Genomic DNA, 136,224 nt, shown 5'->3' on the forward strand with positions numbered 1-136,224 from the left:
AATATCTGCTATAATTGTGGTAAAAACGAGCAAGAAATTCCCCCCAAAGAGGTCATTAGAACCCGACTGTAAACAGGACAGAAAATGCATATTAGCTGCAGTTACCCCGCCAAGCCACAAGAGGGCGCTATGACTTCAACCTCGTGTTGTGAGATTCCTCGGGTTTAAAGGTGGCAATATGGCGGCGCTAGCGTGACGCAATTTGCCCAAAACTTACCTCAAAATGTGTTCAGAAAGGCTAGACATCAACACAAGGGATCATTTTATTGATTTAGAAAGCCTAAGAATGACTCATGGAGTGATTCCGACTTGATTGACCTCGATCTGTGACATCTCTACAGTTTAAAAGATGTAGAACCACTCGATGTATCTCGGATGAAGCGGTCAAGGGCTAAACCGGAAGTTATTAGCGGAAGCTTCGCGTATTCCGTCCAGGGAATCTAAATGTATAAATGTGAAGCAAAAATATCTAGAGCGCCCCCTGGCGGTGGGAGTCTATTATTCATCTTACTTTCATTTTCCGTGTTTAATGACACTTTAAAAAGAAACCTAAAGGCGTTCATAACTTACAAGACAGGAATGGATAGCGGACACACTTGTGTGTCTCTGTGTGTGGATGCAACAGATCCAAACACTGGTAACCTTCATTATTTCTTTGTTTTTGAGTTGACAGAATGTGTTCGGAAGGGACAACTGGACGGCCGGCATGTGACTGAGAAGTGGAAATCATCATCATCAATCATCATTCTTCCATCTTTGCAGCAGCACGTCTTCTCCTGCAAACTGGACGATTCAAAGTTTTCTTTCTGGTTAAAAACAGCTGGTCTACTCTTATATTCATATTTCTTATAAAATATTTCTTCCAAACGTCGCTGGGGTGCGTGCATTCTTCAGAATGGCCACAAGGTGGCGCTGTTGCTATTTCTTCCTTGTGAGATTTTATTGTGAATTTCAGATATTAATAATACTTATGATTATCAGATAGTCTGTGCGGGTTTGGTCCAATTCCAAGACAGGGCATTCTTCTCCTGCAAATGAGTGCTGGACGATTCAAGGTTTTCTTTCTGGTTAAAAACAGCTGGTCAACTCTTGGGATCCTGGCAAGAGCTTTGCATCATCCATCCATCCATCCATTTACTGAAAAACGAGCCAGGAATATATCTTAAAATTAGGATTAATTCACCAAACAATTTGTTTGGACCAGGAAGGGTTTTAAAATTGAACATATGGAGAGACATTACAAACAGCGGTGTTTTACAGATTTATAAAGACCATCGATATAAAACATGACCAAAAAGAGCTCCAATGAAGTCTGCACAGAACCTCAGTTCAGCCCATGAAAAGTCCTCCTGACAGAGAAACGACAAAAATGAAGCTCTGATTGAACCTCGAGCTGCAATGAAAATACACAGTATGTGCGTCGACTGCTGGTTTCCTTTTCCTCACCGGTCACTTCAATGCAGGCTCCGGTGATGTATCGAGAATCATCCGAGGCCAGAAAGGCACACACCTCAGCAACCTCTGGTGGACGACGACAGAAAAACAACGGCGAAACAACAGATTGAAGGATACTTTGAATAAATTTCACGATTTACAGTAACAGTTGGCTGCAGCCGACTCAACCGGGAAACTGAAGTCCGCATTCAAAAAGTCAATTCTTGTGTAGAAATAACTGCCACTGTCATTCTATATATCTAATTCCATTAAATAACATTCAATTTCTGTTTACTGACCTGCAGGCTCACCCATTCTCCCCAGAGGAATTAACAACTTCATCTGAGACAAACAAACGGCAGATGATGGAGTTAGATCTGGTCAATAAAAGGGAAAATATTTAAAACGAAATATGTACAGCTTGCAAAGTTCACCACCGGAAATACGGGTTGAGGGGTTTCATTATTTTTCCCATCCGTATGTGTAAATATGTGTCGAACGTCTCGAACTTGACTTTCTGAACATTTTCGTGTTTGTCTATCTGGATGACGGTCTCTCTCGGACCACCGGCGGCAGGTACGAACGGTCCTGCGACGCCCGCTGGAGAACCGCCTCGACGTCAAGGCCGAGAAATGTGCGTTTCATGTTCCCTAAATTGCCTTTCTCAGGTACATCCTAGAGGGCGGACAGCTTCGTACAGACCCGGCGAAAATGAAAGCGTCCCTGGACCTGCCAGTTCCACAAACACACAACTCCAGAGGTCCCTCGGGTTTTTTTATTTCTACAGTCGCTTCATATGGAATAACAGCCAAACCGCTCCTGGTCCATGGCTACATAAGGAAATTGGTTTCAGCTTTAACAAAACGCTCAGTGTTTTTTGTTGCAGGATTAAATGCATCATGGGACTCCAATTAAATAGAAATTTAAAGACGCTGCAATTATTACTGACTGTCCAGGTGTTTGACATTTGGTTTAGGGTGTGAACCTGAAATAGCCTTTTCTAATGATAATACAAGAGTCATGTAATTTAAATGGCAGAGGCTGGAGCTGAAAAATGTACAGAAAAAAGTGATGCTGCTCCAGTGGTCGGTGTCGAAAACAAAAGCTCCATCGGCCAAAGCCGAGGAAACCCAAACTAAATACAATAGCCTGGGGAGGAATTGAATTTATAAAAACATCCCTTGAGGCATAACCGACTAGTTTCCTTCATAAATCAAGTATTTCCACTTCCTCTCATGCAGATATGGACATTGAAAGTTTTTAAAAGCTGGCGCAGATCAAGTCTTGCATCTTTAACCTGGATGATCACACATTTTTCAGAAGAACTGAATGTTGGTGAACAGACTTGTCCGTTGTTTTCTGATCCGCCATGAGGAACATAAATGTCAGACTATTGATTATAAAACATAAGGGAACCCTCACCTCACTATCTTTAAAGTGCAGACTTGAACTAAAAGAAAATGATTAACTTGTTCAGGTTGAGTCGGTTTCTGTAAAGAAACTCAAAGGGCAAAACCTTCAAATCCACAGGCTGTGAAAAACGTCAGGATTAAAAAGATATCAGCCAAAAGTAAATGTCTCACGAGCCGTTTTCACAAGTCACGTTTGTGTTATGTTGCTGACTAGCAACTGCCACCATGTTGATGAGTTGTCGCCATGACAATAAGCCAAACATTTAGCAAAAAAAAAAAAGGGGGGATGGAAATATCACTCGTACATGTTGCAATAACACCAAGAGGGTGAGGGTGAGGCTCGATACACTTAAATAATTTTATGTCGGCATGGAAACCTATTACTGTTCTCTTTGTTTTGGCTTCATGTGACACCGAGCAGCTTTTCATAGAAATGAATGGCGCCCCTCCCCGACGTGTGTGTACCTTGTCTATGACCTTCTCCGGCACTTTATCCGTCATCGGAGTCGTTATAAAACCCGGCAGCACGCAGTTGCACCGAATCCCAAACCTGGAGGCGGGAAAACAGACAAAAGTTACCATTCATCTAAAAGCAAAAACCGACTGGTCCTCTGGGGGAAAGGAGGGTTATTGGGGTCACAGCCTTTAACCTGCTGAGCTCTTTGGCCGCCGTCCTGGTTAAACCCTCCACTCCTGCTTTCGAGGCAGCATAATTTGCTTGACCGATGTTTCCGACCTACTGACATTGAAGAAAAAGGAAATCGCAGTCGACGGCTGGGATCTATCAGCTGTCAGATGAGAACTTTCAGAACATGTGTGGAATAATTCCGAGCAGTAAAATAGAAATTGTATTTGGAAATGCTTAAAAAAAGATACCAAAGGACTCCCAAAACACAAGAGAGCTGTGTTTGAAGGACCTATTCACTTTTTTTTGTCTTTTTTAAACTGTTTTTCTAAATAACAAGATGGCAGGTGAGTCTTGCGTCTTGCCTTGCCCACGATGCTGCCCACGTTAATGATGGATCCTTTGGCGGCTCCGCAGGCCTGCAGAGCCTGAGCCACGGCCTGAGTGACCAGGAAGGAACCCTGCAGCAGCACGGGAGACAAATGAAACACTTCCCTTGAAGCAGGGGTTATATTTTAGGCGTTCAAAGATACGGATCATTACAGACTTTAACAATGTACCAATGTGTTTTCTGTATTTTTCTGACCATTAAGCGCACCTGCTAAAAATAACTGAAATACATGTGTACATATTTAGGCCACAGGTGTTGTAATGTGATATAGTTACACACAAACATTATTTTTTTTACTTTTAATAAAATACGCACCGATAACATCTACAAATACGTACTGGAAATGCTTTTTTCAAACAGTGCCTGTCACACGGCTGATGGAAAAGATTAATGATAAAGGAAAACTCCATCCATTTTCTATTTCATCCATTTTCTGTCCTCCTCCAGCTGATCGCTCTCTTGGTCTTCGTCTCCGGTGTCAGAATCGAACGATCTCAGAATGTCGCGGTAATTTCAATGGTCTGATGTGATGAGGCAAAATGTTTTGGCGACATGAAGCTTGTTAGCCCCCCAAAAAAATCCACAAATTAGCCACATCGCTTTTTTAAGCCGGAGTGTTCACAGCGTGCAAAAAAAGTAGCAGCTTGCAGTCCGGACATTACGATATGGTATTTTTAATCTTTACTATTAAATTGCCCAACAAGAGCCATTATAAATATTCAACCTGGTGGCGCCTGATTGGGTGTTAACTCTTGCAAAGGAGTTGATTCATGTTTCTGTTCCACACAAAGCAGCCACATAATAACGCTCTCCGAGTCCTTTTTGATAGGCTACCTCCCCTGCAGAATTTCATCAACCACAACAGTTTCTGGATAAAAACCTGTCTCAATGTGAGCGACGGATTTGAAGTTTTCATTGCAGCAATGCAGGCGTGACATGATTAAACAATGAACTGAGATCTGGCCCGAGATCAGCTGTCACCTTCAGGTTGACCCCGAGGACTCTGTCAAAGTGATCCTCCTCCATGTTGAGCAGGAAGTCGTCCTGTGTGATTCCTGCCGCATTCACGCACACGGACGGCGGCTGGAAGTAACGTGTCTGGGGACGATAAGCATCTCGGAATATGAGCGCGCGATCGTTTGTTCCCATTTTTCTTCTTCGCACCCGTAACACACCTGTATGTCAGCAATCAACTTTTTGACGCTCTCTTTGGAGGAAACGTCCACAGCGGCCACCATGTGTCCCCGACCTCTCGGGTCCCTGTCGAGGTTCCTCAGGGTCTCATTGGCTGACTCCTCGTTGATGTCGGCAACCACCACAGCGGCGCCCTCGGAGGCCAAACGCTGGCATACGGCCCGTCCGATGCCGCTGCCGCCACCTGAGTGAAACCACAGGAGCATGAGTTGAAAAAGCCATTGCTGGTAAAGATGCCGAAGCCCAACCTGCACCAAACCATGGCCTTTTTTTTTGTTTTTTTCCAGTTGTGACTCTTTAATTCACATTTTCTACTTATCACTCTTTTTACAGGGAGTGTCTCTGAGGTATATTCTTGTTATGTGACTCCTTTTTATCCTTGATTTGTGTTTTTTGCTTTAGTTTTTACACATGGACCTGTTTCCATTATTCAGAGGATTTAACTCTTGGATCGATGTATTTCAAATTGACTTCCAGGTGAGGCAAACATTAAATCTTCAAGATCATCTCATGCAGAGAGACATTGGGTCGGAAAAAAAGAAAAGGGTTGAAATGCATGATCCACCGGCCACATGTTCAGTGGACATGATATGCTGAGTCACAGTGTTTATTTAAGCCTGCAGTGTCATCTGTCAGCTCTTAGTCTGACTTGTAATCCCAGGGAAAATAGGGAAAGAAAACAGGAATTATAATTGCACCAAAATTTATCAAACAGAATCAACTTTATTGTGGGTAAGTTTACACGTTTTTTGTTTTTTTTGGTTGTCAGCTCCATCTCGCACAGATGTGGAGGCAACGCTGACTGGACAAAAACAGTACAAACGAGAACAATTCAGAACGCAATATCGACTGATCCTGCTCATAAAGATCGGAAAACTCACCGACTGTCACAGAAGCAAAGGAAACGAAAGCATGTGTCTATTTCCTGCACAAAGAACAGACTTACCCGTGACCACCGTCAACCTTGATAGGAGCCTCATGGCGGCGGCCATGATAGTTTTATGTTGTTGTACTTTTTAATTTGGCCACAAGGGGGCGCTAAAGAGCACCATCTGCTCAATGACGTCGAAAGAAAGGACTGCCAAGACTGATCAGTCAACCTGTTTGTCCTTATGGTTTGATTTATCTTTCTAAAAATCTTTCTCATGCATAAAATTGGAATTATTTCATCAATATCATCTACCTCAATATTTCTTTATATGTGTATACATTAGGGGAAATGTCACCACATGTATCCTGCAAATATAGTTCATATTTTCCCTCATTTTTAACTGTCTTCTGCTTGAATGTATTTGTTTGAAGATGTTGTTTAATGATGCTTGACAACACTTTTTGTATTCATATTTTAAAAGTAATGTTTTGGGAAATTCTATTGATGCTTACCAGCAGGTGGCACTGAGGCTCAAATTGTTTTCTTGTATCCTGAAAAATTGATTTGGATATTCTTTTAACTAAATACACCAGTAAAAAAGCAATATCCTCAAAATATTAACATTTTCTGTTTATTTATGTACACTTGTTCAGATTAAATGTTGGAGTCAAGTACAGAGGATTTAGATTTCTGACAAACCAGGAAAGTATTTAACTTTTAACAGCAGGACAAAAAGAAAACGACAGACGGGTGACATGGCAAAAAATAAAATAAAAATAAAAAACAACAGGGGATGGGTGGGAAAAACCATGCTGAGATATGTCAGACTGTAAAGTACAAACACTTCTACAATCCTGATAGTTAACTTCTGCTAAACATATATTTTGAAATATTGATGCTGATCACTTCCATGATTGAAAATTATCTCCATTCACAATCCTAATAAATTATTTTTAAAATATATTACCCAAAGCTCAAGCCAAACCAAAAAACGGAAAAAAGGAAAATCCAGCCAACACATATCTTGCCTAAAACTCCCCTAAACTACTTCGTAGTACCACCAGAACAAACAGTGCATATTACCGTAGACCATCTTTTGGCAAACTGGTTGAAAATTTAAAACACGTTAATATAATTTTAAAGGTTTACAAACAAAAAGCTCACCGCCGTTTTAGGACGGCTGATGAGATCAACAGTCGACTCAGACTCACACAAATAAGTTAACCTGCTCATTTTGAAGAAACAAGAAAAAAAAAAAAGTCAAAATGAAGCAGTCAGCTGCCGTTAAAACCAAACGCCAAATTGTTTTACGCCATAAGGTTTGAAAAGGCTTTGGGCAGAAGATAGAATCAATTTGCCCTCCGGGGCTGAATTAGGAAAAAAAAAACACAAGAAAGCCTTGAATATTTGTATTTGAGTAAAATACACAAATAAAACCAAAGAATGTTTTGGGTGGAGGCGAGCGGACGGGAAACGTCCTCACAATTTATTCGCAGATTGGTCACGAAAAAAAAAAAAAAACAGGCTTACAGAGAAATCAAAAGGGGGGCAGACAGCGAAAATGGGAACGGAAAAAAACATGAGAAACGCCAACAAAACAAACCGGGTCACATTTCTGTACAGTGGCTTTTGAAGAAATACACAAGTACACAAGGATGCAGGAAGAGTAGTAAGAGTATGTTTGTCAGCTCCTCTGTATTGCATGCATTCTGTATCTACTGAACCAAGGTGCTTCTGAGTGCAGACTGGTTTTCAACGCCTGCGTCAAAACTGGGAGGAACTTCACAAGGCTGCGCTTGTGGTGGCCAACCTTGCACTCGCACACGTGCATGCAAACAGTACTTGATACATTCATTCAGACGGACGTACACACGCACACACACACACACACACACACACACACACACGCCCACACACACACTATCCTTTTTGCCACCCAAGAAAGAAAAAACTGAAAAAAAACTAAAACAACTTCACCTACGCATCTTTCCCAGAATAAGGGAATAAATTACCTCCATAAAATGCTTCTTTATAAAAGAAAATTAGATAATTATATAACTGTACATGGGATCTATACACCTTAAGGACAGGGAGCACGGTGAGAAGGGAAGTCATCTCCAGAAAGCATTCTGGCTCTAGCACCCATATCCCTCCAACACAACCTTCGCTCCACTCCCATCTCTGCAGGAGATGGAGCGTCCCTCGCGCGGCACGACAGCCCGGCCCTCGGGCCTGGACGCAGGTCGCCTCCTCTCCGGCTTCCCCCCAGTTTGTTGCGAGAATGGCGGGGCGGGCAGAGCATGAGGGGAACTCCATCTCAGGCGTGGGGTCGGTCTGTTCCACCGCGCGGCGCCCGTTGTCAGTAGCTTCACTGCAGTTCAGTCCACTTGGTGGGAAGCGCCACGCCCCGGGGGGGGTCTGTTAAACGACGCGCCCCTTTTTTTTTTTCTTTTACTTTACGCAAGGAAACATTCTGCCCCTCAGCCAGAATCTGAGTCGCTTGTGTCCGAGGACGAGGACGAGGAGGACGAGGAAGAGGAGTCGGAGGAGGAGCTGCTGGCGCTGAGGCGTGACGGCTGAGTGTGAGCCTCCTGCGCTGGCTTCTCTGCTGCAAAGGACAAACACAAAAAGAAACACGGCTTATTTTAAAATAAACTCTTGAAGCAGCGGGTGAAAATCAATCAATCAGTCATAACAACATCACGGCCGGAACAGGCACAGACTTACGTTTGGCTTTAACGGGCTTCTTCCCGGAGTTGAGCTGTCCGCTGACGTCCATCAGTCTCCTCTCCAGCTCCATCTGTTTCTCCAGAGCCAGTTCTTCTCGGGATTTGCCGGCAGTATTCTTGTTGGCTGCTGGTAAACGGAGGAGGTACATGAGTCGGACGTGTCCCACCCCGCCGTTACATCAACGCTACTATCACGCCGCCTCCCCCCCTCACCATATGGTTTCCGGGGCTTCTTCCTCAGGCATGTCATAACATATCTCTCCAACTCCCGTAGAGTCGACGGCTTCAGCGTCTCAAAGTCAATCTCGATCTCCTCGGGGTTGGTGTCCCGGAGCGACGGTTCACGGGACTGGATGATGTAGACGACGCGGCCCAGCTTCTCACCCGGGAGCTTGTTGATATCCAGGCTGAGTTGCCGTTTCTCGTCATATGACATTGGCGCGGTCTCCTCTTCCTCGTCAGAGTCGAAATGAGGCACTACGGGCTCGGGGACGCTCTGGGGCACGTTGAACATCATGCCTCCCTTTTTGGATCTGAAGTCGGACGAGGAAAAAAAAGTAGTGGATGGTGAAGGAGATGTTGTGTTGGGCACCATTTTGGCAAGTAATATTCTAAAATGTCTTTGAGGATTTTTACATATTAAAAATCAGAATTTTGGTCAAACGCAATTTTTTTCTTATGCATTTCATTAACTTTTTGTCAATCGTATATCACGACTCACTTGCTCTTGTTGTTTTTCTTGCTTTGGGCCTTTTTCATTGGCATCACAGGAACAGCCATCCCGCGGTTGCTCTTGGCTTTAGACGTTTTGGTTACTTTGGGGGGTTTCGTCGGCCTGATTGGAGTCAACTCTTCCTCAACTTTCCGGTGCTTTTCCTTTTCCACCTTTTTCTTCTTCTTCTTATCTTTCTTCTCTTTCTTTTTTTTGGGTTTCACGATGGGCCCCTGGGAGAGAGCAGTAAGCTGCTCATGTACTGCTTTGAGCTGAACGGGAGCAGGAAGGAAAATGTGTCAGAAAAGATTTTTTAAAACGACCAGATCAGCTCCAAACACCAGTATGTTGACTTTGTTCAATTGTGGCCGAATTAAAAACGGGTTTTCCAAAAGTCAACACCTGTTCCTGCAGCTCAGCCAAGCGGTTTGCCCTCTCCTCCTCTGAGTCGGAGCTGGGGCTACTCTCACTCTCCTCGCTCTCGCTGCTGAGTTCACTCTCAGAGGACGAGGAGGAAGAAGAGGAGGAAGATGAGGAGCTCGGGGGCGCCGGAGGCTCGTCTGGCATTTTAGCGAAGCAGAACTCGAAGACATCCTGTTGAAAAGAAAAAGGGTGAGCGACACATCTGAAAATAAGGGGGTAACAGTCCGGGGTATTTCAGGGACGATTTCAAGGGGAGAGTTGATGAAAAGTTCTACCTGGAGTTTTCTTGCCATGGCGACCACATCATGATCTGGGGGGTTGTATTTGTAGCAGTTGGAGAACATCAGTCTGACATCCGCGGAAACCTGTTGGGAGTCCTGATACTCCCGGCTATCCATCTTCAGCTGAGGAGACACCAGGGACGTTAGTGAAACAACGCTGAACAAAAAGAGATCACCTCAACATATCTTGATCTCCACGCTTGTAGGATTGCGCTAATTACTTCTACATTTTTACATTGCTGCCACCAAAATGCTAATACGTTTGTGTACCTTGATGGTACTGAGGTCCATAGGTTGCTTGATAATATCGTGGTAGTCGTGGAGACCGAGCGAGGAGGCATCGACGGGTTTGTAGAACGGCCAGGCGTACGCCGCGTGCTTCTTGGACAGCAGCTCCTTCAGGACGCCGTTGCAGTAGCGCAGCTGAGGTGACAGCTTGCTGCGCCGTACTGGTGGTGGTATGATGGAGTCTGGTAAATCCTTCTTTGGGGGCTTAATGGGCCGCCCGCTCACTCCTCTTCTGCAATTCCCCGCCGATTTTCCGCTCATCATCATTGCCCCTCGGCCCATGCCCAGGCCCATCCCTTGGCTGATGCTGAGACCGGGGTTCATCCCCAGTCCGGAGCTGTGGTCCACCCCCAGAGAAGTGAGGGTGAGAGGCGAGTTGTGTCCTCCGCCGCCCATCCCCAGACCCAGGCCACTGACAGCCATCGTGCTCATGATGGGCATGGCGACGGTGGTCGGAGTGGTTGTGTCCGCCTTTCTCTTGACACCTTTTTTCTGTATAAGGAAAGAGGAATTGGATTTCAGAATTCTCCCTCTTTGTTTCACGTTTGTTTTAGGAGTCACCTGTTACCTTAGCGGTGGGCTGCGTGGGAGGAAGACTCGTCAAGGTAGCGATGCTATTTTCATTTGTCAGGGTCACGGGGAGACTCTTGGTCATCAGTGTCTGTGGGGGCGTACAAAGGAAGGATTCTGGGGTCTCCGGAGTGGGTGGTGAGTACGCAGACTGTGAGACTGCTGGGACCTGATGAGCTGTTGTCACTCCACCAGAGACTGATGAATCAAGAGGACAGACAATTACAAATGGATGAAATTGGAAATTGATATTTATCGTGTGTATGCTGGTTCTCAGCCGCACCTCTGCCTTTTTTGCTTAGCTTGATTGTTTTACTCCGGGGAGGTGGCGGGGGTAGCTCCTCTTCCTCCTGAGGCATCTGAGCTACTTTCTGCAGAAATGCTTTTTCCAAAGACTGTGCCATCAGAACAATGTCATCTGTTGGCTGCGATGGAAAAAAAATGGTTAACACAAAAAAATATATATTTGCTGGCTGAGGTAAAAATTTCAACATAATTTCCCACCCTGAAATTTTTGAGTCAATTTTTCCAAGTAAATGTTGTTTGCTAGTTTTATGTGCTATGTGATCAGTGAAATATTGTCTAACAAGAGCTAATTTCTTTTTTTTCTGTGGAAAACAATTATCAATTCCTGTTATCCGTCACCCTGACTACTCAACATGATGTCCAATGTGACCCCATCTCAAAGGTGTCTGAATTTACCTTGTTGTAAATGTAGCAATTTGTAAACATGGTGTTGAAGTCCTGCATGCATTCGCTTGCACTACGATAGTAGTTATTCTCAAGTCTTCTCTTGATACTCCCCATGTCCATGGGATTCTTAATGATCTTGTGATAATCCTGGAAGAAGACAAACACGTTTGATTGACACATCAGGAAACAGTTCATCATACTGGCGAATTTCAAATTTCAAACACCTCCACTCATTCCCATTGAGGGAAGGTAAACATTTACTTGCACTATCCTCGAGGCAGCGTTCACTTACAGGCAAATTAAGCTTGACTGCATCGACAGGCTCGTGAAAGGGCCAGGCGAAGTGGTGCCTCCACAAGGACTTGAGTAGGACTTTCTGCAGAAACTGCAGTTGGTTCGTCATCTTGCCTTGGCGATTGGGGTCTTTCACGGGGGGCTGTGGGGGTCCTGAAGGGGTTATATGACTGATGGGAGGCAGACCGGGACTCTCGAAGCCCTCAAACAGCAGGGATGGTTTCCGGATTCGTTTTCCTGCCGGGCCAGAACCATGGTCCATCGTTGTGACTCCCATTAAGCCAACATCAAGCCCTAGATGGGAGCTGCGGAGCACATAGTTCAAGCCCAACAGATGTCATGGTTGAGGTCAAGGCTGGCACATGATGAAAAATCAGAACCTGTCTCTTGTGATAAAATGCTAATTCATTTGCAAGCTTGCCGTTTTAAGGACAACCACTTGCTCAAAACACCCTCACATCGGAAACCTATGGGTGGCAGAATTATCTGAAACTACTCAAACCTTTGTCATTTTAAACACTTGTCAGGGCAACATGATTTCTGCTGTGAATAACTTCTGTTCTCTTTGACATCAAAACAAAACTAAATGTGGTATTATTATTTCACTCCATAATGCAGTCAAACTTTTTTGAATCATACCATTTCTGTGATCATTACATTGCCCAGTTATTCTGGCAAGATTAATTAACCCAGTCCTGCTCTCGCAATGCAATAATCACTGATATAGTGGTTTTATCACACACCCTTGTAAGCAAGCTAACATTGGTCCTGGGACTTTAGCTCTACTACTGCGGCTGCCCCGCGGCCCTTGAGACTGGACGCGACTGCCACTTCCCCCTTTTCTCACTGCAGAAGGGAACCTGCCCAATGGAAATATTCCATTGGGAGAGGACTGTGGGTGGAGTTTCAGCTGCCATGTTACAGTCATGACTGGACTATTCTACAATTTTCATCCAGGCTGTTACATGTTCCCGATCCTTGTTTATAACCGGGTATGCTGCAGTGCTACCGTTTCGTTAACATTTATATCCTGAGAACTTTTACATATTGGAATGACAGCGAATTATTCACTTTACAGCTCTGTAGCCGGTGCTTTTCGACGAGGCACAGAACTAACCCACAAAGGGAGGAGTCCAAAGCTGCCGCCCACTTTCAAAACTCGAGAGTGCAAATACACTGGTGTAACCTCAAAGCGTGTTCTTCATACACCCCTTCTGATGCAGCATTTCTGGGAGCCTAAGCAACAAATGGAATGCGCTGTGACTGTGTGGCGAACCAGCTGATACGGTCACCCTGACTCACTATTCTAACCGTAGCTTCTTCACTTTTGCTTTTTGATCGACCAGGTTGATACATGTTAACGTCAACTGGGAATGTAGTTCCAAACGACATGTTTGAGCTGCCGTGGCATCATTATCCAGTAGCTCAGCACAGATCACATGTAAAATATGGAACAAATTTATTCTTAGCCTGTTAAGATAAATTTCTGACTCCAGTTTCTTGGTTACAGTTTCAGTTTCACGCAAAGTAATACCACTAAAGAAGCTACATATGGAGTTTCCTGGATGAAATACTATTGTCTGAGTTCTATGTGCAATCTTGTGCACAACTGACATCTTTCAAGAGTTAGGCAATTCTTAGCTTGTTTTAATTTTCAGATGTGCACGCATTTAAGGACACACTCCCTTTAGATTTTCCAATTGCACACTCAAGATGTTCAAACGAGTTTATGCATTTCTTTCCAATGAGGTTAATAATTGTTGTCTTATCACAATGAAAATTTGTGGTCCTGTAGGAGAGCTGACTTTTAAGAACCACCCAGAGGCATTAAGCATTAATGTATTCTACATAGGCATACAGTGGTTGTCACAGGAGTAAGATTCTAAATTTTGGGGTGGACCAAGAGAGTAATAGGCTAGTTTACATTTCTGGTAGCATTTGAATGATACAACCTTCAGAAACATATTTGACAGTTAGTGTTCTTTATTTTGTAAGTAATCAGATACAACAACAACACTAAACAAAAACAAGGTATTTGCGTGTAAATTGGGTTAACAAAAAGGTGTTACTTGAACCTAGGAGAACCTAAAAAAGAAACCTTAAACAGCAAATATTAAATTAAATAAACAATTATTTAGAGAATATTTAATGTTCTTTAGCTGAGTAATTAGTTACCAGGAAGGCAAATGAGAGCGAAATTTCAACCGGGAACCCTTGAGACGACTCCCCGCTACTTTACGTTTCCCTGTCCTATTTCTGACTGATGAATAATTGCAGTAAAATAAATGGTAACGAATATAAGCCAGCATCAGACAGGCGCTGTAATGCATTGTCATCACAACGGTGATCATACCCTAACGTGCCCGTCACATGGCTACAAAAACAAACCGGCGAAATGGGGAGACACAGCGGCGCGGCCGACTTCTTTTACGAGACAGGCGGCTTGTTTACGTTTAACGCCCTTGGACACTGGCAAACTCCGGCAAACGATACTAGGAAAAGAATAACGTGCATTTTCCAAAGTACTAACATCGCCATCTAGGCGCGCCAGGCTACACAGTTGGGTTACGGGGAAGCTAACGCTAGCTAGGCTAGCACCAACTGCCAGGCAGCGACTAAGAGCGGCCAAAGGCATAGGCGGTCCGAAGATGGCGCCGGCGTAGCGCGAACAACAGTCGCAGCTTGTTACCGCCAACATTTATTTTATTTAGGCTAAAAAGAATTCCGTTTCAAACCAAGATGAGAAATCCTCCCTTTGTGCAGAATCAAATCCCACGATCCAGCTATATATCCAATGACATTTTTTAAAATAAACATCGAGAAACGGTTGCAATATTCCCTGGGATGGAAAGCTGAGAGTCAGTTTTACCATTAGATACCTGTCAATGAGCGGGTTAACGGCCATATCCATCAGGATGGATCCGGATTACGTTTAAAGCTAAAGCGAAGCCAGGATCCCGATATGTTCGCCTCTCCGCTCTCTTCGCGCGCCGCCACCGAGGAATCCCTTTTGCTGCTTCGTTGAAATGGCGACGTTGCGACTACACCCGTCCTTATATACACACATCACTCGCCCTATTGGGTAGAAATCCGAGCCATGTCCACGCCCTCTTCGTCTCGATTCGTTACTTGCGCCGTCCGTCAATATCACCACACCCCTACACACTGAGACTTCCCCAGCGATTATCTTGGAACCACAGAAAACTGGCATCTGCTATTAGTCGTGGAAATACCCGAACAGGGCTAAACAGATGTATTTTGCTAAACTAAACGTATCTTGTCAGTCCGATCTGACGGCTCCTCCCAGGCAAAATAATAGGGACACAGTAGATACCAACACCTACTCTATCACATTACATTACGTCAACGTAGGCATAGCAACGTCGGGGATTGGTCAATAACTTTGTGCCGCGCGCTTTGGTGGCATATACGAAAAAGCCTATTGGTTCCTCAGTCGTATCACGCGCGTCCACCAAGAGCCTCTCGGCACGAGCTCTCTGTTCAACCGAGATCCACATTTCTGTCTCAGGCGCCAGCCGCCATCTTTAAGTACGACGACACCACACTTAAACACAAATAACTTGCTATTATATCGCTATATCAAGAACGAAAACCCACCGAACGTTGCTTTAGTCGCTTACAATTCGAAAAAATGAGCGATATCTAAGATGTGCACCATAACACACCGACTAACGATCATCACCCCGAAAGGGCCTACACGACGAGCCTAGATAAAATACCACCTAGGAATCCAAACCTTTCAGTTAAGCAGCGTTGGAGATGGCGAGGATACATTCCATTTCCACGCTAACAAAGAAGAAGAATAAGAACTTCACAAGAAGTTTAGTCCAACAATGACACAGCAAATTTCCGCGTTGGCCTATAACCACATACGGAGAATTTTCCTCTTAATACAACGTTTTACGGAGACAAAAGATGAAGAGAAACCACGACAAAAGACAAAACCCTCAACTGATTAGACTTTAGAAATGACACAACAAATGGCCTTACACTGATAGCGACAACAAATTATTATTTTCGACATAAAAACGACCACATAAAACTAACTTTCCAGGGAACCTTTTGTCTTAAAACTTACCGACACAAAAACAACCACGCAATATGGTTACCTAACCACATGCGCCCATCCCCCACACCAAGGTTACAAATTGCCTACAATGTCATTCAAAAACGGCTAAAAGTAAAATTAGATCCTCGAACGCATTAACACCGTGTCAAAAACCTCACAAATTCTGACTTTTTAAGTTAAAAATTAACAATATACTATGTAAAAAAATAAAGTTCCTTTTTTACAGGTGAATTGTCCAAAGTGTGACAAAACCTCGAATAAATAATACAAATGGCGCCTCGTAAATCCACAGATATAGCAAAACTCGTCTTCAATTATTCTTCTTGTCTTCCACCTAGATACTTTTTAACCAACACATTTCCCTCAACATGTCCGCCTTCGTCTCCCATTCTGAGCCGCGGGTGGGGGAGGGGAGTCATGTGACGAACACCGCCAGCGCCACACTTTAGCAGCAAATCGTGAACACGTGGCATTCTGGGAAAACATCGGCAAAAACATCTCAAAAACGAACACTTTTCGGGCTAAAAACACCTCCACGGGCCTCCATCGCGGCCAAAGCACTGTTATACTCGATTTTTGTGGTAAAGTTTGCGAAATTTCCGAACAAAGGGAATACTTTCCGCTGTATTTTTTAGCTCGATCCGATTGGTCGAGGTTGGTCACGTGGCGAAAAATGAATTTAGTAAAAATCGATATCGACGTAATCCAATATTCCTGCTGCGTCGTTCGTTCGATGTTGTTGAAATCCTTTCCTGCAAGTATGTTAACTGAGTTTGAAGATTTCAAGGCAAATATCCCATTTTCTCCAAAGGACGGTTGGGCACGCTGTTGGGAGAAGGGTTGCGACGCGAAGGTAGTGCGCATGCGCAACAATCGTGAGTGGGCACTACTAAGGATGCTGGAGGTTGAACATCTATCTATCTATAAAGTAATAATATTTATTTACTACATACAACATGAGAATATACATTTTTCATTTCTAATTCATTCTCCTAGGATATTGACCGTCTTACCTGTCCCCCTACCTGTTTTATTTGTTTTCTTGCCATTAATTTCCATGTGTTGTCTAGACAATAATGTATAGAACCATACTTTTCTATCCTAGAAGTAAATGTTTTTTATTTATGTATGACTTATCAAATTCATGATACTCACAATCAATGGGTCCCGATTAAGGGGCTAATCAATTGTCAAAATCTAATTAAAATATAATTGTCAAAAATGCAATAAGTGTGTGAATTCTTTAGCTGGATGTAGTGTGCCTTATTTTAATTTTTGCTCTGTCTGTATTTTGCATCATTTTGCTGTTTGAGTTTGGCCTACCAAGTGAGCATGTAAGAAAAGATACTGTGAAATGGCAAAGGTATTGTGAGACAGATATCGCACATCGTTACCGGGCACGTGTGAGTGTGAAATGCACAACATTGTGTTATGTGTTGCTTTATTATCTCATGGAGGAGTCCTGACAACAATGGTCAGCTCTGGCCTGGATATCCAGGAAACGCCATGTAGGCAGTGAAGTTGGGGGTGGGAGTGGTTGGCGAGTTACGTCAGAATCACCCTCCTCTGACTCATCATTATAGTGCTTTAACCTTCCCCCCTCTCTCTCTCTTTCCTTCTCCCTCTCTCAGTCTTTTGCCCTGACTATCTCTCTAACACACTCTCCTCCCCTTTCTCCCTCTTTGTGTCATTCTCTGCTTGACTACATCTGTGTCACATGATGATCGTCTGTTGGGAGACAGTTGCCAAGGGAACTCCGTCTCCCACGACACCTTGTTCCGATTCTTCAATTCCCAGAGATCGACCCCATCCATGATGAGATGCTGCATCGAAAGTCTTTAAGGATCTCCTTTGCACATTTAATGGAAGATGTTACTCGGAAAAACGCTTCGTAAGACACGCTTGTTGCAAATAAAAATCCTTAAAATGCTGGTTTGTTGGTTTGTTGAATAGAAATTCAGTTTTGAATTGGGGAAAACTAAATGCACAAATGGTTGCCGTTGGAATCGTTTGAAGATCCCAATTCTGATTTTCTGGTGTTTAAAATATTGCGCATGTCACATCTGGTCTTTGCAGAATAAGTGAGAATAATCAAAATGTCCCATATGAGCTCTCCCCATTTAGAGGTTTACATTACAAGGATATGCAGACATCTTTCTTTTCAAGTGATTGATTGTCAGTAAGAATCTCTTTCCTAAGAAGCCAATATCAGTGAGTGTCAAATTGGGGCATTTTTATCAAATGTGTGTCTGTTTGATATCAGATCACAATCATCTGTCAAATTCTTGTATTGTCTCAAATCCTACTACCATTCCGTGTGCATGGGGAAACTCAGCACTCAGTAAAGCTCAGAATTTACATTATGTTTCTTCTTTTTCCCCTGGAGGTACACCTTCAGATCTCCTAGCTTCTCACTACTCGCCAAAAGCCTTATATAATAAATAACAAACTGTCCGTCTGCCTCAGTCCATTCTGTCTCCTTCCTTTATATTCTCTATGTCTCACTTTGCAACTGTGGGCCTTTTCACAACTAGTACAAGCAAATGTGGAGAGAGCCTGCAAAAGTCACGTTTGTGAGATGATTTGTCTCGATAAAACCTTTTGCACCCGAAAAACAGCATACTTTTATTTGCATGATGAGTCACTAAAATCAAAAATAAATATTTGTCCACATTTCAAAAAGGGTCAGTCAAAACTTAATCTTCACCAATGTGTATGAATTTATAGATGTTGCTCCAAATACTAACGGTGCAATAAAAAACTTGCATAAAAATTTTTTTAAAAAAATCATCAGCTATAAGAAACTGACAAATATTTTCTTGTTCTGCAGATTTACAAGCATGCACAAACTTTGATCATAATTCTTTTCCGTGCGTTCGGGAACAAAATGACAAGTAGCAGCTTGTGACATGTCATTAAAAAATACAAAAGCTTAACATTATGACTTGTGTAACTCATTCTTGGGCTCAGAAAAAAGGAAAACGTCTATAAAATTGTTGCGTGCAATGGTCAAATTCATTCAACTGTTGTCATTCTCCAATTCTCATTTGATTTGTAAAGTCAGCTATAAACCACAGACAGCTCTCTCTCTCTGAGTATGTTCATAAGTACATGCACATACACACATGCATGTATTTGTTGCAAACCATTTCCAGTGAATCATCATGTGTTTCTATGCACACTGGAAAACATAACAGTTGCATACAGTACATAGGATTTACTGCTTCTCAATCGTCCGACACGAGAATGTGGTGTCTGGACGAAAATAACAGCTGCCTAATTATGTAGTCATGCAAAATAAGTTGTAAATGTGCAAACCTGAGTGGGGAAATTTCATTGTGTTCTCGCAAAGGGAACAGCAACTACAAGGTGAGTGATTTCCATCTGAATGGAGGTGGACTTTCTCCTCGAGCTGAGAAGAGAGAATGCAGAATACAAATGTGGTCAAAGATGACTGGTGTGCCTATTTATTATTTTTTATTGACTTCTCAAGTGTTGAGGTTTAAACACTAACCTGATCCAGCGAAGCGGCATCTTCAGGAGAAGTTGTGAATGAAGGTACAGATGATCACTGACATGAAATAAGATTAGCCACGCTTCCTAATCCAGTGTGTAATCTCTTTTGTGGCATATGTCTCTGAGCTAGTGGCAGTCCATTGTGAAGAAAAATTTATTTAACTTATTTTTGTTAAGTTTTAGAAAATGGATGTGTTTTTGTAATATATGTTCACATGCAGTTCACAAGTCAAATGATCTGATCTTGACTAAATGTACTAAAGTACAAAAATGTTAATGGTTTTTCTATTATTGAAACATCAGATCTAATTTCTTTGACTTTTTTTGATATTTCAATTTTCTGCTCAACTTTCAGGATGTGCTGATTTTGATCCAATCAATGTTTAATGATGATTTGAGACTTTCTTGGTACTTTCTTGTTTCAAAATCAATCCAATGATACAAATGTGATGATTCAATAATAATTACTTTTTTGTCATCCACACATTTCAATCATGTAGGAGATAAAAATAGTCATGTTTGTTCCAATGCTGAAAACAAATTTCTTCTCTCTAACCTTGTAACTTGAAAAGGGTAACGCAATCAAACATCTCATCGTCTCAGGCAGGAAATAAAGGAAAAATACAGGAAAGAAAAACAAAATGACCAAGACGAGAGTAACAGATGCACAGTGGTTTGTGTGTGTGTGTGCGTGTGTGTGTGTGTGTGTTTTCATCAACAGTAATACCAGTCTCAGGTGTGTAAGACGACCCCCCACCCACTTGTCCACACAATCAACAAAGAACCACTGAAAGGCCCAAACAACCGAAACTGGTTGCAAGATAATGTCATTAAAGTCTAAAAGAGAAGCCATGAAACTGAAGAGGAAAAACTTGATTTAATTTTCTGCAAGATGTTTATGTGGTATCTCATACTTTTGCACAATAAAAAAGCAGGATGTTTAACTTGTTCCATGTCATGAAGCGTGTGAAGATGTGAATCCAAATTAAAAAAATAATGGAAAGAGAACGGAGGGCGGTAACTCGAATGGAGGTCGAGCCCTTGATAAGATAACTATGTTTAAGTGAACATGCTGTTTTCCCCTTAAAGAAAGTCCGTTCTTTCATCATCAGATATAATAATGCAAATTACCTTTCATTTATTTGTGAAGTTGTTCAGTTGTGCCACTGTGTGGACTTTGAAGGTGAGGTGGAATCATTTATGAAAATAAAATGAATAATTAAAAAAGAAATAAAGAAAGAAAGGAAAAAATGTCCTTATCCTTCAGTGAATATCATATTATTATTATTTATATTTTGATTATAACTACAACATGTATTGAATGCACAATTGATTACATGCATCTATTATGTAAAGGAAAAGCTGAGTTTTATGTGAAGTATCGATGTCGAGAGGAGGAAATCAACATTTTGGGTTTCAGTCTCTTCTATGCGTAGTTGAACTACATCAATAAATAAGTATGATCAGAAACATTTTTTTTGTTATTTTGATACTGTATATTTTATGAGTTGCTATTTTATTCTTTTTTTTAATATTAAGTTCTATATTGATTCTTCTCCACTTTACTATGTGAGCAGGAGCTGCTTTCAACTAAAAGCAATTTCTCTCTTCGGGATCCATTAAGTATTCTGATTCTGATGAAAAAAAACACTAAATCCAAATCATATGTTTTGTTTTAACTGATGATCAGAACTAAGGCGTTCACATTCAAAGAAAGTTGGCTTTACAAATTTCAACAAATTTCAATGAGGCATAAACTGTGCAGAGAAGTCCATGACGAATGCATTATAGTTTTTTTTTGTTTTGTTTTTTTAATATAAAGGAATTATTGATCCTCTCCCACCAGGCTAGAAGGTGATGTTTTATTTGTGCGCGGTGTTCGATCGCTCAGTCAAAGGCCTTCCGGGTTATTCTTAAAAATGAGTATATGTCGCCATCTAGTGGACATTTAGTGTAATTGCAAGTCATCGAATAAGTTTGCTGAAAAAGACAGATGGAGTCACAAGTTAGTCAATCAGAAAAAAAGACTGTCATTCAGTTGTGTTTGATGTTGACCACAGGGATAAAAAGACACATATAATTCAGTCTTTTTTTTTTTAACCTCAACAACTTACTCACCTCAAGTGCAAACTTACCAGAAGCATTTTGAAATTTCACCTGGTTACTATTGAATGTGCAGGACTGATGGTTGATTATTTATAGTACATTACAAAGAACAATTACAACACTTCTAAAAACTGAACAGGTTGCAGTGCATTTAGGTAAACTTCACATGCAGTTCTGCACCATAAACCCCTGCGTGCAGCTGAAAGTTCAAAATTAAATATTTGGCATGAGTTCGCCCCCACTTTTACCCTTCTTTTTTTAAACCAGACCAGATAAATAATGCATTAGAGCATGATGACCTGGAATAATGTTGTCCGGTCTATTGTTTGTGCTTTATTTTCTCATAAATTAACTTATTAACACATGATGAAATAATGGTGTCCGTGAGCAAGAAGCCCACTTGTGTGACAGCGCTGCTAAACGGCTAACACATTGCTGATATATCAAGCCTCTCAATGTAGAGTTTTTTTGTCTTTAGTCAAATTAACCCTCTGAAAAAACTTGAATCATCTAATTTGCCAAAGAGATACAGCATGCATCCAAAATGTCAACAAAAAAAGTCTATTTGTCTGACATGATCAAATATTTACTTTTGCACAATTGTGTACAGTCAGTTATTTACACACACACACACACACACACACACACACACACACACACACACACACACACACACACACACACACACACACACACTGTCTGTTGATTTAATGCCATCTTCTAAAGAGCAAATTATCCTTGACGCTGATTGTTGTTTTGCTAAAATCCAGCTCACATTATTATACACACACACACACCATATATAATGATATTATTTATATATATTTTTAATATATATGTAATTTCTCTTTTTAAAGTTTAGTTTTATTTTTTAATTTTATTCCTTGATGGTAACAATTGGATGCCCCAGCTCTCCACAATATTACACACACACACCCACAGACTATATATACATATATAATATGATATACACACACTATGCATCGGAAAAAATATATTAATTATATATGAAAAAACTTTATTCTTTGACGGTCACAATTTGTTGCTGCTACTTCACATTTCCCGCCACACCAAGGCGCCAGAGATCAGCAGATGAGCCGGGCTGCGCTCTCAGCTTTGAGACAGTGACAGTCCATTATATTATAAAGTTATATTAATATAGGTATACATTTTGCAGACCAGAAAATGGATGTGTTTTTGTGATATATATTCACATACGGTACAAGAAGTCAAATCATCTGATATTGATTAAACGGTAAAAGTACATGAATATTAAAGGGTTTTTTTTCTTATCGAAGGATCAGATCTAATTGTTTTCAACATTTTTTTTGCTGATATTTTAATATTCTAGTAAACTTTCAGGATGGGCTTGAATTTGACCCAATTAATAGGTGATACTTTCTGCTTCAAAACCAACCAATTCAAAACCGAAAAAAAGTCCGCCCAGTCGTTTGTGCAGCGCCTGGCAAACTGACAGCAGCCTCTGCAGTCACAATCTTTCTGTGCGGCCGGTTTTTCCCCCCAAAGCCCGAAAGCAGTTTTTCCTTCAGCTCAGTATTTACTGGAAATCACGTGGTTTGTGATGTAATTGCCAAATCTAAGCAGACACGGCGCTGCGACGCGGCGGGAACAGAAAGAAGGCGTCATATTCCTGTGCACATTTACGTCATATACTTGTACATATTTTCACATACCTTTAACTTGATTTTTTTCTTTACTTGGATTTTTTTTATTTTATTTTATTTTTTGCTATTTCATTTATTTTAAAACAGAGTTCTCCTTTGATTCTCCTCCACTTTGTGACCAAAAGGAATTTACCCATAAAGTATTCTGATTTTTTTTTTAATTTATCTATTTTTTATTTTCACACCACGGTCAAGCTGGATAACAATATTAATAAGAATACATATATTTATAGGGCACCTTCCTTAAGAGTGCTATAATCTCAGGTCAAATATGGCTGCGAACACAAAAATGAGAGCCGTTGCACTCGATCGGTCCGAACGTGGCAAACGTAAAACCAAGACAAAGATTCAAAGGCGTGCCGGCTGCCATTTTAGGTGCATCAACCTAAAATGGCAGCGTTTGGTGCTTTACTTTCATTGTGACCTCGATGTGTTTGGTTTCTGGTAACAAGCCAGGGATTTGCATGACTCATCGCATTGCAGCGCAAATAAAACCGCATCCAAGACCATCAGGGGGGAAAGAGGGACCAGATCTTTATTTATTCCTTTTTTTTTTCCAAATGACATCTTATCGTAACAGTATGACACAGAAGTAGAACAAAATAAGTTTTTTTTTGTATTTTGTTTTTTGCAGGAATGGTGATTGTACTCACGCAGGTTTGTTTATACAAAACAAGCAATCGAAAATCAACTTAGTGTCACCTGGGACTAAAAATTGAGTTACATTTAGGAATTATTATTTGAATCCTACTTGTTCTCCTCTTATTGAAGTCACATCGCCCAACCAGCCATTTAATAAATGTCCGATCAATATCACCTAATCATTTCAAAGCTTTTTCTTAGTCCAGGTTGATGGAATACTTCCCGAAAGTTAATCTTGAGTTAATGATTACACTCGTCGTATTGTTACGAAACCCGTGTTTTCCATTAAAATGCATAAATGTGCGACGAGGAAACAACCTTCCAGAAAGCGTGGCCGGTTCAGTCAAGTTTTCTGCTCGGGGGGGTTTTCCGAAAGTTTTCTCCTCACCAATTGGTGATCGTGCAATTTTGGCCACCATTTTGAAAGTCTGTCTAACTCCGGACAAAATGGTGTCAAAATAAAGGCGTGTCTTTTGCCCACAGAGGTAGCGGGCGCTCGCGCTCTGCCAACTTTCACGGTGCTTTCACGGCAGAAATGCTGCCGGACGGCAAACCACACCGTCACAAACAAGGGAAGCGAAACCAAATCAGTCGGCAGGGACTTTCCAGGTTTATTCTACCAATAAAACCAGCCGCACCTTCACAACAGACGTGCCGACGGTGCCGGCTCGGCCTCGGGATGACAGCGCTAAATCTTTTCTTCGTTGCTTTTATATTCTTTAAGCCAGAGTGACATTAAAAAAGGTAGTTTTCCTTATTTGGATTGTTCAGTACATAACAAAAATACAGAGCAGACTGTTAGCAGGAGCAGTCATTTGTTTTTGTGTGAGACTTTGGGTCTTTTTATGAGTCAATAAAGGCAGTTACCATTGCTATCTTTGATATGGAGGAGTTTTGGTCTCAGCTGAGACTGGATTACCGTTAGCAGCTAGCAGGTTTAAAGCACGTGAACGCGGTGAGCCGACAAAAGACTGCAAAGAAGGCGCATTCAAATTTGCAACCTAACGTTTTTTTTATATCACTTTTGAGCTATTCGAGTTATTATGATTCTACGATCGAACGCGACAGGTTTACGGTCAGCAAGAAAGAATGCCGTTTCGCCTCCGCTTCATAAACACAAACGAGAAATGTAGTTTATCAACAATATCTACAGCGTCCACAGCGCTGTTGACTTTGGCTGGTGTTTGCCGCAGGTTGGAAAAGACTTTTTTAAAACGTTTCACCCAGGCAAAGTGCTTCTAAGCGCAGCGACGGCAGCCTTTCACGCCGGTGAGTTCTTGTCCGTGAAGAGCTCCTCGCGCAGCTTGTAGTATTTCCCCTTCAGGTCCATCAGCTCGCCGTGGGTGCCCTGCTCTTGGACTCTCCCGTCACCGATCACGATGATCTGACCCGCCTTCTCGATGGTCTTCAGTCTGTGAGCGATCACCAGCAGCGCCTGGTCGTGACAGCGAGCCAAGGCCTGCAGAACCTGCGCACCACGGCCGCCAAGAATGAGCTTGTTTTTTAAGGTGTGAGGTGAACTTCGAATAAGAGAGCCAGCGTGCAGTGATGGGTGTTTTAATGTGTGTGTAATGTTTTATCAAAGCAAAATCCCAACTTTTCGTTTTGAAGAAAAAAAGATTTGCAAAGTCAGACTGCACGATACGTACCTTATTTTCACTGTTCGGGTCCAAAGAGCTGGTTATTTCATCCAGGATCAGGACCTTTGGGTCTCGAACCAGGGCTCGGGCGATGGCAATCTGCTGCCTCTCGCTCTTGGATAACTTTCCGCCACATTCTCCCACCTCTGAGACGTGAACCGACACCATTCGGTCAAAGCAGAATCCACCCGCTGCGAAGATACGCCGGGGAAATTCAAACACCTCACCTGTGTCGTAGCCTTTCTCCATATTCTGGATGAAGCAGTGGGCGTCCGCTTTACGCGCCGCCTCCTCGACTTTATCCAGGGAGCATTCAGCGAGGCCGTAGGCGATGTTGTCTCTGACGGAGCCGGAGAAGAGCACGGGCTCCTGGCTCACGTAGGCAATCTGTCAAACACATCCTCATCAGCTTGGCTGGAGGAGTAAAAACACTTTCTACAAGAAATTCGGGTTTAAGGTTGTGCATCTGTGACACGGGCGAGTATAGAACGACTTCGACGGCATTAGGAGACCTTTTTAACAACTCCTAATGCAGTTTATATCTTTGATCGGGTTTAGATCTGGAAGCAGAAAGTCCGAAAAGCGTTCAGCCAATCAGGTGTCACGCTAGCATTGCTCTGCTAGCATTGCTCTGCTAGCATCGAAAAAACGCGCAATTGCCCAGAGGTTGAGTTGTGGCTTGCAGCTGGACGTCACCTTCTCCTGGAGAAAACGGTGCTCGTAGGATTTCAGCGGCACGTCATCCAGCAGAATTTCTCCGTCCAGCGGCTCGTAAAAGCGCTTCAGCAGACTCATGCAGGTGCTCTTCCCCTCGCCAGACGGTCCCACGAGGGCCGTCATCTGGCCGGGCTTCAGTTCCATGGAAAAGTCCTGAGACACGGAGGAACAGCGGATTCATGGAGTGACGGGACACCTGGGTGGATTCCCTCCTCCTCGGTCGGAATAGTCTCACCTTCAGCACCGTTTTGTGGGGATTCGAAGGGTAAGCGAACCGAAGACGGCGCAGGCTGACGTTTCCCGCGAGCCGATCCGGCCTGAGGGTTCCGTCCGTGCTGACCTGAGGTTCTCGGTCCATGTACTCGAAGACTTTACCGGCAGCAACCACCGAGTTCACCATCTGGCCCCAGATACTGGTCAGTGTCTGGAAAAGACAGTCAGAATACCCGTTGTTGTAAATGGGGGCTTGATTTTTTTTTATTTTTGTAAGAAATCAGCTTGTTGTGTTTGACGTAAACACACAGGGTCAATAATTATAAATTTACTGTGATTTCTAGGCTACTGAGCGCACACTGGATAAAAATAACAAAATAAATATGTGTACATATATAGGTCACACATGTCTAGAAGCCGCAGGTGTCCACGTTGGAACATCCGATCTTAACACACAGACATTTTTTAAATTAAATACATACTGGTAACATTCACAAATACGTACTAGAAATGCTTTTTTGTCAAACAGTGCGTTGAAAACGGCTGATGAAAAATAATAAATAACACAAAGAAAAGTCTATCCATCCCTGGTTTGTTCTACTCCAGCTGATCGCTATCTTGGTCTTCCTAAATCGTCTTCTTCAGTGTCGGACTTGAACATCAGAATTTCACGGTCATCTTTTTATTAGTCCGGTGACGAGGCTAAATATTTTGGCGGCATTAGGCTTGTTAGCGCCCCCTAAATATCCTTAAATTAGCCGCATCGTTGTTTAAACCGCAGCGTTCAAAGCGTGTGAAAAAAGTAGCGACATATAATCTGGAAAAACACAAAATCCTCTGCATCCTACAGTTATTTACCATTTCCACCGCCAGCGTTGACACGTTCTTTTTAACTACATTTATTTGCGCGTTCGTCGCTAACTGTGGACGGACTATGACTTTTCCACATTGAGTTTATACACAAAAGAACGAGGAACGTCACATAATCGTCTCGTCAACTAAGCTGTTCGAGTAGTATCAGTACAAATGATAAAAAAAAAAACAATATAGCTTTACATTAATATTGCAAAATACAAGAAGAAGACGTCGGAGCTGTTTTGCACATCAGTGGAGAAAGTGCCATCCGTGCCGATGTGCTTCACAAACAACGTCGGCGTTAGCATAACATCAGTATCACATAAACAATTCCACTTTTTTTCCAATACCATGATGTTGTGTCCAAGATCTGACTGGTAGAGGATGAAGGACACCAGGTTGCCGGTGGTCATCTGCCCTCTCTGGATGAACAGGTGTCCGTAAAACAGCATGAGGACCTGCATGCCCACACCTGTGAGCTACAAACACACAGAAAAACTGTTGAATAAAAGCAAACGCGGTGCCAAACACCACCTGCGTGGAGCCTCACCTTCAGCGCGAGCAGATAGAAAGCCCTGACCGTGTCCCGGCGGGTCTTGATGTTGTGCGTGTTCATCAGAAGATCCTCGTATCGGCGAGACTCGTGTTTCTCTGCGTTGGAGCTCCGAACCAAATGAATAGCAGACACTGACGCACTCGCTGCCTCATTCGCCGCGGCCACGGCGGTCTGCGTCGCTCGGTGCAACCTCTGGGGGAAATTTCAAGGAAAGACGGTGATGACCGGCGCGCTCCATCGCAGGAATGATTTTTTATATCGTCATCGCTGCGTCACAAAGAAGCATGGAGTCCCCAAGCAGAGAATCAGCAGAGAATATAATGTTTCTGGGTATAAATCAGGGGTGGGCAAACTTTCTGGCTTTAAAATTTGACAGACGGGCCGGGTCACCACAACATACGATACATAAAAAAAGAAAAAAAAAAGCATTTGTTAACAGCACATATCAGACTCGTCTGACATTTTCTTTGAAAATAAAACCAGCTTGGTTTTGAAGACCGGTTTTTCCCCTTGTAGCTTCACGTCCAGCTCATTCATGTGTCAGTGCGTCCACGGTAAAAGCTAAATCACAAAGGAAATCTGAGTCATTCAGCTCAGTAAAATTGTTCTCAAGGAGCTCCAAAAATGAAATAATCTCCTGTTTGAGCTCCCACATTCATTTAGCCAATCTTTCATATCAAGTATAGATTCTGTATCAATCTTTGGCCGGATTAAAAAGATCAACGGGCCAGACGTGGCCCGCGGGCCGTAGTTTTCCCGCCCCTGGTATAAATAACAGCTTCTTCCTTTGACCTTCCAGATCTTATTTTGAAAATCAACTGTTTCTACTTTCGGTTACTGCCACACGTTAATTTCCGGACTATAAGCCGCAACTCTTTTCCAACGCTTTGAACGCTGCGGTTCAAACAACGATGTAGCTAATTTATGGATTTTTGGGGCTAACAAGCTTCACGCCGGCAAAACATGTAGCCTCGTCACATCGGACTGATGAAATTACGGTGGTAAATCAGCTGTGTTCCAGGCAATGTTTGGGAAAAGCCTTTCCAGTACGTATTTGTGGATGTTACCGGTATGTATTAATCAAAAGTTGAAAAAAAAAATGTTTCTGTGTAAGTATCTCATGTTACAGCGTGGACACCTGCGGCCTATATATGTACACATATATATATTTGTTTTTAGCTGTTTTAGCATGTGTGCTAGATAGTCCGGAAATTCCAGTAATGTTGTGATTGGATAATATAAAGTGTAATCTTTGTATTCAGATTAAATACTCTGAACTGAAAAAAGTTTTAATTATTTGAACCCCCGCGCCTCGAAGAAGTCCATGTAAACATTTGTCTGGTACAAAAAGCACTTCGGAACCACTGCTTTATGTAATGTCATGCAAATGACATGCAACAAATCATGCAACAAATCATGCAAGTGTTTGACGTAAGCTTGAATATTAATTTCCCCAGACACACATTGGACACTCCCAACGGGGGACGGCGTCAAACCTGATGGTGCTTGTTGTAGACGCTCTGTATGAGGCCAGTGACCGGCGTCTCCATCAGCACCAGGAAAGTGAGCTTCCACGACAGATTCATCATCAGGTAGATCATACCCACGGTCCTGATGAACGTCCTCAGCAGGACGTTCACCTTCAGGCACACCGTTTCTCCCATCAGTCTGGTGTCTTCAGTCAGCCTTAACGTGAGATCACCTCGACAGAAAATATATAAAGTATATATATATATATATATATATATATATATATACACTGCTCAAAGAAATAAAGGGAACACATCCTAGATCTGATTGAATGAAATATTCTTATTGAATACTTTAATGTGCTGACAAAAGAAAACACACAAAAATGATGAATGGAAATCAGGTCTGGATTTGGAGTCACACTCAAAATGAAAGTGGAAAAACAAACTAACGTTGATTTAATGTCCTTAAAACAAGTCCAAATGAATCCGTGTTGCTTCCGAAGTGGACTCTTTGATTTCACACTAGTGTGATTGACTTGGAGTTACATTGTGTTGTTTAAATGTTATATATATTTCCAGTCATGCTCTATACTTGTATGACATTATTGATTTATTTAGATACTAAACTGTCTTTATTTAACAGCGGAAGAATCAATGTAATCATTTAAAAATGACCCTACGGCCACCAAAATAAGCAGGAACTTAGAACAATTATGACCTAAAATTACTTCGCGACAGATTAGTCGGAATTATAAAAAAATTACATTTCAATTCAGTAAAAATTTTGGAAAATGAGAGGCACAGGGTCATTGGTAAAAAGTGATGAGAACAAAAATGTTTGTTTTTAAAGTTCACATTTCCTGGAGCGATAAGCGATCGGAGTGACTCAAGGTTTTTCACAGGCGTCAAAAAGAAAGTGAAATATCAGTTACCTTTCTTTGTTGACTCAAAAAAGCTGATTTCTTGTTTGGTAAAGGCTTTGAACAGGTTGACTTTGGCTCTGCAGGTGAAGGAGCTGATGGCGCAAAGGAAGAGCCCCCCTCTGCAGCCGCTACCCACCGAACTGCACAGAGAAAGAGCTTGTTTCATGAAAAATACATTTTCTTTCTGCCGTTCTATTTATCCGGATCATCAAAAACTGTTGTCAAACTGGTCTTTTTAAAAAAAAATCAATGTAAAGCAATGTAGCAGGTAGGTTTTTAATATATAATATAATAATTCCTCCATATTGTGATTATGTACACCAATGGTCCCCAACCTTTTTAGCACCAGGCACCACTTTATGCATGAAAATGTTTCCGCGGGTCGGTTTGAGGCGCAGGAGCTCAAAAACTCTTGTCCGTTCACAGAATTTAATCTGAACACCACTGTTACACTTTAAATTAGGCAATTACAATATTAAGTGTGGCAGTAAGGCGGAAACAGTTATAAGATCCAAAAGGTCAAATGAAAAAACTACAATTTGCACCAAGAAAGATTTTCTTGGTGGTACCAAATTCTGCCTAAAATCTATCATCTTCCAGGCAGCAATTTTGATTGACTTGTGGAAAAAAGTGAAACAAAGAACGCAGAGACTGTTTGTCATTGTGATTTCTGCCAGAGTTCCGGGAGCATGACGTTCGTACCTGCCCAGAGAGTAAAGCGCCATGAACATGAGCGCCGAGAAGAATTCCTTTCCCTGGTCCTGGTCACGCAGGGCGTCGATGATCCTCCCGGTGTATAAAGGAATGAAGGTTTCACCTAAAAACAGAAAAATGCAACAACCCATTAAGGGGCAATACTTTTGAAACATACTTTTATCAGTGCGGATTTTACTTTACAAGTGTCGTTTTGGGCCTATTTTTCAATGTTGTGTTTATTTATTTGTTTATTTAGTGGCTGATTTTGGGATATCATTTTAATATATTAAAATGTACTTCTTCAGAAAACCATGCGATGATGGGAATTGCTGAAAAAGAAATATACACGATATGTCGGAACCGGTAACATTTTGAACCAATGCTTTTGTAGGATTTAGATGAGATATCCATTGATCACTGGCTCTGCTGCTGAGAAGATCTCCAGTGATGTTAGAAGAACTAATTTCACCATCATGGAAGGATCGCCATCTCCCAACACATCCTCAAGGTCTTCCACCTCCAGTCTGATCTGAACCGTTTCAACAAATAACGGCTTCCACAGGGCCTTGAAAGCCCCTGTGTTTTGCTCCCTGGACCCCAAAAGACCTCCATACTCAACGCTTCCTGCTGAGCTGAACACCCAGCAGGATTTACTTTTTTCTTTTTTTTTTAATTTATTGACTCTGTCCTTTTAAATGTCTTTTTTTTGCCTGTGCTGCGTTTGAATTTTCCCAGTTACTATCAATAAAGTTTTAAATATCTTGATTGGTTGGTTGGTTGATTGATTACACAAACCATGATGGCAGAAAGAATACGCATGAAAGCAACATATAGATTATTATCACGGTAAATCACACAGGTGAGGTCTCAGAGGCAGAATACTTACAAATAACAGCCAGAGACAGGAAGAAGAAGCCGCCGGCCATCGTCAGGGATTCGGGTTTGTACAGCCTGACGACTCTGAGAACCAGCACCCCCGCTTTCTGCTTGCTCTCTCTCCCCGCGGCAGAGTCGTCGGTGGTCGGACAGATGGTTTCCCAGAAGAGAGCCGCGGCCAGCGCCGCTCCGGCGGCCGTCAGCCAGCAGCGTCCGTCCGGCTGGAGCGCACAGCGGCTCTCCTCGCCGTACAGCACCCGGTTCCCGGTCTCGATCGCGGCGGGGAGGACGCATTGCACGACCAAGAAACGGACGTACACCGCTCGGATTTCCCCGAAGGAGAGCAGAGACAGGGCGGCCGCGGAGCCGCGGAGAGCCGCGCCGCTCCAGAGGCGCGCCAGCCGTCCGGAGGCGCTGCGAGCCGGCACGAAACCCGACGAGTAAAAAATAGCAAAGTCGATGCAGAAGGTGAGAGTCAAAGCGACAACTCGTCTGATTTTTGGGAACATTTTGCCCAGCTTTGTCTTGCTTCTCTCCTCAGTATCGAATGATGGCGCTTCCAGGTACTTTCACTTTCGTTTTCCTCTCAACGGTGGCGTTTGGAAGGCGGGCGGCTGGAAAAGGTCATGGGGTGTCTGGCTTGACTTAAGAAGAGGAAGCAAAGTTATGCCAGTGACTTTAGACCTCCATCGACAGAGGCAAAAAAGAGTAAACTTGGCCGTTTTCAGCATCTCCTCCCTTCCCACCAGCCTTCTGCAGCCCAGGGCTGGATGAGGACTACAGATGGAAATTAGCTATGAGCTATAATCTGGTACAAACATCTCTGCCTCTGTGTGTAATGTATTTGTACACTGTCCTAATAAACTTCTAAACAAACAAACAAACACGGGAAGCCCACTTGGAGGATCTGACACCAAGACGAGATTCAAGAGGAGACTTTGCTTCTCTTTATCGAGACATAAATACTTGGAACGCTGCTTCCCTGAACTTTGATCGAGCGGCAGTGGTTTTCTCGTCATTTATGTTTGGGGGGAGTTTTGAATTGGTCTAATATGTCTCATTTTATAACCGACATTGTCCTGAAAACACACACTGGATAGACTCTTAGAAGGACAAAGAAATTATTTTCCGAAAAATAGCAGATATTTAAACAGTGGTAAAGGGTGTTGTGAAGACCTGCCATTACCTGAAATGAATGGTAATAATAATGAATGCAGAAGAAAGAGCAGCAAATACCCTGTAAACTGACCAAAATGAGCTGTCCCAGATTTCTGTCGCTTTCTATAAGAACTCCTCCCCTCATTCAATAAATGAATATGCGGCTGCATGTAAGCACAAATAAACCTTCTACTGGAAGTAAATAAGTATTACATTTATATCACTGATATGCGGCTAATGTGACATTTTCATGACATAAAAACGCCATGTTCAGAACTCACACCTAAACAGTCAGTATGTCAAATTGTGAATTATGTCAAGCCAAATGATTGTCACAAAACGCGCTTCTTTTAAATAGAGCAATGCAAGCATGTTTGGACTGGATTAATAAATGTATGACGGAGACTAATGTACGCATGGCCGTCTTTATTCATTTGGGTATTTCATTTGGGATGACACAACTTTACCGCGATAACAGCCAACGGTCGATCACTGATCAAAGAATTTGGGGAGGTCGTTTCCCAGAATGACTTTCTCTTCTGTGTCGTGTTCATCGATGGTGACGAGATACGCCACGCCGCCGCTGGAGCCGTCCCGACTCATCGCCAAGGAGAGAGCTGCAAGACGGATCAGAACAAGATACCACCCTCAGATGTCCGGTCGAATCCCTCCGAATGAAAAAAAACACATCTTCCAGTGAGGTCAAACTTACTGTTGATGACAAACTGCTGACACGCCTCCTTGCTCATGCCTTTTCGATACTCCGCATCCACGAAACCGTAAACGTACGCGCTGCCGGATCCTCCGATTGCGAAAGGTTGTCTGGTCAGGAGGCCGTTGAGGGTTGCAAACACCTGGGACACAGGAGATGGAACGCTGTAGAGCTCTGGATACGTCTGCATAAGTATTTGGATACTCTAACTGATAATTAAGAATAAGAATAAGAACAACTTCATTTATCCCGAAGAAATTGTAGTGCTAGAGTTTCAAGTAAAACACAACATTAACCCTTGTGTTGTCTTGCGGGTCAAAAGTGACCCACTACCATGTTTAGCTGTAGAAAAAACACCTTAACTTATTTTTTTCCAACTTGAAATTTTATGACTTTTCCTAAAGAGACCCCATAATTGTAAAAAGTGATACTTCTTTTTTGTTTATGTTTCCATGTGGGCTGTACACCACTAGGGTACAAAGATTGTCTTATGGGTCATTTTTGATCCGTAGGACAAGGGGAGTAAACACAATGTTAAGATCGCACGAGGGTTAATAAATAATAGTAGGAAATTGTATAAACAGTAAAAAAAAAAGGGGGGGAGAATAAGAAATACAAATAAAACTATAAAGTGTCAAAGTCAAGGCTATAAAGTGTTTTAAGGTGTTAAGTAAAATTAAGATATCCATGTAGGCTGGATTGGGATTTGATGAGAACGACAATTGCGTTTACAACAATATCCGAGTTACACAATTGCTATAATTGTACAAACACCAATTGTCTCAAAAAATAAATATCCTTAACAACTGATCCAATATGGCACACACTTTTTCAACATGCGAGCTACTTATAAAACGTCCAAGTCAAAATGATCTAACTACTATAAAAACGCAAAAAATATATTTCTTAAATGTACAATACATGTTGGTGTACCTTGCATAAATGCATGAGCCCAGATTGTGCAATACAACTCCATTTTTTGTCATTACTTTATTCTGGTGACGTTCACTGACTGGAATCGGCCAGGGATGGAGCTACTGCTAGCCAGCACACTTCCAAAATAATCATCAGTCAGGCTAGAACGGTATTTGGACTTAATGATCTTCATGTGGAAAAAGGCTGACCCACATAACTAAGTGAACAGTCCGAAAATGCCGAAAACTCACTTTCGAAAATGACATCGTGAAATAAAGTCCTCCTCCCATTTGGTGGAAGTTGTGCGTTTTTGGCTTCTTACTTGGTCCAGCTCCCCCAATGATTTTAATACCCTCTCTAAAGTTTAAAAGAAACAAACTGGAGGATAAGAAGACTAGCATCATCTCTCTCAACCTTCAAGAAACAGGTAAAAACTTTTCTCTTTCAGGAGTATTTCCTGCGCTGATGCTTGAGCTGCCCCAGATCAGGTCAGGCACCAAGTTAGGCTATGCAGTGTGTGTGTGTGTGTGTACATTTTTGTCTTAAAAAAAAAAAAAAACTAACCCCAGCTTACTGTTCTGTATATTTCCTGTGCGTCTTGTATTTGCAAGCGTTATTTGCAGTGCTTATGTCCTCTATTGTAAGTCGCTTTGGATAACAGCGTCTGCCAAATGTAATGTAATGTAATGTAATGTAATGTAAAATCCAGGAGACTCGCTAGCTTGCTAGAGTTTTGCAGCACTTACGCAGCACACCCATGCGTCAGAAAAGGTCAGATGTCAAACCGGCTGCTCTGTACGTCAATGATAAATTTCATGGTGAGGACAGATGATTGGCTGACGTCTATTTTTTTCAATCGCATGCGATCGAACGCACCTGGCCTCCGTTTCTTCTGTCCCAGCCGGCCACGATGAGGTGTGCCGACAGCTCCTCCTTGTACTTGTACGAGATGTTCCTCACCAAGGTGGCCGCCGACCGAACCTGCGGATCTTCACCTATCTCCGTGCTGTCCGAGGGAAACAAGATACACAATGATGTAAAAGAGAAGAATGGTGTGAACCCCATTTGTCCCCCCAAAATCAAAAACTATTCGCCCCAGGCTACCAGTGGACACTGGGCTACTGCGGGTGGAAGAAGGAGAGGAGGAATCGTGTTCGGAAGCAGAACCAGAAGAGGAAAGGCAAGAGTCTGGGACTGAAAGGAGGGATTTTGAATGCCGGGACGATGACAGGAAAAGGGAGCAAGTTGGTTGATGCGATGAAGAAGAAGGTGGATATACTGTGTGTCCAGGAGACCTGGTGGAAAGGAAGTGATGCTAGAAGCTAAGGAGCAGCTTTAAGTTGTACTATCATGGTACTGACAAGAAGAGAAGAAGGACTTTGTGAGGAATGTTCTGGAGGTGAAAAGAATGTCAGATAGTCTTATGAGTCTGAAACTGGAAATTAAAGGTGTGATGCTCAATGTTGTTAGCGGCTTTGACCCGCAGGTGGGATGTGAGTTTGAGGAGAAGGAGAAGTTCTGGAATGAGTTAGATGAAGTCATGCAGAATATCCCCAGAAATGAGAGAGTGGTGATTGGTGCAGAAATATAAGTGATAAAGAAGTGATGGGCAGATAAGCTAAGCTAAGCTAAGATAAGATAAAACTTTATTGATCCCCATAAGGGGAAATTCTTTTGTCACAGCAATGAAACAGTTACAGTGTCAATAAATATGAATATACATACAAATAGACAAGTAGAAAACAGCAAATAGCAAAAGACATCCACAAGTAAATAGAGAGCCGAGAAAACAACAACAACAGGATAAGAATGGGCAACAGAATGGGAAAAAAAGATAGTAAGGGTGACAACAAACAACATAAACAGAGTGACAAAAGCAATGACAAAAATAAAATAGATTAACAAAAATAAGCAGGATGCGAGCGGGCTGAGACCCAGGAGGATAAAATAGACAACAGATTTAAGGCATGACATGAGGTTGTGGTAGCAGATCGGGTATCCAGGATAGGAACACAAAGGGACAGAATGATTTTTTTCCACAAAAGACAGGAATATAAAGTCGCTCGTAAGAGCGGAGGTAGGATCACGCAGGTAGACGACATCTTGTATAGACGAGGTAACCTGAAAGAGATCAGTGGCTGCAAAGCAGTGGTAGGTAGTTTGCAGGAGGAATCTGGTGACAAGGAGGATGAAGGAAGACCAAGCAGAAGATTCGTGGATGTAGTGACAGAGGATCTGAATTCAGCTGGTGTGAGAGAAGAAAAGTGGGTCGGATGGAGGAGGTGGATTCACTGTGGTGACCCCTGAAGGGAGCAGCCCGACGGAGAAGAAGAAGGCAATGTTAGAGGTTTCCAGGCCTGGTGACGGTGTTCTCCAAATGTCCTCCTCCACTCAAAGAGGAGTTTACCTGTGAACGTCCAGCTGGTAGTTCACGATCTCGGCGATGGTCTGGGCATCGGCTGCGGAGCCTGACAGGGCACAGTAGATTCTGTCATGGAGCTGCGACAGCTTGTTCATCACCCGGTTCACCACTGAAGCCCTGGAGGGAGACGGGGAACAACATCACCGCACTTTTCCCGCCTCGGGTCAGCCTGACATCAGCGGAAATAAAACAACCGGTGGAATTCGCAGAGGGAAAAGCACAGGGTGCTCAATCTTTCATGATTTGATTTCAATCAGAAGAAGAGCAGATACATGTTGCAGTCTTGGAAAATGATTGAATGATTTTGGCAGTCTATTTAGAAAGGTAAAAAATGTATTGTAATATTTTAAAAAGACTGCAGAAGCCATTTCTCAATGTAGAAAGACACATTCCTTAAATTGACATTGAAATGGGTGGATTCAGCAGAGCCTTGCGGCTTTTTGTGGGCGGACAATCGTGAAAAGAACCCCTTTTGAGTTGTGTTTTTGCAGGAATGCATCGACTTACCCTGCAGACACTCGGGAATCCGAGCCCAGCACCACTCCTCCATCGAACTCGATGGCGATGATGGTCGTCTAACGGCAGAAAAAACAACAACAGACGTGTAACAGTCAGGAATTAAGAGACTCAAACCAAATGCGTCCATTTGCTGAACTTGATAGACAACAAACCCACTTACTCCGGTTTTCACCTCCTCTGACAGCCAGCTCGGTTCCACCATCGTCACCGTCAACCAAGCAAACCACGTTTCAGGCGAAAAATTGTTTTCCTGCTTTATAATTTTCGATAAACTCTTTTAAACGCAACCCGTGTTTTACTGGTTAAAATCGAAAATGAAAGTTAAAGCGTGCTTTTCTGTGCAAGCAGCCGTGAGGCGTTCAGGGACTGCAGTTCATACGAGCGCCTTCGGGGTTTTTTGGTCGTTTTGAGAAGGGCAACACAGAGCAACACACACACACACACACACACACGCAGACACAAAATCACGTTTTCTTTGCCTCAACAACTTTTTTTTATGAAGACAAAGTGACACACTCTGCAAAAAAACAATGTTTCATTGACATATTATTATATGAAAACACGTTGAATTGTAAAACTCGACCGCTGGCAAAAGCTGAGGAGGACAATGGGAACTTTTGAAGAGAGAGAAAAAAATCAATATCTGTTTCCAGACAGTCAGAACTGTTTATTTACTGTTTGTTTACCGACTGCCGGTACTTTTGCGTAACTGTTGTCAAACCTGTTTTCAAAGGTGCTAAACTTGTATTTCAGGTCAGTGCACATTTAATCCGTTTCATCTTGGTTTCATACAGAACAAATCATTTCATGGTCACAGAATTCTTTCGTTGCAGGAATCCAAAAGTGATTTCAAGGTTTTCCGAAAGGCAGTCACTCATCGTGAAATTTGGGCAACTTGTTGCCGGGGACGACGACATGCTCCACCCCGGCCTCCGTTATCACCACCAGATGAACCACGCCTCCGCTCACGTTGTCTCGGCCCATCGCCAGAGCAAGAGCTGAGAATTCGGCAACGGAGAAATGAGCAAAGGGGGGGGATTGGAGAGAAGAAGATCAAGACACGTTGTGAGATACGATTGACTTGAACCTGAAAATGGCAAAAGCCGACTAATTTACCCTCCGAACGTTGAGGAACAGACTTAGCCTGTTTTATTAGAAAATTTCCGCCTCTTCTCCTTTTAATAATTCAAACAAAACATGAAGTCGTACAGGGTGTCCTCGACCTCGGCTTGTGGCGTTTCGCCTTTACGGCAGTAATCTCGTAAAGAGTCTGAAAAGTCCATTTCAACTTGTAGCAGCATACGACATAAAATTCAAACACCGCAGGTGAACTTGTTAGTAGGTACGGCGAAAGAATACGCCGTTATGACGCTTGGATCCCCAAACGCTCCTTGGGTACCGCATTTTTGGGATTCTTCTCTATTTTTTGATGAACGTTTTCATTTTTGTCATTTTTCTCTACTTGTTCCTGCTCTCCCTTTTGTTTCCCCAAGCCCGAGCTCTATTTCTCGATGCATAAATATCACTTTCGTGTGTTTTAGGTCCGAGAAGCGTCTTCGGCTATGATATTTCCGCCTTTTGTTGGTCCACAGGGACGGATCTCCAACGTAACACGAGGACCCCCTGAATATATCGATATTTTAGTCACTCAACGCGAAATAAATAAAACGCTACCATTCGTGGCGAACTCCTGGCATTCCTCCCGACTCATGTTGGGTTTGTACTTGGCGTCGACGTAGCCGTAGATGTAGGTGCTGCCTGAGCCGCCGATGGTGACCGGCTGGTTGACCAACATCCCACCCAGGGACACCACGTACACCTGAAGGAGGGGGAGAGGATAAGTATAGCGACATTTGCAGCAAAGCAGACACACTGTTGACCTTAAGCGTCACCTGAGATCCTTTCTTCTTGTCCCAGCCTGCGGTGATGAAGCCTGCCTGCAGCTCCTCTTTGTTTTGGTAGCACAGTTCCTTCAACACCGATGCTGCCGCGATCACCAGGGGAGGGTTCTCCATCTGGACGCTGGCGTCAACAAAAGAATGTTAGAATCATGTTGTCCAGTTTGCCTGCGTCGAAGATAGGAACATTTCTATCATCTATATCCGAGCTGAAGGACTTTGCTTGCTGTTACGCTAAACTTTCCGATAAACCTTTTGCCAATAACAAAACAGGATTGTAAATCTTTGCCTGACAGCTGGGAAACCATGACAGTTAGCTAAAAGGCAGATCATTGGCTTAGATGCTAATATCACCACCAAGCAGAATTATATTCATAATAATGCAAAACAATTTTATCGATATTTCATGGCAAGATATTTCTGTCTGTTACAAAAAAATGCCCTTTGGATACAACGCACAAGTGAGTGTCTGAGTCCAAGACCATTAAACGCTATGTGCATTTAAGAGTACGGTTGGGGGAATGTGTTTGCTTTCAAAGAAACAACCAAGAATTGTAAAACGTGATGCAAATAAACAACATCCAACTACGAGTCGTTGCTTAAGCGCTACGTGTAGCATACATAGTGTGTTACCTGTGAAAGGACAGTTGGAACTTTGCAGCCTTGGTGACGGCCTGAGCGTCGGCGAGTGAGCCAGCTATGCAACAGAAGATGCGGTCATGAAGCTGGATGACCTTGTTGATGGTTTTCGACGAGACATATTCCCTGCGGAGGGAGGCAGAAGCGGTTAATAGGTTGCATGGAAAAAACTACATGCAGAGGAGGATGATGTCACTTCCTCATGTTTCGGGCCATCAAGGCGCCATCGGAATCAGGTTATATGTATTGTGACGTTTGTGAAGACGTCTGCAACGAGGCTTTCACTCCAAATCTCGTCGCTTTATTCACGACAACTTCTCTTGATATCACCGTACTAGACTCTGTGCTACTGGGGTCGCTAAAATATTATGCAAAATAACATGGATGCATTCTAATGTCTCAAAATGCAGATGGAAAATAGTAAACTTTGAAGGAGCTGGTTTCATCTCCTTTCATATTTTGGATATCTTTTCTCACCCTCCAATGGACGCCCTGGAATCCGAGCCGATCACCACCCCTCCATTGAACGTGGCAGCCAAGATGGTGGTCTGTTATCAAGACATGATTTCAATCTTTAACACGGCAGCACATTTGGAAAACACATCATTGAGTGGTGTAGCTCAAGGCGCGTACACGTGTTCCTCACTACAGGCTGAGATGATTTGGACGTGCACTGAGGAGAGGGGGGGATGCTGAGGCTGGAACTTTCAGGCAGGGGGTCTGGAGGAAGACTTGAGATTTATGGAGGGAGTGCTGTCTGTTTTTGTGGCTCCTGCCAGGGAGAAACGTCACAACGGCCAGGAACTAATCAAGCAAGAATGGTTTATTCAAAGTCGGGAAAATTCACTTATGAATGTCAGCCCGCGAGGATCGTTCGGCTCCTCCAGACACCCGCTGAGACGCGTCCAGTCGAATGTGTAGATGAAGAAGTTCTATATCTCGTAAGTGAATTTTCCTGACTTTTTGAATAAACCGTTCCTGCTTGATTAGTTCCTGGCCGTTGTGACGTTTTTTCCCTGAATGATAATCTGAACACACCGGGACAACAAAGTCCGGTCCCGTGGCGGGAGCCACAAAAACGTGATGGGGTCTCACAGTTGCATTTTAACAGTCTTTTGCAATTGATAGTGAAATAATGATGTGAGGTTGGAGATTCTATCATTTGACATAGGAGATTTTGCAAGTCCCTTTCTTGACGTGAGCGTCCTCACGTCACACAAGGACTACAATCAAAATAAACAGTAAATACAATGAATGTATGGAAACACAATGCATTATAATCATGACGGAATATTCAAACAGTGCAGGGAGAAAAGGGAGGAAGTTAGTTGTTCTGAGAAGATGGTTAGGAGGAGGGAGGTGATTGGCTGTGGTGATCCCTGAAGGTCGCAGCCCAAAGGGTCAGCAAGAGTATGAATCACGGGAGTTGGATTTCTGTCAATCAACGATAATTTAGACTTTTAACGACAAAAAAAAGAGATTTTTCACTCGGGAATGAAACTCGTCCACGGTGCACCTCGCAACTTATAGTCACTTCCTGGCCGGTTCTCAAACAGAGGCAGCATCGCCTGCTGGAACACGGAGGCGCCAATCGATCGACCAGAAAGGCTTTTCTGCAAAAAAAACAAAAAAAAAAACAAAAACACAAGAAGCATCGCGGCGTGAACTCACCCCGGTGCTCACTCCTTTCACCGCGTCCGACCAGCGAGCCTCCATTTTTCAGGCCAAAAGTGAAAGTAAAAACAAAACTTGGTCACGTCGGCGGCGGCGGCGAGCTGAGACGCATTCGTGATGGCGCTTTCCGACGTCTTCCAGACTCCCGCGGCCGGGTTCGGGTTCGACAACGCGGCCAGGTATGAGCGTCTCTGCGCGGTTCGCTCCGGAGAGGTGGCAGGGTTGGCAGGACTCGAACCGGAATCGAAAGTGAAAGTAAATCTGTCTTTACGCAGGCACGATAAACGCGAATAATGATCCATTTTGGGTTGATTTCTTTGAAAAAAGCACCGAGAAATGGATGATAATGGATTATTTTATGGGGTGGGGGCGGTGGAGGCAGCGCTGATAGAAAATTACTGCTCAGAAAAACGGAGACGATCAGATTCCTGACGTTATTGACTTAAAACCATGTAATATGCAATCCTACCGCATCAAGTTTTAGCTTCCAGAACTCATGGAAAAGGGGAAACTTTTAATCATTATGTGTTTGAGGTCTTTGTGTCTGTTCAAAGAATGGTATCTCGGTTTCAATTTTAAACCTTGGATAACATGCTCTTCATTGGACATGGAATTTAATGCCATTAAAATCTACTTTTTAAAAAAAGTGCAGCATATCCATGTTTAAGACACATTTATTTAGAATGTGTATTGATATTGAGTCCCATTGAATGTGAACTGTAGGTAAATTTAAGCTAAACTTTTATGTTTTCCTATCATTTTCTTACGGACTGTGAGTACATCTCAAAAACACTCTCTCATTGTCGTCATTTTTACCAAAGACTTCCTGAAGAGGACAACTGACACGACAAAACCAACCCATCCATAGCTCCTTATGCATCCAGATCACAGTGACGTGAATTGCGCAGAGAATTCTGCGATGCTATCTTCACAGCTGTTATAAATACCATTACTGTTTTGTTTTCTCCAGAAATGCAGCGTTACTGGATGTTTTTGCAGAAGGAGACAGACCCAAACCCATGAAAACTGGCACCACCATTGCAGGTTTGGTGTTCAAGGTGAGAAACAACCTGTAAGAGTGACCAGACGTCACCCGCTGCTGAAGAGAAGCCCAAGGAGAATCACACAAAACATTCCCAGTTGCCACCCAGTTACTGTTCCTGTCCTGTTGCCAAATTAGAAAAGAAAAAACGCAGCTTGGGCTTGTTTATCTGAAAATTAGGTCTGATTTCAGTAAACTCTACCATCAGGATGCTGTTTGCTAACAGCTCATTTTACACAACGCAAGTTGCAAATGTTGCGTGACTGTGCCCCAACTCAGCATTGCGTTGTGTCGAAGACGCCGGGAACGCGTGCAGCCCAGCAGGCGATCGACCTCAGCCAACCTTTGGAGCGGCTCGTTGATGTTTTACTGAAAACACACCCACGAATCACCAAAGACATTTACGGCAACAGCTTTGAACCACGAGCCTCTACAAGTGGTCGATATTTTATCTTCAAAACAACTGAGTTTATTTCAGTCATGCTAGAATGTATCTGGGATAATGCAATATATCATAACCAATTCACAACTAACGGTTGTCATGTTTAAAAATATACAAGTGAACCTTTAAAAGTACTAAGATGCACAAAACCATTAGACTTAGAATACAAACCTGCCCACAAATATACTAAAACACTTCATGCTGGCTTGTACTCAAAAATCCCCGACGGTAACGGGCTGAACATGCCAGCTCCTCGAAGGACTTTGACGGGACGACTCCCTCTCTACTGTTAAACCTGTTTTTTGCAGCGGACGTGCACGCGTGTGACGTCCAATGTGTGTGTTCGTGCAGGACGGGGTGGTGTTAGGAGCAGACACAAGAGCTACCTCCAGTGAAGTGGTGGCTGACAAGATGTGTGCAAAAATCCACTACATCGCTCCAAATATATAGTAAGTCTCAGGAGTGTTTTACTGCGGTTCTCCCTGCATTTACTGTATTTACAAAAGCGTTGACATTCACTGTTACAATCATCTTTTTGCAAAGCTGTCCAGGAGGGCTGCTCTAAAGGCCAGTCTTTCCTGGAATTAGTCAATCAGTGTGTCCAAAACACAAAGTGTAGCATCACGCCAAACCATAGAAAAAAACGTGCGAGCCTTTAAACAGCCGCTGTGCTTACATTACATGATATTTGAAGTTTTTACTGTCTGTTCCATTTGTTTTTCTTCCCGACTTCACATTTGATCTATCAGATACCTGATCACTGTCTCTCCTTCCGACAGCTGCTGTGGAGCAGGCACAGCAGCCGATACCGAAAAGACCACCGACCTTCTGTCCTCCAATCTCACCATCTTCACCCTGAACAGCGGGAGGAAGCCCCGCGTCGTTATGGCCGTCAATATACTGCAAGATATGCTGTACAGGTCGGTGTCCGGCAGACGCCTGCAGAACGGCAAGAGTCATTTTACACAACAGTACAGTTTGGATGAGACGGGTCGGTTTTGGGGTCAGAGATGCTTAACTTTCCCATGACATGTGGTTTCATTTTTCCTTTTGAGTTTTGATAATTAGCTTGTGCCTTGAGATACAGAGACCTTTTCTTTTTGAATGAGGAAATCTTTTAAACAGAAACTGGAACGACCGGACTAGCAAACGCTGAACAACAGAATCCTATCCGATGCTGATTTGCAGATACAAAGGCCAGATTGCAGCCAATCTAATACTGGGAGGAGTGGATTGCACCGGGAACCACCTGTACACCGTTGGGCCGTACGGCAGCGTAAACAAGATGCCTTACCTTACAATGGGTAGGAGACGTCATGTAATTCATCTGGAAAAAAACAAAACATTCCTTATTAACTTTTACTTTCCATATTCACTCTGTGTCACACATTCACCGTATCTTGTATCGCAGCTTTTACAGGTTAAAAGCTTGAATGGATTACCGTAATTTTCGGACTATAGAGTGCCTGAATATAAGCCGCACCGGCTTGCTGATCGCTATCTCGTTCCTCCACCTGCGCACTAAAACCATGAAAGTCGTTTTTGTTGGTGTTGGAATTGAACGGCCTCAGAATTTCACGGTAATTTCACTGGTCCGATGTGACAAGGCTAAATGTTTTAGCGGCATGAAGCTCGCTAGCCCTCAAAAAAATCCATAAATTAGCCGTATCGTTATTTAAGCAGCAGTGTGGAAAAAGTAGCGGCTTACAGTCCGGAAATTACGGTACAAGTAGAAATGGGGCGATAATGATTCGTAACAGGATTTAAATTTGCGTCGGTTGATATAAGAAAGTTATGGAATTCGAGCGAGCTACATTCACGTGCAGGGATTCAACTATACATCTCACTTTGCTACAGTTTTGAATGAATTTAGCCACAAACTCTGTGAGTCGAAGCTGACGTGACATTGTGATGATGCAGGGTCAGGCGACCTGGCTGCTCTTGGAGTTCTAGAAGACGGCTTCAAACCCAACCTGGAGGTGTGTCATATCGCCGTAGAAGTACTTTCTATTACCTCACCCCCCGAAGGCTAACGAGTGTCCCCGACTTTTCCTTCCCGCTCGACGCGTCCTCGCATTTCCCGTCCCCGCCCGCGTCAGCTGGAAGAGGCGAAGGAACTGGTGCGCTGCGCCATTCACGCCGGGATCATGAGCGACCTTGGCTCCGGGAACAACGTGGACATCTGTGTCATCACAAAAGAGGGAGTGGACTACCTCAGACCCTTCCAGGAGTCAGAGTACAAAAGCAGCAGGTAGGAGCCTGCAGACCAGTGGGTGCAAGACCTGTTGGGGAAGAGAAGGGAACGGGGAAATGGGGAAAAAGTCATAAAAATGATAAAAAGTTGCCAGCAATATTTCAAATTAGACCATTTCTCTGATTTTCCATTTTGGTTAATTTTTTAAGTCCTGTTTTGGTCACATACTTCAATATGCACCTAAAAAGTCAAATGTCAAGCACCAGATCCCGTCAAGTGCATGTGATTTTTTTCTGCTTCTTTCTTATTTACCGATTTGTTTTTTGTCCCCACGTCACTGACAGGGAAACCAAATACAAGTACCGTCCAGGGACAACGGCAGTTCTCAAGCAGGAAGTCGTTCCCCTGGAGCTGACGGTGGTGGAGGAGACGGTGATGCAAATGGATACAGCCTGAGAGACGGAGACGGGCAGCGATAAAGTTCAACTGTAGTCACCCTGTTTTTGGATTAGAAATCAGAAAATATCCGAATGCCTTTTCTAAAACACGGAATGAGATCAATAAAGTCTTTCTCTATACTGTTGTCATTTTTGTCCTCATGTTTTGTCCTTAAATAAACAGCTGAGCACTCACCAACTTCAGTAGATTTGGAGAAAGGGGGATTTCAGTGTGAGGGATCACAAGCTTATGAAAATAAGATATTACAGGATTCATATCCATCACGAGAGAAAATATCTACCGTAATTTCCAGACTATGGAGCGCACCTGAATATAAGCCGCACCTGCTAATAATAACAAAATAAAATCTATGTGTACATATACAGGTCACACGTGTCTATAAGCCACAGGTGTCCACATTGTAACATGACATATTTACATAGAATTTTTTTTTTTTACTTTTCATACCACAAATACATATCGGTAACATCCACAAACACGCACTGGAAATGCTTTTTTCCGAACCGTGCCTGTAATATGGCTGATGAGAAAGATTAATAATAATTAACACAAGTAAAAGTCCATCCATTTTCTATCCCCGCTTGGTTTACTCCAGTTGATCGCTATTTTGGTCTTCCTCCGACGCACTAAAACCATGAAAGTTGTCTTCTTCGGTGTCGAAATTGAACGGCCTCAGAATTTCATGGTCATTTCACTGGTCCGATGTGACGAGGCTCAATGTTTTGGTGGCGTGAAGCCTGTTAGCCCGAAAAAAAAACAAATTAGCTGCATCGTTGTTGGGGCCGCAGAAATTATGGTACCTCTGCATTTAACAATATTTTGATACGTTTTTTTGCTTGTTTTTGTTTCTGTCCTTTCAAATGCTACTGACATCTCATTCTGCTGACCGAATCCTTCAATTTGGGATGTTTTTTTTTCCAATTTATTTGTTTCCAAAGATCAGATGACCCTGTCTTTCTGAGCCGGGGCCCAGGAAGGGCATTGCCAAAACCAAATATACACGAATCTAACCTGCGGCTCACATCAGGGTCCACAACCCCGCCACTGGTGCCAATAACCTGCAGGGTATCAGCAGACACTGGGCGAGAGGACAAGCAAGAGTCTGTGAATGAAGGGAAGGACTCAAAAATAGGACGACGACACGAAAAGCAATACAAGAAGATGGACCTGCTACACGGCCGTTTCTACTTCCGCTGGGTAACAAGTGACGCGGTAAAATCTCGCCATCCCATTGGTGAGTGAAGCTCAACTGGGAGCGATTTTAAAATACGAACATCAGGGAAGTTTTTAATACTTTGTCGAAACTTTTAATAATCGCCTTTTATTAGTCGGATGCCGTTAGAGCAGACGATTTTATGTTAAGAATTTAGCTTTGTTAGTATTGTTTTGAGATATTTTTTTTCTTAAAAAAAATACACTTTCACTTTCGAATTCCACCTCCAACGGAGAATTGCGCATTTGTCCCCATTCGAAGAGGAAACCCGAAAACGTCCTGAGCAGAGGACAAAACTTTTTTTTTTTTTTGTCTGGGAATAAAACGGTTGTTGCCCTTCGACAGGCAGACGATGGCTCTTTTCCAAGCAAGTGGATTGGAGCGGTATTCCGAGCTCCGAGCGCAGATCCTTCCGTCTGGACCGACGCGCCTCGCCGACAGAAGCAGCCACTATGAGTTCGGGACCAAGACTCAGGAGTTTGTTGTGCCTGTTGGTGCAGACGTAAGGATTTAAAGATTTTAAAGTCTCTGTGGTTTGAGGTGGAGGGGTCGTATTTCATCGCTGCTCGGTGCTTTGCAGATTTTACGCGTCCCTTGTTTCCGAGCGAAAGTGAAGCGTCTCATTGCAGTTTTTCAGTCAGACATGGCAGGCAGAATGTGATTATTGTGCTAAATATTCACCCTCCTCTCTCACACACACACAAACTGTCTCCCTCCCTCAGCCCTCCGGGTTCCTGCAGTCCTGCAACCGTGAGGAGGGGGTGTGCATCGACATGAACCACGGCACGACCACCCTGGCCTTCAAGTTCAGACACGGGGTCATCGTGGCCGTGGACTCCAGGGCCTCAGCGGGAAATTACCTGGGTAATTACTCCTGTTTGGGGTTGTTTGCAGCTCCCCAACATGGCCCAGTTTGGCAAGCAATGCCAAAGCAATGACCTGATAGCAATAGTCACAACAGCAATTATTTCAAAAGATGTATTTTTCCATCTTTTCCCCGCTTTATCAGTTTTCCCCAAATGTGTCTCAACAGCGTCAAATAACGTCAACAAGGTGATCGAGATCAACCCGTACCTGCTGGGAACCATGTCGGGCAGCGCGGCGGACTGTCAGTACTGGGAGAGACTCCTGGCCAAGGAATGCAGGTGCGTCGAACCCTCGTGATCGAAAAACGCCAGGCCGGGCGGCTGAGAGGACGACAAAACCCTCAAAAAAAAACTCAAGACGTGAGATTCATCACACGTTTCAAATGTATTTTTCAATTCCCGGCCTTCTTGTGGCGCCGGGTCCACTTTGGTAACCAGTGGAGGTTTAGCCTTAACATGATGACGCTTGTAACGCGGAGACAACCCGGGCGCTGGGTTTGTTCAGACTCTACAGGCTGAGGAACAATCACAGGATCTCGGTGGCGGCTGCATCCAAGCTGCTGTCCAACATGATGCTGGGGTACAGAGGCATGGGCCTCTCCATGGGCAGCATGATCTGCGGCTGGGACAAACAGGTAGCCTGTGTGTGTGTCGCTGGAATGTGTGTGAAGGGTGCATTGAAGGACTGACAGTGCAAAAAAATGTGCTTGCAGGGACCCGGCCTGTACTATGTGGATGATTCTGGAACGCGTCTGTCCGGCCGGATGTTCTCTACCGGCTGCGGGAACAGCTACGCCTACGGCGTGGTGGACAGCGGCTACAGGGAAGACATGAGTGTGGAGGAGGCGTACGACCTGGGCCGACGGGGCATCGCTCACGCTACGCACCGGGACGCTTACTCTGGAGGAGTGGTCAACAGTGAGTGAGCCGGCGTTGTTGTTCTGATTTCATGTGTCGCCGAATCAGTCAGGAAGCATCTTTCAATCGCTAGTTGTAGCGAGGAGCGTGGACCGCTGGGATGCAAGTCCCGCAAAGCACGGCGGCTTTTAGCGACGAATGTGCGGGAATAGACCTGTCAGATTTTGTCAGAGGCGGAGGCCGAGTGGGCTCCGCCGCCGACACGCGTCCACCGCAAATGTGCAACACGTGCGCGGAAAGAAGGCCCTCTGCACCCATTCCAAGCGGCTTCTTCCCCTTGGAAATGCGTGGCGATGAACAAAACCAGGCCGCGTGTGTTCGTGTGTTCACGTCGACCTGTGTGTGTTTGCTGTGCAGTGTATCACATGCAGGAGGACGGCTGGATAAAGGTGTGTCAGGAGGACGTCTCGGAGCTGATCCACCGCTACAGGAAGGGGATGTTCTGAGGTTGAACCACTCGAGCTCAGCCGGCTGTGGAGCATTTTTAAATACTGATGTTGATTTATTTGGCTGGACTTGAATAAAAGAATACAATGCACATTTTCAGACTTTCCTGCAGTTTTGTGGCGAATGCACCCGAGAATACCTGCATTGAGAAGGTGTCACCTGGGTGAAACGTGGGTGGGAGGCGAAAACGGTGTGATCCGTTGTGGAAATGGCGAGCCGCGTGTTTCCTTGAGTCGGAAACAAAACAGGCCGGCAAGTCGCTGGGAACCAAAGAAGGTCTGCGGAGGAACCAGCCGGGTTCACTGCAGATCCAGAGATGAAGATTGCCATTCTACCTGGCTCCGAACACACACGCCTCCTCCCTTCCGGGCATGACGGAGTTTTAGCTCCCTGCAGAAGGAGGTCACATGACATGATGACTAAATTCCACGGCTGATCTGGAGAGACATTCGAGAAACATCGGAGTGATCGATAGGGTTATAAACTCCCGTTCTTCTTTTAGGTGGGAGTTTCTGCCCTGAACAGGGGCAACAACTTCTCCCAAACACTGAACAGGATGAAGAAGGAAAACGTCCTGAGCGTCTTTGGGTTGATGGATCGTCATCGTCCCAGAAACTGAGGCGTCGCTAAATGTCACTGATGCTTGGCCTCGGTTTGTGATGTTCCTGAAAGAAGTACGTGGTCGTGCTCGGAGGTCTCTGGAGGTTTGACATGCCAGCGGAAAAAGACAATGAGCAGCATCAGCTGGAGCAGTGCAGGGAGCTGCAGGACAGGGTTCCACACGCAGGAGCTGCATCTCATTATGGGATGCTGCAACGATGGAGGGATTCTGTTAATGCAGCTGGTCACATACTGGATGGATGGAGGGATGGATGGATGGAGGGAGGGATGGATGGAGGGAGAAATTGAGGGATGGATGGAAAGAGAGATTGAGGGAGGGATGATGAATGGAGGAATGAAGTGAGAGATAGACAGAGGGATGGATGGATGGATGGATGGATGGATGGATCGAGAGATGGATGGAGGGATGAACAGAGGGATAATGGATGGATGAATGGATGGAGGAATAAAGGAATGGATGAAGGGAGGGATAGACGGAGGGATGGGTGGATGGATGATGGAGGGATGGAAGGAGGAATAGATGGATAGAGAGATGAAGGGAGGGATCGATGGATGAGGGATTGAGAAAGGGATGGATGGATGAATGGATGGATGGAGAGATGAAGGGAGGGATGGAGGGATGAATGAATGGATGGATGAATGGATGGATGGATGCCTGTTTGATAGGGAAGAAATGGTGGTATCCAGTAGCAGAAACAAATCAGCGTACTCAATTACATACAAGAGTTGACTAAAAATTAGGACATTAAGTCGGAAAACTAAATAAACCAAATGAAATAAAGAATAAGATTATATATAGACCAATGAATAGAAGAAGTGGGATCTGTTATTTCCAGATGGTTTGGTCGGCAAATACAAACTGATATACAGTATATGGTCGACATCATTCATGAAAAAACATTTATCTCAGAAATGGTGTTTAGTAAAATGGATATTATTGTCAAAACAGAAAATTATGGAAATAAAAAGTGAGTTCTCATGGCTATTCAGCACACGTTATAAGTGTGTGTGTGTGTGTGTGTGTGTTGTATTACAAAATAAAACACATTTGAGATTTTGAGGGAGTTTTAGGAAATTTATTGAACTGCAAAAATCATTACATGAAGCAATGACACATCAGTGCAGCAACATTTTGATTCTGAACATTGATTTTTTTTTTTGTTCACAACAAACCCCAATAAAGAAAACGGTTTCTAAACAGATTTTCTACCAAATAAAACACACTTTAATATCAGCATCAACAATCACGGTGAAATCCAAAAAGTATTTCTGTTCAAGCAGAGGAATATAGAACTGGAAATTCATTAACCAAATTGGATGTGTGGATGAATAAACGGTGTGTGTGTGTATGTGTGTGTGTGTGTGTGTGTGTGTGTGTGTGTGTGAAAGCCGCCACCAGGTATTATCAGAGTAGACACAGAGCAGTGGTGTTGCACTCAGAGCCAGATCTCAGGATGAATTGTGAACGTGTTGCTGAGAAACATCTTCCAGTGAAGCTGAGCAGGTCATGGATGGAAGGTCTGTCAGTTCAAATCCTGTTTTTATGGAGTAAAATCCTTTTTAAATACACTTTTACAGCCGGTCGTCTTCAGCAATCCAATGTTGAAGAAAAATCTAGATGTTCAACTCCCGATTCCAAATTTCCAGCAGGACTGAAGACGACGTCTCCTTTCTTCTGCCACTTTCACAATTCATCTGGAAGCCTGAGGAGACACAAAGAACAAAAAGACATCAACCAGCAGACAAAAGAAAACCCACGTCTCCAAGAAACCCTGGAAGGCGGCTTTCAGGAGGAACTCACTGTGTGCAGCGCTGGGTTTGTCCCTCAGGACGAGGAGGAGGAGTCGCCATTGAGTTTCTCCAAAACTTCTGTGCAGCTGGAAGCTGGAAGGTCAGAAACACACAATTATCACCGGTCCTGATCCAAACTACAACTAAGTGTCAGCAGGAAACACTTCTTTGGTGGTTTCACAGAGGTTCAGGTGAACATGCTCCACCAGGGACGAAGACTGAGGAGCAACTTCATCCTGCTGATTCAGAGGATCGAAAACGGCTTTTACTTACGAGACGGAGGAGCTTTGGCTGAAATACAAAGAGAAGAGAAATAATTCAGCTTTGCCAGAATAGTTTGCAGACAATGTGTCTCAGAGCCTCACACTGGGACAGAGATGTTTGCAGTGAAAAAGCAGCGAGTCAAAGTCAAACATCTGTGTGTGGAGGTCTCTCACCAGACTTCTTCTTGTAGAAGACGTATCCGACGGCAACCAGGACGAGCAGAGCGACAACAATCAGTGTCACAATGACAGCGGTGACGATGTTGCTGTTCTTTGCTGTCGAGCAAAACGCAACACAAATAGTCACCATCTGCACACGCACACACACACACACACACACACACACACACACACACAGAATAGGTCCACTTTTCACAGACTGGAGTTGTTGTTAACCAGTTAAGTCTGACTGATCCCGACTTGAATTCTTCAGCAGGAAGAAAAAGCACGAGGTACGACAGAAACGGGAGCTTCATCTCTGAATGTCTGGACGCCGACAGGAAACCAAAGGTCCGTTTCCCACCTTCATCCCCTGTGAGTCCAGTCTTACCGTTGCTCCTGATGGCGTTTCTGTCCAGGACGGTGACCACGTCCTCCTTGACACCGGAGAGCTGAAACACACACTGGTACTTCCTCAGATCTTCGGTCTCGTCCGGGAGCTTCAGGTCGGCGCTCATCTGGAAGGTTCCGTTGGCGTTGGGGAGGATCTCTCCAGACTCCTGAGGGACCTTCTGTCCGTCCTTCCTCCAGAACAGCACGGCTTCCCTGGGGAAGAAACCCGTGGCGTGGCAGCTGACCGGAGAGGAGGGCGTCTTCTGGAGGAGAGACACTCCGGGAAGGTCTGGAGCGTCAAGAGAAACACAGGAGAGTTTCACAAAGGAAGGAAGAGAGAAAGACTCACGGACGGGACGGAGATGAAGAGAACGTGGAGGAAAAGAGGGAAGATACAAGATGGTGTGAAGGGATGGAGAGAAGCCAGACCTTCTTCTGCTGCGGACAAATAGGACTGGAATCTAAACTTGCAATATAGAAGAATGAAATCAGCTAGAAAGCAGAAAGAACCCAAGAATCTGCATCCACTGAACAAAGAAGGAAAGAACATTGATTGATTGATTGATTGATTGATTCGGGTTCATTGACAAGAGCAACTATTTTCATGGAAGTCACAAATTCATTTCCTCAAATTCAGCAAGAAAACAAGCAAAGGTTTGAAATGAAACAGAAACACTGTTGTGTTAATGAAATGACGTCAGGTCATGTGATTCTACCTGTTCTCAGCAGGGAGCTCCTCCCGTAGTTTAGATACTTCTTCAGCCACTCAGGACAAATCTGGGTGTAGTACTGCTTCTTGTAGTCATTATCGGCCTTGTCATTGTCCCACTTCCGTTTGGTGATGAGAGCCTGTGGTCTCGGAGCGATCCATGTCAGTGTCTTCAGGTCAAATGATATGAAATCTTCTCCATCATAAGAGTACTGATCAAATCCATTCACTTCTCCAGTCTCATCGTTCCACTCACAGCCGTACATATTCTGGTAGGTGTGGACTCCTGAGAGAGAGACAGAAGCTGCAGTGAACCAGAGTGAGATCTCAGCACAGTCTGCTGCGTTTATTATGGGATGGACATCAACTCGGTGTCACTGGTGTGTGTGTGTGTGTGTGTGTGTGTGTGTGTGTGTGTGTGTGTGTGTGTGTGTGTGTGTGTGTGTGTGTGTGTGTGTGTGTGTGTGAACAAACCTCCAGTCTGGTTGAAACGCTTCTTTGCAGTTTCAATGTTGCCTTTGTTGACCTGCTGTTCCCCCAGTAAGCCTTGGGTCTGGCTCTCCCAGTACTTTGGATAATCTGCTGAGACTTTGTCCATCCAGTCCTGTTTGGGTTCTGCTCTCTTGGTGTTGCTGTCTTGGTGAACCATCAGAACTTCATCCACCAAACCCACAGCTACAAACTCTGGGAAGTTCGGGACTTGAGAGGATGCCGTGTAGAAATACTTCAGGGAGTGAATCACTGTAAGGGATATTTCATCCAGCGATTACATTTTGTGATGAACACTTCTATAAACAGCTTTAAGCAGTTCCTCAAAGATGTCAAAAAGTGCATCACAGACACGTCCTGGTCATTTCTGCTGAGCAGTCAGTGAATGATGGAACTTTTCTTAACAAAACTTTGAATTTATCAGAAAAGCAGTCCAACATTCAGACAGAAATACTGCAAGTCAATCTCAAAGTGAAGGATTATTTCCAGGTGGAGGGAATATTAGCTTTTCAATACTGTCTCGGGTTCAGCTTGAAAAAGTCATTATTCAAATTTCAACGAACAAAACTCCACGATTTATTGGATAAAACTGATTTTATTTCGCCATTTTCCCCGAAGTTCATTCTTCATCGTGTATTTCCTGGATCTCTTCTTCTGCTTTCTCTTTAGCTTTGGAATGATCTTGAAGCCCAAACAATGTACATATTTGGTCTCATCTCCTCTGAACTCTCACTCAGAACTAATAACTACAGTTTCCATCAGATTATAAAAGTGCAGTGTTTAGAAGAAACACTGAAGATGATCTTTGGACCGAAATAACATGAGTCGCTGCGTCAGACTCGTCGAGTCAAACCTTAGAAAAAGCTCTTCTGGCAAAATGACTTACCAGCCGTCACGCTGGACGTTCCCATGACAACCGCAACAAGTAGAAAGACGTTCATTGTCGCCGGTCGCATCTTCAGGTCTGCAGAACCTTCAGACGTTCACGGATTGTTGGACCTTCAAGGTGGAAGATCAAGTCCTGAATGAAGGATCGGGTGGGAGGAGGATGGAATAGACCACCGTCTGAGCCAATGAGAATTCAGATTTGGCGGCGACGTCACGAGTCACCAGGCAAACCGAAATTCTGCGGCTCAAAGCGAAAGTAGAAAAACGACGCAGTTGTTTTTATCCACTTTATGAGGCGATTTCAAGACAAATACGATCCTTTTCCAGTTTCTCGACTTCTTTTTGTTGCGCAGTCATATTGTAGCTTACCGATCAAAGTTTAAAAGTATATATGTTCTTTAAGGTTATTAAACTGTTTCCACAAATATTTTCTGCGAGTCTCATTAATATTTGAAAGAAAACGAGTCTTTATTCTTCACTGAATTTGTGTCACAATTTGTGAATTTGCCTGATTACCTGGAAATCTTAAAATGCAGAGGCTGGAACAGAAACCACTGTCGGTTCCAGCCTCTGTAACCGAACTAATCGATCAAAGTTTCACTTATGTTCTGTCAGGAAACGGATTAATTTTTTGGGAGATTACAGTTCTTACAAGATTACAAGAAGTTTGTGGCGCTGCAGTGGAACAATTCGTGTTCTTCTGGTCTTTATGAAAATATCCAAATATCACCGTCAACCATGAAAACCGAGCGAGTTTCCAGAGACGGGGCCAAAGGCTGGAGCAGTGCGCCCCCTAGTGGACGCTAGCGGAACTGCAGTCGTTTCTCACTGGAACTGCGAAGCCCAAACATTGAGGAAGAAAATGAAAAAATAGTTATAGCGTCACTAAATATGAATCTAAATTTAAATAGAGAGAATATTAGAAGACAATTAGAAAACAGCAAAGACATCCACAAATAAACAGACAGCAGAGATAAGAATGGACAACAGGATGGAATAATATGAAATAGACAATAAGGGTGAAAAATAGACAACCAAAAGTAAACGACAACATAAAGAGAGTGACGATAGCAATGACAAGATTAAGATAAATAAAGAAAAACAGGCAGGATGCGAGTGGGCTGAGACCAACAAGGATAAAACAGACAGCAGAGTGAGGGCACGACCTGTGAGTGGGAGAGGTCGTGAGGTCGCGGCAGCACAGACGCTCCTCCGGACGGTCAGAGTTGTGTGTTTTTTGATGGCCGTGGGCACAAAGGAGCGTCTGAAGCGTCCAGTTCTGCACCGGCGTGAGATGAACCGTTGGCTGAAATGTCAGCTGGAATGTGTGAAGGTGCATTGAAGGACTGACGGTGCAAAAACGTGCTTGCAGGAACCCGGTCTTTACTGTAGTGAGTTATAAATGTCGCGGTTTATGTTGATGCTTGTTTTCTGTGTGATTTTGGGGTGCTGGGAATTTTGAGGGTGTGGTTTGGGGTGTAAGGAATTCTGTTTTTTTTGTTTTTTTTTTTACCTGGAAATGAGCGGGAACAGTTCGTTGTATTGCAGACTTGTGTGGTGTGACTGTGGCCAACAACAGCTATTGCTTATGAAACGGACGTTGTCCATGTTTCGGGAGGAATACAGGAGTTTGCCTTGTTTGAATCGTCTTTTTTTTTCTTCTCCACGGCTCCGGGAATCAACGTCTGTTAGCCATGGGACATATACAATACAGAGTGAGGGAAAACTAAATGAAAAAAAAATGACGTAAAAACTGACGTCAAATTAGCTGAACAGCCGCCAAAAACTAAAACAAGTGTCAAACCTTGTTATCAAGTGTCATACATTTCCTGAGAGCAAATATAACGTGTCTTAATATGTAAACTAAAATGTAAACTCAAATAAAACTAATGAGATCACCTATCTCAACAGCCCCTCTTGATCTGAACATCCAAAAATTTTAGGACTTTTTAATTTCCAAAGAACCACTTCTTAAATTTTGCAATCTCAACCTTCGTCATGGGTTTTGTTAAGATGTCTGCCAACATGTCCTCTGATGGACAACAGACAAGATTTACTTTACCCTCACTGAGCGCTTGACGAATGAAATGATATTTTACATCAATGTGTTTTGACCTCTGTCCGTTCACAGGATTCTCACTCAGTGCGACGGCCCCCCGATCGTCTCCGTAGATTGTTGTGCGACTGTACATTTTGTTGTCCATGCAGTTTGACAGTTGAGACAGGTACGTGTTTTCTTGCGCGGCTGCGGCTCGACCGATGTATTCGGCCTGTTTCTTTGACTTCCGTGCAATGGCTGGGCCTTGTTTTGTTAAACTGAAACAGTAACCTGCAGTGCTACGTCTCTCTTCTCCAGATGATGCCCAGTCTGAATCGCTGAAAGCTGTCAGGTTCAAATCCTCCTCATTTGTCTTGAAACTCAGCTCATAATCAGCTGTCCCCTTCAAATACCTCAGAACATGTTTTGCAGCGACTAAGTTTTCTCCTTTTGCCATGACCAGAGTCTGTGATAGTTTGCTTACTATCCAACTGATATCAGGTGCAAGTCATGGCACAAACCAGACTGCTTACAATCTCACGATATCACATTACATTACATTACATTACATTACATTACATTACATTTGGCAGACGCTTTTATCCAAAGCGACTTACAATAGAGGACATAGGGACTGCAAATACACTTGCAAATACACGATGCACAGGAAATATACAGAACAGTAAGCTTGGGTTAGTGAGGGTTTTTTTTTTTTTTTTTTTGGACAGAGACACACAAACGTACACACACACACACACACACACACACACTGCATAGCCTAACTTGCTGCCAACCTGATCTGGCGCATCAGTGCAGTAAAAAGTCCTGAAAGAGAAATGTTTTTACCTGTTTCTTGAAGGTTGAGAGAGATGATGCTAGTCTTGTTGCTTCCAGAAGTTTGTTCCACCACTGAGGTAGTAGAACTGAGAACAGTTTTGCCTGAGATCGCTTAGAGTGAGCAAAAGGTACTGCTAGTAGGTTTGTATTAGAGGAACGCAGCTCTCTGCCGGGAACATAAGGTCTTATCATTTGGGTCAGATATGCTGGACCTGTTCCTGAGGTGGTTTTGAAGGCCAGGGTCAGGACCTTGTGCTTGATCCTGGCAGCTACTGGTAGCCGGTGCAACTGGACGAACAGAGGTGTAACATGAGCCCTTTTGGGTTGAGTGAATACCAACCGCGCTGCAGCATTCTGTACCGTCTGCAGTGGTTTTATTGCACAAGCAGGTCGTCCAGCTAGGAGGGAATTGCAGTAGTCCAGGCGGGAGATAAACATGGCCTGAACCAGTAGCTGCGCCGACTGTTGGGTCAGGTAGGGTCTGATTTTCTGAATGTTGTACAGCCCAAATCTGCAGGTCCGGGCAGAGGATATTCTTTGGGGTGGACAGGTTCACTTTGCTCATTTTCCTCCGTGACAGGGATGCCCTCCAGCTTTTGCTCACCTGGAGTAGATCTGTCTTTACATTCTGACATTCCAAATCTCTCTCGCATTTTTAGGATGTACTTTGTCTGGTTCGTTTTGATTTCATCCCCCTTTTGTTCAAACTGTATGCCCGAAAAATATGATATTATCCCCAGATCTTTCATGTTGAACTTGGATTTCAGGTTCTCTTTAAATGTGCCGAGCACATCATTGCCGCTTGCTGCAATGATTAAATCGTCTGCCCAAATGATTACGATGATTGCGTCACCATTTTCCATCTGTTTTCTGTCCACACAGTGGTCAGAGAGATTTCTCACAAAGTTGTCTTGCTCTAAGTGGTCATTTAGGAGTTCATACCACTTTTGTCCTGATTGTTTCAGGCCATAAAGAGATTTCTTTAATCTATACACCAGTTTCTCTCCTGTCTCTGACGTCTTTTCCAACCCTTCTGGTTGTTCCAAGAAAATTTCCTCATGTATCAGAGTATGTAGATATGCCGTCTTAACATCCGTCCGATGGACAACGAGGTTATTTTGCACGGCTGTCTGCATCAGTGCACGTACCGATGTGATGTTAGCTGTCGGTGCAAAGGTTTCACGTTAGTCTATGTCTTCTGCTGGATTGTAACCCTTAGCTACATATCTCGCCTTAAATATTTGTCCACCTTCAGCATTTTCTTCAAGGGCAAATACCCATTTTCCTTCAACTACTTTTCTCCCTTCAGGTAAAGTTGTCAGTTCAAATGTGTCTTTCTGTCATAGCGAGTCAATCTCTTCCCTCAAGGCACATTTCCACCCGGGTGCCAGCGGTGACTTCTTTGCTTCACTGTAAGTCTGTGGGACTCCACACACAGTCCTGTGACAATAATCAACAGTTGCATGATTTTTATCATTGCCAATATAGCCTGTCTGATCTTCTTCTTCTTTCGGCTTTTCCCGTCAGGTGTCGCCACAGCGAGTCAACTTTCTCCATCTAACCCTATTCTTTGTATCTTCCTCTCTCACACCAACTACCTTCATATCTTCTCTCACTACGTCCATAAACCTTCTCATTGGTCTTCCTCCAGACCTCTTGCCTGGCAGCTCCAATTCCAGCATCCGTCTACCAATATATTCTATTGGCTATGCGGTGTGTGTGTGTGTGTGTGTGTGTGTGTGTGTGTGTGTGTGTGTACGTTTGTGTGTCTCTGTCAAAAAAAAAAAAAAAACCCTCACTAATCCAAGCTTACTGTTCTGTACATTTCCTGTGCATCGTGTATTTGCAAGTGTATTTGCAGTCCCTATGTCCTCTATTGTAAGTCGCTTTGGATAAAAGCGTCTGCCAAATGCAATGTAATGTAATGTAATGTAATATTCTCAATCCCTCCTCTGTACATGACCCAACCATCTCAGTCTGGCTTCTCTGACCTTCTCTCCAAAACATCTAACATGTGCTTTTCCTCTGATTGACTCATTCTAGTCCAAACATCATCGCTGGTCTCACCACTGTCTTGTACACCTTTCTTTTTATTCTGGCTGAAAGTCTTCTATCTCTTGGTACCCCTGACACTTTTCTCCACCCATTCCAACCTGCTTGGACCCGTCTCTTCACCTCTTTTCCACACTCTCCGTTGCTCTGGACTGTTGACCCTAAGTACCTGAAATCCTCCAGCTTCTTGATCTCCACTCCCTGTAGCCTCACCGTTCCACCCGAGTTCCTCTCATTCACACACATATATTCTGTCTTGCTGTGACTAACTTTCATTCCTCTCCTTTCCAGAGCATACCTCCACCTCTCTAGATTTTCCTCTACCTGTTGTCTGCTCTCACTACAGATCACAATGTCATCCGCAAACATCATGGTCCATGGAAATTCCTGTCTCACCTCATCTGTCAGCCTGTCCATCACCACTGCGAACAAGAAGGGGCTCAGAGCTGATCCCTGATGGAGTCCCACCTCCACCTTGAACTTCTCTGTTACCCCTACAGCACACCGTACCAGTGTCTCACAGCGAGCATACATGTCCTGCACCAGTCTAACATACTTCTCTGCCACTCCAGACTTCCTCATACAATACCAGAGCTCCTCTCTCGGCACCCTGTCATATGCTTTTTCTACCAATATGGTCTGTCTGATAATCCTCTCAATACTTCGGAGCGACCTTTTCTCGTCTAGGATAGCGACCGCTTTGACTATGTCTGGGTTTTATGTCTGACCTCGTCTCTTTTTCACTTTGAACATTGTCTGCTGTTTGGTCGTCATGTGACACATCTGCGTTAGCGCTCTCATCCTCATTGTGCTTCTGGTTGTCTGTTTTATTTTCACTTTATGACACATCAGTTCTGGTTTCACCTGTAGATTCTGTGCCTTCATATCCCTGGATTTCTGTCTCATAATCATCAGGGGATGATGTTTCACGTCTTACGGCCTTTTCCCTTAGAAGAGACTGAAAAGCATTTCCTGTGTATTCGGTCCCGTTGTCTAATCTGATACATTTGACACTACCATACACTGCGCTGTCAGCAAGGGACTTCTCTGTTGCTAATGACGCTTCACTCTTGTATTTGAGAAAATATACAAATACTGCCCCCGAATAATCGTCCGCGACTGACATGACGTACTTATGCCCGTCTTGACCGGCCGGTTCAATCGGGCCTGATAAGTCTGTGTGGACCATTTTTAGGGGTGCATCAGCTTGCCTGTTTCTGCTATTTGTGAATTTTCCCTCCGTGCACACGTTCCAGTCCACCTTGGTCTGACCTGTGAGCTTCATACCCTCTGCTAAGTTTGGTCATTTTAATACATCTTTTACATTGCGGTGTCCCATAATCTCATGCCATGTTTTGACATCACAAGTTAAGCTTACTTTATCCCTGGACATCATGTCATTTACTGTATCATCATGCAGTTTTTGATCATCTCTTATGTCGTAGAATCTGTCACGTTCCTCGATGCTGAAAACTGTCCCTTCTTTGGTTATGAGTCTGTTCTCTCCTTCTTTGAATATCACGCTGGCTCCATCGGCTGTGGCTGCAGTCACTGATATGAAGTCCTGAGGATATGATGGGATGAACAAGGCTCCCCTTCAGGTTACCAGGACAGGCTTTCCTTCAATGTCCTGGAGTAACACTTCTGCGTCACCTCTTTTTCACGCCACGTTGTTCCTTCTGGTCCCGTCTTCTGGCTCCATGTAATGTTTGTTTGGGTTTAAAAACTCGTCGAATCTCGTGAATGTGTCTTTTTGTGTTACGATGTGTGATGTAGCGCCACGGTCTACCATCGGTCCATTTTCTCCGAGGGACTTTTTGACCGACCTTGAATACAAAAATGTGCTCGTCTTCCTCACCTTTGTATTGGATGTCTGTGTTTTGTCTGACCGAGTCTTCTTTGGGCTTGGATTTTCTTCTGCAAGTGTCATCAGTGTGGGTTGTGCTTCTGTGATTGCTGCACCATTTTGGCACTGATTTTTGGAGACAAGCTTCGGCCACATGGCCACGGTTTCCACATCCACAGCAGGTCACCGTTGACATGTCCACTTTCATTACATTGTCTGATTTGGGTTTGCTGTGAACCTTTTCAGTCTCTTCGTAACTTCTTAGTTTACTCTTGAACTGGATAAACGTCATTTCTTCACCGCTCTGTGTTACGTGAATGACGAAGGCCTTGTATGGTTCTGGAAGTCCTCTCATAACCACAGCGATCATCGGCTCATCACCTGTTTTGTGTTCCTCAGAGCGGTTACCGCCTTTTCTGCTCTGATCACGGAATCTGTTACTGTTTCGTCGGGCTCCTTCTTGAGTGAGCAAAGTTCGTGGCGCAGGGAAATAATTCGGGGCTTACCCTGGCTGGCGTCGTGATCCCGTCATATTTTCGAAGCTTTTCGACCGTCATCTGCGGCTTCCCTCATTACCGATGATAGACTTTTATCGTCGAGGAGCCGGATAAGCTCAGCGTAGCGTTCTGCATTTTTATCTGGGTCGGGCTCAACAGTTGAAAGTATCGTGTCTCTCAAACAGTCGAGCCGCATGTGTTCCAGAAACTTTACGTCCCAAAGCTCGTAGTTGTTTTCGTCTCCGTCTAAAACCAAACGTTGTCATCTTCCTCCTTTTGTTCGTAGTCTGGGCCCATAACCTGCTGCGTTTACGTTTGCGGCTTCTTCGCTTTCGATATTTCAGGAGGAATACACAAGTTTGCCTTGTTTGAATTGTCTTTTATTTTCTTCTTCACGGCTCCGGAGATCAACGGGGGTCGGCCATGAGACATACAGTATACAATACAGAGTGAGGTAAAACTAAAGGTAAAAAATTGAGGTAAAAACTGACGTCAAATTAGCTGAAGTCGCCAAAAAAACTAAACAAAGTCTCAAACCTTGTCATAAAGTGTCGTACATTTCCTGTGAGCAAATACAACATATATTAATATGTAAACTAAAATGTAAACTCAAATAAAACTAATGAGATCACATATCTCAACAGCCGGTGTTGTTCTGATGTCATGTGTCGCCGTCTCAGTCAGGAAGCATCTTTCAATTGCTAGTTGGAGCGAGAAGCGTGGGTGAAATCTCAGTCAAAAAACGCAAAGTATCTCCCGCCGAGCCGCAAAGCACGGCGGCTTTGAGTCCGTTGAAAATAAAACACACTTCAATATCAGCATCAACAATCACGGTGAAATCCCAAAAGTATTTCTGTTCAAGAGGAGGAATATAGAACTGGAAATTCATTGACCAAAGTGGATGTGTGGATGAATAAACGGTGTGTGTGTGTGTGTGTGTGTGTGTGTGTGTGTGTGTGCGCGTATGTGTGTGTGTGTGTGTGTGTGTGTGTGAAAGCCACCACCAGGTATTATCAGAGTAGACACAGAGCAGTGGTGTTGCACTCAGAGCCAGATCTCAGGATGAATTGTGAACGTGTTGCTGAGAAACATCTTCCAGTGAAGCTGAGCAGGTCATGGATGGAAGGTCTGTCAGTTCAAATCCTGCTTTTATGGAGTAAAATCCTTTTTAAATACACTTTTACAGCCGGTCGTCTTCAGCAATCCAATGTTGAAGAAAAATCTAGATGTTCAACTCCCGATTCCAAATTTCCAGCAGGACTGAAGACGACCTCAACTTTCTTCGGTCTCTTCCGAAATTCATCTGGAAGCCTGAGGAGACACAAAGAACAAAAAGACATCAACCAGCAGACAAAAGAAAACCCACGTCTCCAAGAAACCCTGGAAGGCGGCTTTCAGGAGGAACTCACTGTGTGCAGCGCTGGGTTTGTCCCTCAGGACGAGGAGGAGGAGTCGCCATTGAGTTTCTCCAAAACATCTGCGCTGCTGGAAGCTGGAAGGTCAGAAACACACAATCATCACCGGTCCTGATCCAAACTACTACTAAGTGTCAGCAGGAAACACTTCTTTGGTGGTTTCACAGAGGTTCAGGTGAACATGCTCCACCAGGGACGAAGGCTGAGGAGCAACTCCATCCTGCTGATTCAGAGGATCGAAAACGGCTTTTACTTACGAGACGGAGGAGCTTTGGCTGAAATACAAAGAGAAGAGAAATAATTCAGCTTTGCCAGAATAGTTTGCAGACAATGTGTCTCAGAGCCTCACACTGGGACAGAGATGTTTGCAGTGAAAAAGCAGCGAGTCAAAGTCAAACATCTCTGTGTGGAGGTCTCTCACCAGACTTCTTCTTGTAGAAGACGTATCCGACGGCAACCAGGACGAGCAGAGCGACAACAATCAGTGTCACAATGACAGCGGTGACGATGTTGCCGTTCTTTGCTGTCGAGCAAAACACAACACAAATAGTCTGACAAGGACTGACAGTGCAAAAAATGTGCTTGCAGGGACCCGGCCTGTACTATGTGGATGATTCTGGAACGCGTCTGTCCGGCCGGATGTTCTCTACCGGCTGCGGGAACAGCTACGCCTACGGCGTGGTGGACAGCGGCTACAGGGAAGACATGAGTGTGGAGGAGGCGTACGACCTGGGCCGACGGGGCATCGCTCACGCTACGCACCGGGACGCTTACTCTGGAGGAGTGGTCAACAGTGAGTGAGCCGGCGTTGTTGTTCTGATTTCATGTGTCGCCGAATCAGTCAGGAAGCATCTTTCAATCGCTAGTTGTAGCGAGGAGCGTGAACCGCTGGGATGCAAGTCCCGCAAAGCACGGCGGCTTTTAGCGACGAAGGTGCGGGAATAGACCTGTCAGATTTTGTCAGAGGCGGAGGCCGAGTGGGCTCCGCCGCCGACACGCGTCCACCGCAAATGTGCAACACGTGCGCGGAAAGAAGGCCCTCTGCACCCATTCCAAGCGGCTTCTTCCCCTTGGAAATGCGTGGCGATGAACAAAACCAGGCCGCGTGTGTTCGTGTGTTCACGTCGACCTGTGTGTGTTTGCTGTGCAGTGTATCACATGCAGGAGGACGGCTGGATAAAGGTGTGTCAGGAGGACGTCTCGGAGCTGATCCACCGCTACAGGAAGGGGATGTTCTGAGGTTGAACCACTCGAGCTCAGCCGGCTGTGGAGCATTTTTAAATACTGATGTTGATTTATTTGGCTGGACTTGAATAAAAGAATAAAATGCACATTTTCAGACTTCCCTGCAGTTTTGTGGCGAATGCACCCGAGAATACCTGCATTGAGAAGGTGTCACCTGGGTGAAACGTGGGTGGGAGGCGAAAACGGTGTGATCCGTTGTGGAAATGGCGAGCCGCGTGTTTCCTTGAGTCGGAAACAAAACAGGCCGGCAAGTCGCTGGGAACCAAAGAAGGTCTGCGGAGGAACCAGCCGGGTTCGCTGCAGATCCAGAGATGAAGATTGCCATTCTACCTGGCTCCGAACACACACGCCTCCTCCCTTCCGGGCATGACGGAGTTTTAGCTCCCTGCAGAAGGAGGTCACATGACATGATGACTAAATTCCACGGCTGATCTGGAGAGACATTCGAGAAACATCGGAGTGATCGATAGGGTTATAAACTCCCGTTCTTCTTTTAGGTGGGAGTTTCTGCCCTGAACAGGGGCAACAACTTCTCCCAAACACTGAACAGGATGAAGAAGGAAAACGTCCTGAGCGTCTTTGGGTTGATGGATCGTCATCGTCCCAGAAACTGAGGCGTCGCTAAATGTCACTGATGCTTGGCCTCGGTTTGTGATGTTCCTGAAAGAAGTACGTGGTCGTGTTCGGAGGTCTCTGGAGGTTTGACACGCCAGCGGAAAAAGACAATGAGCAGCATCAGCTGGAGCAGTGCAGGGAGCTGCAGGACAGGGTTCCACACGCAGGAGCTGCATCTCATTATGGGATGCTGCAATGATGGAGGGATTCTGTTAATGCAGCTGGTCACATACTGGATGGATGGAGGGATGGATGGATGGATGGATGGATGGAGGGATGGATGGATGGAGGGAGAAATTGAGGGATGGATGGAAAGAGAGATTGAGGGAGGGATGATGAATGGAGGAATGAAGTGAGAGATAGACAGAGGGATGGATGGATGGATGGATGGATCGAGAGATGGATGGAGGGATGAACAGAGGGATAATGGATGGATGAATGGATGGAGGAATAAAGGAATGGATGAAGGGAGGGATAGACGGAGGGATGGGTGGATGGATGATGGAGGGATGGAAGGAGGAATAGATGGATAGAGAGATGAAGGGAGGGATGGAGGGATGAATGAATGGATGGATGGATGGATGGATGGATGGATGGATGGATGGATGGATGGATGCCTGTTTGATAGGGAAGAAATGGTGGTATCCAGTAGCAGAAACAAATCAGCGTACTCAATTACATACAAGAGTCGACTAAAAATTAGGACATTAAGTCGGAAAACTAAATAAACCAAATGAAATAAAGAATAAGATTATATATAGACCAATGAATAGAAGAAGTGGGATCTGTTATTTCCAGATGGTTTGGTCGGCAAATACAAACTGATATACAGTATATGGTCGACATCATTCATGAAAAAACATTTATCTCAGAAATGGTGTTTAGTAAAATGGATATTATTGTCAAAACAGAAAATTATGGAAATAAAAAGTGAGTTCTCATGGCTATTCAGCACACGTTATAAGTGTGTGTGTGTGTGTGTGTGTGTTGTATTACAAAATAAAACACATTTGAGATTTTGAGGGAGTTTTAGGAAATTTATTGAACTGCAAAAATCATTACATGAAGCAATGACACATCAGTGCAGCAACATTTTGATTCTGAACATTGATTTTTTTTTTTGTTCACAACAAACCCCAATAAAGAAAACGGTTTCTAAACAGATTTTCTACCAAATAAAACACACTTTAATATCAGCATCAACAATCACGGTGAAATCCAAAAAGTATTTCTGTTCAAGCAGAGGAATATAGAACTGGAAATTCATTAACCAAATTGGATGTGTGGATGAATAAACGGTGTGTGTGTGTATGTGTGTGTGTGTGTGTGTGTGTGTGTGTGTGTGTGAAAGCCGCCACCAGGTATTATCAGAGTAGATACAGAGCAGTGGTGTTGCACTCAGAGCCAGATCTCAGGATGAATTGTGAACGTGTTGCTGAGAAACATCTTCCAGTGAAGCTGAGCAGGTCATGGATGGAAGGTCTGTCAGTTCAAATCCTGTTTTTATGGAGTAAAATCCTTTTTAAATACACTTTTACAGCCGGTCGTCTTCAGCAATCCAATGTTGAAGAAAAATCTAGATGTTCAACTCCCGATTCCAAATTTCCAGCAGGACTGAAGACGACGTCTCCTTTCTTCTGCCACTTTCACAATTCATCTGGAAGCCTGAGGAGACACAAAGAACAAAAAGACATCAACCAGCAGACAAAAGAAAACCCACGTCTCCAAGGAACCCTGGAAGGCGGCTTTCAGGAGGAACTCACTGTGTGCAGCGCTGGGTTTGTCCCTCAGGACGAGGAGGAGGAGTCGCCATTGAGTTTCTCCAAAACGTCTGCGCTGCTGGAAGCTGGAAGGTCAGAAACACACAATTATCACCGGTCCTGATCCAAACTACTACCAAGTGTCAGCAGGAAACACTTCTTTGGTGGTTTCACAGAGGTTCAGGTGAACGTGCTCCACCAGGGACGAAGACTGAGGAGCAACTCCATCCTGCTGATTCAGAGAATCGAAAACGGCTTTTACTTACGAGACGGAGGAGCTTTGGCTGAAATACAAAGAGAAGAGAAATAATTCAGCTTTGCCAGAATAGTTTGCAGACAATGTGTCTCAGAGCCTCACACTGGGACAGAGATGTTTGCAGTGAAGAAGCAGCGAGTCAAAGTCAAACATCTCTGTGTGGAGGTCTCTCACCAGACTTCTTCTTGTAGAAGACGTATCCGACGGCAACCAGGACGAGCAGAGCGACAACAATCAGTGTCACAATGACAGCGGTGACGATGTTGCTGTTCTTTGCTGTCGAGCAAAACGCAACACAAATAGTCACCATCTGCACACGCACACACACACACACACACACACACACACACACACACACACACACAGAATAGGTCCACTTTTCACAGACTGGAGTTGTTGTTAACCAGTTAAGTCTGACTGATCCCGACTTGAATTCTTCAGCAGGAAGAAAAAGCACGAGGTACGACAGAAACGGGAGCTTCATCTCTGAACGTCTGGACGCCGACGGGAAACCAAAGGTCCGTTTCCCACCTTCATCCCCTGTGAGTCCAGTCTTACCGTTGCTCCTGATGGCGTTTCTGTCCAGGACGGTGACCACGTCCTCCTCGACACCGGAGAGCTGAAACACACACTGGTACTTCCTCAGATCTTCGGTCTCGTCCGGGAGCTTCAGGTCGGCGCTCATCTGGAAGGTTCCGTTGGCGTTGGGGAGGATCTCTCCAGACTCCTGAGGGACCTTCTGTCCGTCCTTCCTCCAGAACAGCACGGCTTCCCTGGGGAAGAAACCCGTGGCGTGGCAGCTGACCGGAGAGGAGGGCGTCTTCTGGAGGAGAGACACTCCGGGAAGGTCTGGAGCGTCAAGAGAAACACAGGAGAGTTTCACAAAGGAAGGAAGAGAGAAAGACTCACGGACGGGACGGAGATGAAGAGAACGTGGAGGAAAAGAGGGAAGATACAAGATGGTGTGAAGGGATGGAGAGAAGCCAGACCTTCTTCTGCTGCGGACAAATAGGACTGGAATCTAAACTTGCAATATAGAAGAATGAAATCAGCTAGAAAGCAGAAAGAACCCAAGAATCTGCATCCACTGAACAAAGAAGGAAAGAACATTGATTGATTGATTGATTGATTGATTCGGGTTCATTGACAAGAGCAACTATTTTCATGGAAGTCACAAATTCATTTCCTCAAATTCAGCAAGAAAACAAGCAAAGGTTTGAAATGAAACAGAAACACTGTTGTGTTTATGAAACAACATCAGGTCATGTGATTCTACCTGTTCTCAGCAGGGAGCTCCTCCCGTAGTTTAGATACTTCTGCAGCCACTCAGGACAAACCTTGGTGTAGTACTGCTTGCTGTTTTCATTACGGGCCGTGTCATTGTCCCACTTCTGTTTGGTGATGAGAGCCTGTGTTCTCGGAGCGATCCATGTCAGTGTCTTCAGGTCAAATGATATGAAATCTTCTCCATCATAAGAGTACTGATGAAATACATTCACTTCATCAGTCTCATCGTTCCACTCACAGCCGTACATCTTCTGGTAGGTGTGGACTCCTGAGAGAGAGACAGAAGCTGCAGTGAACCAGAGTGAGATCTCAGCACAGTCTGCTGCGTTTATTATGGGATGGACATCAACTCGGTGTCACTGGTGTGTGTGTGTGTGTGTGTGTGTGTGTGTGTGTGTGTGTGTGTGTGTGTGTGTGTGTGTGGTGTGTGTGTGTGTGTGAACAAACCTCCAGTCTGGTTGAAACGTGGCTTCAAGATTTCAAAGCTGCTTTTGTAGACCAGCTGGTTCCCCAGGCCGATCTGGGTGTTCTTCTCCCAGTACTCTGGATCATCTGCTGAGACTTTGTCCATCCAGTCCTGTTTGGGTTCTACTCTCTTGGTGTTGCTGTCGAAGTGAGTAATTGGAACTTCATCCACCAAACCCACAGACACAAACTCTGGGAAGTTCGGGACTTGAGAGGATGCCGTGTGGAAATACTTCAGGGAGTGAATCACTGTAAGAGATATTTCATCCAAAGATTACATTTTGTGATGAACACTTCTATAAACAGCTTTAAGCAGTTCCTCAAAGATGTCAAAAAGTGCATCACAGACACGTCCTGGTCATTTCTGCTGAGCAGTCAGTGAATGATGGAACTTTTCTTCACAAAACTTTGAATTCATCAGAAAAGCAGTCCAACATTCAGACAGAAATACTGCAAGTCAATCTCAAAGTGAGGGATTATTTCCAGGTGGAGGGAATATTAGCTTTTCAATACTGTCTCGGGTTCAACTTTAAAAAAGTCTTTATTCAAATTTGAACGAACGAAACTCCACGATTTATTGGATAAAACTGATTTTATTTCGCCATTTTCCCTAAAGTACCTTCTTCATCGTGTATTTCCTGGATCTCTTCTTCTGCTTTCTCTTTAGCTTTGGAGTGATCTTGAAGCCCAAACAATGTACATATTTGGTCTCATCTCCTCTGAACTCTCACTCAGAACTAATAACTACAGTTTCCATCAGATTATAAAAGTGCAGTGTTTAGAAGAAACACTGAAGATGATCTTTGGACCGAAATAACATGAGTCGCTGCGTCAGACTCGTCGAGTCAAACCTTAGAAAAAGCTCTTCTGGTAAAATGACTTACCAGCCGTCACGCTGGACGTTCCCATGACAACCGCAACAAGGAGAAAGACGTTCATTGTCGCCGGTCGCATCTTCGGGTCTGCAGACCCTTCAGACGTTCGTTGTTGGACCTTCAAGGTGGAAGATCAAGTCCAGAATGAAGGATCGGATGGGAGGAGGATGGAATAAACCACCGTCTGAGCCAATGAGAATTCAGATTTGGCGGCGACGTCATGAGTCACCAGGCAAACTCAAATTCTGCGGCTCAAAGCGAAAGTAGAAAAACGACGCAGTTGTTTTTATCCACTTTATGAGGCGATTTCAAGACAAATACGATCCATTTCCTGTTTCCCGACTTCTTTTTGTTCCGCAGTCATATTGTAGCTTATAGCGTATATTTGTTCTTTAAGGTTATTAAACTGTTTCCACAAATATTTTCTGCGAGTCTCATTAATATTTGAAAGAAAATGAGTCTTTAGTCTTCACTGAATTTGTGTCACAATTTGTGAATTTGCCTGATTACCAGGAAATCTTAAAATGCAGAGGCTGGAACAGAAACCACTGTCGGTTCCAGCCTCTGTAACCGAACTAACCGATCAAAGTTTCACTTATGTTCTGTCAGGACACGGATTGATTTTCTGGGAGATTACAGTTCTTACAAGATTACAAGAAGTTTTTGGCGCTGCAGTGGAACTATTCGTGTGCTTCTGGTCTTTATGAAAATATCCAAATATCACCGTCAAACATGAAAACCGAGCGAGTTTCCAGAGACGGGGCCAAAGGCTGGAGCAGTGCGCCCCCTAGTGGACGCCAGCGGAACTGCAGCCGTTTCTCACTGGAACTGCGAAGCCCAAACATTGAGGAAGAAAATGGATTTGATCACATTTGTCCACAACCACACTGACTGCCTGGAAAACAAAGATGGTATCTCTGCACTTTAAGCGTTTGCACAAACACTTTCATGCGGATCTCATTGCTATTTGAAAGAAAACATGTGGCTTCCTTATGATTGAATTTCCAGGGTGTGTGTTTGTGCATCAGCCTCTGACAGATGAAATCATGATCAGTGTCAAATATCTCAACCAGTTCCAAATGAATTTGTGTCAGGTTGTCGGTCTCAGCAGGTTCATCAGCTGGAGTGAACGTGAAACCAAAGAAGTGAAGATGCGGTCGGTGCATTCATTCAAATCAAGCAAGGATGAAAAAAGGATAAGATCGACTTTATTGATTCCCATCGGGGAAATTCTTTGTCACAGCAGCGAAATAGTTATAGCGTCACTAAATATGAATCTAAATTTAAATAGAGAGAATATTAGAAGACAATTAGAAAACAGCAAAGACATCCACAAATAAACAGATAGCAGAGATAAGAATGGACAACAGGATGGAATAATATAAAATAGACAATAAGGGTGAAAAATAGACAACCAAAAGTAAACGACAACATAAAGAGAGTGACGATAGCAATGACAAGATTAAGATAAATAAAGAAAAACAGGCAGGATGCGAGTGGGCTGAGACCAACAAGGATGAAACAAACAGCAGAGTGAGGGCACGACCTGTGAGTGGGAGAGGTCGTGAGGTCGCGGCAGCACAGACGCTCCTCCGAACGGTCAGAGTTGTGTGTTTTTTGATGGCTGTGGGCACAAAGGAGCGTCTGAAGCGTCCAGTTCTGCACCGGCGTGAGATGAACCGTCGGCTGAAATGTCAGCTGGAATGTGTGAAGGTGCATTGAAGGACTGATGGAGCAAAAACGTGCTTGCAGGAACCCGGTCTTTACTGTAGTGAGTTATAAATGTCGGGGTTTATGTCGATGCTTGTTTTCTGTGTGATTTTGGGGTGCTGGGAATTTTGAGGGTGTGGTTTGGGGTGTAAGGAATTCTGTTTTTTGTTTTTTTTTACCTGGAAATGAGCGGGAACAGTTCGTTGTATTGCAGACTTGTGTGGTGTGACTGTGGCCAACAACAGCTATTGCTTATGAAACGGACGTTGTCCATGTTTCGGGAGGAATACAGGAGTTTGCCTTGTTTGAATCGTCTTTTTTTTTCTTCTCCACGGCTCCGGGAATCAACGTCTGTTAGCCATGGGACATATACAATACAGAGTGAGGGAAAACTAAATGAAAAAAAAATGACGTAAAAACTGACGTCAAATTAGCTGAACAGCCGCCAAAAACTAAAACAAGTGTCAAACCTTGTTATCAAGTGTCATACATTTCCTGAGAGCAAATATAACGTGTCTTAATATGTAAACTAAAATGTAAACTCAAATAAAACTAATGAGATCACCTATCTCAACAGCCCCTCTTGATCTGAACATCCAAAATTTTAGGACTTTTTAATTTCCAAAGAACCACTTCTTAAATTTTGCGATATCAACCTTCGTCATGGGTTTTGTTAAGATGTCTGCCAACATGTCCTCTGATGGACAACAGACAAGATTTACTTTACCCTCACTGAGCGCTTCACGAATGAAATGATATTTTACATCAGTGTGTTTTGACCTCTGTCCGTTCACAGGATTCTCACTCAGTGCGACGGCCCCCCGATCGTCTCCGTAGATTGTTGTGCGACTGTACATTTTGTTGTCCGTGCAGTTTGACAGTTGAGACAGGTACGTGTTTTCTTGCGCGGCTGCGGCTCGACCGATGTATTCGGCCTGTTTCTTTGACTTCCGTGCAATGGCTGGGCCTTGTTTTGTTAAACTGAAACAGTAACCTGCAGTGCTACGTCTCTCTTCTCCAGATGATGCCCAGTCTGAATCGCTGAAAGCTGTCAGGTTCAAATCCTCCTCATTTGTCTTGAAACTCAGCTCATAATCAGCTGTCCCCTTCAAATACCTCAGAACATGTTATGCAGCGACTAAGTTTTCTCCTTTTGCCATGACCAGAGTCTGTGATAGTTTGCTTACTATCCAACTGATATCAGGTGCAAGTCATGGCACAAACCAGACTGCCTACAATCTCACGATATTACATTACATTACATTACATTACATTACATTACATTACATTGCATTTGGCAGACGCTTTTATCCAAAGCGACTTACAATAGAGGACATCGGGACTGCAAATACACTTGCAAATACACGATGCACAGGAAATATACAGAACAGTAAGCTTGGGTTAGTGAGGTTTTTTTTTTTTTTTTTGGACAGAGACACACAAACGTACACACACACACACACACTGCATAGCCTAACTTGCTGCCAACCTGATCTGGGGCATCAGTGCAGTAAAAAGTCCTGAAAGAGAAATGTTTTTACCTGTTTCTTGAAGGTTGAGAGAGATGATGCTAGTCTTGTTGCTTCCAGAAGTTTGTTCCACCACTGAGGTAGTAGAACTGAGAACAGTTTTGCCTGAGATCGCTTAGAGCGAGCAAAAGGTACTGCTAATAGGTTTGTATTAGAGGAACGCAGCTCTCTGCCGGGAACATAAGGTCTTATCATTTGGGTCAGATATGCTGGACCTGTTCCTGAGGTGGTTTTGAAGGCCAGGGTCAGGACCTTGTGCTTGATCCTGGCAGCTACTGGTAGCCGGTGCAACTGGACGAACAGAGGTGTAACATGAGCCCTTTTGGGTTGAGTGAATACCAACCGCGCTGCAGCATTCTGTACCGTCTGCAGTGGTTTTATTGCACAAGCAGGTCGTCCAGCTAGGAGGGAATTGCAGTAGTCCAGGCGGGAGATAAACATGGCCTGAACCAGTAGCTGCGCCGACTGTTGGGTCAGGTAGGGTCTGATTTTCTGAATGTTGTACAGCCCAAATCTGCAGGTCCGGGCAGAGGATATTCTTTGGGGTGGACAGGTTCACTTTGCTCATTTTCGTCCGTGACAGGGATGCCCTCCAGCTTTTGCTCACCTGGAGTAGATCTGTCTTTACATTCTGACATTCCAAATCTCTCTCGCATTTTTAGGATGTACTTTGTCTGGTTCGTTTTGATTTCATCCCCCTTTCGTTCAAACTGTATGCCCGAAAAATATGATATTATCCCCAGATCTTTCATGTTGAACTTGGATTTCAGGTTCTCTTTAAATGTGCCGAGCACATCATTGCCGCTTGCTGCAATGATTAAATCGTCTGCCCAAATGATTACGATGATTGCGTCACCATTTTCCATCTGTTTTCTGTCCACACAGTGGTCAGAGAGATTTCTCACAAAGTTGTCTTGCTCTAAATGGTCATTTAGGAGTTCATACCACTTTCGTCCTGATTGTTTCAGGCCATAAAGAGATTTCTTTAATCTATACACCAGTTTCTCTCCTGTCTCTGACGTCTTTTCCAACCCTTCTGGTTGTTCCAAGAAAATTTCCTCATGTATCAGAGTATGTAAATATGCCGTCTTAACATCCGTCCGATGGACAACGAGGTTATTTTGCACGGCTGTCTGCATCAGTGCACGTACTGATGTGACGTTAGCTGTCGGTGCAAAGGTTTCACGTTAGTCTATGTCTTCTGCTGGATTGTAACCCTTAGCTACATATCTCGCCTTAAATATTTGTCCACCTTCAGCATTTTCTTCAAGGGCAAATACCCATTTTCCTTCAACTACTTTTCTCCCTTCAGGTAAAGTTGTCAGTTCAAATGTGTCTTTCTGTCATAGCGAGTCAATCTCTTCCCTCAAGGCACATTTCCACCCGGGTGCCAGCGGTGACTTCTTTGCTTCACTGTAAGTCTGTGGGACTCCACACACAGTCCTGTGACAATAATCAACAGTTGCATGATTTTTATCATTGCCGATATAGCCTGTCTGATCTTCTTCTTCTTTCGGCTTTTCCCGTCAGGTGTCGCCACAGCGAGTCAACTTTCTCCATCTAACCCTATTCTTTGTATCTTCCTCTCTCACACCAACTACCTTCATATCTTCTCTCACTACGTCCATAAACCTTCTCATTGGTCTTCCTCCAGACCTCTTGCCTGGCAGCTCCAATTCCATCATCCGTCTACCAATATATTCTATTGGCTATGCGGTGTGTGTGTGTGTGTGTGTGTGTGTACGTTTGTGTGTCTCTGTCAAAAAAAAAAAAACCCTCACTAATCCAAGCTTACTGTTCTGTACATTTCCTGTGCATCGTGTATTTGCAAGTGTATTTGCAGTCCCTATGTCCTCTATTGTAAGTCGCTTTGGATAAAAGCGTCTGCCAAATGCAATGTAATGTAATATAATGTAATGTAATATTCTCTATCCCTCCTCTGTACATGACCCAACCATCTCAGTCTGGCTTCTCTGACCTTCTCTCCAAAACATCTAACATGTGCTTTTCCTCTGATTGACTCATTCTAGTCCAAACATCATCGCTGGTCTCACCACTGTCTTGTACACCTTTCCTTTTATTCTGGCTGAAAGTCTTCTATCTCTTGGTACCCCTGACACTTTTCTCCACCCATTCCAACCTGCTTGGACCGTCTCTTCACCTCTTTTCCACACTCTCCGTTGCTCTGGACTGTTGACCCTAAGTACCTGAGATCCTCCAGCTTCTTGATCTCCACTCCCTCTAGCCTCACCGTTCCACCCAAGTTCCCCTCATTCACACACATATATTCTGTCTTGCTGTGACTAACTTTCATTCCTCTCCTTTCCAGAGCATACCTCCACCTCTCTAGATTTTCCTCTACCTGTTGTCTGCTCTCACTACAGATCACAATGTCATCCGCAAACATCATGGTCCATGGAAATTCCTGTCTCACCTCATCTGTCAGCCTGTCCATCACCACTGCGAACAAGAAGGGGCTCAGAGCTGATCCCTGATGGAGTCCCACCTCCACCTTGAACTTCTCTGTTACCCCTACAGCACACCGTACCAGTGTCTCACAGCGAGCATACATGTCCTGCACCAGTCTAACATACTTCTCTGCCACTCCAGACTTCCTCATACAATACCAGAGCTCCTCTCTCGGCACCCTGTCATATGCTTTTTCTACCAATATGGTCTGTCTGATAATCCTCTCAATACTTCGGAGCGACCTTTTCTCGTCTAGGATAGCGACCGCTTTGACTATGTCTGGGTTTTATGTCTGACCTCGTCTCTTTTTCACTTTGAACATTGTCTGCTGTTTGGTCGTCATGTGACACGTCTGCGTTAGCGCTCTCATCCTCATTGTGCTTCTGGTTGTCTGTTTTATTTTCACTTTATGACACATCAGTTCTGGTTTCATCTGTAGATTCTGTGCCTTCATATCCCTGGATTTCTGTCTCATAATCATCAGGCGATGATGTTTCACGTCTTACGGCCTTTTCCCTTAGAAGAGACTGAAAAGCATTTCCTGTGTATTCTGTCCCGTTGTCTGACCTGATACATTTGACACTACCATACACTGCGCTGTCAGCAAGGGACTTCTCTGTTGCTAATGACGCTTCACTCTTGTATTTGAGAAAATATACAAATACTGCCCCCGAATAATCGTCCGCGACTGACATGACGTACTTATGCCCGTCTTGACCGGCCGGTTCAATCGGGCCTGATAAGTCTGTGTGTACCATTTTTAGGGGTGCATCAGCTTGCCTGTTTCTGCCATTTGTGAATTTTCCCTCCGTGCACACGTTCCAGTCCACCTTGGTCTGACCTGTGAGCTTCATACCCTCTGCTAAGTTTGGTCATTTTAATACATCTTTTACATTGCGGTGTCCCATAATCTCATGCCATGTTTTGACATCACAAGTTAAGCTTACTTTATCCCTGGACATCATGTCATTTACTGTATCATCATGCAGTTTTTGATCATCTCTTATGTCGTAGAATCTGTCACGTTCCTCGATGCTGAAAACTGTCCCTTCTTTGGTTATGAGTCTGTTCTCTCCTTCTTTGAATATCACGCTGGCTCCATCGGCTGTGGCTGCAGTCACTGATATGAAGTCCTGAGGATATGATGGGATGAACAAGGCTCCCCTTCAGGTTACCAGGACAGGCTTTCCTTCAATGTCCTGGAGTAACACTTCTGCGTCACCTCTTTTTCACGCCACGTTGTTCCTTCTGGTCCCGTCTTCTGGCTCCATGTAATGTTTGTTTGGGTTGAAAAACTCGTCGAATCTCGTGAATGTGTCTTTTTGTGTTACGATGTGTGATGTAGCGCCACGGTCTACCATCGGTCCATTTTCTCCGAGGGACTTTTTGACCGACCTTGAATACAAAAATGTGCTCGTCTTCCTCACCTTTGTATTGGATGTCTGTGTTTTGTCTGACCGAGTCTTCTTTGGGCTTGGATTTTCTTCTGCAAGTGTCATCGGTGTGGGTTGTGCTTCTGTGATTGCTGCACCATTTTGGCACTGATTTTTGGAGACAAGCTTCAGCCACATGGCCACGGTTTCCACATCCACAGCAGGTCACCGTTGACATGTCCACTTTCATTACATTGTCTGATTTGGGTTTGCTGTGAACCTTTTCAGTCTCTTCGTAACTTCTTAGTTTACTCTTGAACTGGATAAACGTCATTTCTTCACCGCTCTGTGTTACGTGAATGACGAAGGCCTTGTATGGTTCTGGAAGTCCTCTCATAACCACAGCGATCATCGGCTCATCACCTGTTTTGTGTTTCTCAGAGCGGTTACCGCCTTTTCTGCTCTGATCACGGAATCTGTTACTGTTTCGTCGGGCTCCTTCTTGAGTGAGCAAAGTTCGTTGCGCAGGGAAATAATTCGGGGCTTACCCTGGCTGGCGTCGTGATCCCGTCATATTTTCGAAGCTTTTCGACCGTCATCTGCGGCTTCCCTCATTACCGATGATTGACTTTTATCGTCGAGGAGCCGGATAAGCTCAGCGTAGCATTCTGCATTTTTATCTGGGTCGGGCTCAACAGTTGAAAGTATCGTGTCTCTCAAACAGTCGAGCCGCATGTGTTCCAGAAACTTTACGTCCCAAAGCTCGTAGTTGTTTTCGTCTCCGTCTAAAACCAAACGTTGTCATCTTCCTCCTTTTGTTCGTAGTCTGGGCCCATAACCTGCTGCGTTTACGTTTGCGGCTTCTTCGCTTTCGATATTTCAGGAGGAATACACAAGTTTGCCTTGTTGGAATTGTCTTTTATTTTCTTCTTCACGGCTCCGGAGATCAACAGGGGTCGGCCATGAGACATACAGTATACAATACAGAGTGAGGGAAAACTAAATGTAAAAAATTGAGGTAAAAACTGACGTCAAATTAGCTGAAGTCACCAAAAAAACTAAACCAAGTCTCAAACCTTGTCATAAAGTGTCGTACATTTCCTGTGAGCAAATACAACATATATTAATATGTAAACTAAAATGTAAACTCAAATAAAACTAATGAGATCACATATCTCAACAGCCGGTGTTGTTCTGATGTCATGTGTCGCCGTCTCAGTCAGGAAGCATCTTTCAATTGCGAGTTGGAGCGAGAAGCGTGGGTGAAATCTCAGTCAAAAAACGCAAAGTATCTCCCGCCGAGCCGCAAAGCACGGCGGCTTTGAGTCCATAGAAAATAAAACACACTTCAATATCAGCATCAACAATCACGGTGAAATCCAAAAAGTATTTCTGTTCAAGAGGAGGAATATACAACTGGAAATTCATTGACCAAAGTGGATGTGTGGATGAATAAACGGTGTGTGTGTGTGTGTGTGTGTGTGAAAGCCGCCACCAGGTATTATCAGAGTAGACACAGAGCAGTGGTGTTGCACTCAGAGCCAGATCTCAGGATGAATTGTGAACGTGTTGCTGAGAAACATCTTCCAGTGAAGCTGAGCAGGTCATGGATGGAAGGTCTGTCAGTTCAAATCCTGCTTTTATGGAGTAAAATCCTTTTTAAATACACTTTTACAGCCGGTCGTCTTCAGCAATCCAATGTTAAACTAAAAGCTAGATGTTCAACTCCCGATTCCAAATTTCCAGCAGGACTGAAGACGACATCTCCTTTCTTCGGCCACTTCCACAATTCATCTGGAAGCCTGAGGAGACACAAAGAACAAAAAGACATCAACCAGCAGACAAAAGAAAACCCACGTCTCCAAGAAACCCTGGAAGGCGGCTTTCAGGAGGAACTCACTGTGTGCAGCGCTGGGTTTGTCCCTCAGGACGAGGAGGAGGAGTCGCCATTGAGTTTCTCCAAAACGTCTGCGCTAGTGGAAGCTGGAAGGTCAGAAACACACAATTATCACCGGTCCTGATCCAAACTACAACTAAGTGTCAGCAGGAAACACTTCTTTGGTGGTTTCACAGAGGTTCAGGTGAACGTGCTCCACCAGGGACGAAGACTGAGGAGCAACTCCATCCTGCTGATTCAGAGAATCGAACGAAAACGGCTTTTACTTACGAGACGGAGGAGCTTTGCTGAAATACACTGAAATACAAAGACAAGAGAAATAATTCAGCTTTGCCAGAATAGTTTGCAGACAATGTGTCTCAGAGCCTCACACTGGGACAGAGATGTTTGCAGTGAAGAAGCAGCGACTCAAAGTCAAACATCTCTGTGTGGAGGTCTCTCACCAGACTTCTTCTTGTAGAAGACGTATCCGACGGCAACCAGGACGAGCAGAGAGACAACAATCAGTGTCACAATGACAGCGGTGACGATGTTGCCGTTCTTTGCTGTCGAGCAAAACACAACACAAATAGTCACCATCTGCGCGCACACACACACACACACACACACACACACACACACACACACACACACACACACGATAGATCCATCTTTCACAGACTGCAGTTGTTAAAGTCTGACTGATCCCGACTTGAATTCTTCAGCAGGAAGAAAAAGCACGAGGTACAACAGAAACGGGAGCTTCATCTCTGAATGTCTGGACGCCGACGGGAAACCAAAGGTCCGTTTCCCACCTTCATCCCCTGTGAGTCCAGTCTTACCGTTGCTCCTGATGGCGTTTCTGTCCAGGACGGTGACCACGTCCTTCTCGACACCGGAGAGCTGAAACACACACTGGTACTTCCTCAGATCTTCGGTCTCGTCCGGGAGCTTCAGGTCGGCGCTCATCTGGAAGGTTCCGTCGGCGTTGGGGAGGATCTCTCCAGACTCCTGAGGGACCTTCTGTCCGTCCTTCCTCCAGAACAGCACGGCTTCCCTGGGGAAGAAACCCGTGGCGTGGCAGCTGACCGGAGAGGAGGGCGTCTTCTGGAGGAGAGACACTCCGGGAAGGTCTGGAGCGTCAAGAGAAACACAGGAGAGTTTCACAAAGGAAGGAAGAGAGAAAGACTCACGGACGGGACGGAGATGAAGAGAACGTGGAGGAAAAGAGGGAAGATACAAGATGGTGTGAAGGGATGGAGAGAAGCCAGACCTTCTTCTGCTGCGGACAAATAGGACTGGAATCTAAACTGGCAATATAGAAGAATGAAATCAGCTAGAAAGCAGAAAGAACCCAAGAATCTGCATCCACTGAACAAAGAAGGAAAGAACATTGATTGATTGATTGATTGATTCGGGTTCATTGACAAGAGCAACTATTTTCATGGAAGTCACAAATTCATTTCCTCAAATTCAGCAAGAAAACAAGCAAAGGTTTGAAATGAAACAGAAACACTGTTGTGTTTATGAAACGACGTCAGGTCATGTGATTCTACCTGTTCTCAGCAGGGAGCTCCTCCCGTAGTTTAGATACTTCTTCAGCCACTCAGGACAATACTGGGTGTAGTACTGCTTCTGGTTTTCATTTAAGGCCCTGTTATTGTCCAACTTCTGTTTGGTGATGAAAGCCTGTGGTCTCGGAGCGATCCATGTCAGTGTCTTCAGGTCAAATGATATGAAATCTTCTCCATCATAAGAGAACTGATTAAATCCATTCACTTCTCCAGTCTCATCGTTCCACTCACAGCCGTACATCCTCTGGTAGATGTGGACTCCTGAGAGAGAGACAGAAGCTGCAGTGAACCAGAGTGAGATCTCAGCACAGTCTGCTGCGTTTATTATGGGATGGACATCAACTCGGTGTCACTGGTGTGTGTGTGTGTGTGTGTGTGTGTGTGTGTGTGTGTGTGTGTGTGTGTGTGTGTGAACAAACCTCCAGTCTGGTTGAAACGCTTCTTTGCAGTTTCAATGTTGCCTTTGTTGACCTGCTGTTCCCCCAGTAAGCCTTGGGTCTGGCTCTCCCAGTACTTTGGATAATCTGCTGAGACTTTGTCCATCCAGTCCTGTTTGGGTTCTGCTCTCTTGGTGTTGCTGTCTTGGTGAACCATCAGAACTTCATCCACCAAACCCACAGCTACAAACTCTGGGAAGTTCGGGACTTGAGAGGATGCCGTGTAGAAATACTTCAGGGAGTGAATCACTGTAAGAGATATTTCATCCAGCGATTACATTTTGTGATGAACACTTCTATAAACAGCTTTAAGCAGTTCCTCAAAGATGTCAAAAAGTGCATCACAGACACGTCCTGGTCATTTCTGCTGAGCAGTCAGTGAATGATGGAACTTTTCTTAACAAAACTTTGAATTTATCAGAAAAGCAGTCCAACATTCAGACAGAAATACTGCAAGTCAATCTCAAAGTGAAGGATTATTTCCAGGTGGAGGGAATATTAGCTTTTCAATACTGTCTCGGGTTCAGCTTGAAAAAGTCATTATTCAAATTTCAACGAACAAAACTCCACGATTTATTGGATAAAACTGATTTTATTTCGCCATTTTCCCTGAAGTTCATTCTTCATCGTGTATTTCCTGGATCTCTTCTTCTGCTTTCTCTTTAGCTTTGGAATGATCTTGAAGCCCAAACAATGTACATATTTGGTCTCATCTCCTCTGAACTCTCACTCAGAACTAATAACTACAGTTTCCATCAGATTATAAAAGTGCAGAGTTTAGAAGAAACACTGAAGACGATCTTTGGACCAAAATAACATGAGTCGCTGCGTCAGACTCGTAGAGTCAAACCTTAGAAAAAGCTCTTCAGGCGAAATGACTTACCAGCCGTCACGCTGGACGTTCCCATGACAACCGCAACAAGTAGAAAGACGTTCATTGTCGCCGGTCGCATCTTCAGGTCTGCAGATCCTTCAGACGTTCACGGATTGTTGGACCTTCAAGGTGGAAGATCAAGTCCTGAATGAAGGATCGGGTGGGAGGAGGATGGAATAGACCACCGTCTGAGCCAATGAGAATTCAGATTTGGCGGCGACGTCACGAGTCACCAGGCAAACCGAAATTCTGCGGCTCAAAGCGAAAGTAGAAAAACGACGCAGTTGTTTTTATCCACTTTATGAGGCGATTTCAAGACAAATACGATCCTTTTCCAGTTTCTCGACTTCTTTTTGTTGCGCAGTCATATTGTAGCTTACCGATCAAAGTTTAAAAGTATATATGTTCTTTAAGGTTATTAAACTGTTTCCACAAATATTTTCTGCGAGTCTCATTAATATTTGAAAGAAAACGAGTCTTTATTCTTCACTGAATTTGTGTCACAATTTGTGAATTTGCCTGATTACCTGGAAATCTTAAAATGCAGAGGCTGGAACAGAAACCACTGTCGGTTCCAGCCTCTGTAACCGAACTAATCGATCAAAGTTTCACTTATGTTCTGTCAGGAAACGGATTAATTTTTTGGGAGATTACAGTTCTTACAAGATTACAAGAAGTTTGTGGCGCTGCAGTGGAACTATTCGTGTTCTTCTGGTCTTTATGAAAATATCAAAATATCACCGTCAAACATGAAAACCGAGCGAGTTTCCAGAGACGGGGCCAAAGGTTGGAGCAGTGCGCCCCCTAGTGGACGCCAGCGGAACTGCAGCCGTTTCTCACAGGAACTGCGAAGCCCAAACATTGAGGAAGAAAATGGATTTGATCACATTTGTCCACAACCACACTGTCTGCCTGGAAAACAAAGATGGTATCTCTGCACTTTAAGTGTTTGCACAAACACTTTCATGCGGATCTCATTGCTATTTGAAAGAAAACATGTGTCTTCCCTATGATTGAATTTCCAGAGTGTGTGTTTGTGCATCAGCCTCTGACAGATGATATCATGATCAGTGTCAAATATCTCAACCAGTTCCAAATGAATTTGTGTCAGGTTGTCGGTCTCAGCAGGTTCATCAGCTGGAGTGAACGTGAAACCAAAGAAGTGAAGATGCGGTCGGTGCATTCATTCAAATCAAGCAAGGATGAAAAAAGCATAAGATCGAATTTATTGATTCCCATCGGCGAAATTCTTTGTCACAGCAGCGAAATAGTTATAGCGTCACTAAATATGAACCTAAATTAAGTAGAGAGAATATTAGAAGACAATTAGAAAACAGCAAAGACATCCACAAATAAACAGACAGCAGAGATAAGAATGGACAACAGGATGGAATAATATAAAATAGACAATAAGGGTGAAAAATAGACAACCAAAAGTAAACGACAACATAAAGAGAGTGACGATAGCAATGACAAGATTAAGATAAATAAAGAGAAACAGGCAGGATGCGAGTGGGCTGAGACCAACAAGGATAAAACAGACAGCAGAGTGAGGGCACGACCTGTGAGTGGGAGAGGTCGTGAGGTCGCGGCAGCACAGACGCTCCTCCGAACGGTCAGAGTTGTGTGTTTTTTGATGGCCGTGGGCACAAAGGAGCGTCTGAAGCGTCCAGTTCTGCACCGGCGTGAGATGAACCGTTGGCTGAAATGTCAGCTGGAATGTGTGAAGGTGCATTGAAGGACTGACGGTGCAAAAACGTGCTTGCAGGAACCCGGTCTTTACTGTAGTGAGTTATAAATGTCGGGGTTTATGTCGATGCTTGTTTTCTGTGTGATTTTGGGGTGGTGGGAATTTTGAGGGTGTGGTTTGGGGTGTAAGGAATTCTGTTTTTTTTGTTTTTTTTTACCTGGAATTGAGCGGGAACAGTTCGTTGTATTGCAGACTTGTGTGGCGTGACTGTGGCCAACAACAGCTATTGCTTATGAAACGGACGTTGTCCATGTTTCGGGAGGAATACAGGAGTTTGCCTTGTTTGAATCGTCTTTTTTTTTCTTCTCCACGGCTCCGGGAATCAACGTCTGTTAGCCATGGGACATATACAATACAGAGTGAGGGAAAACTAAATGAAAAAAAATGACGTAAAAACTGACGTCAAATTAGCTGAACAGCCGCCAAAAACTAAAACAAGTGTCAAACCTTGTTATCAAGTGTCATACATTTCCTGAGAGCAAATATAACGTGTCTTAATATGTAAACTAAAATGTAAACTCAAATAAAACTAATGAGATCACCTATCTCAACAGCCCCTCTTGATCTGAACATCCAAAATTTTTAGGACTTTTTAATTTCCAAAGAACCACTTCTTAAATTTTGCAATCTCAACCTTCGTCATGGGTTTTGTTAAGATGTCTGCCAACATGTCCTCTGATGGACAACAGACAAGATTTACTTTACCCTCACTGAGCGCTTGACGAATGAAATGATATTTTACATCAATGTGTTTTGACCTCTGTCCGTTCACAGGATTCTCACTCAGTGCGACGGCCCCCCGATCGTCTCCGTAGATTGTTGTGCGACTGTACATTTTGTTGTCCGTGCAGTTTGACAGTTGAGACAGGTACGTGTTTTCTTGCGCGGCTGCGGCTCGACCGATGTATTCGGCCTGTTTCTTTGACTTCCATGCAATGGCTGGGCCTTGTTTTGTTAAACTGAAACAGTAACCTGCAGTGCTACGTCTCTCTTCTCCAGATGATGCCCAGTCTGAATCGCTGAAAGCTGTCAGGTTCAAATCCTCCTCATTTGTCTTGAAACTCAGCTCATAATCAGCTGTCCCCTTCAAATACCTCAGAACATGTTATGCAGCGACTAAGTTTTCTCCTTTTGCCATGACCAGAGTCTGTGATAGTTTGCTTACTATCCAACTGATATCAGGTGCAAGTCATGGCACAAACCAGACTGCTTACAATCTCACGATATCACATTACATTACATTACATTACATTACATTACATTGCATTTGGCAGACGCTTTTATCCAAAGCGACTTACAATAGAGGACATAGGGACTGCAAATACATTTGCAAATACACGATGCACAGGAAATATACAGAACAGTAAGCTTGGGTTCGTGAGGGTTTTTTTTTTTTTTTTGGACAGAGACACACAAACATACACACACACACACACACTGCATAGCCTAACTTGCTGCCAACCTGATCTGGCGCATCAGTGCAGTAAAAAGTCCTGAAAGAGAAATGTTTTTACCTGTTTCTTGAAGGTTGAGAGAGATGATGCTAGTCTTGTTGCTTCCGGAAGTTTGTTCCACCACTGAGGTAGTAGAACTGAGAACAGTTTTGCCTGAGATCGCTTAGAGCGAGCAAAAGGTACTGCTAATAGGTTTGTATTAGAGGAACGCAGCTCTCTGCCGGGAACATAAGGTCTTATCATTTGGGTCAGATATGCTGGACCTGTTCCTGAGGTGGTTTTGAAGGCCAGGGTCAGGACCTTGTGCTTGATCCTGGCAGCTACTGGTAGCCGGTGCAACTGGACGAACAGAGGTGTAACATGAGCCCTTTTGGGTTGAGTGAATACCAACCGCGCTGCAGCATTCTGTACCGTCTGCAGTGGTTTTATTGCACAAGCAGGTCGTCCAGCTAGGAGGGAATTGCAGTAGTCCAGGCGGGAGATAAACATGGCCTGAACCAGTAGCTGCGCCGACTGTTGGGTCAGGTAGGGTTTAATTATCTGAATGTTGTACAGCCCAAATCTGCAGGTCCGGGCAGAGGATATTCTTTGGGGTGGACAGGTTCACTTTGCTCATTTTCGTCCGTGACAGGGATGCCCTCCAGCTTTTGCTCACCTGGAGTAGATCTGTCTTTACATTCTGACATTCCAAATCTCTCTCGCATTTTTAGGATGTACTTTGTCTGGTTCGTTTTGATTTCATCCCCCTTTTGTTCAAACTGTATGCCCGAAAAATATGATATTATCCCCAGATCTTTCATGTTGAACTTGGATTTCAGGTTCTCTTTAAATGTGCCGAGCACATCATTGCCGCTTGCTGCAATGATTAAATCGTCTGCCCAAATGATTACGATGATTGCGTCACCATTTTCCATCTGTTTTCTGTCCACACAGTGGTCAGAGAGATTTCTCACAAAGTTGTCTTGCTCTAAATGGTCATTTAGGAGTTCATACCACTTTCGTCCTGATTGTTTCAGGCCATAAAGAGATTTCTTTAATCTATACACCAGTTTCTCTCCTGTCTCTGACGTCTTTTCCAACCCTTCTGGTTGTTCCAAGAAAATTTCCTCATGTATCAGAGTATGTAAATATGCCGTCTTAACATCCGTCCGATGGACAACGAGGTTATTTTGCACGGCTGTCTGCATCAGTGCACGTACTGATGTGATGTTAGCTGTCGGTGCAAAGGTTCACGTTAGTCTATGTCTTCTGTTGGATTGTAACCCTTAGCTACATATCTCGCCTTAAATATTTGTCCACCTTCAGCATTTTCTTCAAGGGCAAATACCCATTTTCCTTCAACTACTTTTCTCCCTTCAGGTAAAGTTGTCAGTTCAAATGTGTCTTTCTGTCATAGCGAGTCAATCTCTTCCCTCAAGGCACATTTCCACCCGGGTGCCAGCGGTGACTTCTTTGCTTCACTGTAAGTCTGTGGGACTCCACACACAGTCCTGTGACAATAATCAACAGTTGCATGATTTTTATCATTGCCAATATAGCCTGTCTGATCTTCTTCTTCTTTCGGCTTTTCCCGTCAGGTGTCGCCACAGCGAGTCAACTTTCTCCATCTAACCCTATTCTTTGTATCTTCCTCTCTCACACCAACTACCTTCATATCTTCTCTCACTACGTCCATAAACCTTCTCATTGGTCTTCCTCCAGACCTCTTGCCTGGCAGCTCCAATTCCAGCATCCGTCTACCAATATATTCTATTGGCTATGCGGTGTGTGTGTGTGTGTGTGTGTGTGTGTGTGTGTGTGTGTGTGTGTGTGTGTACATTTGTGTGTCTCTGTCAAAAAAAAAAAAAAAACCTCACTAATCCAAGCTTACTGTTCTGTACATTTCCTGTGCATCGTGTATTTGCAAGTGTATTTGCAGTCCCTATGTCCTCTATTGTAAGTCGCTTTGGATAAAAGCGTCTGCCAAATGCAATGTAATGTAATGTAATGTAATGTAATATTCTCTATCCCTCCTCTGTACATGACCCAACCATCTCAGTCTGGCTTCTCTGACCTTCTCTCCAAAACATCTAACATGTGCTTTTCCTCTGATTGACTCATTCTAGTCCAAACATCATCGCTGGTCTCACCACTGTCTTGTACACCTTTCCTTTTATTCTGGCTGAAAGTCTTCTATCTCTTGGTACCCCTGACACTTTTCTCCACCCATTCCAACCTGCTTGGACCCGTCTCTTCACCTCTTTCCCGCACTCTCCGTTGCTCTGGACTGTTGACCCTAAGTACCTGAAATCCTCCAGCTTCTTGATCTCCACTCCCTGTAGCCTCACCGTTCCACCCGAGTTCCTCTCATTCACACACATATATTCTGTCTTGCTGTGACTAACTTTCATTCCTCTCCTTTCCAGAGCATACCTCCACCTCTCTAGATTTTCCTCTACCTGTTGTCTGCTCTCACTACAGATCACAATGTCATCCGCAAACATCATGGTCCATGGAAATTCCTGTCTCACCTCATCTGTCAGCCTGTCCATCACCACTGCGAACAAGAAGGGGCTCAGAGCTGATCCCTGATGGAGTCCCACCTCCACCTTGAACTTCTCTGTTACCCCTACAGCACACCGTACCAGTATCTCACAGCGAGCATACATGTCCTGCACCAGTCTAACATACTTCTCTGTCACTCCAGACGTCCTCATACAATACCAGAGCTCCTCTCTCGGCACCCTGTCATATGCTTTTTCTACCAATATGGTCTGTCTGATAATCCTCTCAATACTTCGGAGCGACCTTTTCTCGTCTAGGATAGCGACCGCTTTGACTATGTCTGGGTTTTATGTCTGACCTCGTCTCTTTTTCACTTTGAACATTGTCTGCTGTTTGGTCGTCATGTGACACATCTGCGTTAGCGCTGTCATCCTCATTGTGCTTCTGGTTGTCTGTTTTATTTTCACTTTGTGACACATCAGTTCTGGTTTCACCTGTAGATTCTGTGCCTTCATATCCCTGGATTTCTGTCTCATAATCATCAGGGGATGATGTTTCACGTCTTACGGCCTTTTCCCTTAGAAGAGACTGAAAAGCATTTCCTGTGTATTCTGTCCCGTTGTCTGACCTGATACATTTGACACCACCATACACTGCGCTGTCAGCAAGGGACTTCTCTGTTGCTAATGACGCTTCACTCTTGTATTTGAGAAAATATACAAATACTGCCCCGAATAATCGTCCGCGACTGACATGACGTACTTATGCCCGTCTTGACCGGCCGGTTCAATCGGGCCTGATAAGTCTGTGTGTACCATTTTTAGGGGTGCATCAGCTTGCCTGTTTCTGCCATTTGTGAATTTTCCCTCCGTGCACACGTTCCAGTCCACCTTGGTCTGACCTGTGAGCTTCATACCCTCTGCTAAGTTTGGTCATTTTAATACATCTTTTACATTGCGGTGTCCCATAATCTCATGCCATGTTTTGACATCACAAGTTAAGCTTACTTTATCCCTGGACATCATGTCATTTACTGTATCATCGTGCAGTTTTTGATCATCTCTTATGTCGTAGAATCTGTCACGTTCCTCGATGCTGAAAACTGTCCCTTCTTTGGTTATGAGTCTGTTCTCTCCTTCTTTGAATATCACGCTGGCTCCATCGGCTGTGGCTGCAGTCACTGATATGAAGTCCTGAGGATATGATGGGATGAACAAGGCTCCCCTTCAGGTTACCAGGACAGGCTTTCCTTCAATGTCCTGGAGTAACACTTCTGCGTCACCTCTTTTTCACGCCACGTTGTTCCTTCTGGTCCCGTCTTCTGGCTCCATGTAATGTTTGTTTGAGTTGAAAAACTCGTCGAATCTCGTGAATGTGTCTTTTTGTGTTACGATGTGTGATGTAGCGCCACGGTCTACCATCGGTCCATTTTCTCCGAGGGACTTTTTGACCGACCTTGAATACAAAAATGTGCTCGTCTTCCTCACCTTTGTATTGGATGTCTGTGTTTTGTTTGACCGAGTCTTCTTTGGGCTTGGATTTTCTTCTGCAAGTGTCATCGGTGTGGGTTGTGCTTCTGTGATTGCTGCACCATTTTGGCACTGATTTTTGGAGACAAGCTTCGGCCACATGGCCACGGTTTCCACATCCACAGCAGGTCACCGTTGACATGTCCACTTTCATTACATTGTCTGATTTGGGTTTGCTGTGAACCTTTTCAGTCTCTTCGTAACTTCTTAGTTTACTCTTGAACTGGATAAACGTCATTTCTTCACCGCTCTGTGTTACGTGAATGACGAAGGCCTTGTATGGTTCTGGAAGTCCTCTCATAACCACAGCGATCATCGGCTCATCACCTGTTTTGTGTTCCTCAGAGCGGTTACCGCCTTTTCTGCTCTGATCACGGAATCTGTTACTGTTTCGTCGGGCTCCTTCTTGAGTGAGCAAAGTTCGTGGCGCAGGGAAATAATTCGGGGCTTACCCTGGCTGGCGTCGTGATCCCGTCATATTTTCGAAGCTTTTCGACCGTCATCTGCGGCTTCCCTCATTACCGATGATAGACTTTTATCGTCGAGGAGCCGGATAAGCTCAGCGTAGCGTTCTGCATTTTTATCTGGGTTGGGCTCAACAGTTGAAAGTATCGTGTCTCTCAAACAGTCGAGCCGCATGTGTTCCAGAAACTTTACGTCCCAAAGCTCGTAGTTGTTTTCGTCTCCGTCTAAAACCAAACGTTGCCATCTTCCTCCTTTTGTTCGTAGTCTGGGCCCATAACCTGCTGCGTTTACGTTTGCGGCTTCTTCGCTTTCGATATTTCAGGAGGAATACACAAGTTTGCCTTGTTGGAATTGTCTTTTATTTTCTTCTTCACGGCTCAGGAGATCAACGGGGGTCGGCCATGAGACATATACAATACAGAGTGAGGTAAAACTAAAGGTAAAAAATTGAGGTAAAAACTGACGTCAAATTAGCTGAAGTCGCCAAAAAAACTAAACCAAGTCTCAAACCTTGTCATAACGTGTCATACATTTCCTGTGAGCAAATACAACATATATTAATATGTAAACTAAAATGTAAACTCAAATAAAACTAATGAGATCACATATCTCAACAGCCGGTGTTGTTCTGATGTCATGTGTCGCCGTCTCAGTCAGGAAGCATCTTTCAATTGCTAGTTGGAGCGAGAAGCGTGGGTGAAATCTCAGTCAAAAAACGCAAAGTATCTCCCGCCGAGCCGCAAAGCACGGCGGCTTTGAGTCCATAGAAAATAAAACACACTTCAATATCAGCATCAACAATCACGGTGAAATCCAAAAAGTATTTCTGTTCAAGAGGAGGAATATGGAACTGGAAATCTAGTAACCAAATTGGATGTGTGGATGAATAAACGGTGTGTGTGTGTGTGTGTGTCTGTGTGTGTGTGTGTGTGTGTGTGTGTGTGTGTGTGTGAAAGCCACCACCAGGTATTATCAGAGTAGACACAGAGCAGTGGTGTTGCACTCAGAGCCAGATCTCAGGATGAATTGTGAACGTGTTGCTGAGAAACATCTTCCAGTGAAGCTGAGCAGGTCATGGATGGAAGGTCTGTCAGTTCAAATCCTGCTTTTATGGAGTAAAATCCTTTTTAAATACACTTTTACAGCCGGTCGTCTTCAGCAATCCAATGTTGAAGAAAAATCTAGATGTTCAACTCCCGATTCCAAATTTCCAGCAGGACTGAAGACGACCTCAACTTTCTTCGGTCTCTTCCGAAATTCATCTGGAAGCCTGAGGAGACACAAAGAACAAAAAGACATCAAACAGCAGACAAAAGAAAACCCACGTCTCCAAGAAACCCTGGAAGGCGGCTTTCAGGAGGAACTCACTGTGTGCAGCGCTGGGTTTGTCCCTCAGGACGAGGAGGAGGATTGGAATTGAGTTTCTCCAAAACATCTGCGCTGCTGGAAGCTGGAAGGTCAGAAACACACAATTATCAGCGGTCCTGATCCAAACTACAACTAAGTGTCAGCAGGAAACACTTCTTTGGTGGTTTCACAGAGGTTCAGGTGAACATGCTCCACCAGGGACGAAGACTGAGGAGCAACTCCATCCTGCTGATTCAGAGAATCGAAAACGGCTTTTACTTACGAGACGGAGGAGCTTTGGCTGAAATACAAAGAGAAGAGAAATAATTCAGCTTTGCCAGAATAGTTTGCAGACAATGTGTCTCAGAGCCTCACACTGGGACAGAGATGTTTGCAGTGAAGAAGCAGCGAGACAAAGTCAAACATCTCTGTGTGGAGGTCTCTCACCAGACTTCTTCTTGTAGAAGACGTATCCGACGGCAACCAGGACGAGCAGAGCGACAACAATCAGTGTCACAATGACAGCGGTGACGATGTTGCCGTTCTTTGCTGTCGAGCAAAACACAACACAAATAGTCTGACAAGGACTGACAGTGCAAAAAATGTGCTTGCAGGGACCCGGCCTGTACTATGTGGATGATTCTGGAACGCGTCTGTCCGGCCGGATGTTCTCTACCGGCTGCGGGAACAGCTACGTCTACGGCGTGGTGGACAGCGGCTACAGGGAAGACATGAGTGTGGAGGAGGCGTACGACCTGGGCCGACGGGGCATCGCTCACGCTACGCACCGGGACGCTTACTCTGGAGGAGTGGTCAACAGTGAGTGAGCCGGCGTTGTTGTTCTGATTTCATGTGTCGCCGAATTAGTCAGGAAGCATCTTTCAATCGCTAGTTGTAGCGAAGAGCGTGGACCGCTGGGATGCAAGTCCCGCAAAGCACGGCGGCTTTTAGCGACGAAGGTGCGGGAATAGACCTGTCAGATTTTGTCAGAGGCGGAGGCCGAGTGGGCTCCGCCGCCGACACGCGTCCACCGCAAATGTGCAACACGTGCGCGGAAAGAAGGCCCTCTGCACCCATTCCAAGCGGCTTCTTCCCCTTGGAAATGCGTGGCGATGAACAAAACCAGGCCGCGTGTGTTCGTGTGTTCACGTCGACCTGTGTGTGTTTGCTGTGCAGTGTATCACATGCAGGAGGACGGCTGGATAAAGGTGTGTCAGGAGGACGTCTCGGAGCTGATCCACCGCTACAGGAAGGGGATGTTCTGAGGTTGAACCACTCGAGCTCAGCCGGCTGTGGAGCATTTTTAAATACTGATGTTGATTTATTTGGCTGGACTTGAATAAAAGAATAAAATGCACATTTTCAGACTTTCCTGCAGTTTTGTGGCGAATGCACCCGAGAATACCTGCATTGAGAAGGTGTCACCTGGGTGAAACGTGGGTGGGAGGCGAAAACGGTGTGATCCGTTGTGGAAATGGCGAGCCGCGTGTTTCCTTGAGTCGGAAACAAAACAGGCCGGCAAGTCGCTGGGAACCAAAGAAGGTCTGCGGAGGAACCAGCCGGGTTCGCTGCAGATCCAGAGATGAAGATTGCCATTCTACCTGGCTCCGAACACACACGCCTCCTCCCTTCCGGGCATGACGGAGTTTTAGCTCCCTGCAGAAGGAGGTCACATGACATGATGACTAAATTCCACGGCTGATCTGGAGAGACATTCGAGAAACATCGGAGTGATCGATAGGGTTATAAACTCCCGTTCTTCTTTTAGGTGGGAGTTTCTGCCCTGAACAGGGGCAAAAATTTCTCCCAAACACTGAACAGGATGAAGAAGGAAAACGTCCTGAGCGTCTTTGGGTTGATGGATCGTCATCGTCCCAGAAACTGAGGCGTCGCTAAATGTCACTGATGCTTGGCCTCGGTTTGTGATGTTCCTGAAAGAAGTACGTGGTCGTGTTCGGAGGTCTCTGGAGGTTTGACACGCCAGCGGAAAAAGACAATGAGCAGCATCAGCTGGAGCAGTGCAGGGAGCTGCAGGACAGGGTTCCACACACAGGAGCTGCATCTCATTATGGGATGCTGCAACGATGGAGGGATTCTGTTAATGCAGCTGGTCACATACTGGATGGATGGAGGGATGGATGGAGGGAGGGATGGATGGATGGAGGGAGGGATGGATGGAGGGATGGATGGATGGAGGGAGAAATTGAGGGATGGATGGAAAGAGAGATTGAGGGAGGGATGATGAATGGAGGAATGAAGTGAGAGATAGACAGAGGGATGGATGGATGGATGGATGGATCGAGAGATGGATGGAGGGATGAACAGAGGGATAATGGATGGATGAATGGATGGAGGAATAAAGGAATGGATGAAGGGAGGGATAGACGGAGGGATGGGTGGATGGATGATGGAGGGATGGAAGGAGGAATAGATGGATAGAGAGATGAAGGGAGGGATGGAGGGATGAATGGATGGATGGATGGATGGATGAATGGATGGATGGATGCCTGTTTGATAGGGAAGAAATGGTGGTATCCAGTAGCAGAAACAAATCAGCGTACTCAATTACATACAAGAGTCGACTAAAAATTAGGACATTAAGTCAGAAAACTAAATAAACCAAATGAAATAAAGAATAAGATTATATATAGACCAATGAATAGAAGAAGTGGGATCTGTTATTTCCAGATGGTTTGGTCGGCAAATACAAACTGATATACAGTATATGGTCGACATCATTCATGAAAAAACATTTATCTCTGAAATGGTGTTTAGTAAAATGGATATTATTGTCAAAACACAAAATTATGGAAATAAAAAGTGAGTTCTCATGGCTATTCAGCACACGTTATAAGTGTGTGTGTGTGTGTGTGTGTGTTGTATTACAAAATAAAACACATTTGAGATTTTGAGGGAGTTTTAGGAAATTTATTGAACTGCAAAAATCATTACATGAAGCAATGACACATCAGTGCAGCAACATTTTGATTCTGAACATTGATTTTTTTTTTTGTTCACAACAAACCCCAAGAAAGAAACCGGTTTCTAAACAGATTTTCTACCAAATAAAACACACTTTAATATCAGCATCAACAATCACGGTGAAATCCCAAAAGTATTTCTGTTCAAGCAGAGGAATATAGAACTGGAAATCCATTAACCAAATTGGATGTGTGGATGAATAAACGGTGTGTGTGTGTGTGTGTGTGTGTGTGAAAGCCGCCACCAGGTATTATCAGAGTAGACACAGAGCAGTGGTGTTGCACTCAGAGCCAGATCTCAGGATGAATTGTGAACGTGTTGCTGAGAAACATCTTCCAGTGAAGCTGAGCAGGTCATGGATGGAAGGTCTGTCAGTTCAAATCCTGTTTTTATGGAGTAAAATCCTTTTTAAATACACTTTTACAGCCGGTCGTCTTCAGCAATCCAATGTTAAACTAAAAGCTAGATGTTCAACTCCCGATTCCAAATTTCCAGCAGGACTGAAGACGACGTCTCCTTTCTTCGGCCACTTTCACAATTCATCTGGAAGCCTGAGGAGACACAAAGAACAAAAAGACATCAACTAGCAGACAAAAGAAAACCCACGTCTCCAAGGAACCCTGGAAGGCGGCTTTCAGGAGGAACTCACTGTGTGCAGCGCTGGGTTTGTCCCTCAGGACGAGGAGGAGGAGTCGCCATTGAGTTTCTCCAAAACATCTGCGCTGCTGGAAGCTGGAAGGTCAGAAACACACAATTATCACCGGTCCTGATCCAAACTACAACTAAGTGTCAGCAGGAAACACTTCTTTGGCGGTTTCACAGAGGTTCAGGTGAACATGCTCCACCAGGGACGAAGACTGAGGAGCAACTCCATCCTGCTGATTCAGAGAATCGAAAACGGCTTTTACTTACGAGACGGAGGAGCTTTGGCTGAAATACAAAGAGAAGAGAAATAATTCAGCTTTGCCAGAATAGTTTGCAGACAATGTGTCTCAGAGCCTCACACTGGGACAGAGATGTTTGCAGTGAAGAAGCGGCGAGTCAAAGTCAAACATCTGTGTGTGGAGGTCTCTCACCAGACTTCTTCTTGTAGAAGACGTATCCGACGGCAACCAGGACGAGCAGAGCGACAACAATCAGTGTCACAATGACAGCGGTGACGATGTTGCCGTTCTTTGCTGTCGAGCAAAACACAACACAAATAGTCACCATCTGCACACACACACACACACACACACACACACACACACACACACACATATACACACACACACACACACACACACAAGATAGATCCGTCTTTCACAGACTGCAGTTGTTAAAGTCTGACTGATCCTGACTTGAATTCTTCAGCAGGAAGAAAAAGCACGAGGTACGACAGAAACGGGAGCTTCATCTCTGAATGTCTGGACGCCGACGGGAAACCAAAGGTCCGTTTCCCACCTTCATCCCCTGTCAGTCCAGTCTTACCGTTGCTCCTGATGGCGTTTCTGTCCAGGACGGTGACCACGTCCTCCTTGACACCGGAGAGCTGAAACACACACTGGTACTTCCTCAGATCTTCGGTCTCGTCCGGGAGCTTCAGGTCGGCGCTCATCTGGAAGGTTCCGTCGGCGTTGGGGAGGATCTCTCCAGACTCCTGAGGGACCTTCTGTCCGTCCTTCCTCCAGAACAGCACGGCTTCCCTGGGGAAGAAACCCGTGGCGTGGCAGCTGACCGGAGAGGAGGGCGTCTTCTGGAGGAGAGACACTCCGGGAAGGTCTGGAGCGTCAAGAGAAACACAGGAGAGTTTCACAAAGGAAGGAAGAGAGAAAGACTCACGGACGGGACGGAGATGAAGAGAACGTGGAGGAAAAGAGGGAAGATACAAGATGGTGTGAAGGGATGGAGAGAAGCCAGACCTTCTTCTGCTGCGGACAAATAGGACTGGAATCTAAACTGGCAATATAGAAGAATGAAATCAGCTAGAAAGCAGAAAGAACCCAAGAATCTGCATCCACTGAACAAAGAAGGAAAGAACATTGATTGATTGATTGATTGATTCGGGTTCATTGACAAGAGGAACTATTTTCATGGAAGTCACAAATTCATTTCCTCAAATTCAGCAAGAAAACAAGCAAAGGTTTGAAATGAAACAGAAACACTGTTGTGTTTATGAAACGACGTCAGGTCATGTGATTCTACCTGTTCTCAGCAGGGAGCTCCTCCCGTAGTTTAGATACTTCTTCAGCCACTCAGGACAAACCTGGGTGTAGTAATGCTTCTGGTTTTCATTTAAGGCCTTGTCACTGTCCCACTTCTGTTTGGTGATGAAAGCCTGTGGTCTCGGAGCGATCCATGTCAGTGTCTTCAGGTCAAATGATATGAAATCTTCTCCATCATAAGAGAACTGATTAAATCCATTCACTTCTCCAGTCTCATCGTTCCACTCACAGCCGTACATCCTCTGGTAGATGTGGACTCCTGAGAGAGAGACAGAAGCTGCAGTGAACCAGAGTGAGATCTCAGCACAGTCTGCTGCGTTTATTATGGGATGGACATCAACTCGGTGTCACTGGTGTGTGTGTGTGTGTGTGTGTGTGTGTGTGTGTGTGTGTGTGTGTGTGTGAACAAACCTCCAGTCTGGTTGAAACGTGGCTTCAAGATTTCAATGTGGCTTCTGAAGAGCTGCTGGTCCTCCAGGGAGATCTTGGTCTGGCTCTCCCAGTACTCTGGATCATCTGCTGAGACTTTGTCCATCCAGTCCTGTTTGGGTTCTTCTCTCTTGGTGTTGCTGTCGAAGTGAGTAATTGGAACTTCATCCACCAAACCCACAGTCACAAACTCTGGGAAGTTCGGGACTTGAGAGGATGCCGTGTAGAAATACTTCAGGGAGTGAATCACTGTAAGAGATATTTCATCCAGTGATTACATTTTGTGATGAACACTTCCATAAACAGCTTTAAGCAGGTCCTCAAAGATGCCAAAAAGTGCATCACAGACACGTCCTGGTCATTTCTACTGAGCAGTCAGTGAATGATGGAACTTTTCTTGACAAAACTTTGAATTCATCAGAAAAGCAGTCCAACATTCAGACAGAAATACTGCAAGTCAATCTCAAAGTGAAGGATTATTTCCAGGTGGAGGGAATATTAGCTTTTCAATACTGTCTCGGGTTCAACTTTAAAAAAGTCTTTATTCAAATTTGAACGAACGAAACTCCACGATTTATTGGATAAAACTGATTTTATTTCGCCATTTTCCCCGATGTACATTCTTCATCGTGCATTTCCTGGATCTCTTCTGCTTTCTCTTTAGCTTTGGAGTGATCTTGAAGCCAAAACAATGTGAATATTTGGTCTCATCTCCTCTGAACTCTCACTCAGAACTAATAACTACAGTTTCCATCAGATTATAAAAGTGCAGTGTTTAGAAGAAACACTGAAGATGATCTTTGGACCGAAATAACATGAGTCGCTGCGTCAGACTCGTCGAGTCAAACCTTAGAAAAAGCTCTTCTGGTAAAATGACTTACCAGCCGTCACGCTGGACGTTCCCATGACAACCGCAACAAGTAGAAAGACGTTCATTGTCGCCGGTCGCATCTTCGGGTCTGCAGACCCTTCAGACGTTCGTTGTTGGACCTTCAAGGTGGAAGATCAAGTCCAGAATGAAGGATCGGATGGGAGGAGGATGGAATAAACCACCGTCTGAGCCAATGAGAATTCAGATTTGGCGGCGACGCCACGAGTCACCAGGCAAACTCAAATGCTTCGGTTCAAAGCGAAAGTAGAAAAACGACGCAGTTGTTTTTATCCACTTTATGAGGCGATTTCAAGACAAATACGATCCATTTCCAGTTTCCCGACTTCTTTTTGTTCCGCAGTCATATTATAGCTTCCGATCAAAGTTTAAAAGTATATTTGTTCTTTAAGGTTATTAAACTGTTTCCACAAATATTTTCTGCGAGTCTCATTAATATTTGAAAGAAAATGAGTCTTTATTCTTCACTGAATTTGTGTCACAATTTGTGAATTTGCCTGATTACCAGGAAATCTTAAAATGCAGAGGCTGGAACAGAAACCACTGGCGGTTCCAGCCTCTGTAACCGAACTAACCGATCAAAGTTTCACTTATGTTCTGTCAGGAAACGGATTGATTTTCTGGGAGATTACAGTTCTTAAAAGATTACAAGAAGTTTATGGCGCTGCAGTGAAACTCTTCGTGTTCTTCTGGTCTTTATGAAAATATCCAAATATCACCGTCAAACATGAAAACCGAGCGAGTTTCCAGAGACGGGGCCAAAGGCTGGAGCAGTGCGCCCCCTAGTGGACGCCAGCGGAACTGCAGCCGTTTCTCACTGGAACTGCGAAGCCCAAACATTGAGGAAGAAAATGGATTTGATCACATTTGTCCACAACCACACTGTCTGGCTGGAAAACAAAGATGGTATCGCTGCACTTAAAGTGTTTGCACAAACACTTTCATGCGGATCTCATTGCTATTTGAAAGAAAACATGTGTCTTCCTTATGATTGAATTTCCAGGGTGTGTGTTTGTGCATCAGCCTCTGACAGATGATATCATGATCAGTGTCAAATATCTCAACCAGTTCCAAATGAATTTGTGTCAGGTTGTCGGTCTCAGCAGGTTCATCAGCTGGAGTGAACGTGAAACCAAAGAAGTGAAGATGCGGTCGGTGCATTCATTCAAATCAAGCAAGGATGAAAAAAGCATAAGATCGACTTTATTGATTCCCATCGGCGAAATTCTTTGTCACAGCAGCGAAATAGTTATAGCGTCACTAAATATGAACCTAAATTAAGTAGAGAGAATATTAGAAGACAATTAGAAAACAGCAAAGACATCCACAAATAAACAGACAGCAGAGATAAGAATGGACAACAGGATGGAATGATATAAAATAGACAATAAGGGTGAAAAATAGACAACCAAAAGTAAATGACAACATAAAGAGAGTGACGATAGCAATGACAAGATTAAGATAAATAAAGAGAAACAGGCAGGATGCGAGTGGGCTGAGACCAACAAGGATAAAACAGACAGCAGAGTGAGGGCACGACCTGTGAGTGGGAGAGGTCGTGAGGTCGCGGCAGCACAGACGCTCCTCCGGACGGTCAGAGTTGTGTGTTTTTTGATGGCCGTGGGCACAAAGGAGCGTCTGAAGCGTCCAGTTCTGCACCGGCGTGAGATGAACCGTTGGCTGAAATGTCAGCTGGAATGTGTGAAGGTGCATTGAAGGACTGACGGTGCAAAAACGTGCTTGCAGGAACCCGGTCTTTACTGTAGTGAGTTATAAATGTCGGGGTTTATGTTGATGCTTGTTTTCTGTGTGATGTTGTTTTTTGTTTTTTTTTACCTGGAAATGAGCGGGAACAGTTCGTTGTATTGCAGACTTGTGTGGTGTGACTGTGGCCAACAACAGCTACTGCTTATGAAACGGACGTTGTCCATGTTTCGGGAGGAATACAGGAGTTTGCCTTGTTTGAATCGTCTTTTTTTTTTCTTCTCCACGGCTCCGGGAATCAACGTCTGTTAGCCATGGGACATATACAATACAGAGTGAGGGAAAACTAAATGAAAAAAAAATGACGTAAAAACTGACGTCAAATTAGCTGAACAGCCGCCAAAAACTAAAACAAGTGTCAAACCTTGTTATCAAGTGTCATACATTTCCTGAGAGCAAATACAACATGTCTTAATATGTAAACTCAAATAAAACTAATGAGATCACCTATCTCAACAGCCCCTCTTGATCTGAACATCCAAAAATTTCAGGACTTTTTAATTTCCAAAGAACCACTTCTTAAATTTTGCGATCTCAACCTTCGTCATGGGTTTTGTTAAGATGTCTGCCAACATGTCCTCTGATGGACAACAGACAAGATTTACTTTACCCTCACTGAGCGCTTCACGAATGAAATGATATTTTACATCAATGTGTTTTGACCTCTGTCCGTTCACAGGATTCTCACTCAGTGCGACGGCCCCCCGATCGTCTCCGTAGATTGTTGTGCGACTGTACATTTTGTTGTCCGTGCAGTTTGACAGTTGAGACAGGTACGTGTTTTCTTGCGCGGCTGCGGCTCGACCGATGTATTCGGCCTGTTTCTTTGACTTCCGTGCAATGGCTGGGCCTTGTTTTGTTAAACTGAAACAGTAACCTGCAGTGCTACGTCTCTCTTCTCCAGATGATGCCCAGTCTGAATCGCTGAAAGCTGTCAGGTTCAAATCCTCCTCATTTGTCTTGAAACTCAGCTCATAATCAGCTGTCCCCTTCAAATACCTCAGAACATGTTTTGCAGCGACTAAGTTTTCTCCTTTTGCCATGACCAGAGTCTGTGATAGTTTGCTTACTATCCAACTGATATCAGGTGCAAGTCATGGCACAAACCAGACTGCCTACAATCTCACGATATTACATTACATTACATTACATTACATTACATTACATTACATTACATTGCATTTGGCAGACGCTTTTATCCAAAGCGACTTACAATAGAGGACATAGGGACTGCAAATACACTTGCAAATACACAATGCACAGGAAATATACAGAACAGTAAGCTTGGGTTAGTGAGGGTTTTTTTTTTTTTTTTGGACAGAGACACACAAACCTACACACACACACACACACTGCATAGCCTAACTTGCTGCCAACCTGATCTGGCGCATCAGTGCAGTAAAAAGTCCTGAAAGAGAACAGTTTTTACCTGTTTCTTGAAGGTTGAGAGAGATGATGCTAGTCTTTTTGCTTCCAGAAGTTTGTTCCACCACTGAGGTAGTAGAACTGAGAACAGTTTTGCCTGAGATCGCTTAGAGCGAGCAAAAGGTACTGCTAGTAGGTTTGTATTAGAGGAACGCAGCTCTCTGCCGGGAACATAAGGTCTTATCATTTGGGTCAGATATGCTGGACCTGTTCCTGAGGTGGTTTTGAAGGCCAGGGTCAGGACCTTGTGCTTGATCCTGGCAGCTACTGGTAGCCGGTGCAACTGGACGAACAGAGGTGTAACATGAGCCCTTTTGGGTTGAGTGAATACCAACCGCGCTGCAGCATTCTGTACCGTCTGCAGTGGTTTTATTGCACAAGCAGGTCGTCCAGCTAGGAGGGAATTGCAGTAGTCCAGGCGGGAGATAAACATGGCCTGAACCAGTAGCTGCGCCGACTGTTGGGTCAGGTAGGGTCTGATTTTCTGAATGTTGTACAGCCCAAATCTGCAGGTCCGGGCAGAGGATATTCTTTGGGGTGGACAGGTTCACTTTGCTCATTTTCCTCCGTGACAGGGATGCCCTCCAGCTTTTGCTCACCTGGAGTAGATCTGTCTTTACATTCTGACATTCCAAATCTCTCTCGCATTTTTAGGATGTACTTTGTCTGGTTCGTTTTGATTTCATCCCCCTTTTGTTCAAACTGTATGCCTGAAAAATATGATATTATCCCCAGATCTTTCATGTTGAACTTGGATTTCAGGTTCTTTTTAAATGTGCCGAGCACATCATTGCCGCTTGCTGCAATGATTAAATCGTCTGCCCAAATGATTACGATGATTGCGTCACCATTTTCCATCTGTTTTCTGTCCACACAGTGGTCAGAGAGATTTCTCACAAAGTTGTCTTGCTCTAAATGGTCATTTAGGAGTTCATACCACTTTCGTCCTGACTGTTTCAGGCCATAAAGAGATTTCTTTAATCTATACACCAGTTTCTCTCCTGTCTCTGACGTCTTTTCCAACCCTTCTGGTTGTTCCAAGAAAATTTCCTCATGTATCAGAGTATGTAAATATGCCGTCTTAACATCCGTCCGATGGACAACGAGGTTATTTTGCACGTCTGTCTGCATCAGTGCACGTACCGATGTGACGTTAGCTGTCGGTGCAAAGGTTTCACGTTAGTCTATGTCTTCTGTTGGATTGTAACCCTTAGCTACATATCTCGCCTTAAATATTTGTCCACCTTCAGCATTTTCTTCAAGGGCAAATACCCATTTTCCTTCAACTACTTTTCTCCCTTCAGGTAAAGTTGTCAGTTCAAATGTGTCTTTCTGTCATAGCGAGTCAATCTCTTCCCTCAAGGCACATTTCCACCCGGGTGCCAGCGGTGACTTCTTTGCTTCACTGTAAGTCTGTGGGACTCCACACACAGTCCTGTGACAATAATCAACAGTTGCATGATTTTTATCATTGCCGATATAGCCTGTCTGATCTTCTTCTTCTTTCGGCTTTTCCCGTCAGGTGTCACCACAGCAAGTCAACTTTCTCCATCTAACCCTATTCTTTGTATCCTCCTCTCTCACACCAACTACCTTCATATCTTCTCTCACTACGTCCATAAACCTTCTCATTGGTCTTCCTCCAGACCTCTTGCCTGGCAGCTCCAATTCCATCATCCGTCTACCAATATATTCTATTGGCTATGCAGTGTGTGTGTGTGTGTGTGTGTGTGCGTTTGTGTGTCTCTGTCAAAAAAAAAAAAACCCTCACTAATCCAAGCTTACTGTTCTGTACATTTCCTGTGCATCGTGTATTTGCAAGTGTATTTGCAGTCCCTATGTCCTCTATTGTAAGTCGCTTTGGATAAAAGCGTCTGCCAAATGCAATGTAATGTAATGTAATGTAATATTCTCTATCCCTCCTCTGTACATGACCCAACCATCTCAGTCTGGCTTCTCTGACCTTCTCTCCAAAACATCTAACATGTGCTTTTCCTCTGATTGACTCATTCTAGTCCAAACATCATCGCTGGTCTCACCACTGTCTTGTACACCTTTCCTTTTATTCTGGCTGAAAGTCTTCTATCACATAAAACCCCTGACACTTTTCTCCACCCATTCCAACCTGCTTGGACCCGTCTCTTCACCTCTTTCCCACACTCTCCGTTGCTCTGGACTGTTGACCCTAAGTACCTGAAATCCTCCAGCTTCTTGATCTCCACTCCCTGTAGCCTCACCGTTCCACCCGAGTTCCTCTCGTTCACACACATATATTCTGTCTTGCTGCGACTAACTTTCATTCCTCTCCTTTCCAGAGCATACCTCCACCTCTCTAGATTTTCCTCTACCTGTTGTCTGCTCTCACTACAGATCACAATGTCATCCGCAAACATCATGGTCCATGGAAATTCCTGTCTCACCTCATCTGTCAGCCTGTCCATCACCACTGCGAACAAGAAGGGGCTCAGAGCTGATCCCTGATGGAGTCCCACCTCCACCTTGAACTTCTCTGTTACCCCTACAGCACACCGTACCAGTGTCTCACAGCGCGCATACATGTCCTGCACCAGTCTAACATACTTCTCTGCCACTCCAGACTTCCTCATACAATACCAGAGCTCCTCTCTCGGCACCCTGTCATATGCTTTTTCTACCAATATGGTCTGTCTGATAATCCTCTCAATACTTCGGAGCGACCTTTTCTCGTCTAGGATAGCGACCGCTTTGACTATGTCTGGGTTTTATGTCTGACCTCGTCTCTTTTTCACTTTGAACATTGTCTGCTGTTTGGTCGTCATGTGACACATCTGCGTTAGCGCTCTCATCCTCATTGTGCTTCTGGTTGTCTGTTTTATTTTCACTTTATGACACATCAGTTCTGGTTTCACCTGTAGATTCTGTGCCTTCATATCCCTGGATTTCTGTCTCATAATCATCAGGGGATGATGTTTCACGTCTTACGGCCTTTTCCCTTAGAAGAGACTGAAAAGCATTTCCTGTGTATTCGGTCCCGTTGTCTAATCTGATACATTTGACACTACCATACACTGCGCTGTCAGCAAGGGACTTCTCTGTTGCTAATGACGCTTCACTCTTGTATTTGAGAAAATATACAAATACTGCCCCCGAATAATCGTCCGCGACTGACATGACGTACTTATGCCCGTCTTGACCGGCCGGTTCAATCGGGCCTGATAAGTCTGTGTGGACCATTTTTAGGGGTGCATCAGCTTGCCTGTTTCTGCTATTTGTGAATTTTCCCTCCGTGCACACGTTCCAGTCCACCTTGGTCTGACCTGTGAGCTTCATACCCTCTGCTAAGTTTGGTCATTTTAATACATCTTTTACATTGCGGTGTCCCATAATCTCATGCCATGTTTTGACATCACAAGTTAAGCTTACTTTATCCCTGGACATCATGTCATTTACTGTATCATCGTGCAGTTTTTGATCATCTCTTATGTCGTAGAATCTGTCACGTTCCTCGATGCTGAAAACTGTCCCTTCTTTGGTTACGAGTCTGTTCTCTCCTTCTTTGAATATCACGCTGGCTCCATCGGCTGTGGCTGCAGTCACTGATATGAAGTCCTGAGGATATGATGGGATGAACAAGGCTCCCCTTCAGGTTACCAGGACAGGCTTTCCTTCAATGTCCTGGAGTAACACTTCTGCGTCACCTCTTTTTCACGCCACGTTGTTCCTTCTGGTCCCGTCTTCTGGCTCCATGTAATGTTTGTTTGGGTTGAAAAACTCGTCGAATCTCGTGAATGTGTCTTTTTGTGTTACGATGTGTGATGTAGCGCCACGGTCTACCATCGGTCCATTTTCTCCGAGGGACTTTTTGACCGACCTTGAATACAAAAATGTGCTCGTCTTCCTCACCTTTGTATTGGATGTCTGTGTTTTGTTTGACCGAGTCTTCTTTGGGCTTGGATTTTCTTCTGCAAGTGTCATCGGTGTGGGTTGTGCTTCTGTGATTGCTGCACCATTTTGGCACTGATTTTTGGAGACAAGCTTCGGCCACATGGCCACGGTTTCCACATCCACAGCAGGTCACCGTTGACATGTCCACTTTCATTACATTGTCTGATTTGGGTTTGCTGTGAACCTTTTCAGTCTCTTCGTAACTTCTTAGTTTACTCTTGAACTGGATAAACGTCATTTCTTCACCGCTCTGTGTTACGTGAATGACGAAGGCCTTGTATGGTTCTGGAAGTCCTCTCATAACCACAGCGATCATCGGCTCATCACCTGTTTTGTGTTCCTCAGAGCGGTTACCGCCTTTTCTGCTCTGATCACGGAATCTGTTACTGTTTCGTCGGGCTCCTTCTTGAGTGAGCAAAGTTCGTTGCGCAGGGAAATAATTCGGGGCTTACCCTGGCTGGCGTCGTGATCCCGTCATATTTTCGAAGCTTTTCGACCGTCATCTGCGGCTTCCCTCATTACCGATGATAGACTTTTATCGTCGAGGAGCCGGATAAGCTCAGCGTAGCGTTCTGCATTTTTATCTGGGTCGGGCTCAACAGTTGAAAGTATCGTGTCTCTCAAACAGTCGAGCCGCATGTGTTCCAGAAACTTTACGTCCCAAAGCTCGTAGTTGTTTTCGTCTCCGTCTAAAACCAAACGTTGTCATCTTCCTCCTTTTGTTCGTAGTCTGGGCCCATAACCTGCTGCGTTTACGTTTGCGGCTTCTTCGCTTTCGATATTTCAGGAGGAATACACAAGTTTGCCTTGTTGGAATTGTCTTTTATTTTCTTCTTCACGGCTCCGGAGATCAACAGGGGTCGGCCATGAGACATACAGTATACAATACAGAGTGAGGGAAAACTAAATGTAAAAAATTGACGTAAAAACTGACGTCAAATTAGCTGAAGTCGCCAAAAAAACTAAACCAAGTCTCAAACCTTGTCATAAAGTGTCGTACATTTCCTGTGAGCAAATACAACATATATTAATATGTAAACTAAAATGTATACTCAAATAAAACTAATGAGATCACATATCTCAACAGCCAGTGTTGTTCTGATGTCATGTGTCGCCGTCTCAGTCAGGAAGCATCTTTCAATTGCGAGTTGGAGCGAGAAGCGTGGGTGAAATCTCAGTCAAAAAACGCAAAGTATCTCCCGCCGAGCCGCAAAGCACGGCGGCTTTGAGTCCGTTGAAAATAAAACACACTTCAATATCAGCATCAACAATCACGGTGAAATCCAAAAAGTATTTCTGTTCAAGAGGAGGAATATAGAACTGGAAATTCATTGACCAAAGTGGATGTGTGGATGAATAAACGGTGTGTGTGTGTGTGTGTGTGTGTGTGTCTCTCTCAACCAAACCACCCCCTCTGGATACTCTTACCTGGACAAACCGCGCACTGAGGGCAGAGGAGGAGGGATTGCTGCAATTTTCCACAAAGACCTCCAACCTCGCATACTCTCCATCCCTTCTGCCCCTTCTTTTGAACACCTGACTTTTAAACTACCCGGACCCAAACCACTCATTACAGCGATCATATACCGCCCCCCCAAACCCAACCCATCTTTTCTATCAGATCTCTCAGAATTCATCACCTCGCTATTTTCAATTTCAACCACCGTTATACTTCTTGGCGACTTTAACCTTCATATTGACTCCCCGGACTGTAAAGATGCATCTGACTTCTTGGACCTACTCAACTGCACAAACTTCACACAACACATCACCTTTCCCACCCATAACCACGGCCACATCCTTGACCTGGTCTGCTCCACTGGCTTACAGATCCACAACATCTCCAGTTTTGATCTCTCCATATCTGATCACCTGGCCATCACATTTGATATCAACATCCCCACGCCCCTACCTAAGCCCAGCCGCAAAATCACTTTCCGCAACCTAAAATCTGTCTGCCCAGTAAAACTCTCCACCTGCATAACCAACACTCTCTCTAATCTCACCCTTCCAGTAAATCCAACCCCTATGGACCTGGTCAACATTTACAATAACACCCTTTCTACCTCCCTCAATACACTGGCTCCTTTGAAATCTAAAACAGTCACATTTACTCACTCTGCCCCCTGGTTTAACCCGGAACTCCGCAAGCTAAAAAAACAACTCCGTAAACTTGAACGACTACATAAGAAAACCGGCCTCACTGTTCATGCCCAAGCCTATAAGGACCATATGCAACATTACAAGACAGCACTCAATGAAGCCCGTTCCCGTTACTACTCTGGCATCATCCACTCGGGATCCTCCAATCCACGCTCTCTGTTCTCCACCATAAACAAACTACTCAAACCGCATGACAACATCTCATCCACTTTCACCCCGGAAAAATGTGACCTCCTCATGCCATTTTTCACCTCAAAGATCGACACCATCCATAATCAACTTGCATCCTCCTCTGCCACCACCCCAGTCCCAGAGCCCCTACTCACCTCCCCTTCTATCCACCGACTCACTCACTTCTCTCCAATAACTACAGCAGATCTCACCAAAATACTCACCACCATGAAGCCATCCACCTCCCCCCTGGATCCCATGCCTTCAAATCTTGTCATAGCCTGCCTCACCCCCCTTGCCCCACTCATCACCGATACCATTAACGCCTCCCTCACCTCTGGAACAGTCCCCACATCACTTAAGCTTGCTGCCATCACCCCTCTCCTTAAAAAACCTGGCCTCGACCCCGACGACCCCAACAACTTCCGACCCATCTCCAACCTCACATTCCTCTCAAAAGCACTGGAAAGAGCTGTCACAGCACAATTAAATCAACACCTCTTCACGCATGACCTGTATGAAACTTTCCAATCCGGCTTCAGAAACCAACACAGCACTGAAACAGCTCTCATCAAAGTAACAAATGACCTCCTTCTCTCCTCTGACTCCGGATCCCTCACCATCCTCCTCCTCCTTGATCTCAGCGCTGCCTTCGATACAGTCAACCATCAAATCCTCCTCAACCGTCTGGAATCATTAGGCATCACCGACACCGCCCTCTCCTGGTTCCACTCTTACCTCTCCGGCAGATCTCACTACATCAACATAAACAACCATACATCTTCCACCACCCCCGTCCGACACGGAGTTCCACAAGGTTCAGTTCTTGGCCCCGTACTTTTCACCCTCTACATACTGCCACTTGGACACATCATCCGCCGCCATGGACTCCATTTTCACTGCTATGCCGATGACACTCAGCTCTACATAAACACCAAAGCAATCACTCCCGAAATCCTTTCTTCCCTCACCGACTGCATCACAGCCATAAAAACCTGGATGAACCAAAATTTCCTCAAACTCAATAGCAACAAAACAGAAATTATCATATTCGGCCCAAAACCCTTGCTCAATTCCTGTCACAATCTCACACTCTCCATTGATGGTCACTCTGTTTCCCCCTCCCCCCTGGTAAGAAATCTTGGAATCTACATGGACCCTGCACTCTCTTTTAGGCCACACATAAATCACATCACCAAAACATCTTTTTTCCACCTCCGAAACATAGCACGCCTCCGACCCACTCTTTCACCCTCTGCTGCTGAAACACTAATCCATGCATTCATCACCTCCAGACTCGACTACTGCAATAGTATCCTATATGGCCTCCCCTCTAAGGCCCTTCAAAAACTGCAATACGTCCAAAACTCTGCTGCCCGACTACTTACCCGCTCCCCTTCCAGAGAACACATCACCCCCATCCTCCGTCAACTTCACTGGCTGCCCATCAAACAACGCATCCACTTCAAGATCCTCCTCACCACCTACAAAGCCCTCAACAACCTCGCCCCCCCATATCTCACCGACCTTCTACGTCGCCACTCTCCAGCGCGTCGTCTTCGCTCCTCGGATGAAAACCTCCTAACTCCAATCTGTAAGTCCAAGTACCGCACCCTGGGAGACAGAGCCTTCGCCATCGCCGCCCTCTGGAACTCCCTTCCCCCAGCCATTCGAAAGTCAAACTCATTGTCTTCCTTCAAAAATAACCTCAAGACCCACCTCTTCCAAACCGCCTACAACACCTACAGCTCTTCCCATTAACAATGTTTATGTTCTATGTTTTTCTGTCGTCAACTTGTAAAGCGTCTTTGTGTACCGTGAAAAGCGCTATACAAATCGTATGTATTATTATTATTATTATTATCTCAGAAATGGTGTTTAGTAAAATGGATATTATTGTCAAAACAGAAAATTATGGAAATAAAAAGTGAGTTCTCATGGCTATTCAGCACACGTTATAAGTGTGTGTGTGTGTGTGTGTGTTGTATTACAAAATAAAACACATTTGAGATTTTGAGGGAGTTTTAGGAAATTTATTGAACTGCAAAAATCATTACATGAAGCAATGACACATCAGTGCAGCAACATTTTGATTCTGAACATTGATTTTTTTTTTTTGTTCACAACAAACCCCAATAAAGAAAACGGTTTCTAAACAGATTTTCTACCAAATAAAACACACTTTAATATCAGCATCAACAATCACGGTGAAATCCAAAAAGTATTTCTGTTCAAGCAGAGGAATATAGAACTGGAAATTCATTAACCAAATTGGATGTGTGGATGAATAAACGGTGTGTGTGTGTATGTGTGTGTGTGTGTGTGTGTGTGTGTGTGTGTGTGAAAGCCGCCACCAGGTATTATCAGAGTAGATACAGAGCAGTGGTGTTGCACTCAGAGCCAGATCTCAGGATGAATTGTGAACATGTTGCTGAGAAACATCTTCCAGTGAAGCTGAGCAGGTCATGGATGGAAGGTCTGTCAGTTCAAATCCTGCTTTTATGGAGTAAAATCCTTTTTAAATACACTTTTACAGCCGGTCGTCTTCAGCAATCCAATGTTAAACTAAAATCTAGATTTTCAACTCCCGATTCCAAATTTCCAGCAGGACTGAAGACGACGTCTCCTTTCTTCGGCCACTTCCACAACTCATCTGGAAGCCTGAGGAGACACAAAGAACAAAAAGACATCAACCAGCAGACAAAAGAAAACCCACGTCTCCAAGAAACCCTGGAAGGCGGCTTTCAGGAGGAACTCACTGTGTGCAGCGCTGGGTTTGTCCCTCAGGACGAGGAGGAGGAGTCGCCATTGAGTTTCTCCAAAACTTCTGTGCAGCTGGAAGCTGGAAGGTCAGAAACACACAATTATCAGCGGTCCTGATCCAAACTACAACTAAGTGTCAGCAGGAAACACTTCTTTGGTGGTTTCACAGAGGTTCAGGTGAACATGCTCCACCAGGGACGAAGACTGAGGAGCAACTTCATCCTGCTGATTCAGAGAATCGAAAATGGCTTTTACTTACGAGACGGAGGAGCTTTGGCTGAAATACAAAGAGAAGAGAAATAATTCAGCTTTGCCAGAATAGTTTGCAGACAATGTGTCTCAGAGCCTCACACTGGGACAGAGATGTTTGCAGTGAAAAAGCAGCGAGTCAAAGTCAAACATCTGTGTGTGGAGGTCTCTCACCAGACTTCTTCTTGTAGAAGACGTATCCGACGGCAACCAGGACGAGCAGAGCGACAACAATCAGTGTCACAATGACAGCGGTGACGATGTTGCCGTTCTTTGCTGTCGAGCAAAACGCAACACAAATAGTCACCATCTGCACACGCACACACACACACACACACACACACACACACACAGAATAGGTCCACTTTTCACAGACTGGAGTTGTTGTTAACCAGTTAAGTCTGACTGATCCCGACTTGAATTCTTCAGCAGGAAGAAAAAGCACGAGGTACGACAGAAACGGGAGCTTCATCTCTGAATGTCTGGACGCCGACGGGAAACCAAAGGTCCGTTTCCCACCTTCATCCCCTGTGAGTCCAGTCTTACCGTTGCTCCTGATGGCGTTTCTGTCCAGGACGGTGACCACGTCCTCCTTGACACCGGAGAGCTGAAACACACACTGGTACTTCCTCAGATCTTCGGTCTCGTCCGGGAGCTTCAGGTCGGCGCTCATCTGGAAGGTTCCGTTGGCGTTGGGGAGGATCTCTCCAGACTCCTGAGGGACCTTCTGTCCGTCCTTCCTCCAGAACAGCACGGCTTCCCTGGGGAAGAAACCCGTGGCGTGGCAGCTGACCGGAGAGGAGGGCGTCTTCTGGAGGAGAGACACTCCGGGAAGGTCTGGAGCGTCAAGAGAAACACAGGAGAGTTTCACAAAGGAAGGAAGAGAGAAAGACTCACGGACGGGACGGAGATGAAGAGAACGTGGAGGAAAAGAGGGAAGATACAAGATGGTGTGAAGGGATGGAGAGAAGCCAGACCTTCTTCTGCTGCGGACAAATAGGACTGGAATCTAAACTTGCAATATAGAAGAATGAAATCAGCTAGAAAGCAGAAAGAACCCAAGAATCTGCATCCACTGAACAAAGAAGGAAAGAACATTGATTGATTGATTGATTGATTGATTCGGGTTCATTGACAAGAGCAACTATTTTCATGGAAGTCACAAATTCATTTCCTCAAATTCAGCAAGAAAACAAGCAAAGGTTTGAAATGAAACAGAAACACTGTTGTGTTTATGAAACGACGTCAGGTCATGTGATTCTACCTGTTCTCAGCAGGGAGCTCCTCCCGTAGTTTAGATACTTCTTCAGCCACTCAGGACAAATCTGGGTGTAGTAATGCTTCCTGTGGTCATTATCGGCCTTGTAATTGTCCCACTTCTGTTTGGTGATGAGAGCCTGTGTTCTCGTAGTGATCCATGTCAGTGTCTTCAGGTCAAATGATATGAAATCTTCTCCATCATAAGAGTACTGATTAAATCCATTCACATCTCCAGTCTCATCGTTCCACTCACAGCCGTACATCCTCTGGTAGGTGTGGACTCCTGAGAGAGAGACAGAAGCTGCAGTGAACCAGAGTGAGATCTCAGCACAGTCTGCTGCGTTTATTATGGGATGGACATCAACTCGGTGTCACTGGTGTGTGTGTGTGTGTGTGTGTGTGTGTGTGTGTGTGTGTGTGTGTGTGTGTGTGTGTGAACACACCTCCAGTCTGGTTGAAACGCTGCTTTGCAGTTTCAATGTTGCCTTTGTAGAGCTGCTGGGCCCCCATGCAGATCTGGGTCTGGCTCTCCCAGTACTCTGGATCACCTGCTGAGACTTTGTCCATCCAGTCCTGTTTGGGTTCTACTCTCTTGGTGTTGCTGTCGAAGTGAGTAATTGGAACTTCATCCACCAAACCCACAGACACAAACTCTGGGAAGTTCGGGACTTGAGAGGATGCCGTGTGGAAATACTTCAGGGAGTGAATCACTGTAAGAAATATTTCATCCAAAGATTAGATTTTGTGATGAACACTTCTATAAACAGCTTTAAGCAGTTCCTCAAAGATGTCAAAAAGTGCATCACAGACACGTCCTAGTCATTTCTGCTGAGCAGTCAGTGAATGATGGAACTTTTCTTCACAAAACTTTGAATTTATCAGAAAAGCAGTCCAACATTCAGACAGAAATACTGCAAGTCAATCTCAAAGTGGAGGATTATTTCCAGGTGGAGGGAATATTAGCTTTTCAATACTGTCTCGGGTTCAACTTTAAAAAAGTCTTTATTCAAATTTGAACGAACAAAACTCCACGATTTATTGGATAAAACTGATTTTATTTCGCCATTTTCCCTAAAGTAAATTCTTCATCGTGTATTTCCTGGATCTCTTCTTCTGCTTTCTCTTTAGCTTTGGAGTGATCTTGAAGCCCAAACAATGTACATATTTGGTCTCACCTCCTCTGAACTCTAACTCAGAACTAATAACTACAGTCTCCATCAGATTATAAAAGAGCAGAGTTTAGAAGAAACACTGAAGATGATCTTTGGACCAAAATAACATGAGTCGCTGCGTCAGACTCGTAGAGTCAAACCTTAGAAAAAGCTCTTCTGGCAAAATGACTTACCAGCCGTCACGCTGGACGTTCCCATGACAACCGCAACAAGTAGAAAGACGTTCATTGTCGCCGGTCGCATCTTCGGGTCTGCAGACCCTTCAGACGTTCACGGATTGTTGGACCTTCAAGGTGGAAGATCAAGTCCAGAATGAAGGATCGGATGGGAGGAGGATGGAATAAACCACCGTCTGAGCCAATGAGAATTCAGATTTGGCGGCGACGCCACGAGTCACCAGGCAAACTCAAATGCTGCGGTTCAAAGCGAAAGTAGAAAAACCACGCAGTTGTTTTTATCCACTTTATGAGGCGATTTCAAGACAAATACGATCCATTTCCAGTTTCTCGACTTCTTTTTGTTCCGCAGTCATATTATAGCTTATAGCGTATATCTGTTCTTTAAGGTTATTAAACTGTTTCCACAAATATTTTCTGCGAGTCTCATTAATATTTGAAAGAAAATGAGTCTTTATTCTTCACTGAATTTGTGTCACAATTGTGAATTTGCCTGATTACCTGGAAATCTTAAAATGCAGAGGCTGGAACAGAAACCACTGTCGGTTCCAGCCTCTGTAACCGAACTAATCGATCAAAGTTTCACTTATGTTCTGTCTGGAAACGGATTGATTTCTGGGAGATTACAGTTCTTAAGAGATTACAAGAAGTTTGTGGCGCTGCAGTGAAACTATTCGTGTTCTTCTGGTCTTTCTGAAAATATCCAAATATCTCCGTCAAACATGAAAACCGAGCGAGTTTCCAGAGACGGGGCCAAAGGCTGGAGCAGTGCGCCCCCTAGTGGACGCCAGCGGAATTGCAGCCGTTTCTCACAGGAACTGCGAAGCCCAAACATTGAGGAAGAAAATGAATTTGATCACATTTGTCCACAACCACACTGTCTGCCTGGAAAACAAAGAAGGTATCTCTGCACTTTAAGTGTTTGCACAAACACTTTCATGCGGATCTCATTGCTATTTGAAAGAAAGCATGGGGCTTCCTTATGATTGAATTTCCAGAGTGTGTGTTTGTGCATCAGCCTCTGACAGATGATATCATGATCAGTGTCAAATATCTCAACCAGTTCCAAATGAATTTGTGTCAGGTTGTCGGTCTCAGCAGGTTCATCAGCTGGAGTGAACGTGAAACCAAAGAAGTGAAGATGCGGTCGGTGCATTCATTTAAATCAAGCAAGGATGAAAAAAGCATAAGATCGACTTTATTGATTCCCATCGGCGAAATTCTTTGTCACAGCAGCGAAATAGTTATAGCGTCACTAAATATGAACCTAAATTAAGTAGAGAGAATATTAGAAGACAATTAGAAAACAGCAAAGACATCCACAAATAAACAGACAGCAGAGATAAGAATGGACAACAGGATGGAATAATATAAAATAGACAATAAGGGTGAAAAATAGACAACCAAAAGTAAATGACAACATAAAGAGAGTGACGATAGCAATGACAAGATTAAGATAAATAAAGAGAAACAGGCAGGATGCGAGTGGGCTGAGACCAACAAGGATGAAACAGACAGCAGAGTGAGGGCACGACCTGTGAGTGGGAGAGGTCGTGAGGTCGCGGCAGCACAGACGCTCCTCCGGACGGTCAGAGTTGTGTGTTTTTTGATGTCCGTGGGCACAAAGGAGCGTCTGAAGCGTCCAGTTCTGCACCGGCGTGAGATGAACCGTCGGCTGAAATGTCAGCTGGAATGTGTGAAGGTGCATTGAAGGACTGACGGAGCAAAAACGTGCTTGCAGGAACCCGGTCTTTACTGTAGTGAGTTATAAATGTCGGGGTTTATGTTGATGCTTGTTTTCTGTGTGATTTTGGGGTGCTGGGAATTTTGAGGGTGTGGTTTGGGGTGTAAGGAATTCTATGTTGTTTTTTGTTTTTTTTTACCTGGAAATGAGCGGGAACAGTTCGTTGTATTGCAGACTTGTGTGGTGTGACTGTGGCCAACAACAGCTACTGCTTATGAAACGGACGTTGTCCATGTTTCGGAAGGAATACAGGAGTTTGCCTTGTTTGAATCGTCTTTTTTTTTCTTCTCCACGGCTCCGGGAATCAACGTCTGTTAGCCATGGGACATATACAATACAGAGTGAGGGAAAACTAAATGAAAAAAAAATGACGTAAAAACTGACGTCAAATTAGCTGAACAGCCGCCAAAAACTAAAACAAGTGTCAAACCTTGTTATCAAGTGTCATACATTTCCTGAGAGCAAATATAACGTGTCTTAATATGTAAACTCAAATAAAACTAATGAGATCACCTATCTCAACAGCCCCTCTTGATCTGAACATCCAAAAATTTTAGGACTTTTTAATTTCCAAAGAACCACTTCTTAAATTTTGCAATCTCAACCTTCGTCATGGGTTTTGTTAAGATGTCTGCCAACATGTCCTCTGATGGACAACAGACAAGATTTACTTTACCCTCACTGAGCGCTTGACGAATGAAATGATATTTTACATCAATGTGTTTTGACCTCTGTCCGTTCACAGGATTCTCACTCAGTGCGACGGCCCCCCGATCGTCTCCGTAGATTGTTGTGCGACTGTACATTTTGTTGTCCGTGCAGTTTGACAGTTGAGACAGGTACGTGTTTTCTTGCGCGGCTGCGGCTCAACCGATGTATTCGGCCTGTTTCTTTGACTTCCGTGCAATGGCTGGGCCTTGTTTTGTTAAACTGAAACAGTAACCTGCAGTGCTACGTCTCTCTTCTCCAGATGATGCCCAGTCTGAATCGCTGAAAGCTGTCAGGTTCAAATCCTCCTCATTTGTCTTGAAACTCAGCTCATAATCAGCTGTCCCCTTCAAATACCTCAGAACATGTTTTGCAGCAACTAAGTTTTCAAGAAGCTGGAGGATTTCAGGTACTTAGGGTCAACAGTCCAGAGCAACGGAGAGTGTGGAAAAGAGGTGAAGAGACGGGTCCAAGCAGGTTGGAATGGGTGGAGAAAAGTGTCAGGGGTACCAAGAGATAGAAGACTTTCAGCCAGAATAAAAGGAAAGGTGTACAAGACAGTGGTGAGACCAGCGATGATGTTTGGACTAGAATGAGTCAATCAGAGGAAAAGCACATGTTAGATGTTTTGGAGAGAAGGTCAGAGAAGCCAGACTGAGATGGTTGGGTCATGTACAGAGGAGGGATAGAGAATATTACATTACATTACATTACATTACATTACATTACATTGCATTTGGCAGACGCTTTTATCCAAAGCGACTTACAATAGAGGACATAGGGACTGCAAATACACTTGCAAATACACGATGCACAGGAAATATACAGAACAGTAAGCTTGGGTTAGTGAGGGTTTTTTTTTTTTTTTTTTTGGACAGAGACACACAAACATACACACACACACACTGCATAGCCTAACTTGCTGCCAACCTGATCTGGCGCATCAGTGCAGTAAAAAGTCCTGAAAGAGAAATGTTTTTACCTGTTTCTTGAAGGTTGAGAGAGATGATGCTAGTCTTTTTGCTTCCAGAAGTTTGTTCCACCACTGAGGTAGTAGAACTGAGAACAGTTTTGCCTGAGATCGCTTAGAGCGAGCAAAAGGTCCTGCTAGTAGGTTTGTATTAGAGGAACGCAGCTCTCTGCCGGGAACATAAGGTCTTATCATTTGGGTCAGATATGCTGGACCTGTTCCTGAGGTGGTTTTGAAGGCCAGGGTCAGGACCTTGTGCTTGATCCTGGCAGCTACTGGTAGCCGGTGCAACTGGACGAACAGAGGTGTAACATGAGCCCTTTTGGGTTGAGTGAATACCAACCGCGCTGCAGCATTCTGTACCGTCTGCAGTGGTTTTATTGCACAAGCAGGTCGTCCAGCTAGGAGGGAATTGCAGTAGTCCAGGCGGGAGATAAACATGGCCTGAACCAGTAGCTGCGCCGACTGTTGGGTCAGGTAGGGTCTGATTTTCTGAATGTTGTACAGCCCAAATCTGCAGGTCCGGACAGAGGATATTCTTTGGGGTGGACAGGTTCACTTTGCTCATTTTCGTCCGTGACAGGGATGCCCTCCAGCTTTTGCTCACCTGGAGTAGATCTGTCTTTACATTCTGACATTCCAAATCTCTCTCGCATTTTTAGGATGTACTTTGTCTGGTTCGTTTTGATTTCATCCCCCTTTTGTTCAAACTGTATGCCTGAAAAATATGATATTATCCCCAGATCTTTCATGTTGAACTTGGATTTCAGGTTCTTTTTAAATGTGCCGAGCACATCATTGCCGCTTGCTGCAATGATTAAATCGTCTGCCCAAATGATTACGATGATTGCGTCACCATTTTCCATCTGTTTTCTGTCCACACAGTGGTCAGAGAGATTTCTCACAAAGTTGTCTTGCTCTAAATGGTCATTTAGGAGTTCATACCACTTTCGTCCTGATTGTTTCAGGCCATAAAGAGATTTCTTTAATCTATACACCAGTTTCTCTCCTGTCTCTGATGTCTTTTCCAACCCTTCTGGTTGTTCCAAGAAAATTTCCTCATGTATCAGAGTATGTAAATATGCCGTCTTAACATCCGTCCGATGGACAACGAGGTTATTTTGCACGGCTGTCTGCATCAGTGCACGTACCGATGTGATGTTAGCTGTCGGTGCAAAGGTTTCACGTTAGTCTATGTCTTCTGTTGGATTGTATTGCATTTTCTTCAAGGGCAAATACCCATTTTCCTTCAACTACTTTTCTCCCTTCAGGTAAAGTTGTCAGTTCAAATGTGTCTTTCTGTCATAGCGAGTCAATCTCTTCCCTCAAGGCACATTTCCACCCGGGTGCCAGCGGTGACTTCTTTGCTTCACTGTAAGTCTGTGGGACTCCACACACAGTCCTGTGACAATAATCAACAGTTGCATGATTTTTATCATTGCCGATATAGCCTGTCTGATCTTCTTCTTCTTTCGGCTTTTCCCGTCAGGTGTCGCCACAGCGAGTCAACTTTCTCCATCTAACCCTATTCTTTGTATCTTCCTCTCTCACACCAACTACCTTCATATCTTCTCTCACTACGTCCATAAACCTTCTCATACCAATATATTCTATTGGCTATGCGGTGTGTGTGTGTGTGTGTGTGTGTGTGTGTGTGTGTGTGTGTGTGTGTACGTTTGTGTGTCTCTGTCAAAAAAAAAAAAAAAACCTCACTAATCCAAGCTTACTGTTCTGTATATTTCCTGTGCATCGTGTATTTGCAAGTGTATTTGCAGTCCCTATGTCCTCTATTGTAAGTCGCTTTGGATAAAAGCGTCTGCCAAATGCAATGTAATGTAATGTAATGTAATGTAATGTAATGTAATGTAATATTCTCTATCCCTCCTCTGTACATGACCCAACCATCTCAGTCTGGCTTCTCTGACCTTCTCTCCAAAACATCTAACATGTGCTTTTCCTCTGATTGACTCATTCTAGTCCAAACATCATCGCTGGTCTCACCACTGTCTTGTACACCTTTCCTTTTATTCTGGCTGAAAGTCTTCTATCTCTTGGTACCCCTGACACTTTTCTCCACCCATTCCAACCTGCTTGGACCGTCTCTTCACCTCTTTTCCACACTCTCCGTTGCTCTGGACTGTTGACCCTAAGTACCTGAGATCCTCCAGCTTCTTGATCTCCACTCCCTCTAGCCTCACCGTTCCACCCAAGTTCCCCTCATTCACACACATATATTCTGTCTTGCTGTGACTAACTTTCATTCCTCTCCTTTCCAGAGCATACCTCCACCTCTCTAGATTTTCCTCTACCTGTTGTCTGCTCTCACTACAGATCACAATGTCATCCGCAAACATCATGGTCCATGGAAATTCCTGTCTCACCTCATCTGTCAGCCTGTCCATCACCACTGCGAACAAGAAGGGGCTCAGAGCTGATCCCTGATGGAGTCCCACCTCCACCTTGAACTTCTCTGTTACCCCTACAGCACACCGTACCAGTGTCTCACAGCGAGCATACATGTCCTGCACCAGTCTAACATACTTCTCTGCCACTCCAGACTTCCTCATACAATACCAGAGCTCCTCTCTCGGCACCCTGTCATATGCTTTTTCTACCAATATGGTCTGTCTGATAATCCTCTCAATACTTCGGAGCGACCTTTTCTCGTCTAGGATAGCGACCGCTTTGACTATGTCTGGGTTTTATGTCTGACCTCGTCTCTTTTTCACTTTGAACATTGTCTGCTGTTTGGTCGTCATGTGACACGTCTGCGTTAGCGCTCTCATCCTCATTGTGCTTCTGGTTGTCTGTTTTATTTTCACTTTATGACACATCAGTTCTGGTTTCATCTGTAGATTCTGTGCCTTCATATCCCTGGATTTCTGTCTCATAATCATCAGGCGATGATGTTTCACGTCTTACGGCCTTTTCCCTTAGAAGAGACTGAAAAGCATTTCCTGTGTATTCTGTCCCGTTGTCTGACCTGATACATTTGACACTACCATACACTGCGCTGTCAGCAAGGGACTTCTCTGTTGCTAATGACGCTTCACTCTTGTATTTGAGAAAATATACAAATACTGCCCCCGAATAATCGTCCGCGACTGACATGACGTACTTATGCCCGTCTTGACCGGCCGGTTCAATCGGGCCTGATAAGTCTGTGTGTACCATTTTTAGGGGTGCATCAGCTTGCCTGTTTCTGCTATTTGTGAATTTTCCCTCCGTGCACACGTTCCAGTCCACCTTGGTCTGACCTGTGAGCTTCATACCCTCTGCTAAGTTTGGTCATTTTAATACATCTTTTACATTGCGGTGTCCCATAATCTCATGCCATGTTTTGACATCACAAGTTAAGCTTACTTTATCCCTGGACATCATGTCATTTACTGTATCATCGTGCAGTTTTTGATCATCTCTTATGTCGTAGAATCTGTCACGTTCCTCGATGCTGAAAACTGTCCCTTCTTTGGTTATGAGTCTGTTCTCTCCTTCTTTGAATATCACGCTGGCTCCATCGGCTGTGGCTGCAGTCACTGATATGAAGTCCTGAGGATATGATGGGATGAACAAGGCTCCCCTTCAGGTTACCAGGACAGGCTTTCCTTCAATGTCCTGGAGTAACACTTCTGCGTCACCTCTTTTTCACGCCACGTTGTTCCTTCTGGTCCCGTCTTCTGGCTCCATGTAATGTTTGTTTGGGTTGAAAAACTCGTCGAATCTCGTGAATGTGTCTTTTTGTGTTACGATGTGTGATGTAGCGCCACGGTCTACCATCGGTCCATTTTCTCCGAGGGACTTTTTGACCGACCTTGAATACAAAAATGTGCTCGTCTTCCTCACCTTTGTATTGGATGTCTGTGTTTTGTCTGACCGAGTCTTCTTTGGGCTTGGATTTTCTTCTGCAAGTGTCATCGGTGTGGGTTGTGCTTCTGTGATTGCTGCACCATTTTGGCACTGATTTTTGGAGACAAGCTTCGGCCACATGGCCACGGTTTCCACATCCACAGCAGGTCACCGTTGACATGTCCACTTTCATTACATTGTCTGATTTGGGTTTGCTGTGAACCTTTTCAGTCTCTTCGTAACTTCTTAGTTTACTCTTGAACTGGATAAACGTCATTTCTTCACCGCTCTGTGTTACGTGAATGACGAAGGCCTTGTATGGTTCTGGAAGTCCTCTCATAACCACAGCGATCATCGGCTCATCACCTGTTTTGTGTTTCTCAGAGCGGTTACCGCCTTTTCTGCTCTGATCACGGAATCTGTTACTGTTTCGTCGGGCTCCTTCTTGAGTGAGCAAAGTTCGTTGCGCAGGGAAATAATTCGGGGCTTACCCTGGCTGGCGTCGTGATCCCGTCATATTTTCGAAGCTTTTCGACCGTCATCTGCGGCTTCCCTCATTACCGATGATAGACTTTTATCGTCGAGGAGCCGGATAAGCTCAGCGTAGCGTTCTGCATTTTTATCTGGGTCGGGCTCAACAGTTGAAAGTATCGTGTCTCTCAAACAGTCGAGCCGCATGTGTTCCAGAAACTTTACGTCCCAAAGCTCGTAGTTGTTTTCGTCTCCGTCTAAAACCAAACGTTGTCATCTTCCTCCTTTTGTTCGTAGTCTGGGCCCATAACCTGCTGCGTTTACGTTTGCGGCTTCTTCGCTTTCGATATTTCAGGAGGAATACACAAGTTTGCCTTGTTGGAATTGTCTTTTATTTTCTTCTTCACGGCTCCGGAGATCAACAGGGGTCGGCCATGAGACATACAGTATACAATACAGAGTGAGGTAAAACTAAATGTAAAAAATTGAGGTAAAAACTGACGTCAAATTAGCTGAAGTCGCCAAAAAAACTAAACCAAGTCTCAAACCTTGTCATAAAGTGTCGTACATTTCCTGTGAGCAAATACAACATATATTAATATGTAAACTAAAATGTAAACTCAAATAAAACTAATGAGATCACATATCTCAACAGCCGGTGTTGTTCTGATGTCATGTGTCGCCGTCTCAGTCAGGAAGCATCTTTCAATTGCTAGTTGGAGCGAGAAGCGTGGGTGAAATCTCAGTCAAAAAACGCAAAGTATCTCCCGCCGAGCCGCAAAGCACGGCGGCTTTGAGTCCGTTGAAAATAAAACACACTTCAATATCAGCATCAACAATCACGGTGAAATCCAAAAAGTATTTCTGTTCAAGAGGAGGAATATAGAACTGGAAATCTAGTAACCAAATTGGATGTGTGGATGAATAAACGGTGTGTGTGTGTGTGTGTGTGTGTGTGAAAGCCGCCACCAGGTATTATCAGAGTAGATACAGAGCAGTGGTGTTGCACTCAGAGCCAGATCTCAGGATGAATTGTGAACGTGTTGCTGAGAAACATCTTCCAGTGAAGCTGAGCAGGTCATGGATGGAAGGTCTGTCAGTTCAAATCCTGCTTTTATGGAGTAAAATCCTTTTTAAATACACTTTTACAGCCGGTCGTCTTCAGCAATCCAATGTTGAACAAAAAGCTAGATGTTCAACTCCCGATTCCAAATTTCCAGCAGGACTGAAGACGACCTCAACTTTCTTCGGCCTCTTCCGAAATTCATCTGGAAGCCTGAGGAGACACAAAGAACAAAAAGACATCAAACAGCAGACAAAAGAAAACCCACGTCTCCAAGAAACCCTGGAAGGCGGCTTTCAGGAGGAACTCACTGTGTGCAGCGCTGGGTTTGTCCCTCAGGACGAGGAGGAGGAGTCGCCATTGAGTTTCTCCAAAACATCTGCGCTGCTGGAAGCTGGAAGGTCAGAAACACACAATTATCACCGGTCCTGATCCAAACTACAACTAAGTGTCAGGAGGAAACACTTCTTTGGTGGTTTCACAGAGGTTCAGGTGAACATGCTCCACCAGGGACGAAGACTGAGGAGCAACTCCATCCTGCTGATTCAGAGAATCGAAAACGGCTTTTACTTACGAGACGGAGGAGCTTTGGCTGAAATACAAAGAGAAGAGAAATAATTCAGCTTTGCCAGAATAGTTTGCAGACAATGTGTCTCAGAGCCTCACACTGGGACAGAGATGTTTGCAGTGAAGAAGCAGCGACTCAAAGTCAAACATCTGTGTGTGGAGGTCTCTCACCAGACTTCTTCTTGTAGAAGACGTATCCGACGGCAACCAGGACGAGCAGAGCGACAACAATCAGTGTCACAATGACAGCGGTGACGATGTTGCCGTTCTTTGCTGTCGAGCAAAACGCAACACAAATAGTCACCATCTGCACAAGCACACACACACACACACACACACACACACACACACACACACACACACACACACACACACACACACACACACACACACACACACACACACACACACACACACACACACACACACACACACACACCGACGATAGATCCATCTTTCACAGACTGCAGTTGTTAAAGTCTGACTGATCCCGACTTGAATTCTTCAGCAGGAAGAAAAAGCACGAGGTACGACAGAAACGGGAGCTTCATCTCTGAATGTCTGGACGCCGACGGGAAACCAAAGGTCCGTTTCCCACCTTCATCCCCTGTGAGTCCAGTCTTACCGTTGCTCCTGATGGCGTTTCTGTCCAGGACGGTGACCACGTCCTTCTCGACACCGGAGAGCTGAAACACACACTGGTACTTCCTCAGATCTTTGGTCTCGTCCGGGAGCTTCAGGTCGGCGCTCATCTGGAAGGTTCCGTCGGCGTTGGGGAGGATCTCTCCAGACTCCTGAGGGACCTTCTGTCCGTCCTTCCTCCAGAACAGCACGGCTTCCCTGGGGAAGAAACCCGTGGCGTGGCAGCTGACCGGAGAGGAGGGCGTCTTCTGGAGGAGAGACACTCCGGGAAGGTCTGGAGCGTCAAGAGAAACACAGGAGAGATTCACAAAGGAAGGAAGAGAGAAAGACTCACGGACGGGACGGAGATGAAGAGAACGTGGAGGAAAAGAGGGAAGATACAAGATGGTGTGAAGGGATGGAGAGAAGCCAGACCTTCTTCTGCTGCGGACAAATAGGACTGGAATCTAAACTTGCAATATAGAAGAATGAAATCAGCTAGAAAGCAGAAAGAACCCAAGAATCTGCATCCACTGAACAAAGAAGGAAAGAACATTGATTGATTGATTGATTGATTGATTGATTCGGGTTCATTGACAAGAGCAACTATTTTCATGGAAGTCACAAATTCATTTCCTCAAATTCAGCAAGAAAACAAGCAAAGGTTTGAAATGAAACAGAAACACTGTTGTGTTTATGAAACTACGTCAGGTCATGTGATCCTACCTGTTCTCAGCAGGGAGCTCCTCCCGTAGTTTAGATACTTCTTCAGCCACTCAGGACAAACCTGGGTGTGGTACTGCTTCCAGTACTCATTATTGGCCTTGTTATTGTCCCACTTCTGTTTGGTGATGAAAGCCTGTGTTCTCGGAGCGATCCATGTCAGTGTCTTCAGGTCAAATGATATGAAATCTTCTCCATCATAAGAGAACTGATGAAATCCATTCACTTCTCCAGTCTCATTGTTCCACTCACAGCCGTACATCCTCTGGAGAATGTGGACTCCTGAGAGAGAGACAGAAGCTGCAGTGAACCAGAGTGAGATCTCAGCACAGTCTGCTGCGTTTATTATGGGATGGACATCAACTCGGTGTCACTGGTGTGTGTGTGTGTGTGTGTGTGTGTGTGTGTGTGTGTGTGTGTGTGTGTGTGAACAAACCTCCAGTCTGGTTGAAACGCTGCTTTGCAGTTTCAATGTTGCCTTTGAAGACCTGCTGGTCCCCCAGGGAGATCTGGGTGTTCCTCTCCCAGTACTCTGGATCACCTGCTGAGACTTTGTCCATCCAGTCCTGTTTGGGTTCTGCTCTCTTGGTGTTGCTGTCATAGTGAAACATCTGAACTTCATCCACCAAACCCACAGTCACAAACTCTGGGAAGTTCAGGACTTGAGAGGATGCCGTGTAGAAATACTTCAGGGAGTGAATCACTGTAAGAGATATTTCATGCAGTGATTACATTTTGTGATGAACACTTCTATAAACAGCTTTAAGCAGTTCCTCAAAGATGTCAAAAAGTGCATCACAGACACATCCTGGTCATTTCTGCTGAGCAGTCAGTGAATGATGGAACTTTTCTTCACAAAACTTTGAATTCATCTGAAAAGCAGTCCAACATTCAGACAGAAATACTGCAAGTCGATCTCAAAGTGAAGGATTATTTCCAGGTGGAGGGAATATTAGCTTTTCAATACCGTCTCGGGTTCAACTTTAAAAAAGTCTTTATTCAAATTTGAACGAACGAAACTCCACGATTTATTGGATAAAACTGATTTTATTTCGCCATTTTCCCGAAAGTTCATTCTTCATCGTGTATTTCCTGGATCTCTTCTTCTGCTTTCTCTTTAGCTTTGGAATGATCTTGAAGCCCAAACAATGTACATATTTGGTCTCATCTCCTCTGAACTCTAACTAAGAACTAATAACTACAGTTTCCATCAGATTATAAATGAGCAGAGTTTAGAAGAAACACTGAAGATGATCTTTGGACCAAAATAACATGAGTCGCTGACTCGTAGAGTCAAACCTTAGAAAAAGCTCTTCTGGCGAAATGACTTACCAGCCGTCACGCTGGACGTTCCCATGACAACCGCAACAAGTAGAAAGACGTTCATTGTCGCCGGTCGCATCTTCAGGTCTGCAGATCCTTCAGACGTTCACGGATTGTTGGACCTTCAAGGTAGAAGATCGAGTCCTAAATGAAGGATCGGATGGCAGGAGGATGGAATAAACCACCGTCTGAGCCAATGAGAATTCAGATTTGGCGGCGACGTCACGGGTCACCAGGCAAACCGAAATTCTACGGCTCAAAGCGAAAGTAGAAAAACGACGCAGTTGTTTTTATCCACTTTATGAGGCGATTTCAAGACAAATACGATCCATTTCCAGTTTCCCGACTTGTTTTTGTTCCGCAGTCATATTATAGCTTTCCGATCAAAGTTTAAAAGTATATTTGTTGTTTAAGGTTATTAAACTGTTTCCACAAATATTTTCTGCGAGTCTCATTAATATTTGAAAGAAAACGAGTCTTTATTCTTCATTGAATTTGTGTCACAATTTGTGAATTTGCCTGATTACCTGGAAATCTTAAAATGCAGAGGCTGGAACAGAAACCACTGGCGGTTCCAGCGTCTGTAACCGAACTAATCGATCAAAGTTTCACTTATGTTCTGTCAGGAAACGGATTAATTTTCTGGGAGATTACAGTTCTTACAAGGTTACAAGAAGTTTGTGGCGCTGCAGTGAAACTATTCGTGTTCTTCTGCTCTTTATGAAAATATCCAAATATCACCGTCAAACATGAAAACCGTGAGAGTTTCCAGAGACGGGGCCAAAGGCTGGAGCAGTGCGCCCCCTAGTGGACGCCAGCGGAACTGCAACCGTTTCTCACAGGAACTGCGAAGCCCAAACATTGAGGAAGAAAATGGATTTGATCACATTTGTCCACAACCACACTGTCTGCCTGGAAAACAAAGATGGTATCTCTGCCCTTTAAGTGTTTGCAAACACTTTCATGCGGATTTCATTGCTATTTGAAAGAAAACATGTGGCTTCCTTATAATTGAATTTCCAGAGTGTGTGTTTGTGCATCAGCCTCTGACAGATGATATCATGATCAGTGTCAAATATCTCAACCAGTTCCAAATGAATTTGTGTCAGGTTGTCGGTCTCAGCGGGTTCATCAGCTGGAGTGAACGTGAAACCAAAGAAGTGAAGATGCTGTCGGTGCATTCATTCAAATCAAGCAAGGATGAAAAAAGCATAAGATCGACTTTATTGATTCCCATCGGCGAAATTCTTTGTCACAGCAGCGAAATAGTTATAGCGTCACTAAATATGAACCTAAATTAAGTAGAGAGAATATTAGAAGACAATTAGAAAACAGCAAAGACATCCACAAATAAACAGACAGCAGAGATAAGAATGGACAACAGGATGGAATAATATAAAATAGACAATAAGGGTCAAAAATAGACAACCAAAAGTAAACGACAACATAAAGAGAGTGACGATAGCAATGACAAGATTAAGATAAATAAAGAAAAACAGGCAGGATGCGGGTGGGCTGAGACCAACAAGGATAAAACAGACAGCAGAGTGAGGGCACGACCTGTGAGTGGGAGAGGTCGTGAGGTCGCGGTAGCACAGACGCTCCTCCGGACGGTCAGAGTTGTGTGTTTTCCTCCAGTCTGATGGCCGTGGGCACAAAGGAGCGTCTGAAGCGTCCAATTCTGCACCGGCGTGGGATGAACCGTTGTCTGAGAGAGACACCCGTAGGCCACAGCTCGTGGTGCAGGGGGCGGCAGGGATTGTCCAGGTCTGTCCTTCACCCTGGTTCACCCTGGTCCAGATTCGGTCCCGCCACCGAGCGTGCTTTCCTCACTATCGCGTTGAGCGTGTTGACCTCACCGAACCTGGCACCGCCCCAGTGCCCTGGCTACCACAGACCTTGGAAGGCCTTGAGGAGCTACAGACGCCAAACCACCTCAGTATCCTCAGGAAAAACATCCTGCTCTGACCCTTCCTGTAGAGTGCATCGGTGTTGTGTGTCCAGTCCGGTTTACTGTGAACGTGGACCCCAAGGTACTTGTAGGAGTCCACTAGCTCCAGCTCCTCACCCTGGATGGAGACCGGTACCTGAAAAAAGATAAAGAACACTTTAAAACTGATTATGTTCCATCTGCTTAGTCTTTTAAGTTACCTTTGTACCCGAAACCAAGGATTTTGCAGGAAAGAAAGGCCGTGACATTGAGTTTTATCGTACTGAGAACGCCGGTGAGTTGAGCGCGTTTTTGTCCTCTGCGAAATCGGCCCTTGCTAGCCACACAGGGAGATGAGCATTTAGCCCACGGACAAGAAGGATTCCTATAAAACCAGTCGGAGTAGATGTCGAGAACTGCGTTAGGAGTTATTACAGTTACAAATGCACTCAGCGTTCATGTTTTATCCACTTTGGTATATCCTATATCATTGTGTTTGTCTGATTCCAAGAGGCAAATGCTCTCATTGCTGCTGCTGCATCATCGCGTGGCCGGCAGAGGAGCCTACTGAACTGCATCCGAGCATTAAAAGCGACATGGAGAAGAAGAAGTACACTTATGACAACTTTACACTTTTGACTTTTTATTTGACAACATGTTGTTTGAAATGTGTTACGTTGATATGTGTCGGCCACTCCATCTACAAGGCTTCAACCTAGAGATTAAGTACAAGAGGGGTGGTGATAATATCCTGGCTGACACTCTGTCACGAGCATTCACTGAATAATGCCTGTTTTTCCTTTTTTTCAACAGATGTTGATTTTTGGCAGTGAGGGTGTTACTTCCCTCGGGTCATCGCATGTGTTTTGGGGTGTTTTCATCTGTGGCACTGTTTCCCTCTCTCTATTGTTTTTTTCAAGATCTTTAATTCTATCTCTTTATTTTCTTGAGTAATTGTCACTATTTATATTGTTTTCACTTTATTTATATTGTCGTTTAGTTCTGATTGTGTATTTTTCACCCTTACTATTCCTTATTGTTGTCCATTACTATCCCTGTTGTTGTTTTATCTGTTGTCTATTTATTTGTGGACGTCTTGCTATCTCCTGTCTCTATTTATATTTATACTATATATTTTTTGTTTCTTTATTTATCTATTGACATCATAAGTGTTACACTGCGGTAAAAAATGACTTTTCCCCCCTGTAGATGGATGAAGTTGATCTTATGTTATTCTATGTTGCAGATAATTGGGAGCAGCTGAGAGCGTTTAGTAAATGCTAATTGGTCGCGGCCTCCTATTGGTCCCTGCCAGGGCGCCGGCCTTATTATACTGGCCCATACGTCATTTCCGGGAGACGCCAGGGCTTTGGGGAGAGCTAGTTCAACGTTGTTTGGTCTCTTTTGACTGGCGAAGCACACTTTTCTCTTGTTTTTTCTTTTAGATTCGACGCTTTCGTGGTGAATTATTGTTTTGCTTCTTTATTTTATTTGGGAATTGGGCTTATTAAAGCGAAGCCAAGGCTCGGTGTCGTGCCAGCATGAAGTTGTTTCGTGTCGGGGAAGGTAAGTCGGGACCAGAGTTGTCGTGGTTTGCTTTCTGTTTGGGTAAGTTGCACATCAGTTTTTTGACTTACACTTTTTCTTTGTTGAATAAAAGTGTGTTGCGGACTTCTTTGCTTAAATAACTTTCCGAATCTCCCCCTCCCCCGGTGATCTTTGCACCTGTGCTCGTCTGTTTAGGCTTACGGAAGGCTGGTTTTACGGGACTGAAGACACTCGTGGACGCTGATTTATTTATTTTTTTCCCCTCTATTTTTGACTGTCTGGTGGAGGAACAACTTTTGTGAGTGTCAATCAGGAGTTGAATTTGACTGCAATGTTTCTAAATTGCAGTCATGTCTATGGTAGAATAACTTAAAGATGCTATTGTCTGTCTGCACTAAGGACCAATTCATAAAGAGCAAGCGTGATTTCAATTCATCTATTGACTGATAGGACACTTAAAGATTTGTTTAAAGCTGTTCGATGAGGACGAGTCAAAATCTTTGTTAGGTAAGCTTATTATTTCAGCTTTAGTTTCATCAGGTAAGAGACATGTTTCGCATCTGGAAGTTAAAATCAGGCAATACTCGTTCGAGGCGGCGGCATGATGATGTGCTGTAAGAATCCTCGAACTGAAATGGCTAGAATTATTAAAATTTGATGCTCCTGAGAGAGAATGATGTAAAGAAACTGTCCAAATGTGCTTCCTTTCTTTTCTGTCCAGGTAGGTGATGCTGATTCAGTTCCTCTGATGGGCGATTGTGACGTCGTGCCTCACATGCAACTCCTTCTGCTCCCGATGTTAGTAACGCAGCTGCAAATGCTTCAGTTTGGTTTGGGCCGCCACCATTCCATGTCAGTCGGTATGTTGCACGGTTCTCCTTGTAATGAATGTGAGGTAGAGAAATATTTTTTTCTTGAGTTGCAATGCACAGTCTGTATTCTGCTTGAACTGCAACAGGGCTGAGAGTATCAGGCTGGAAAAATGCAATACTAACACTGACCAGTTGTTCCAAGAGGCAGAGAAATTCCACGGTCTTAAAGTGTCAGGATAATGTTTGCAAGTGTCTGAGAATTGGTGCTCTTAGAAATTGCCAACATGAGAGCCCAACAAAGGGTTGATGTTTGACTGTCCTTTGAATGGCTCATGTGTTTTTACTGCATGTCCTATGTAAAAATGCTGGTAATTCACATGATTAATTCAGTTTATGATCAATTTCTTTGAGGGGAAGGTTTCACCTGCTATTCCTGTTAATGCCACATGACCCAGGCTCTGCCTTTACTGATTGCAACTGTCCAAAGAATTAATTTGAGCCCTAATTTGAATTGTGAAAGTGGCAACGTTCCGGGATGAACGGTTTTCAGTTCCTCGTTGGAATGATTTGGGGGTTTAGATGTTCTCTTCCTGAAGTCTTTTGATCCCTTGAGTACAGTAAAGTATTGACGTGGTAAAGAAACAGCGAGTAAAACCTTGTCAAATCTGTTTTCAAGGTTACCCTGTCAGGTGGTTCCTGCTAAATTTCAGTTGTGTCTTCTGACTTTGCCCATGGCTATGATTTTGCTGGTCATTTGAGCATTAAGTTCCCACTGCATCTTTTTTCTGGCCTGGTTAAAGTGTGATTGTGATCCTGTCACTCGTCACTGCTGTCAGCTAGCAGGGAAACAAATCCGTTATTCCTGCTGCTCCTCTTTGTCCTATTCTGTCATTCGAACCATTTTAGCGTTTAACTTTATTGTTTGACTTGCCAGAGACAAATCTTGCCGCAAGTTTCTCCTGACAATCGTGTGTGTGTCGCCACTTGCTGACGCGCATGTTTTTTCTTGACCTTCACGCTGCCAAAAGTGATCACACGGCTCTGGATGAAGGCTCCCTGTGTATCCTGGTTCCAAAACCAGATGGCACAACTTGTGTTTGCAGACTTAAGAGAAGTCAATGCTGCCATGTTTGACTGAGCTCAACCAACTTAAAGGCATTGGCAGGTGCCGCTTAAATCTCCCCCTTCGTTCCCCTGACTGTTTGGGCTTAAAATGCTCCTGCCATGTTCAAACAGGCCTTCAAAAGTGTAGTGTACCTAGATGACCTTGTTTTGAGTTTGTCCTCTTTGTCTAGTCATCTCACCGTAGTTGGTGTTCCAACGGTTACGTGAAGCCTCTCTGACCTTGAACTCAGCATGGGGTCTGCCAGTTCTTGGAGTTGAGTGGCCGGCTACAACTGTAGCGTCTGTTGCGACTTCTCAGACAGTTTTGCCACTGACCAATCTTTGAAACTGTTGAATTTGTGTAGTCTAATGACTGAGTCTGCTTTTCAGAACGCTAAGGCTTTTGCAGCTCCCCGGTGCTCGGTACCCCAACTTCAACCGTCCCTTCGAATGGATGCGAGCGCGGCTCCTTCAGGCTGGAACAGATGGGTTTATCATCCTTTCTGATACTTTCCAAAAAGTTTCTGAAATTGGAACCCGCCAAGGACTTTCCTCTGTTTGCATTGTTAATAAACACTTCCCATAACTCGTGTCTGCATACTTTCGTTCCCAACCTCTCGTTCGGTCTCACGGCCCTAGACGGGGCCTCCCCGATCCTACATAAATGCAGAGGGTTGCGTCAGGAAGGGCGTCAGACATGACTTGCCACTTGAACCTAAGAATCTTATACCAGGTCAACTTAGACCTGCAGGGTGCCAGTGGAAATTGGTTTACTGTGAATTGAAGGTGTTTTTGGTAGAGGAAAGGAAAGTCTGGTACAGAGTAGGGACTTTGAATATTGTGATGACAGGAAAAGGTAGAATTGGCTGACATGATGCAGAGAAGGAAGGTGGATATACTGTGTCCAGGAGCAAAGCTAGATGCTCAGAGCAAGGAAGAGAACTGAAGTTACATTGAAGATGTGATGCAGAATGTACCTGGAGATAAGCAGACTTCAATGGACAGGTTTGGTATACAGTATAGGAACGCGGAGGGAAAGATGGTGGTTGACTTTGCAGAAAGGATGGAAATGGCTTTAGTGAATATTCTTTTAAGGCGACTTATGAGCGGCGGTTGGGAGCATGCAGGTAGACTACATCTTGTACAGATGAGATCAGCTGAAGATATTGGGATGATCAGTTGGCTGACATGATGCAGAAAAGGACGGTGGATGTACTGTGTGTCCAGGAGAACAGGTGCAGAGCTAGATGCTCAGAGCAGATTTTGTTGTACTGACAGGAAGAGAAATGGAGTAAGAGTTACCTTGAAGGAGGACTTTGAGGAATGTTCTGGGGGTGAAAAGTCAGACTTGAGTCTGAACTTGAGGGGGTGATGCTCAGTGTTAGTGGCTATGCGCCTTAGGTGGGATGGGAGTTAGATGAAGTGGAACTTGGTGCAGACTTAAATGGACATGTTGGTGAAGGCAAGAGGTGATGGGCAGGTTTGGTATCCAGTATAGCAACATGGAGGGAAAGATGGTGGTGGACTTTGCAAAAAGGATGGAAATGGCTTCAGTGAATACATATTTAATGAGGTGACTCAAAAGCGGTGCAGGTAGACTACATTTTTCTACAGGTGAGGTCATCTGAAGATTGCAAAGTTGTCGGTTTGTTGAATAACTTTTGAACACAAAAAGTAGTGTTCACCTGACCTGAAGTGCTTTGAGGGCAGAGTGCCCCTGAGGACTTCCCTTTGGGATATTGTCTCTGTAGGCACTCAATACAAGTTCTGTCACTAAAGATGACTGGTCACCCAAGTGACTGCTTGTTGGATTTGAAGGCAGACTGGGAATGTGCATTTATATCCAGAGATTGTAATCTAAGAGCCCACAAATGGACATTAGAAGTGCTTGGCAAAATAATGGTAAGTGAGGTCCTTCATTTTTATAATGTTGTTTTGTGTTAAACACAATGTCAATTCATTGCTGCATCCCTAAATGGTTTCTTTGTGCTTGTTGTAGGTGTGGTGATCCCCAGAAGTATGGTATCTGAGAGCCAAGGTAGTGTTTGCAATATGGATAGTTTTGTGTAAAGTTAGCAAATCCTGTTGCTGTATATTTTTCCTAATTTTAAATGTTTGCATTTTTAATTTTTTTCTAGTCTTTTTTTAATTTGTTGTTTTTTTTTTTTTCTTGTTCTTTTTCAAAAAATCAAAGTATCCTTCCCTCCTGGGAACTGGGAATTTGCATCCAGAAACTACCCTGAAGGTAAGAGAAGCCTTCATGGATTGTTGTTGTAATGTTTATTTTTCAAACTGTCATGAGAATCTGTTTTTCAGATTGTCCTCTAAGAGTCCACAAATGTACCTCCCTATCTGCTTGGCAAAATAATGGTAAGTGATGTCCTTATTTTTTCATGTTGATTTTGTATGTCATTTTGTGTTAAACACAATTGATATTTAACAGCAGTGACTTTACTTTAGTCCGTAACGTGTTTAAGATGGATTGTTGTCTTGGTAGAGGTTTTCTTTGTATATGTGCAAATCAATGTAATGTGTTTCACACTGCATCCCTAAATGTTGTCTATGTGCTTAGGTGTCCTGATCCCCAGAAGTTGTGTATGCAACAGAGCCAAGGTAGTGTCTGCAAAATGGATAGTTGTGTAAAGTTAGCAAAGTTTTTTTAATGCTTGCAGTTGTCCTGTTTTAAAAATCTTTCTTTGTTTTTGTAAAACATTTTTTGTATCTTTTTCCAAAAAAATGAAGTTTTTTAATCCTGTTGCTGTATGTTTGAGTCTTAATTTTTTCTCCTTTAACTTTAAATTTTTTTTTCTAGTTTTTTTAATTTGTATTTTTTCCAATTTTCTTTTTACTTTCAAAATTTTCCTCTTGTTCTCTTAAAAAAAAAAAAAACAACAATAAAGTATCTTCCCCCAAAAATGTGTGTCTGGGGCCCCTATGTGGAAAAAACCTAAGTCCCACAGCTGTTTTTTTTTTTTTAATTTCTCGAGCAGGGCGGCTTCTACGATATTTTGTGATTTAATGCATATTCAGCATGCTGCATTTTTGAGAGGCCATGCATTGTCTCGAATGTCTTCTCAATTTTAAAGCGCGTTAGGTTGTCTTTTGAGAGTTTTGCCATTTTTGAAGAAGACGTTTGTAAGAAATACAAGAGTTCAACCGCTGTTTTGAACAAGAAAGAAAACCTTGAATCGTCCAGCACTCATTTGCAGGAGAAGAATGCCCTGTCTTGGAATTGGACCAAACCCGCACAGACTATCTGATAATAAGTATTATTAATATCTGAAATTCACAATAAAATCTCACAACAAGGAAGAAATAGCAACAGCGCCACCTTGTGGCCATTCTGAAGAATGCACCCACCCCAGCGACGTTTGGAAGAAATATTTTATAAGAAATATAAATATAAGAGTCGACCAGCTGTTTTTAACCAGAAAGAAAACTTTGAATCGTCCAGTTTGCAGGAGAAGACGTGCTGCTGCAAAGATGGAAGAATGATGATTGATGATGATGATTTCCACTTCTCAGTCACATGCCGGCCGTCCAGTTGTCCATTCCGAACACATTCTGTCAACTCAAAAACAAAGAAATAATGAAGGTTACCAGTGTTTGGATCTGTTGCATCCACACACAGAGACACACAAGTGTGTCCGCTATCCATTCCTGTCTTGTAAGTTATGAACGCCTTTAGGTTTCTTTTTAAAGTGTCATTAAACACGGAAAATGAAAGTAAGATGAATAATAGACTCCCACCGCCAGGGGGCGCTCTAGATATTTTTGCTTCACATTTATACATTTAGATTCCCTGGACGGAATACGCGAAGCTTCCGCTAATAACTTCCGGTTTAGCCCTTGACCGCTTCATCCGAGATACATCGAGTGGTTCTACATCTTTTAAACTGTAGAGATGTCACAGATCGAGGTCAATCAAGTCGGAATCACTCCATGAGTCATTCTTAGGCTTTCTAAATCAATAAAATGATCCCTTGTGTTGATGTCTAGCCTTTCTGAACACATTTTGAGGTAAGTTTTGGGCAAATTGCGTCACGCTAGCGCCGCCATATTGCCACCTTTAAACCCGAGGAATCTCACAACACGAGGTTGAAGTCATAGCGCCCTCTTGTGGCTTGGCGGGGTAACTGCAGCTAATATGCATTTTCTGTCCTGTTTACAGTCGGGTTCTAATGACCTCTTTGGGGGGAATTTCTTGCTCGTTTTTACCACAATTATAGCAGATATTTAGTGATTTAATGCATATTCAACATAATGCATTTTTGGAGATTTAATGCCATTGTCTCGAATGTCTTTTCAATTTTAAAGAGCTGAAAAGTTGTCTTTTGAGAGTTTATGTCTGGCTAATTTGAAGTGGAAGCATGGGGTATTTAATTTTATTTAGCATGGGGTCCTTTACGTCACCAAGCAAGTGGAAAAAAAAGCTGCATTTCCAGATTTTGAGAATAATGCTGACTATGAATGACTATGAATGACTACAAAGATTGTTACATATAACTTTTATTTCAAAGCACAATAAATCTAGGTCTCAGTGTTCAGAGTAATACATAAAGCCCAATAAGAATGCCCTGTCTCGATATTGGACCAAATACGCACAGACTAATAATAATAAGTATTAATATCTTAAATTCACAGTCAAAATCTCACAACTGAGAAGAAATAGAAACAGCGCCCTCTTGTGGCCATTCTGAAGAATGCACTCATCCCAGCGAGGTTTGGAAGAAGGGTTTCCACTTCTCAGTCACCTGCTTGCCGTCCAGCTGTCCAGTCAGAATCTATCCTGTCAACTCGAAAACAAAGAAATTATTAACAGTGTTTGGATCAGTTTCATTCTCTCTCTTTTTCTCTCTCACACACACACAAGTAATTACACATGCAACTTTTGCCCTTTCAAGAACTAAATAAAGCAATCTGGGCAGAACATTCATATGGATACTTTTTACTCGACCTAAGAGGGAGACAAACTAGTAATATGCTGGAATATTTGATGATAGTTTACAGTTTTGAGGTTATGTAGAGATGGGGATTATGGACGCCTAAATATTCTATGCCTTCTTCGGGCAATCTGACCTTACTCTGTAGCTTAACTGTTTTACCTTATATCCAGAATAATACTTATAACTATAACGTTCTGGAGGTGAAAAGAAGAAGATCCTTTCCATGCGGAAAGGATGGAAATGGGTTTAGTGAATCCATTTCATAAGGTGACTTATGAAGGTAGACTATCTTGTATAGACGAGGTCATCTGAAGGAGGTCGGTAGGAGTGGAGCCAGACGGCACAGGACGGTGGTTTGTAGGATGAAGATCAAGGGGACAAAGTGGTGGAGGCTGAAAAAGGAGGAGTCCTAAAAGGTCGTGTGAGGTCACGGCGAGCTCTCAGATGTCTGGACGACTCCAGCTAATGTGGTCGGGGAGACGGGTCGGCGAGCGCTCGGTGTGTCGTCTGGACTCGCTGTGTTGAATGAGAAAGGTTTTATCCGTCTCCGGGGGTCGTTATTTGTCGGCCACTCTATCTACAAGGCTTCAACCTAGAGATTTAGTACAAGAGAGGTGGTGATAATATCCTGGCTGACACTCTGTCACGAGCATTCGGTGAATAATGCCTGTTTTTCCTTTTTTTTCTTCAACAGATGTTGGTTTTTGGCGGTGGGGGTGTTTTCATCTGTGGCACTGTTTCCCTCTCTCTATTGTTTTTTTTCAAGATCTTTAATTCTATCTCTTTATTTTCTTGAGTAAAATTGTCACTATTTATATTGTTTTCACTCTATGTTGTCGTTTACTTCTGGTTGTGTATTTTTCACCCTTACTATTCCTTTATGTTTACCATTATTATCCCTGATGTTGTGTTGTTGTATCTGTTGCCTATTTATTTGTGGATGTCTTGCTATCTTCTTTCTCTATTTTTATTTATACTATATATTTTTATTTATTTTTGACATTATAACAATGACACTGCTGTGAAAAATGATTTCTCCTCTGCAGATGGATCAAGTTGATCTTATGTTATTCTATATTGCAGATAATTGGGAGCAGCTGAAAGCATTTAGTAAATGCTAATTGGTCGCGGCCTCCTATTGGTCCGTGCCAGGATGGCGGCCTTTTTATACCGGCTGCGACGTCATTTCCAGGAGATGCCGAGGCTCTGAGGAGAACCTGCTGAGTGCTGGATGGTCGCGTTTCGCTGTGGAATTGCAAGAGGTGTCTTGCACACATTGAGTTGCTGCGCTTCATCTTAGTGTTGGAAGGTAAGAAGGAACCAGAGGTTGCGCTTTAATTTTTTTCCTTCAATTAAACTTATTTACTGTATGGTTTTTGCTGCCTTTTTCCACTCCATTTTTGCATCTTTGGGGGAACAAAGACCGTTTTGCTCTGCTTTTTTCTTTTTTTTTTTTTTTCTTCCCTGTCTAAGTAGGTGTTGC

General features: G+C 44.1%; 15 protein-coding genes and 2 long non-coding RNA genes across 27 annotated transcripts; 5 read left to right on the forward strand and 12 right to left on the reverse strand.

The window, feature by feature from the left end:
* Positions 1-926: 926 nt before the first annotated feature.
* hsd17b8 (hydroxysteroid (17-beta) dehydrogenase 8) lies at positions 927-6,132 on the reverse strand. Of its 2 annotated transcripts, XM_086171570.1 has the most exons (9): positions 6,003-6,132; positions 5,038-5,240; positions 4,844-4,960; positions 3,837-3,932; positions 3,497-3,582; positions 3,312-3,396; positions 1,734-1,776; positions 1,447-1,521; positions 927-1,349 (listed from the first exon to the last, which is right to left on the reverse strand). In XM_086171570.1, exons 1-9 carry the CDS (start codon positions 6,046-6,048, stop codon positions 1,330-1,332), a joined length of 771 nt encoding a protein of 256 aa, XP_086027696.1. In that variant the 5' UTR covers positions 6,049-6,132; the 3' UTR covers positions 927-1,329. The 2 variants fall into 2 exon arrangements, 1 of the variants encoding a protein (XP_086027696.1); XR_015108037.1 differs by lacking the exon at positions 927-1,349 and having other exon boundaries at positions 1,462-1,521; positions 1,734-1,811.
* A 1,189-nt stretch (positions 6,133-7,321) lies between these two features.
* brd2a (bromodomain containing 2a) lies at positions 7,322-15,115 on the reverse strand. Of its 2 annotated transcripts, none has more exons than XM_086171210.1 (12): positions 14,797-15,115; positions 11,916-12,222; positions 11,633-11,770; positions 11,214-11,355; positions 10,929-11,128; positions 10,343-10,852; positions 10,067-10,195; positions 9,771-9,962; positions 9,378-9,640; positions 8,870-9,189; positions 8,655-8,783; positions 7,322-8,535 (listed from the first exon to the last, which is right to left on the reverse strand). In XM_086171210.1, exons 1-12 carry the CDS (start codon positions 14,826-14,828, stop codon positions 8,408-8,410), a joined length of 2,490 nt encoding a protein of 829 aa, XP_086027336.1. In that variant the 5' UTR covers positions 14,829-15,115; the 3' UTR covers positions 7,322-8,407. The 2 variants fall into 2 exon arrangements, with proteins under 2 accessions (XP_086027336.1, XP_086027337.1); XM_086171211.1 differs by having other exon boundaries at positions 8,265-8,535; positions 8,655-8,780.
* An 8,712-nt stretch (positions 15,116-23,827) lies between these two features.
* tap2a (transporter associated with antigen processing, subunit type a) lies at positions 23,828-32,539 on the reverse strand. The gene is made up of 11 exons (XM_086171443.1): positions 31,915-32,539; positions 31,035-31,149; positions 30,342-30,472; positions 29,434-29,639; positions 27,932-28,129; positions 27,732-27,860; positions 26,549-26,737; positions 26,293-26,466; positions 25,824-25,983; positions 25,606-25,742; positions 23,828-25,424 (listed from the first exon to the last, which is right to left on the reverse strand). The coding sequence occupies exons 1-11, from the start codon at positions 32,411-32,413 to the stop codon at positions 25,218-25,220; spliced, it is 2,145 nt and encodes a 714-aa protein (XP_086027569.1). The 5' UTR covers positions 32,414-32,539; the 3' UTR covers positions 23,828-25,217.
* A 934-nt stretch (positions 32,540-33,473) lies between these two features.
* psmb9a (proteasome 20S subunit beta 9a) lies at positions 33,474-37,966 on the reverse strand. The gene is made up of 6 exons (XM_086171444.1): positions 37,791-37,966; positions 37,619-37,686; positions 37,097-37,228; positions 35,566-35,695; positions 33,775-33,916; positions 33,474-33,679 (listed from the first exon to the last, which is right to left on the reverse strand). The coding sequence occupies exons 1-6, from the start codon at positions 37,830-37,832 to the stop codon at positions 33,552-33,554; spliced, it is 642 nt and encodes a 213-aa protein (XP_086027570.1). The 5' UTR covers positions 37,833-37,966; the 3' UTR covers positions 33,474-33,551.
* A 309-nt stretch (positions 37,967-38,275) lies between these two features.
* Positions 38,276-41,981, reverse strand: psmb12 (proteasome 20S subunit beta 12). The gene is made up of 6 exons (XM_086171489.1): positions 41,839-41,981; positions 40,645-40,715; positions 40,162-40,293; positions 39,523-39,652; positions 39,305-39,449; positions 38,276-38,628 (listed from the first exon to the last, which is right to left on the reverse strand). The coding sequence occupies exons 1-6, from the start codon at positions 41,881-41,883 to the stop codon at positions 38,501-38,503; spliced, it is 651 nt and encodes a 216-aa protein (XP_086027615.1). The 5' UTR covers positions 41,884-41,981; the 3' UTR covers positions 38,276-38,500.
* Positions 41,894-46,102, forward strand: LOC147219654 (proteasome subunit beta type-7-like). Its single transcript, XM_086171488.1, has 8 exons — positions 41,894-42,020; positions 42,812-42,899; positions 43,677-43,774; positions 44,105-44,245; positions 44,514-44,629; positions 45,246-45,304; positions 45,425-45,576; positions 45,864-46,102. Exons 1-8 carry the CDS (start codon positions 41,959-41,961, stop codon positions 45,973-45,975), a joined length of 828 nt encoding a protein of 275 aa, XP_086027614.1. The 5' UTR covers positions 41,894-41,958; the 3' UTR covers positions 45,976-46,102.
* A 1,165-nt stretch (positions 46,103-47,267) lies between these two features.
* On the forward strand, positions 47,268-49,513 carry psmb8a (proteasome 20S subunit beta 8A). Its single transcript, XM_086171314.1, has 6 exons — positions 47,268-47,693; positions 47,914-48,055; positions 48,225-48,336; positions 48,563-48,692; positions 48,771-48,975; positions 49,333-49,513. The coding sequence occupies exons 1-6, from the start codon at positions 47,544-47,546 to the stop codon at positions 49,419-49,421; spliced, it is 828 nt and encodes a 275-aa protein (XP_086027440.1). The 5' UTR covers positions 47,268-47,543; the 3' UTR covers positions 49,422-49,513.
* A 1,590-nt stretch (positions 49,514-51,103) lies between these two features.
* Positions 51,104-54,877, reverse strand: LOC147219656 (H-2 class I histocompatibility antigen, K-D alpha chain-like). 2 transcript variants are annotated; one of them, XM_086171304.1, is made up of 8 exons: positions 54,734-54,877; positions 53,833-54,099; positions 53,366-53,644; positions 52,648-52,938; positions 52,272-52,373; positions 52,108-52,125; positions 51,845-51,927; positions 51,104-51,746 (listed from the first exon to the last, which is right to left on the reverse strand). In XM_086171304.1, exons 1-7 carry the CDS (start codon positions 54,801-54,803, stop codon positions 51,869-51,871), a joined length of 1,086 nt encoding a protein of 361 aa, XP_086027430.1. In that variant the 5' UTR covers positions 54,804-54,877; the 3' UTR covers positions 51,104-51,746; positions 51,845-51,868. The 2 variants fall into 2 exon arrangements, with proteins under 2 accessions (XP_086027430.1, XP_086027431.1); XM_086171305.1 differs by lacking the exons at positions 51,104-51,746; positions 51,845-51,927; positions 52,108-52,125; positions 52,272-52,373; positions 52,648-52,938 and having other exon boundaries at positions 53,352-53,644; positions 54,734-54,874.
* An 8,048-nt stretch (positions 54,878-62,925) lies between these two features.
* LOC147219657 (uncharacterized) lies at positions 62,926-63,981 on the reverse strand. The gene is made up of 4 exons (XR_015108008.1): positions 63,842-63,981; positions 63,678-63,695; positions 63,415-63,497; positions 62,926-63,316 (listed from the first exon to the last, which is right to left on the reverse strand). It is a non-coding gene; the product is annotated as an uncharacterized LOC147219657 (long non-coding RNA).
* A 15-nt stretch (positions 63,982-63,996) lies between these two features.
* Positions 63,997-64,751, forward strand: LOC147219658 (proteasome subunit beta type-8-like). Its single transcript, XM_086171315.1, has 2 exons — positions 63,997-64,213; positions 64,571-64,751. The coding sequence occupies exons 1-2, from the start codon at positions 63,997-63,999 to the stop codon at positions 64,657-64,659; spliced, it is 306 nt and encodes a 101-aa protein (XP_086027441.1). The 3' UTR covers positions 64,660-64,751.
* A 1,545-nt stretch (positions 64,752-66,296) lies between these two features.
* LOC147219659 (H-2 class I histocompatibility antigen, K-K alpha chain-like) lies at positions 66,297-70,083 on the reverse strand. 2 transcript variants are annotated; one of them, XM_086171306.1, is made up of 8 exons: positions 69,933-70,083; positions 69,031-69,297; positions 68,573-68,851; positions 67,855-68,145; positions 67,471-67,572; positions 67,307-67,324; positions 67,044-67,126; positions 66,297-66,945 (listed from the first exon to the last, which is right to left on the reverse strand). In XM_086171306.1, exons 1-7 carry the CDS (start codon positions 70,000-70,002, stop codon positions 67,068-67,070), a joined length of 1,086 nt encoding a protein of 361 aa, XP_086027432.1. In that variant the 5' UTR covers positions 70,003-70,083; the 3' UTR covers positions 66,297-66,945; positions 67,044-67,067. The 2 variants fall into 2 exon arrangements, with proteins under 2 accessions (XP_086027432.1, XP_086027433.1); XM_086171307.1 differs by lacking the exons at positions 66,297-66,945; positions 67,044-67,126; positions 67,307-67,324; positions 67,471-67,572; positions 67,855-68,145 and having other exon boundaries at positions 68,559-68,851.
* Positions 70,084-77,889: 7,806 nt separating this feature from the next.
* On the reverse strand, positions 77,890-81,929 carry LOC147219660 (major histocompatibility complex class I-related protein 1-like). Of its 3 annotated transcripts, XM_086171299.1 has the most exons (8): positions 81,775-81,928; positions 80,874-81,140; positions 80,437-80,715; positions 79,723-80,013; positions 79,345-79,446; positions 79,172-79,198; positions 78,905-78,987; positions 77,890-78,806 (listed from the first exon to the last, which is right to left on the reverse strand). In XM_086171299.1, the coding sequence occupies exons 1-7, from the start codon at positions 81,842-81,844 to the stop codon at positions 78,929-78,931; spliced, it is 1,095 nt and encodes a 364-aa protein (XP_086027425.1). In that variant the 5' UTR covers positions 81,845-81,928; the 3' UTR covers positions 77,890-78,806; positions 78,905-78,928. The 3 variants fall into 3 exon arrangements, with proteins under 3 accessions (XP_086027425.1, XP_086027426.1, XP_086027427.1); XM_086171300.1 differs by lacking the exon at positions 79,345-79,446; XM_086171301.1 differs by lacking the exons at positions 77,890-78,806; positions 78,905-78,987; positions 79,172-79,198; positions 79,345-79,446; positions 79,723-80,013 and having other exon boundaries at positions 80,020-80,715; positions 81,775-81,929.
* A 9,343-nt stretch (positions 81,930-91,272) lies between these two features.
* LOC147219661 (proteasome subunit beta type-8-like) lies at positions 91,273-92,205 on the forward strand. Its single transcript, XM_086171316.1, has 2 exons — positions 91,273-91,613; positions 91,971-92,205. The coding sequence occupies exons 1-2, from the start codon at positions 91,397-91,399 to the stop codon at positions 92,057-92,059; spliced, it is 306 nt and encodes a 101-aa protein (XP_086027442.1). The 5' UTR covers positions 91,273-91,396; the 3' UTR covers positions 92,060-92,205.
* A 1,501-nt stretch (positions 92,206-93,706) lies between these two features.
* On the reverse strand, positions 93,707-97,430 carry LOC147219662 (major histocompatibility complex class I-related protein 1-like). 2 transcript variants are annotated; one of them, XM_086171310.1, is made up of 8 exons: positions 97,291-97,430; positions 96,392-96,658; positions 95,961-96,239; positions 95,247-95,537; positions 94,853-94,954; positions 94,689-94,706; positions 94,426-94,508; positions 93,707-94,327 (listed from the first exon to the last, which is right to left on the reverse strand). In XM_086171310.1, the coding sequence occupies exons 1-7, from the start codon at positions 97,358-97,360 to the stop codon at positions 94,450-94,452; spliced, it is 1,086 nt and encodes a 361-aa protein (XP_086027436.1). In that variant the 5' UTR covers positions 97,361-97,430; the 3' UTR covers positions 93,707-94,327; positions 94,426-94,449. The 2 variants fall into 2 exon arrangements, with proteins under 2 accessions (XP_086027436.1, XP_086027437.1); XM_086171311.1 differs by lacking the exons at positions 93,707-94,327; positions 94,426-94,508; positions 94,689-94,706; positions 94,853-94,954; positions 95,247-95,537 and having other exon boundaries at positions 95,947-96,239; positions 97,291-97,427.
* An 11,332-nt stretch (positions 97,431-108,762) lies between these two features.
* On the reverse strand, positions 108,763-112,502 carry LOC147219663 (H-2 class I histocompatibility antigen, K-K alpha chain-like). Of its 2 annotated transcripts, XM_086171308.1 has the most exons (8): positions 112,363-112,502; positions 111,461-111,727; positions 111,022-111,300; positions 110,304-110,594; positions 109,932-110,033; positions 109,768-109,785; positions 109,505-109,587; positions 108,763-109,406 (listed from the first exon to the last, which is right to left on the reverse strand). In XM_086171308.1, the coding sequence occupies exons 1-7, from the start codon at positions 112,430-112,432 to the stop codon at positions 109,529-109,531; spliced, it is 1,086 nt and encodes a 361-aa protein (XP_086027434.1). In that variant the 5' UTR covers positions 112,433-112,502; the 3' UTR covers positions 108,763-109,406; positions 109,505-109,528. The 2 variants fall into 2 exon arrangements, with proteins under 2 accessions (XP_086027434.1, XP_086027435.1); XM_086171309.1 differs by lacking the exons at positions 108,763-109,406; positions 109,505-109,587; positions 109,768-109,785; positions 109,932-110,033; positions 110,304-110,594 and having other exon boundaries at positions 110,601-111,300.
* Positions 112,503-120,460: 7,958 nt separating this feature from the next.
* LOC147219664 (H-2 class I histocompatibility antigen, K-K alpha chain-like) lies at positions 120,461-124,565 on the reverse strand. 3 transcript variants are annotated; one of them, XM_086171297.1, is made up of 8 exons: positions 124,411-124,541; positions 123,515-123,781; positions 123,082-123,360; positions 122,360-122,650; positions 121,906-122,007; positions 121,742-121,759; positions 121,479-121,561; positions 120,461-121,380 (listed from the first exon to the last, which is right to left on the reverse strand). In XM_086171297.1, exons 1-7 carry the CDS (start codon positions 124,478-124,480, stop codon positions 121,503-121,505), a joined length of 1,086 nt encoding a protein of 361 aa, XP_086027423.1. In that variant the 5' UTR covers positions 124,481-124,541; the 3' UTR covers positions 120,461-121,380; positions 121,479-121,502. The 3 variants fall into 3 exon arrangements, with proteins under 3 accessions (XP_086027423.1, XP_086027422.1, XP_086027424.1); XM_086171296.1 differs by having other exon boundaries at positions 120,462-121,380; positions 123,082-123,378; positions 124,411-124,565; XM_086171298.1 differs by lacking the exons at positions 120,461-121,380; positions 121,479-121,561; positions 121,742-121,759; positions 121,906-122,007; positions 122,360-122,650 and having other exon boundaries at positions 123,053-123,360; positions 124,411-124,565.
* A 6,138-nt stretch (positions 124,566-130,703) lies between these two features.
* Positions 130,704-132,699, forward strand: LOC147219665 (uncharacterized). The gene is made up of 4 exons (XR_015108009.1): positions 130,704-131,833; positions 131,990-132,040; positions 132,112-132,165; positions 132,368-132,699. It is a non-coding gene; the product is annotated as an uncharacterized LOC147219665 (long non-coding RNA).
* The last annotated feature ends 3,525 nt before the right edge of the window (positions 132,700-136,224 follow it).

The sequence above is a fragment of the Fistularia commersonii genome, chromosome 24 (genome assembly GCF_037954325.1).
Source record: "Fistularia commersonii isolate RoL2024-O1a breed Wild chromosome 24, RoL_Fcom_v1.0, whole genome shotgun sequence".
Lineage (NCBI taxonomy): Eukaryota > Metazoa > Chordata > Actinopteri > Syngnathiformes > Fistulariidae > Fistularia > Fistularia commersonii.

Bases quoted from the DNA above. Each gene is read 5' to 3' on its own strand.
- LOC147219654 (XM_086171488.1), top strand. From the start codon at position 41,959: ATGGCGCTTTCCGACGTCTTCCAGACTCCCGCGGCCGGGTTCGGGTTC. The intron at 43,775-44,104 runs GTAAGTCTCAGG...TCCTTCCGACAG, and splicing joins TACATCGCTCCAAATATATA to CTGCTGTGGAGCAGGCACAG. The intron at 44,630-45,245 runs GTAGGAGACGTC...GTGATGATGCAG, and splicing joins GATGCCTTACCTTACAATGG to GGTCAGGCGACCTGGCTGCT.
- psmb9a (XM_086171444.1), bottom strand. From the start codon at position 37,832: ATGGTGGAACCGAGCTGGCTGTCAGAGGAGGTGAAAACCGGA. The intron at 37,229-37,618 runs GTAAGTCGATGC...GTCTCCCTCCAG, and splicing joins GATTCCCGAGTGTCTGCAGG to GGCTTCAGTGGTGAACCGGG. The intron at 33,680-33,774 runs GTAAGTTTGACC...TCCGTCTTGCAG, and splicing joins TCAGCAGTTTGTCATCAACA to CTCTCTCCTTGGCGATGAGT.
- LOC147219656 (XM_086171304.1), bottom strand. From the start codon at position 54,803: ATGCGACCGGCGACAATGAACGTCTTTCTACTTGTTGCGGTTGTCATG. The intron at 54,100-54,733 runs GTAAGTCATTTT...TATCCCTTACAG, and splicing joins AACGTCCAGCGTGACGGCTG to TGATTCACTCCCTGAAGTAT. The intron at 52,939-53,365 runs GTAGAATCACAT...TTGACGCTCCAG, and splicing joins GAGCTCCCTGCTGAGAACAG to ACCTTCCCGGAGTGTCTCTC.
- hsd17b8 (XM_086171570.1), bottom strand. From the start codon at position 6,048: ATGGCCGCCGCCATGAGGCTCCTATCAAGGTTGACGGTGGTCACGG. The intron at 5,241-6,002 runs GTAAGTCTGTTC...GGTTTCACTCAG, and splicing joins AAGGTTGACGGTGGTCACGG to GTGGCGGCAGCGGCATCGGA. The intron at 1,522-1,733 runs GTCAGTAAACAG...GTCGTCCACCAG, and splicing joins GAGAATGGGTGAGCCTGCAG to AGGTTGCTGAGGTGTGTGCC.
- LOC147219659 (XM_086171306.1), bottom strand. From the start codon at position 70,002: ATGCGACCGGCGACAATGAACGTCTTTCTCCTTGTTGCGGTTGTCATG. The intron at 69,298-69,932 runs GTAAGTCATTTT...TATCTCTTACAG, and splicing joins AACGTCCAGCGTGACGGCTG to TGATTCACTCCCTGAAGTAT. The intron at 68,146-68,572 runs GTAGAATCACAT...TTGACGCTCCAG, and splicing joins GAGCTCCCTGCTGAGAACAG to ACCTTCCCGGAGTGTCTCTC.
- psmb8a (XM_086171314.1), top strand. From the start codon at position 47,544: ATGGCTCTTTTCCAAGCAAGTGGATTGGAGCGGTATTCCGAGCTCCGA. The intron at 48,337-48,562 runs GTGCGTCGAACC...GGGTTTGTTCAG, and splicing joins CTCCTGGCCAAGGAATGCAG to ACTCTACAGGCTGAGGAACA. The intron at 48,693-48,770 runs GTAGCCTGTGTG...ATGTGCTTGCAG, and splicing joins TCTGCGGCTGGGACAAACAG to GGACCCGGCCTGTACTATGT.
- LOC147219661 (XM_086171316.1), top strand. From the start codon at position 91,397: ATGTGCTTGCAGGGACCCGGCCTGTACTATGTGGATGATTCTGGAACG. The intron at 91,614-91,970 runs GTGAGTGAGCCG...TTTGCTGTGCAG, and splicing joins CTCTGGAGGAGTGGTCAACA to TGTATCACATGCAGGAGGAC.
- LOC147219663 (XM_086171308.1), bottom strand. From the start codon at position 112,432: ATGCGACCGGCGACAATGAACGTCTTTCTACTTGTTGCGGTTGTCATG. The intron at 111,301-111,460 runs GTGTGTTCACAC...TCTCTCTCTCAG, and splicing joins GCGTTTCAACCAGACTGGAG to GAGTCCACACCTACCAGAGG. The intron at 110,595-111,021 runs GTAGAATCACAT...TTGACGCTCCAG, and splicing joins GAGCTCCCTGCTGAGAACAG to ACCTTCCCGGAGTGTCTCTC.
- tap2a (XM_086171443.1), bottom strand. From the start codon at position 32,413: ATGTTCCCAAAAATCAGACGAGTTGTCGCTTTGACTCTCACCTTCTGC. The intron at 30,473-31,034 runs GTACGAACGTCA...TTCTCTGTGCAG, and splicing joins GCGCTTTACTCTCTGGGCAG to TTCGGTGGGTAGCGGCTGCA. The intron at 27,861-27,931 runs GTGAGGCTCCAC...GTGTGTTTGTAG, and splicing joins TCTATCTGCTCGCGCTGAAG to CTCACAGGTGTGGGCATGCA.
- LOC147219662 (XM_086171310.1), bottom strand. From the start codon at position 97,360: ATGCGACCGGCGACAATGAACGTCTTTCTACTTGTTGCGGTTGTCATG. The intron at 95,538-95,960 runs GTAGAATCACAT...TTGACGCTCCAG, and splicing joins GAGCTCCCTGCTGAGAACAG to ACCTTCCCGGAGTGTCTCTC. The intron at 94,955-95,246 runs GTAAGACTGGAC...TTTGCTCGACAG, and splicing joins AAACGCCATCAGGAGCAACG to CAAAGAACGGCAACATCGTC.
- LOC147219658 (XM_086171315.1), top strand. From the start codon at position 63,997: ATGTGCTTGCAGGGACCCGGCCTGTACTATGTGGATGATTCTGGAACG. The intron at 64,214-64,570 runs GTGAGTGAGCCG...TTTGCTGTGCAG, and splicing joins CTCTGGAGGAGTGGTCAACA to TGTATCACATGCAGGAGGAC.
- psmb12 (XM_086171489.1), bottom strand. From the start codon at position 41,883: ATGGAGGCTCGCTGGTCGGACGCGGTGAAAGGAGTGAGCACCGGG. The intron at 40,716-41,838 runs GTGAGTTCACGC...TCTTGATAACAG, and splicing joins TGAAAGGAGTGAGCACCGGG to ACCACCATCTTGGCTGCCAC. The intron at 40,294-40,644 runs GTGAGAAAAGAT...CTCCCTCCGCAG, and splicing joins TCCAGGGCGTCCATTGGAGG to GGAATATGTCTCGTCGAAAA.
- LOC147219660 (XM_086171299.1), bottom strand. From the start codon at position 81,844: ATGCGACCGGCGACAATGAACGTCTTTCTACTTGTTGCGGTTGTCATG. The intron at 80,716-80,873 runs GTTTGTTCACAC...TCTCTCTCTCAG, and splicing joins GCGTTTCAACCAGACTGGAG to GAGTCCACATCTACCAGAGG. The intron at 78,988-79,171 runs GTAAGTAAAAGC...CTGACCTTCCAG, and splicing joins CAGCAAAGCTCCTCCGTCTC to CTTCCACTAGCGCAGACGTT.
- LOC147219664 (XM_086171296.1), bottom strand. From the start codon at position 124,480: ATGCGACCGGCGACAATGAACGTCTTTCTACTTGTTGCGGTTGTCATG. The intron at 123,379-123,514 runs GTTTGTTCACAC...GGTTCACTGCAG, and splicing joins GCGTTTCAACCAGACTGGAG to CTTCTGTCTCTCTCTCAGGA. The intron at 122,651-123,081 runs GTAGGATCACAT...TTGACGCTCCAG, and splicing joins GAGCTCCCTGCTGAGAACAG to ACCTTCCCGGAGTGTCTCTC.
- brd2a (XM_086171210.1), bottom strand. From the start codon at position 14,828: ATGGATATGGCCGTTAACCCGCTCATTGACAG. The intron at 12,223-14,796 runs GTATCTAATGGT...TGTGCTCCGCAG, and splicing joins GTTAACCCGCTCATTGACAG to CTCCCATCTAGGGCTTGATG. The intron at 10,853-10,928 runs GTAACAGGTGAC...TTCCTTATACAG, and splicing joins CCACGCAGCCCACCGCTAAG to AAAAAAGGTGTCAAGAGAAA.